The 115,000-nt window shown below is 52.4% G+C and overlaps 3 protein-coding genes across 4 annotated transcripts; 1 reads left to right on the top strand and 2 right to left on the bottom strand.

Annotated features, from left to right (window-relative positions):
• Window positions 1–3,022: 3,022 nt before the first annotated feature.
• LOC125957805 (protein big brother) lies at window positions 3,023–10,628 on the bottom strand. Its single transcript, XM_049690740.1, has 3 exons — window positions 9,877–10,628; window positions 8,811–9,041; window positions 3,023–6,522 (listed from the first exon to the last, which is right to left on the bottom strand). The coding sequence occupies exons 1-3, from the start codon at window positions 10,039–10,041 to the stop codon at window positions 6,226–6,228; spliced, it is 693 nt and encodes a 230-aa protein (XP_049546697.1). The 5' UTR covers window positions 10,042–10,628; the 3' UTR covers window positions 3,023–6,225.
• Window positions 10,629–48,082: 37,454 nt separating this feature from the next.
• On the bottom strand, window positions 48,083–55,550 carry LOC125957501 (katanin p80 WD40 repeat-containing subunit B1). The gene is made up of 6 exons (XM_049690249.1): window positions 55,383–55,550; window positions 54,667–54,794; window positions 54,232–54,568; window positions 52,269–54,006; window positions 52,108–52,182; window positions 48,083–49,459 (listed from the first exon to the last, which is right to left on the bottom strand). The coding sequence occupies exons 1-6, from the start codon at window positions 55,420–55,422 to the stop codon at window positions 49,222–49,224; spliced, it is 2,556 nt and encodes an 851-aa protein (XP_049546206.1). The 5' UTR covers window positions 55,423–55,550; the 3' UTR covers window positions 48,083–49,221.
• A 1,916-nt stretch (window positions 55,551–57,466) lies between these two features.
• LOC125957469 (telomerase-binding protein EST1A) lies at window positions 57,467–105,697 on the top strand. Of its 2 annotated transcripts, none has more exons than XM_049690205.1 (14): window positions 57,467–57,511; window positions 57,899–58,244; window positions 58,353–59,361; window positions 59,453–59,563; window positions 59,678–59,961; window positions 60,042–60,187; window positions 86,956–87,377; window positions 87,470–87,543; window positions 87,680–87,783; window positions 87,905–88,191; window positions 88,276–88,515; window positions 102,914–103,064; window positions 103,269–103,667; window positions 103,854–105,697. In XM_049690205.1, the coding sequence occupies exons 2-14, from the start codon at window positions 57,955–57,957 to the stop codon at window positions 104,000–104,002; spliced, it is 3,666 nt and encodes a 1,221-aa protein (XP_049546162.1). In that variant the 5' UTR covers window positions 57,467–57,511; window positions 57,899–57,954; the 3' UTR covers window positions 104,003–105,697. The 2 variants fall into 2 exon arrangements, with proteins under 2 accessions (XP_049546162.1, XP_049546152.1); XM_049690195.1 differs by having other exon boundaries at window positions 88,273–88,515.
• Window positions 105,698–115,000: the final 9,303 nt, after the last annotated feature.

Below are 115,000 nucleotides of genomic sequence, written 5' to 3'. Positions count from 1 at the left end.
ACAATTCATTCTTACGCGTTGTCTGACGGAAGTATGCCGAGGACGAGGAGGAGGAGGAGAAGCTTCCGGGTTGGTGCCGGTAGGTGCCCTATACCTGTTTGTCCATGGTGATCTTCATCCCCCTTCATCATCCCCCGGCTTCCCAAGGATAGCTGCAATTAATTGAAATTGAATTATGGCAACCTTCACTCCGCACTGGCCACTTGACCATTGGCATCCCTCTCTCTCTTCGCTCGCTTAGTGCGCATGATGGACAACACAACAGCGGGCCAAACACTGCCAAGACGTGCACCCCCTCCCCCCTCTCTCCACTCGGAGAAACCGGAGTAAAAAACGGAGAAGCGATAACGAAGGATAACGAACGGTAACGGAGAGGAGGTGTTGCGAATGCTTCCGGTTCTGGGTTTTTCTTTCTCTCCCCTTAGGGCTGTGGGGAGTATAGCGCCCCAGCGGTGGTCCCGGCCCGGAACACCCACACCCCTATATAGGGAAGGGAAGAGAGACGGATACGGGATCACGCGCGCGCGCGCGCGCGCACGTTCTCGCCCCAGCATCATACCCTCTCCTGCTCATCCTCGTCCTCCTCTTCCTCCTCCTCCTCGAGGGAGCTTTCTGCCGACGGTGGAGAAACCCTCATCCCCACTCCCTTCGTCAGCGGGGTTGGGTCCGGATGTGACCGTTTTGCTGCGCTGCGTGTCGAGCCGGTCGAGGGCTCTCAGACGCAGGATGTGTGAAGCCCGGGGGAGGGGAGGGGGAGGCGAGCTTGTTAAAGCCAAGCGTTTTGTTGTGCCCGTAATCGAATTTACGGCACGGCTGCCCTTTTCTAAAACCGTCTGCCAAACCGTGGGGGGTGGTGCGATCTGCTCTGCTTTCGAGAGAGAGAAAGAGAGAGAGAGAGAGAGAGAGAGAGAGAGAGAGAGAGAGAGAGCGAAGGAGAGGAAGGAAGACTTAGTCCCTTGTTTCCGTTTCGTGCAACCCCCCCCCAACTTTTCTAGTTCACCGATAGGGGATGGAGATAAGGGGGTTGCGTGTGCGTGTGCGTGTGTGTGTGTGCAAGGGTGCCAGGGTTGAGCAAATCTCTTGTAAGACATGGGCACAAAGTTTAGGCAGCCCCCTCTAATTTCCCCCACTTTTTTCCCGAGGGCCGTGGGGATGCGCGGGGGTGGTGGTGGTGTGGGGTGTGGATTGCTCCATTGCAAGTGACAAAGTGTTTTTCCTGTTTTCCCCCCGCTGGTTTCGCCGGATTAGCCCGCGTCGCGTTGCTGGAGCGGATTTTTCAGGCATTTCAACCCCCCACCCCCACTCCATCCCCTCGCCTTCCGGTTCCTACTCGCCCCCTTCCCCCAAAACAGGTTTTCCTCATCATTTCTCGCTTTGCTCGTTCGTTCATTCGTCTGACAGCCGCTATCCTTCGAGGGTTGGGAGTGGGGTGGGGGAGGGGGGGTGGAATAGTATATTTTTTTCGCTGCTGGCTGGCGCTTCTGCTTCCCTCCCCCCCCAATCCTCCATCGTTCGTGCGCTTTCTTCTGGCCGGGGTGTGTGTGAAGCGGAAGACATAACATTCAAGTCAAGACCTCGGACTGCCGCCGGAAAGGAGCGCCGGTGGTTTGTGTTGTTCGGGCGTCCGGGATCCGGGAAAAGCGTAGAATGGGGAACGGAGGGGAAGGGGGAGAGGGAGGGGGTGTGAAGAAACTGCTACTGCTGCAACGTATCTGATCTGGCTTCTGGCCCCAAGTCAAGCGCGCTTAAGGGTGTTCCGAAGTGCGCCACTAGAAAGAAAGAAAGCACGCCATATGCCAGGCGTATGAGTGTAGTGCATGTGTGTGTGTGCGGTATCGCTGCAGTGCCATCGCCCGATCGGTTGCGTTGCCTGATTTGCTGACGTCTGACCCCGAAGAGCATTCCGAAGAGAGGCCTTCTTCCTTCTTCTTCTTCGCCTTCACGCCTTCGCGCCCGTTCCCTTGTTTTCCGCGCTTTCTCGGAAAAGTCTCGACTCAAACGCTTCCACGAAACGGCGCCAACGCTTCTTAAGACATTTGCACGCGATTCTCGAAGACCCGAAGACAGTTTGGTGTCAGAGCCAGCCAGCCAGCCACCCAACCAACCCGGGACCCCGGGAGTGTAGCGCACAAACCTTCTTCTTTTTTTTGTTTTTGCTGTTTTCTTCCAATTTTCCGACGTTCCGTTCTTCACTTCCCCTCACCCGTGCCCCGTGTGTCATGTGTGTGTGTGTCTGGTTTTGGGGTTCCTGCTTCCTTGGTTCCGTGGCCGCGAAGTCACTCCAAAAGTTCGCGAGCGCGGCCAGGCTGGAGACGCGTCGAGTGTCGCGTCACTGACACGCGGACACGCTCCGGACCGGAAATGGCAAATACCGCTGGGAATACCTTTCAAAACCTGCACACACACACACCGGTGCACGCACACTTACACAACGGCAACAGCAATGCAATGCCGGCCAGTTGTTTGGCACATCTTTGGTACAGTGCTCCATCGGTGTCGTCGTCGCGCACACACACACACACCGCCGACGGCGTCGTCGTCCAATTTCGTACATTCCGGTGTGCCGCCACCAATCGAAAGCCTTTTATTTCGACACCGTTTGATCAACGACCCAAGGACGACGGATACACGTCATCATTACGTTAACGACGACGACGACGACGACGACGACGACGACGACGACGACAACGACAGAGCTGCCTGCGAGCTGCGAGCACCAAACGGGACACAAACGGTGTGCCACGGTGCCACGTGTCCCGTGTGCGTGCGTGTCTTCCGTCTGTCCGCCGCGGCATCATTACCTCTCGAGTTCGAGGCGAGAATTTCTTTCCTTGTTCTTCCTTCGTTCGTTGCTTCCATTTTCCATTTCCAACGTCGCGTCGCGTCGCGCGCGCAGATGACCGCGACCGCGATTGACGAAATGACGAGCTGAGATCATGTTCTGTAACGCAGTAGTAGTAGTAGTTGTTGCTATAGTGGTATATATATATATATGCACTTTTAATTGCAAGAGTTTTTTGTTTTGTTTTTGTATATATTTTCATTTGCAGGAGATATCTAACAAAAGGGGAGCCTCACGGTCCAACTATCTCGGTTTTCTCTGTTTTCTGTCATTCTCTCTCGCTCTCTCTCTCTCTTTTTCTCTTTTTTCCTGTTTTCTCTCCGTTTCGCTCACTTTTCTTCGCTTTACTTAATCCTTCTTCTACTTGTTCTTGGCCATTACACTGATTTCGGGGACACTCTTCCCAAGTTTTCGCAAATGTTTAGATGTTTACCCCGGCCATTGGCCGTTTTTCGCGTTTTGTATATCTGTATGTGTGTGTATTATCTTTTTTTTCTACATCTTTTTCTTGTTGTTTTCTGCACGTCTTAACTCTTTGTTTTTGGCTGCTATTCTTTTTGTTTTGTTTTTTTTTTTTTGTTGCTTTTCTCATTTTCCTGTCCTATCCCTATTGCCCTGTCTGTATGCGCGTTTATAACCCCTGCATCATACTATCTCTCTCTCTCTTTCTCTCTTTCTCTCTCCATATTTGTGTCGTTTTTATGTTATTTTTTCCGATTTTTCTTCCATTTTCTTTATCATTCACTTCGATTTCCCTTCATTCATCCCCTCGTAAACCCCCTTTTTTTTTCCTTCCGACGATTCCGAAATTCTAGCTCCCGGCCCTCGGGGGTTCGTCGGTTCGGTTTTACAATTACTATTCGGCCACTTAATATCGGGGGCGTCCCACTAATCGATTTATCTAGCTTTTCATTTTGGTCACACAAAATCAAACGATAAACACGACAAAGACCAGGACGCTGCGCCTGCTGTAGTGTACACACACACGTTGTGCGTTGTGCCAGGATGCCCGGGCATCCTGGTTGGCATGCTTTTCGAGGAGCTTCACACTCGACACTCTCCGTTTGTTTGTCAGTTTGTCAGGACGAACGCACCAAACCACACGCTATAAACGTAACGAAAGCGAAACTGGGAGGCGCAAAAAAACTGAGAGAGCAAAACCGAGCAGAAAACATGAGCAGCAGCAGCAGCAACAGCAAAAAAATGGACGTGGATTTTGCCGCCGGCTTGATCGCTACTTATCGGTTTTCGCCATTGCTAGTGGCACTACCTGGCGCACACCCTGGCGCCAGTGGTCAATACCTTTCGCTGTTGTGACGTTTTCTGGGTTTACTTCTTTGTTCCTGGAGCTACCTAGAGCGCGAGTGTTTGCACTGCTCTTACCTAACACGCACACACGTACACCTGTTAACAATCGAATCGGCAAGCTTTGAGCGATACACACGAGAGACTAACACGGGACGCACCCTAAGCCTGGCTGCAGTAAGGTGAATAAGGATTGTGTTGATAATAATAATAATAATGATAATAATAATATTAAAAAAATAATAATAATGTTAATAATAATAATAATAATAATAATAGTAATATTAATAAGGATCGTTAAAAATAAAATAATAATAATAAAAATAAGGTTACTAGGCTGTACGGGTCCTACACATAGTTAAACGAACGCATCACACACATACACACACACACACATTCACATACACACGAATCATTAAGCGCTAAAGCAGTGCCAAACAGCTCAAGATGGCGCCGAGCGACTAACAAAAGAATGAGCGTAGCCAGAATGGGAATCAGAAAATAGAATCGGTCGCCAAAAGTGGACGCACGTCGCCGTCGGCTTCTCGCAAATACACTCACACAACACACACACACACACACACACACACACACACACACACACACACAACACACGCAACACACATGTGAACAAGCACTCACTGTTTGGGGGGCTATGGCTGGCTTGGATTGTGTCAAGAACGAGAAAACGGGTAACAAATAGACAAAATTGAAGTGTTTTTGTTACTGTTGTTGTTGCTGCTGCTGCTCTGCTGATGTCACCAATCACTGATTAACACACTGATCGCGAGACGTACCAACCAGCGAAGTAAGTTGTCCTTTCTTTTTTCCTGGTGAAAACGACAAAAAAGGGTTGCCAGAGTGTTGCCTAGGTTGTTGTTGATGGTGGTGGTGGTGGTGATGGTGCTGTGGGCTGCTGGTTGGCTCCGTTCGTCCGTCCTGAGCGTGCCTGGTCTGGTGTTCTATATCTATACATTTGGCTCATCTCACCCATTCGTGCAACGCCTGGCCTACGACGACATCATCGGCCGCCATCTCTATCATATTGGCGAGCACTGTGTGTGAGTATATATATATATATGTGTGTGTGTGTGTGTGTGTGTGTGTGCGTGCGTAAGTAAGGAGGCTACCGTACACTACTGACTACTTCTCCTGTTCCAGCATCCCCTCTCTCTCTCTCCATCCTCCTACCTTTCAAACACTTCGCCATTTTGCCTTAATCATTAGTATGTACAGTATGCCGCTGTATGCCAGTAGAGGGTTGTGGGGAGGGTGTTAGGGAGGGAGAAAAGGGGGTAAAAGGAGGAGGAGGAGGAGGAGGAGGAGGCCGAATTGGTGTCGTTCCGTCGAACACCTGAACTCGGTTTTGGGCATTTCACAATTTTGTGCCCGTGCGCACATGTGCCAGCCCGCCTGTCAGCCTGTGTGCGTGTGTGTCGAGGGTTGAGGAGAGGGGTGAGGGGGAGGGACAGGATCTGATGTGTGTGTGTGTGTGTTTGGTACCATTTGTTCGATGGAGATGCGCGCTGGATTGCTGGGAGGATCCCTCCAAAGCGCCCCGAAGTGCGTGAGGAGTGTTGGACCCGACGGGGCCTGCCGCCGGACACACACACACACACACACGCACATACACACAGGCACATACACACACGCACACGGACACGATCGGTTCTCGGATTACGCGAGGAAGCGACAAGAGAAGGAGTTGGAGGCGGGTGAAGGGAGGGGGATCCAGGTCAGCAGGTGTGCGTGTGTGTGTGTGCGTGCGTTTGTGTGTGTGTGCCAATCCTCTCGCAGCAGCAGTAGTAGTAGCAGCAATAGGAACAGGACATGCTAGGGGAGGGGGACGGGGGAGAGGGGATGTTATCGCGATGCGCCCCGTAGTAAACCCACCTCCCGCACCTCCTCCTTCTCCTCCTCCTCCTCCTTCCTCGACAGGTTTGGCACAACTCTCACTTCCGCGCACTCCCTCTTCCTATCTCTCTTCCTATCTCTGTCCGTGTGGTGAGTATGTGTACGAGCTGGTGGAAGGGTTGGGGGTGGCGGCAACGGTAGCGGCAACGGGGTGGGATGGTGGCTTATCGCCGCCACATGCCGGACGCACCGGCGGTCACACCGACACCGATACCGGACCCGTTCCGGCGCATCTGCTCGAACTCGTCCTGCGTGGTGCGCTGGTACGTGCGCTGTTTGTCCTCGAAGTCGCGCAGCCGCTGGTTGTACCGTTCGAGCTGCTCGCGCAGGATCGCGTCCTCCTGGGCGGCCCGCTTCTCGTCCAGCTCCAGACACCCGATACCGTCCAGCCGCTCCATATCGAGCCAGCCCCGGAACCGCACGCACACGCCGTTCATGATGAAGTGCGATTTGATGTGAACCTACCAGGGAGAGAGAGAGAGAGAGAAAGAGGATACATCTATTAGGTCTCTGGTGGAATTCAACCGGAAAAATGGAAAAATGGCTAATAATCCGCACCCCCTCCCCCAGGATGATGACGTCTCATTTGTACCCTAAACTACTGTACACTACTGTGCCCTGTACTGTGCGTCACTTTTCGTTTCGTTCCGCTCCGGACCGGAATCTCCTGTAACCCCCGATCCCCTACGACATAATTTACGACGCTTGTTTAACACTCGTTAGACAAGCTAAAGCTGACAACGCCCAAGGACAACAACAACAACAAACTAAGTCGATACTATATGTGCGTGCCCTCGTGCGTGTGTGCGTGTGTGTATTCCCCCGAGAGATTTAGTGCGTCTCGGGTGGTCTCGTCTCTTCTTTCTCGTTCAACGATCGGTGACGATCGACGGATCGAACGACGACGACGACGGCGATCGACATCACGGACACGCGCCACAGAAGCAGCCGGAGCAGCAGCTGAGCCAAGCACGAGCCACCACGGCATGGATGGAGTAATTGGATACCATGCCCCGGCACTCTGTGTGTGTGTGTAGGCGCTTTGTCGTGATTCGTAGAGGCGACCTTCCTACTCGACACTCGAACTCGACAACAGCAAAACGAAACGAAGCGAGCCTCTCTCAAGTGGACTCGGCTCTCTCTCTCGCTGGGGTACTTACGACACGCGTACGACAAGCGCTTAACCAGCAAATAAAACATGGTCATTAACTATCAACACACACACACGAGGGCGCGCACACGCACGCACCCACTCAACCGGTTAAGCGCTGCGCAGCGCACCGGTTGAAAGGCGCTTGCTTGCTTCCTTTCTTCGACGGCCTACTACGGAAGCGACGACTGTAGCCCAATTATTGGTGTGTCTGCACAACACTTGGGCCGCCACTTGGACAGCTCACAGCACCGACGGAGCGGAGCGGACAGCAGACAACACACACGGACACGGACAACAGGACACGGAACAGGCCCTAGTGACACCCAGTATCCGGTCGCCTATAAGCCACTCTCCGGTGTGCGTTTGCTGCGCCGTCAGCTGCTAGTCGAGAGGCAGCGCAGAGTAGCTGCGCAAAACAGAGGACAGAAGGACAATGTGTGCGTGTGTGCGGGCGCGCGAGCCACGGCAAATTATTGCACAAAAGACAGCCGAAGGCCGGAGATCAAGAGCACAACAACAGCAGCAACAACAGCAACAACACCATAAACATGGACCTGACACCGCCGCAAACACGCAAATCCCGGGCGCGCTCCCGGGCGGAAAAGGGCCCAAATCGAACAGAACGGAGGGGAGGAAGGGGAGGGGGCAATTAACGTCGTACAGGTTTATTGAACACACACGCACACACACACACACACAGGTAGCAGCGGGTGGTAGGCGCGCAGACTGCAGTGACCCCGGAGGACCTGGTGGTTGGCCTCGGATCGGATCGGAACAGGACCATCTGCTGCAGACGACGTTGGACGTTGAAGACCTTCTCGTTGCTGCTGCTGCTGCTGTTGCTGCTTCGTCGCCGGAGGGGAATCGATTAGGCGAGGGAACGAGAACGAGGTGTGCCCCTACCGGGGGTGGCAGACACCTTGTAATGGGTACCTTCCTTCCTTGACCGCTCCACCTTCTCGATCCGCTGTCACGCCATAATGATAGACACAATCGTCGCCGTCGCCGCGCCCGTTGATCCCTTTTGAGGTTTTCGCACAACACTTGTTCTCTCCCCCGGTGGACCGGTGTGTCCACCCCCCCCGGGACACACATACACACACACACGGGTGCGCGCTTACGTGGTCACGGGTCCCGGGAACTTCCGCTTTCCGGCGCGACAAGCGACGGTGGCGACAATAACAACAGAGAAACAGCGTCGTTGGCCCCGTTTGCCGCCCGCTTGAGGCGTTAGACCGTGAAAATGCTACACATGATCGGTCGGAGGTGCTATTGCGGGGTGGCGCTGAGGGGGTGGAGTGCCAACAGACGGTTAACGGTGGTCAACCAACGGAGCGCAGCGCAGCGCGAAGCAACTGCTGCAGCACTCGGTAAACGTAAACCGCTTGACGGAGTTGACGTGACGTCACATCCGACGTTGTCCGTTCCGTGGGGAGGGGGTTGGGCGGATGTGCCCGCATCTGCGCAGGCCCACTAGCCCCAGCCAGCACCCGGTCTGTCTGTTGTGTTGTGTGTGTGACTGTTTTGCCTGGACAGTGCGGACTGGTGCGGACTACAAAATGGCTGGCCAGAGCTGGCTACCAGGTAGCTGCTTACCTTGCCGTGCTCCTTGTCGAAGTCACACTCCTTCTCCAGCCCGAGATGCGCCGGATGGTGATGGTGGTGATGGTGCGGGTGGTGGTAGAGGCCATGGTTCGGGTTGAACACGAGCTGCAGGTTGATGCCGGTGGCGGCGAACGACACTTCCGTGTGGCCCTCGCAGCAACCGGCTCGGAAGCGGCCCCGCCGCTCCTCGATCGGACGATCGCGGAACCCAGTGTATCGGACCTGGAGACAGAGAGAGAGAGAGAGAGAGAGAGAGAGAGAGAGAGTTAGTGAAGGTCCAGACATTTCGGTAATAGCGAGAATCGAGCATCGAAGCTGCGGAATCTTTCTTTACTGCTACAAGCTGCAGAGTTTCACAGAGAGACATCTGTATCTATAGATGGAAGCCCTCCCTGAGTGAGATAGAGAGAATGATGAAAACATATGCACACTCTGCTTATCACTCTTGTCCGTCTGCTCCAGTCCCAACAGCTTCCATCTTCCACACACACACACAAACACAGAGAGAGAGGCTATATGAACCAGGCGAGACTGTAGCTCACACGCACGCAGTTCCCCGGCGCTCCAGCGGATGTTGATAAGGGCCACAGCGTCGTCCGCGGCGTCGGCTGCTGTTTTTGTTTTTGTTTTTTTTTGTTTTTTGGGGCGGAGGCGGATGGCCATCTGCAAACAACGGCAACCGACGCCACCGGCACCGCTACCGGAATTCATGGCGTTTTCTTTTTGATGGCCGCCAGCGCCAGCGTCATCCATCATGCACCGCGACGGCCACGAATGCATTTTTACGATCGAGCGCCGCCGCCGGGGTCGACTTTATAGCGGCGCCAAACCCGGACGCGGCATCGGTGCCCTCCAGATTCCCGAATGCATCGCGCATTCCTGGTGGTTCTCCAAAAAAAAAATCATCAAACACGGAGCGCCAAACCCAAACAAACCGAATGTACCAACCATAAAAGTTACATTCTCTCCCACGCACACACACACACACACACACACGCAGGCGGAAAGAGACTGGATAGATGGATGATAAACAATGAACCGCCCGAACCGCGCTTACCTCGCTGTCGCGGCTCAGCTTCTTGAACAGGTCGTCGCTCTCGAACTTGGACTTTTGGTCCGGGACGACGCGCGGCATCTTGAAGATGAAGCGCGGCTTCGGCTGCTCGTACAGCCCGATCGTATCGAACGGGATCATGCCGAGGGCGGCCGGATCGTTCATCATGGCGGCCGGATCGGCGTCCGCCCCGTACGACAGTATCCTGGCGGCTGGTGTGGGAACGGGGGGGCCCAGCGGCGAAAACTACCTTCTCCTTCTTCTTCTTCTCCTTCCGCTCCGGTCTGCGGTCCGGTCTCCTTCTCCTTCTCCTTCTACTACTACTGCTCCTTTAGATCGCAAATGCACTAATCTCCAGCGTAGCGTCCAGAAGCCGCTGGTATTTCTTCTTCTTTTTTCTCTTTTTCTTTTGCTGCCCTTCTAGTGGCGGCTGTTGCCCCTTTGACTTTGGTTGTCACACGTCACGTCACGTCACTACTTCTTTGAGCACACACACACACACACACGCACGCACGTTCGCTGGCTTGCTGGCAAGTGTTTGATTGATGGCGGCTGCTGTTGGTGTTGTTGTTGTTTGCTGTTACTGGATACTGGTGGTGGCGATACTCTTCTTGGCTACTACTACCGGGCCCTGGCCACCAACTTTCTCACACATCACATGCACACACGCACACACACATACACTGGCGCGAATACACGAATAAAACGTCGTTCTAGTAAAACTCCGTTGTGCCCGCGTTGTGCGAGGAAGGCGACCTTTCGACGGCAAAGGCGGCGACGGCGGATTGGTTCTTGAATGTTGTTTCGACGGGAAAAACTCGACTCGAGACACTCGGGACCCTGCTGCTGCTGCGCGCGTGTGTATCGGTAACGCTGGCTGGCAGAAGACTGAACTGACTGCCTGCTTGCGGCTGAGCCTGAGCCACAGCCAGAGCCAGAGCAGCGGCTCATTCGCTGCGCTCCCTTTTCACGGGAAAAAGGGGAAGGGATGAACGGGAATGGCGAATGGTGAGCCAACCCCTCGTTTGCTGGACCGTGGGCCCCCTCTGTAGAGATGAGGCTGCTGCTGCTGCTGCATCCCTCTATTTTCCTTCTTCCTCCTCCGGACGAGAGAGCAGCAGAGGGGAGGGAAGTGAAGGGATGAAACGAGAGAGAGAGAGAGATGGTGGAGTGTGCGTGAGCGTGTGCGTGTGAGCGAGCCAGCTAGTGACGAGCGCGACGACTTTTGTTGTTGTCGTTGTGTTGTGTGAGGGCGTGGCTAAAGCGCATCCCTCTCTCGCTCGTACTGCTGCACCCTCTTCCCCTTGCGAAGGGGTTGCGGGCAACCAATCACTGACCGCCACCGCCGCCGTCGCTGCTGCTGCTGCTGCCGCTGCTGCCGATGATGATGATGATGATGACAGACGGCGGTGTGCTGCTGATGACGACACGGCTGGTTGGCAGCTCCACCTCTCTCTCTCTGTCTTTCTCTCTCTCTATCTATCTCTCTCTGTCTCTCACACACACACACATATGCGCAGCTAAAAGGACGAAAGGATGTCCTTGTGGAAGCTCTTTTTGCTGCTGCCAACAGCCGTGACAGGACATTCTGTCTCTCTCTCCCTCTCTTCTCTTGTCTCTATCGCCTCCAAAAGAGAGAGAGAGAGAGAGAGCGTGCGTTGGATGGGACGGAGTTTCAGGATGTGTGCGTGTTTCGGGATTCACGAGATGTGCTCTCCACAGAGTGAGCCGATTTGTGGGGGGTTGGTGGGGGATGAAGGGACGCTGTTGAATTTAACAGAATTCCATGGTAATGGAAGGGCAGAAAAAGGGGCCCGGGGGGGGGGGGGGTCCGGGGTGGCATTTTTGGTCTGTTTTTCGGCCGCCGAAAGCCGGCGTACCGCAATATGGGCTCCAAGGATGGGTTTGTTTTTGGTGTGGCGCAAGGGAGGAAGGGGTGGGGGTGGTTTCGGTTAGTGGTGGTTCCACACCCACATTCTGGCCACGGAAAGTAGCCATAGTCGGTGAGGTTTTACTCTTCTCCCCTGAACCACCACCACCACCACCGGCACCCTTCAACCGTCCACACCGCAACACAGCCACAGCCTTCTCCTTCGGGGCCGCTCCGTTCTCGTCTGTGACGCGCTCGCTCGCTCGCTGGCTGGCTACCTGCGGTCAGCAAACGGTGAACGCTGAAGGCAATGATGCTGATGATGATGATGATCATGACGACGACGACGAGTGGGTGGGTGGACGGGAGATGAACCTCCTTTTTTTTTGTTTTGTTTACTATTTTCGGATCAAAATCCCTCTATATAGACGCAAACTACTGCAGCAGCACAGAACACACACACGCAGCAGCAGCAGCAGCAGCAGCAGCAGATCATCCAACAGGAAGTGACCAAATGCACCCTTCATCCCCATCCGTCCTTTCCCTATTGGAGCTGCTGCTGCTGCTACTGCGACCACAACGCGCAGGAACTTCTTTGAGTTGCTGCTTCATCTGCTATCGCTGGGATCGGTAGAGAGAGAGAGAGAGCGAGAAAGAGAGAGAACAATCGCTATCGGTGCGGGGTTTGCACGGGTTTGGCTCATTGCGGTGCGGTGTTGTGCGAGGTTCCAGCGTCCAGCAGCAGCAGCAGCGAGAGAGCTCCAAGAGGTTCCGGACATCAGAACATCGAAACCGAGAAACCCTGGCGAAGGAGGAAGATGAGCAGAAGAAGACAAGGAAAGGGGGAGGGGGTGCGGGGTGGTGCCTTTAAAGCACCCCCTCAACCCGTGCCACTGCCACTGCAGTGAGGTTGTGTTCTTCGACTTCTTATTTATTCCTTTTTTCTCTCTCTTCTCTCTCTCTCTGTCTCAAGCAAGCAGGTTTGCAAGCATACCACCGGATGGAGGGACGAAGTTGGTGGTGGTGGTGGTGGTGGAGCGCGAAACCCGAAGCGCAACCCGATCGCAACCTCACTTCGTTTACATAATTATTGGCGCGCGCACACACGGTCACCCGCGCCCTCTGTGTGTGTGTGTGTGTGTGTGTGTGTATGTCATGCGCCTTTCCTCTCACCAGCCACCCCCCTCCCCCGCACCCCCACCCCTCGGAGTGAGAGCCAAACCCATGAATCAACCGACGAACCAACCACTTGTGTGCGGCCGATTGTGGTGATGGTGGGCTGTGGCTTCCTCCTACGAGGCGATACCACCCCCCCTCCCCATCCCTTGGTACCCCTTCGGCCATCCCTTGCCCCCCTTACTGGTCGATCTTTTCTCGAGACCCCCGGGGCCGAACACATAAGCACGCGGGGAGGTCGCCTGGACTGGAGTCGTCCTTCCAATCCAAACGCTTCCTGGGTGTGTGTGTGTGTGTGTGTGTGTGTGTGTGTCTAGCCGCAATGCGCAAGCCGCCGCCGTCGCCGCTAGGCAGAGCCGAGAGAAGCCGGGGTGGGGGGTGGGGGTGGAGCACAGCAGAAAATAGCGAAAGAGCGAACGAACGCATAGAGAGAGAGAGAAAGAGAAAGAGAGAGAGCGCCAGGGCTCGTCCTGAGTACACGCCTTGTGGTATCCCCATCATCGCGCCCGCACCACCCCCTTCCTAGAGTCCTACAGAGAGAGAAAGACAGAGAGAGAGGAGCAAACGAACGAGTGAAAGAGAGAGACTGAGAGAAAGAAAGAGAGAGCGAAAGTGAGAGAGGCTCATGGAGACTCTGCGCACTGAAGGTCCTTCTCGCCTGGCCAGCTCTCGAGTAGTTCCCAGGAGGATCCCGGCCAAAAACAACACAACACCCGGAATGTCAGGTCGAAGAAGGGCCCGGGCCAGCCAACCAGCCAGCCAGCCTTCATCGGCGAGAGAGAGAGAGAGAGAGAGAGAGAGTGAGAAGAAATGGAGCTGTTGGGCTCCATAACGGCGTTCGTGTAGGGGGGGGGGGGGGGGGAGGCGAGAGGGAGAACGAGCGCCGCGGTTGGCGGTGGGAACCTACCCACTCCCTTCCTCCTGCTCTCCGGTTTTTCCCGTGACAAAGGACATGGAGACGAGAAGACAACAGAGAGACAGAGAGAGACAGAGAGAGAGAGAGAGAGAGAGAGAGAGAGAGAGAGAGAGAGAGAGAGAGAGAGAGAGTGAGTGAGGGGTGAGGTTGGTGCAGTTGCTGCAGGCGGTGAGGTGGCAAAGGGTGGAATAAAAATCCACCACAAATCCGCACGCTTGTCACCGCGCGATGGCGGCCATTTTGCGTGTGCCATTTGTGGCGCACACACACACACACAGCACAGCACACACACAGCACACACTTTGCCTCTCTCTGGCCGTAAAATGTTGGTCTGTTGGTCCTTTATCCTCCTCCCCCTTCTCGATCCACCTCTCCTCGCTATTCCCCCTTTCCCCTTCACCCCTTCACCCCCTCACCCGAAAAACCGACTGCTCCACAAAGTGGTGAGCGGTGAGCCAGCGAACAGTGGTTTTATATGTGTGCGTGTGTGTGTGTGTGTGTGACCCCTACAATCGAGCGAGAGAGACACACACACACACATAAGATCGAGGGGTTTTGGAGCTCTGCAGGAGTCTGTATTGGGGCTCTGCAGGAGTGTATGATGTGTTTTGGCGTGACGACGACGACGACGACGCCGCCGCCGCCGTCGGATGCGCCAGTCGAGGTCCAACGAGGATCCGGAGAGGACCTCCTACCCGGAGGAGAGCGGGGGGATGGAGCTAGGGGATGAGGGGTTAAGAAGCTGCTGATGGAAGATGCTCTGGAGATTGGAGGATATTTGGTGGAAGGGCCAGAGCAGGGCGGACCGCAGACCCATAAGGGTTTTGTGGTGTGGGGGTGGGGGAGGGGGAGGGGGCGGCTGGCGTTCCCCTTTGGGAGCCCACAACCGCAATGGACCACATATGTGTGTTGGGTCTTTAGCCTCCCAGGAAAAGCCCTAGGTCATACACACACACACACGCACATCGGTTTCTGCTGCGGGGGTTGATGTTGTTGTTGTTGTTTTTTGAGGTTAGGTCCGGTTGTTGCCTCCGCACTCCGCACCTCGATCTCCTCGCGGCCTCGGCCTCTGTATCTCGCGGTGTCGGTGATTGCTTGCGGTTAGCTTTGGCGTTCAATCGTCCATCAGAATGGGCGGGAAGGTGGTGGTGGTGGTGGTGGTGGTGGTGACGGTGCCAGCGACCACAAATGCCAAAAGAAATGGCGGACAAATGTGACGCCGTCGCCGTCGCCAGCTCCCAGCAGCGAGTACCATTCAGCCGCGAGTTGCACTTTTATCGTTTGTCACATACGTGGTTGTGTGTGTGTGTGTGTGTGTGTTAAGGTACTATACTAGCGAAGGGGGTAGCTATATAGCTGGTCAGCGAAATGTCAGCAAATCTAATGCTATCTATAGTACACACACAAAAATGACGCAAGTAATACGCGATAATCAAAACAAACTCTCCACGATAGCATCTTTAGCACGACGGAAAAACAAATTCTTCCACTGGGCTGTCAGTTTTTGGTGACGCATCACGCGAATTTGGATAGCATTTCGTTTATTTTTATTTATTTTTTTCAAACAGGAGCAGCCACCAGAAACGCAACTTGCAATCGGAAAGAAACTTTGATTTCATCCTCATCGTCGGCCTCCTCAACGTTAGCAACTTTATTTCAATCTCGGTGTGTGTGTGTGTGTGTGTGTGTATTTTTATTTATTTAACAATTCTTAACGGAACGTTCGGCTCTGGGAAGTTAAAGTGTCACATCATCTCGGTATGTGTACTATATGTGCACCATACCGTCGTGTGTGTGTGTGTGCATGACCCCCTGCCAGCGACATTGTGACAACATTGGGTCGGTCGGTTAAAAGGGCGCTCCGGGGCGCTTCAACCAGCCAGCCAGCCAGCCCGGGGAGTAGCTGGAAGAGTAGCGGCGGCGGCAACGGAACAATCGGCAACAACAATGGCCGCCCGGTTACCACCGATTGCAGTTACGGGGTACGAGTAGCGCGACGCGGCGCGAGTTGAATCAACAGACGCAGCAGCAGCAGCAGCAGCAGGAAGGACGCAGTTCTCGGCCGTGTAAAACCCGTCGGATACCCCCTTCCTTTTGCTTCTTTTAGTCCCCGCTCTCCTCTCTCTCTCTCTTTATTTCACACACACACACACACTCGATTGCATAGCCGCTGGTTTTTTGGGAAATGTGTGTTCTTTACGAATTACGACGCGCAGGACGCGAGCGCGCGCGCGCTTCATGCTGCGTTCTAACAGTCAAACAAACAGCAGCAGCAGGAGTAGCGAAGAGTAGGAAGGGAGTGTGTGCTACCTCATTTCCGTTCCGGGCAGATTCGATTAGCGCGAACCCCGTTGTTGTTGCTAATGCTGCTAGCAACAATCGCATTGACGCGCGCGTCGTACATCATCTGACGTCACCGCCGTTGCGCGGTTTCTGGAGCCCTCTGGAGGCTGGTGGGTCTCGAGTCGAACCAGGAGATGACAATCATCCGACAGGACAGCAGCAAATAGACGCCAAGCGACGGCAAGAGAGGGCCGCGAAAAGGCGGTTGCTATGTACACTCTCCTATAGCGGACAACCCTCGAGCGCTATACATGTAGCTTGTGATGGGCTGTCATGGCGAGATGCTATGAGAGACGTTATGGCCCCGCCGCCGCCGGGAGCGCCGCCGGCTTTCGATAGGTCGTACCGGTCGGACACCCTCCGGTCTCTGATTACAAGAGGCTGCTGTTGCTGCTGTTGCTGCTGCCCCAGAAGTGACATCATCAGCAAGCGCAGCAGCAGCAGCAGCAGCACCTCAGAGGAATGACTTCCTCGGAGGGGTCCGTCCGGGGGTTTTGCGCCGCTACGAAATCGAACACCGGAGTGGCGTGGCTGCCACTGGCTGGCTGGCTCCTCTGAGCGGGAATGCAATCGGATCGGTGGCGGATCGGATTGGTTTTGTTTTGGAAATATTTGGATGAAATTGGAGCCGGTAATCACTGGCATCCCTGGCGGGCCGCTAGCTCTCTCTCTCTCTCTCTCTATGGAACCGGAATCTCTGGAATGCACTGGAATGCACGACGCGGCCGTTGGCATCGCACACCGGGAATGCTCCTCCACCCAAACCGCTCGGAACATGTTTTTTTTCGTGTTGTTATTTTGTTTATTTTGTTTTCCAATTTTGACTTGCTAGTAACTTTACGCTGATACTGTTTTTAACTCGACTAACTATTGAGAAGGTTAGTAAAATGTTGTACAATACTCTGTTAATGGGAAAATGCGTATTTTTTGGCAATACACAAATCTTCTTTTTAAAAGCATATAGAAAGGGTAAAAATTAACATTACTTTTCTTAAGGGGGAGCTTTGGTTATTTCGGGTTAAAACAAGGCTCATTTTTGACGATTTTTAGTGAAGAAACTATCCAACTTTATGTTTTCAAAATAATGTCATATCAAACTACAACTATTCAAGAATATTTGGTTCCATTTTGAGGAAGATTTGATCTAAACTGCGTCCATCGCATCAAATCTAGAAAGGCAAGTCTGCCAAAATGTACTTTTTGCGGTGCCCATCGTAGCCACGTGACGGGTCATCATAAATATACAAATCAATATTCTTTTGATAGATTATAAGTTTATCCAGGTAGCCCCGTCGAGTTTTTACAGAATTTTCCATTTTTCGATTTTTGGCAGATTTTTGAAGTTGAAAAAGTGAAGCATTTTTTCGATATTGCCTCAAACAATGAGCTTTACATAATTAAAAAAATTATATAAAAAAGTATCAACAATTTTTATAAAAACTCAACGGGGCTACCTGGCAAATAGTGTATAGATTTTATGTTCAAAATTTCAAATCGATCGGTCCAGTAGTTTTTATGCTACGATGGGCACCGACTTTGAAAACGTAGGTTTTGGGAAACGCTGTTCAAAATTGCGAGATGTATTGAGCCTTGTATGAAACTCTGTTTTTCAAAAATCAATATCTTTGCCAATTTGGCTTTGATTGATCCCAAAATTTTACACAGTACTCTTGAAAGGATAAGCACTCATAAAAAAATGTAAAAAGTAAATGCGAAGAAATAAAATAAAATACCAAAGCCCCCCCTTAAATGCCCGCCGCTGAATTTAGCTAGCAGCAGAAATATGGTTAGTATCAAAGAAAGGGCAAACTAGACCTCTTGGTTCCTCTTTGCCGATTTTATCGACGATTGTGATTTGAGGTTTTTTCTTTTAAAAAGGTTTTTGTTTCTGTTCAACACACTGTGTATTTTGTCAACTCCTTGGTCCATCTTGGATGAGTCAAATTGATTTGTTTTGTTATGCAGTACGTTCGTAAGTGTCAGATGGTAAGCAATAAGCTGCTAAGAAGTATTTAAATGTCAAAAGTATAAAGTTATGTTAGCTTTCAGTAGCATGCAGATTCGATAAGCAAAGAAAAGGTTGCGTAACTAGCCGGTGAATTTATTCGAGGTGGTAATTACAACTTCGTAATGATGTTAAATTGTTATAGAAAGTATTAGATCGCCTTGAATTGGTTTTTTCGATTTTTTTCTCTCTTTTTTAGAGATTAAATAGGCTTGGTTTTAAACCAAAAGTATTATTACATTAATCCAAATATTGGCCATCGCTGGCTGCTACATTTTTTCGGGCAATTTTCGAATTCCATGTGGAAAGTACTACTCATCTTTTAAAGCAATCCAGTCAACTATCCATGTTTCGATACTTGCATAAATGAGTGAGGGACTCTGTGCACCAAAAAAAAAAACAAGGCAACCAAACAAGCTGTATTCAGAAAGAACAATGTCTGGTGTATGTAACGGATGGGGTAACATTTCATGGCGGGTTTTGCAACATGAGGTATGCGTTTATCGTGTGTGAAAAATAAGTCTATCATGTCGGATATCCCACGCTGGCCGTTCTCTGACGAGCCAGAGCTCGCGTCAAATAGATCAATTACTGACGATAACGATTCTCCATCAATAATATATCCAGTTTCCAAGGGTTTTAGTGCACGACACTTTGAAAATCTTAGTTTTTTTTTTCATTTCTTTCGTTGGCCCAACGTTCTGAGTCTCTGTAACGTTAAAATCTCCGCTTCTAATCCGTTAGTTGAAGCCACATTCGCACTTTTTTTTTTTGTTGTGTTCATCAGATGTATAACATGATCATCATAATACCTAAACCAACAAACGAAAACGGTTAGCAGCCTGTTTCTTCAACTAAAAGAAGATGTTTAAACTTTCCCCTGTTAAATTGACTTTTTTGGCACTCAACTCGAGGCACATTTTTAACTCGATAAAAAATACATTTATATTAAGTAATAATATAATAATTATTACTAATATAATAATTTATATATTAAGAGCAGTCACTGAAAGGGGGACTGTGAAGCTGACCCAAAATGAGTGGCGCCAACTGTTAGCAGAATCGAAAGAACTAATTCAGCGACCTGCATACTAACTCTGGTGCATTGATTAGGAACGCGAGCGCACAGAAGTCGCAGTAAATCGAAAGAATCGAGCAGTATGAAAACTAAACAGTGCTGTTGTTTACATCATTGTTGAAACAGGCAAAATTTGGTTGCAAACACACTGTTTTATTTTTTTTTATGTTTTTTCTTGCCATCGGGCCCCGGGTATCGGTCGAGGCAGAAAGTTTGGCGCCAAACTGGCCAAAGACTGGCCCCAGGACTGGATGACTGACTGTCTGAAAGAAACTGTCTGGAGCAGATCAGTTACGCTGCACCAAAGCGCGGAAACGGCGTTCGGGGCGTTCTCCTCGAGATTGACGCTCGGGCGTCGCAGCGAAAAGGAGGAAAAGGGAGGCCCGCCCGCCCGATCGGGATGCGCACGTACTCCGGGCGGCGACGGCGGCGGCACTCAAATAACAGAAGAGAAATTCGAAACCCGATCCCGAAAAGAGCCATCAAGCCGGGAATGCGGATGCGGATCGAAGGAGCCAATCGTCATCGTCGGCTACTGGTTCATTGGTCCAGCGTCCCTGCGTCCTCTCGTGAGCGTCCGGACGGAGCCAAAGTAGCAACCTTAGGAAGGGCTTAGGGAGCGGGCCCGCAGCCCAGAGCTGGAGTGGTCTCCTTACAAATCCCGGGGCCCCGTGCAAATCGGCCGCATCATCGCTAAGGATGCAGAGCGAAACCCTGGATGTGTGTGTGTGTGTGTGTGTGTGTGTGTGGGAACGTGAAGCGCAGACAGCGGGCCGGCGGGCCATTCCCTTAATTTGCCCTCCCTCCCGGAAAGGTAAACAATGGGCGACAAGACATCGGAGTGGCCCCGGACCTGAGATGATGATGAGGATGAGGATGAGGATGATTAAGCTGATTAGCAGGCACTCCCTCTCCCGGGCCGGCCCGGGCCTGGCCTGGCCTGGCCTTCCTTGCGCGCGCTGGTGCCCATTTCCGCCGCCACTTATTCAGTTGCGTAAGTGTTCCGTGTAAATAGTTCATTAGCTCCTTTGGCCCTTCACCGCTTTGCGTTACCTGTCCTCCGAGGTCCGAGGTCCGAGGAGAGCGAGAGAGAGAGAGAGAGCATATGGCCGAGCCATTGTGTGTGTGTGTGTGTGTGTCAGGCTGGTGGGCAGGTTGTTAGACACGGTTGGGCCTTTCATTCATTCCTGATTCAGATTGCTCTGTGCTACGGGCCGGGATAATTGAGAGTGGATGCGATCACTGCGATGCGTGACAGCGCGTAACGAACTGGACAGCCAAAAACCCAGGGACCCAGGGACTCGGCTCGGAATTCAATTATCGGCAAACCCGGTTGACGGACGGAGTAGGGGGCGCCGGAACCGTCCGGAGATGGACGGATAGCGAGATCCGTCAACAATGGCCCCTTCGAGCGGCCTAAGCCTTAGTCTCGGTGCGAGAGTGACAAAAAGAGCGAGAAAGAGAGAGAGAGAAAGAGAGCGAGAGAGAGAGAGCGAGAGAGAGAGAGCTTATGAGAGCGTTCGGTTCCGACCCGATTCGGTAATCGAAGGTAATCGGATTGCATCGCGCATCGCTACTGGGCGAAGAAAGGGCCCCGAGACCCTTCCCGGACCCGGAGAAGGGTCTATCCAGACGAGACAAAAGCGGGGATGGTAAACCACTTCCACAAACATCATACACACGCACACACACGCACACACACACTCACGCGGGTGAGCTTGATCCCATAGTAGAGCACAAGTGGATCGACAAACAAGATTGAGACACATTTCGGGCCCACAACACAATGGACCACGTCCAAAGCTCGCGCTAAGCTCCTCCCGAGGTATCCCGAGGAATACCCGGGGGGCCCAGGGGAAGGGTGTAGTGAGTAGGTGGTGCGAAGATTGCGAAGACGAGGTCGTGGTCGTGGGACGCCCGAGATCCTCCGGGAAAGGCTCGCCTCGACTCGAAGTACTTTCTGCGAATGCAAAAGGATCCCGAAAGCTCGCAGTAGTATACGTAGAGTCTAAGGAGTCCGCCATCCGCCGATAGTCTGCCTCCCCTGATCTTGATCAGTTGACCTCCGGTAGAAGACGCAAGTCCGAAATGCATTGTTTGCTATTGGTAACGACCCCTCTTCAGCCTTCAGCCTTGCTGTCGAGAGGGGTTCTTCTCACTCGAGAGGCAGATTATTGTATTAGCGTATGTGTATTATCGTTTTGTTTACCGTCGTCGTCGTCGTCCTCGTCCTCGTCATCATCGTATGCGTATGTGTCGCCTCACTCATTGTAGTTGCCCCTCTGCCGTCGATCTGGGCGCCTTAACTCAATCCCGTTTTGTATAAACAACCAACAAAGAGCCTGAAGACCTGAAGATGTAATCACGATGGGTGTTTGCATGTTTGCCGGAAGCAGTAAGCCTGTCTATTGTTAGGTCCACCAACGTGTGTGTGTGTGTCAACCTTACACACGGGGACCAGGATTCATACCAGGGATATGTCCACCGCGTCCATTCATTTAGCGGAGTTCACTCGGAACGGTGCAAAAGATGTCTAACCCGGCGATAGGAGTCACCGAGCCCATTCTCAGTTCCGCTCATAACCAATAGGCACAGACAATGGGCGCAGGACACACCATACACACACACACACACACGCTGTGGAGGTGGTACCGGTCGAAGGTCCGGCTAACCGTACAAGCGTCCTTGAAATGTCTATGTCCGTCGAGTGCAAATTCTAATTTCTCCGCGCAGAACACAAGAAACCAACGACTGCTGCTGCTGCTGCTGCTGCTGCTGACTCCTTGTGTTATTGGGACGAGAACGCGGGATTCGCGCGTTCTCCACTCGACAAACCGGGGCTCCTGGACGGAGAATGGAGACTCTGGAAGCCCCATGCGCAGATCGGAACCAGCGAATCGTTACAGTCCTGACAGGCCTGACAGTGAAATTTGCCTGGTTTTCAAGACTGGAGTCCTGGATTTCTTGGAGGTTGGTTGCGACAACCTGACAAACGACGACGATGACGTCACTGGCGGAGGCGGCGGACGAGGCTTTTGGTGTCCCGAATTTGGAGCGAACATTGGGGTTGTGAGAAGCGGAAGAAGCGGAACGCAAAAACGGGCGCCAAACAATCGCGCGACAGTCACTCTGCTGTCAGCGACAAAACGGCACGTCCAACGGTTCCACATCCGCGGAAGGAGTGAGTCTTTCTTCGCTTGTAAGTGTGTGTGTGTGTGTGTGTCTTGCCGTGTCTTGCCCTTGTTCTTTACGATTCCGATCCGATGCCAAATTCCTGGAGTTTGAAAGGTCGGGCCCTCGGTGCCTCGATGTGTTTATTTATCTTCCCCCGACAATGGCGGCGCAATTGTTGTTGGGCCGGCTGTCGGGCTTGCTGGTTACCGGCACTAGCGACAACTACATAGTGACCGAGGGCGGGTGCAGCGTCGCTTTGGCACGGTTTCCGTTTCGTCGCTTTCGCCCGAATGTTGTTGTCACCTAAAATAAACCACCCCCGCCGGCGCGATTTTAAGGCTCGACACCAAAACCCGGAGCCCCTGAGGCCCTGAGGCTTACGGTGGGTTCCCCGTTGCGCCTTTCTGTCCATTGTCTTCATCTTTTTGATCAATTACTCGCCTGCTAACATGATCGGATTATTTGGTCGGCCGCAACAACAACAACAACAAAGGCGAGGTGGGCCGAAATTCTTCATTTTCACGCACGCACACACATACACAACATCACACAACCCGCAAGCCAGGAACGGGAGATAGTGTCCTCAGCTCTGTGTTTACTCTTTGCGCTTTGTGCGCCTTTTGCGCAACCAGGCTCTGGAGGGAGGATTCGCTTGTAATTGTAATTGTGTCAAAAAACCAACTGGTGGCCGGTGGCCTGGGCCGGTAATGGGTCGGCCAGGTCGGTAACCAGGTTTGTTTATGCCGCATCCCATTGTTCGGTCGATGTGTGTCTACCTGCGTTTGCGACCGACAACAATTAACCGATTTCGGGGAAGTTTGTTATTTTTCTGAACGCTTACGGGCATCGTACCACTGACCGATCTGATGCTGATCGACGACAGTGGACAGTTGTGACAGGAAGGAGCAAAAGGAAGGCGTCGTTTTCGTCGTGCAATTTGCAGCAAACGCCTTAGTCCCGGTGCGGCTACGGGAAATAAGAGCGATCGATCAAGAGAGGCCGCTGGACACCAACCTATTCTTGCCGATTGCCGTGGACCCCCTTGTCCCAAACTTTTATATATTGGCGGCCCTGTAAAGTGTACCGCAGCCCGAGGAAAATAGGTGTACAGATAGAGCTGTCATTTTTTCCATACAACATTAAACCAGGTGTATAGCCGTAAATCTGTCGTTTGCTTATGTAGATGGGCGTATCGAGCAATTTGAGCTTTCATCGACATGTCATACTGTTTTTTTGTAACGGTTCGACACCTGTTTACGTAAATCAGTGCGCACCGTAAGTGAATTCATACAAAAACATACATTTTTCCTTGCATATGGGTGTCTAGTTTTGGTGCTAGAAAAAGAACATATGCGGGAAGCTCTACTTTTTTGCTTTAATTTGCAGAAATCGGCTGCCAAATTCGATAAAAAGGTTTGTAGAGACTTATGGTGACAGTGTACTATCGGAAACTACTTGTAGAGATTATTTTCATCGATTCAAAAATGACCATTTTGACTTGAGTGACAAGAAAGAAGCGTGAAAATCGACTCAGAAAAGTTGAGGACCATCAATTGCGGGCGCTTTTGGATAAGGATGATGTCCAATTGCGAAAAAATACTTACCCAATAGTTATGCGCTACTGAACCAACTGTTTCCAATCGTTTGCGAGCCATGGAAATGGTTAAGAAATTGGAAAATGAATAAATTGGAACCCCTGAATTGAACACCAGGCAGATGGAACGACGTCAAAACACATACGAAATTCCTAGACCAAAAAAATTGCCATTCCTCCATCTTGTGGTGAGTGGCGATGAACAGTAGTGGATCAAGTTTGCGAATTCTTTTGGCATGGTACGGCACAAAGGGGAAATACTTTGAAGAAATAAGTTTGTTGGTTTTCTATTTTACAAAATGTGACATTTTTTTTCGACAAACAGCGGATTGAAGGTTATGCAGCTGGTATACTTAACCTGATAAAAGCTGCAATACTTTACCACTCCTTTCATCCCCGAAACATTACCACCACCACCTCCTCCATGCTCCCCCCACAGATAAGAGAAAATGGAAAGGACAGTCACGTAGGCCGCTGGCACGACAACAATCACATGATTACAGTACCTTCATCGGATTAATACGGAAAACACGTCCGCGGGCTCCATACCGGAGTCAAGCACGCTGGCCGATGACGCGCACACACACACACACACACACACACACACACACACACACACACACACACACACACACTCACCTGAACAGCAAATTGCCTGTTAGTGAATCGGGATAATCAGAGGAACCCAAAACGCAAGCAAACAAACAAACAAACAAACAAACAAACAGCAAACGGATCGGAACCGGAGCCGGAGCCCGGGATCGAGGGTGGCGCGCGAGATGGGTGGAAATGTAGAAGGCGACGCAAACACGGCCGGGCCCGGGACGGTGCCCGGGGACTATCGAAGACAAGGTCGGAAAAGGTAAGCGAGAAGACGACACACAATTTGACACGATCGAATGGAGGCGGCGGTGGCGGTGGCGGCGGTAGCGGAAAAGTGGGTTGCCTGATTCCTTGACGACTTTTCCCAAAAGCAAAACCCCCGCCCCGGGGGGTGCCGCCGCCGAGCGCGCACACTCACGCACAGCGCACAGAGCAACAACAGCGACAACAGCGACAACATGATCCCTTGTTGACAACGCTGCTGATGAAGCGATCAGTCGAGGGGAACGGTGATTCGGTGTCCGCTCTGCCTGCCTGGCTGCCCTTTTTTTTGCTGTTGCTGCTGTTGCTGCTGTTGTCATCGTCGTTCGGTGCGGGTTCCCGGGCGGTTCTCGATCCTTGATCCCTGGCTCGGTTCGGTTCGGCTCGGATCGCTGCGCTATCGCTGCCGAATCGCCGGTAGATTGTCACCGTAATCGGGTTACGTCTTCATTACCCCCGGAGCCCTCTACCTCGGAGCCCACGGAGCGCTATATTTTTTTTTGGCAATGGGATTGTGCGCAAGCAACGTAAAGAGCCGACGTGACAGAGAGAGAAGAAACGGAGGAAGCGAAACGAAGGAAGGAAGCAAAAAGGGACAGCGACAGTGTGAGTGTGCGATCACTCTCTAGTGTCAGGGTGACATTCGAGAGCCCTTGCTGCTGCTGCTGCTACTGTTTGCTGCACCACGGTGGAGAGCTTTTCAGCGAGAGATGCGAGCAAGGATAAAAAAGCGAAAGAAAATATGGCAGAAAGTGCGATAGGAGGATGAGAAGGAGGGCCGTGACGGAAACGGAGGATGTGTCGGGTATGTGCGAGCTTGAGAGTTGCGAATGATGACACACTGGTGCTGCTGCTGCGTCCTGTGGATCCGATCCGATCGACCGATCCGGTCTTCTCGCCGTTGACTTCTCCCCGGGGTGGATAGCCCTCCGGGATTCGAGCCGACCCGGGTACCAAACGCGGGCTGCCAAAAACGGATCAAATCAAACAAGCAGATTAGCGCAACTCGAAACGCAACACTAGACCAGGGCCAGAGAGCGAGAGCCAAAAAAAAAAAGGGAAGAGAACAACAACAACAACAACAACAACACAAAAACAAAAAAGGAAACAAAACGAAAAAAAAGCGGAAGAGCGCAAAGAGCAAAAAAGGGAAGAGAGAAAAAAAAACAGCTCAACGAGGACAATGAGGGTAAGATCCGGTAAGAGAGAGAGAGCGGATGAAACGATGGAATTGACGATGCAAGTCGATGGTACTTGATGATAACATTACGATTAGCCGCCTATTGACAGCAGCCGCCTATACACGCCGTATGTGCGCGAGTGTATGTGTGTGTGTGTGTGTATAAAGCTCTCTGTTCTGCTGCAGGCGCACCTGAAACCAGGTCTTTGTACTGCGCAACGCTACTTATCCACTTGATCTCGATCCTCTCATTACCGGGGAAGGGGGGGCCTCGGATCCTCTCATCGATCGTTCGATCGATACCGGTCCGGTTACGTCCCCGGTTACGCCCCCGGTTATCCTCTTCTTCCCGGTACCACGATGCAAAGATTTTCCGCTCCTTAATTAAGTATCGCGCCCGTACTGTTCCAGCCCCAGAGAGAGAGAGAGAGAGAGAGAGAGAGAGAGAGAGAGAGAGAGAGAGAGAGAGAGAGAGAGAGCGAGAGACAGCGCATCCGCGCAATTTGACGCAATCGAATCGCATTTTCGAATCGCAGCTTCCAGCTACTAAAGCTTGGAACAGTTAATATTTGGCCACCTTTGTTTAATCATTGCATCGCGCCTAGTGGTCACTTTGCTATTCCGTTGACAGCGTTTTAATCATTGTAGTCTGTTTATTTAATGGTAAATTTTTTGTCAATATTGATCAATGCCTTCAAAAGTTATCGCCGATGGAGCGCAAAGGGAGAAAAAAAAGTCTGGACACTATCTGTAAAAATTGGATTTGGCTGGAGAAAAAACCCTCGAAAGTCTTGCAATTATCAAATTCAACTCAAAATACCATATGTAAACTTTAGCAGGGGACTTTTACCTTGATCCTAGCAAAATAAAACAGCCGAAAAACAGTAACGAATGCCCGATTCTGCAAACAACGTTGAATGCAACACTCCTGGGATCTCTCAGCGTGATTCCACCAAGAAATACTCACGACAGTCGACATAAAAGTTCGGGAAATATTTTTAACCCTCGGTTGGGCACCCGGGTACCCGGGTATCCATTTCAAGTTTCAGCGAAAAAATGAATGACTTCCCGTAAATATTTTTTCACGAAACTCCGGATCCCCAAAGTACAACTCATTTCACGCCGAATTGGCATTGGAATTGTTTTGATAACTAATATTTAAAGGTAATTATGGGCCGATAAAAATAACATACGCCCAGTGGCACCCGGGTACCCGGGTACCCAGCGCGTTGCCTATGCATATGAGCTATGTTTATAAACACAAAACAATACTTTTGATCAACATTTATCAATATACTCGGGTCTATCAATTGTTAAATAAGTAAACTACAATATTTTAATGAAAATAAATTCAAATTTTAATTATAGTTGCGTTATAACACCAGCAATAGGAGAAAAATAAGTAACACATTATTCAGCCCTTTATGTGCAATTTCACCTATAAATTATTCTCTTACTGATTAAAAATGGTTTGTACAATGCTATTTTCATAACATATGAGTAAACCATTCGTTTATTTTGATTCAAAAGACTTAAGGTGGGGTTTCGGTTGACCCCGGAAACAAATATAGCAAGGGAAAGCTCTGATGGAAGTGGAAGCCACCGCGATAATTTTGATTCATATACCCTGTAGTTGATTCAGTATTTGTGAATTTCATTTTACCAAAAAATGCTCTATATTTCAACTTTTTTAAAAACTAATCTTACAACTTGCACATTCTTGCAATTTTCAATTAGATAACTAGGAATTTTTTCCCACTTGCGGATGAAGTAGTCGCCGTTCATAATACTTTTGCACACCTCACATGTTTTCTAAAAATTATATGAATGTGACAAAACAATTGACAACGCGGATAACGAAAAAAAGATTTTGTTGCTTATTGTTCCTTGCAAAGTTCAAATATTTGTGAAGTTCTGCGACAATAACAAGTAAACTAATGGCAAGTAGCTGATCGATTGTGGTGATTCTGTTTCTCCCGGGTAAGACATCAAATATTCTACGTTTCTGGCGTGAATGCTTGTCTATCAGCCAGAAAATGATTGCCCGGTGGTAATCTAATAAGTCACAGATTAAAAAATAATACATTTTGAAATACACGGAAACTTCTTTACCATACACTATTAGCTTTGCGCGAATGTATTGTGTAATCGTGAAGGTACCTTGACATGAATACCTGCTCGTAAATTTGTGAGGAATACCTTAACCTTGTTTTAAAAATTACTATTTCGCATTATGCATTCCTCTCTTACTAAAAATTATGTACCTTTCACATCTGCAATATCAATTCGTACAAATGGTATGGCATGACGAAAGTGTTTGCTATCGATATGCTATATCGGTCACCATGGTCAGCATCACTATTATCAATTGTGTGGATTGTGCAAGAGCCTTTTACGATGCAGAACAGTTTTATTCGAAGAAATAATTAATTTCATTGAAACAATTACAGAAAAATACCATCATTTTTAGATTTTAATGCTTGCTATGCGATGTATTCGGTAGAGAATGACCGTGTGAAGGGGTCCCAATGATATTGTGTGCTCTTGTGCACTATAAATTAGCTCTTGTGCACTATTTTTGCCATAAAACTGATGAAAACGGCGGAACAATCACTTAACTATGCAATGCACATGAGCTGGGTACCCGGGTACCCGGGTGCCCAACGAAGGGGTAAACGCCGGGTGCCCAACCGAGGGTTAAAAGAAATTTTAAGCTCATAAAAGCTAAAAAATAGCCAAAGAGAACCCTAGAGCCACAGCTTGATTGCTCAAATCCGTGCTAGGAATTCCATCGATTTCTCTTAGAAAATTATCAAAAAGAAACTTTAAAAGTATATCAGAAATGTATAAAAACCAACTGAAATGAAAGTAATTTGCCAAAAGAGGGCAAATGATGTGACCTACAGTACTGTGCAAACATTTTTGGGTGATGTCAAAGTAAAAGTTGAAAACGTCATATAAAAAACTAATAAATAATTTGCATCAATATTTCTTATCAAAGGCAATAAGAAAACCTACAAAATGACACCTTTATTTTCTTTATACGTCATTTTTTGGCAGAGATATGACCTATTTTGTGCGGCCAAGTATTAACTGTTCCAAGCTACTAATCCAGCAGAGCTTTCGCAGGAACGCACACACTCCAGGACCTCTCTGCACACTCTCCAGGTTCCTAACGATGCTCCGGTATCGTCCGTATTTTGGATTTGTTTTTGTTCGGTGGGAAAACGAGTTGAGTTATTCTGGCGAACGTCTCAAACGTCAGAAAGTGAGACCAGCGGCGGCCAACAGCCATTCCGTCTGTGCTGTGAAATTGTGGGTTGTCCTTCCGTCCTTCACGCCACGACACGCCAAGGCCATAAACTTGTCACCTTCACAACGGTTACGTCGCCCCCGGAACCCCGAACGAACCAATTAATCGCCTGGTAATTTCCGGCCGGGCTCTCCACCCCCATTCCGTGCGGAGACCGTACCGGAAATGACGGTAGTAGACGACGGGGTATAACGGACTGTGGCACGGATTGGCCAAAAATTGGGTTTTTGGCCAAGGGCTTCGGCAATTAATCGACAATCGGATGGCCGGCCGGCCGATCAGGCGAGGAAAGGGCGAGCCCTGATGGTGATGACAACGTCGTTGAGAGTCTTGTTGCGTTACCTCATACGCCGTGAAGGGGGAGAGAAAAGAAGAGAAGAGAAGAGAGAGAGAGAGAGAGAGAGAGAGAGAGAGAAAGGACGAGGAATGCCTATCTGCGTCTAGTGCCAAATGGTTGTAGCACTCGAACGCTTTCACTCCCTTAAACCAGCAGCGCGCTGGTCTCTTCCTCTCCTCGGGGAGGGGGCCCCCCTCCATTTCTACCATCCACAACCACTTCACACACACACATGCACACACGCAGTCAGGGCAGCAGCAATAATCAAAACGGCACAACACAAACGGCAACACAAAACGGGAGCGCCATAAATTATCGAACCTGTAAGCGGGAACCTCGCTCCTAGATAGAGTCATCACGTCGTGTCATTGTCATCCCCCTGACGTAGAGGAGGTTGCTCTGGTACGAGGATCTCTGTATCGGATCCCCATAGCCGAGCCGAGCGCGATTTTCATTCATTCATTCATCGCCATTCGGACGGAAGGTCCGGACCGGATTTATTATTGTACCGAGGGGGAAAAATCGATCGATCTCCCTCTGCTGTCCCAACGGCTGTCCGCCGTGTTGGCCCAACAACAGTGGTCACGGCGATCTCGGTCGGCGGCGGCCCAGCGGCGGCAGCAACAGAACAACAGAAGCAGCGGCAGCAAAACAAATCTTCCTTTGACACCTCGACCGACTTCGATCGAAATGCGTTGCCTTCGCACCTTCTCTTTCTCTCTCTCTCTTGCGCGCGCTATTCCGATCGAGAGCAGTCTTTGATCGTGTGTGTGTGTGTGTGTGTGTGTGTGTGTGTGTGTGCATACCTCGATCGATCATCCCGGAGGCTTCACAGAAAGAAACAGCCGAATCCGAAAAACCCCTCGGGGCGGCCCAAAATATGACAAACACATCATCAACACCAGCCGAGAGAGGCTACCACACGGCCAGCCAGCCAGCCAGTCAGCCATCGAGAACAATGGTACGTAGGTTCAGGAGGAGGAGGAGGAGAAGAAAGAGGAGGGCCAACTCCAACTCCAACCAACTCCCAACTGGTGCTGCAGCCTTGTTTCGGGTGTTTTATGTCATAAATCAACACAAGCGCGCCAACAACAACAACAACAACAGCAGCAATGTTCACGCACGCTGGACGCATGCACACAGGAATGTGTGTGTGTGTGTGTCTGTAGATTCGATCCCATTCCCGAGAGGTACGTCCAAGCGACTGCCATTAAACGCGCTGCCCATTTCTCGGCGCGCTCGTCCGCGTGGTCCATTTGTCACCTCCGGTCTCTCCTTTCCGTGTGTGTGTGTGTGTCTGTGTGTGTGTAATTGTTCATTTTCCGTGTGTGTGTTTTTTTTTTTTTTCTAGAGAAAGCTTTTGCAGAGCCCGGCATGACCGTTGTGATCCCGGTATGATCCCACCGGCAACAGCGCGCACCGGCAAGTTCCATCGCCCGGCGAGCGTGTAATGAGCTGTCAAAGCCGTCATGATGATGGGCAGATGGGGTGGGCAGGGTGCAGCGTGCGAATCTGGTGCTCGATTCGAGTTCGCAATTGACGGCATATGATGACGACGAAGACGACGAAGATGAAGATAGGGAGATGAAGGAGCGCTCAAGCTGTTGACGCGCTCCTGAGGACGCGGCGCATTAGTCAATCTTATCGAGACGCTCATATGTGTGCTCGCTTTTCATCCTTCCTCTATCCTCCTTCTTTTGCTCTCTTCCGCTCTCTTCCGCTCTCTTTCTCTCTCTTTTCTGTTTTGTCTAATGCGCAAAAGTCAATTATGCGAAATAGTTCGACAGAGCCCCCGGGGCCAGTGTTCCTCTTCTGCAGGCTTAAAGGCCGCTGTTGCTGCTGCTGCTGCTGCAAATTGGATCACTTTGGCGCAGGATAAAGTAGCAGCAGGCCCGTCAATGCGTTCCCTACAAGGGGTCGCACTGCATAGAGATGAGATTGTCAATCACTCCCTTCCCTCTCTTTCTCCTTCTCTCTCTCTTTCTTGCTGCAAAGGACCCTCCATTAGTGTGGACCGGGGATGGTTGATGGAGGTTCCGGCGATTCCTGTGGAACTGTCCGTGTCCTTCCGGGTCGAGAGGGCCTCTCGAGAGGGCCCAAAAGAGCATTCGCGGATGACGCTGGTGGTGGTGGTGGTGGTGGTAACGGAAAAGGAAGCAGCAGCAGCAGCAGCAGCAGCGAAGGCAAATCACATCCGGAACCGTATCCCGACGGAAGCGATCCCGACCGCCCGCTGGTGGGTCAGAAGTTATGCAATCTCGCACTTACAATCGGCGTGGACCGGCCGCCGCGTCCTGTCGTACTGTGGCCGCTGTCGGTGGTCTTGTGCACCGCCGCCACCCCCGGGGGAAAAGGTCCTCATCCCTCGTCGATGCGCGTGAAATGTTGGGTTGTGACCGTTAACGAGAGGCGCGCCCCTCACGTCGCCTTTCTGGTCTTTGCGCGCGTGTGTGGACCCAAGAGAAAGAGAGAGAGAAAGAAGAGAGAGAGAGACGAGGGCTTCAGGATCGTGGAGCACATCTGGTGCAGCATAGAACATGTTGCTGCCCTCCCAGAAATGCGGCAACCTGCTGCAATCCTCCCCCACCCCTCGGACTCGCATCCCCCCCTCTCTCTCTCTCTCGTACCTCCCTCCCTCCATGTACCACAGTAACCCCTTTCCGGCTGACTGGCTGGCCGGGTTCAGGTTAATTAGTTTATTTTCAATAACGACTCACTAAACTCAAATAAATTACCGCGCGACGCAACCACCGCGTCCGTTCAACCGTTCTCCCTTCCCCGGCTCCTTTTTCTTTTTTGGTGTTGTGTGCCGCCCGGCAGGCAGGCAGGCAGGCAGCGAGCAAGCGGAGCAGCAGAAGAGAACAAGGAACAGAAAATGAGGCAGACAGCAGGACAAAAGAAAAGTCGAAATACAATAAAGCGAAGCGGTTGAGTGAAGAAGAGCCAGAGAGAGAGAAGATAACGAAAGTGTAACACACACACTAGGGGGGGGGGGGGGGGGTAAGGCAAAAAAGCGCGCGCGCCTTCACCGCCACTCTAATAGCGTCCCAGTGAAACGTACACCAAGAATATGAACAAAAAAAACACACAAAACGAAAAAAGCGAAAAAAAATTCGAACCGAAAAAAAGAGAACCGGAGAAGAAATAAGCGGTACCAGCGGACTCATCATCATCATCATCAACATCATCATCAAGCATCGCCGATTGTCGTGCTCATCAAAGGAGGTCGAGGTCGAGGAAGTCGAAGGGAGGGGTGCTGTGCAGGAAGGGAGTGCGAATAAGGGGCAGCAGCGGCAGCAGCAGGAGGAGGAAAAAAAAGTGATGGAAAACAAAGCGAGGGGAAGGAAACGAGGCGAAAGGGACGTCAAATTGAGGAGAAGCGTGAAGGCGTGCAGCAGCAGCAGCAGCAGCAGCAGCAACAGCGTGTGCAGCATATGATTGCAAATGATGCATGTCCAATTGAGGAGAGCGAGGCGCGCAGGGCTTAACCCCGCCGCGGTGCTAAATTGGAAAACCGTCCGCACAAGACCGGCGACGGCGACGGCGACGGCGGGGAAAGGGACCGTGGACCGGAGCAGTCCATCAGGGCATGCAGATCACCAACAGCAGCAGCAACAGCACGATGAGTCCGAGATGAGGCACGTCCAAATTGAATTCTCCTGCCCCTGACCTGACTGTTGGCGAGGTTATTGGACAGCGACGAGGGTTTTGGACGAGGTTATCTCGGTGGAGGATATGAAATCGGACGACGGCGACGACGACTGCAGATCGTTTTGTTGACCCAAAGGCGTCGCCCCCTAAAAATTGCATCACACACACACACACACACACACACAGTAGACCTTCAAGTAGCACTCGAGAGACACGAGACACACCTGCGACACACTACTATCTTACCCCGTGTCCGTGTCCGTGTGTGTGTGTGTGTGTGTTCGAGAGGAATGCCGAAATTGAAAATATCTAATCCTCGGTGGTGGTGGTAGGGATTATTGGAGCAGCAGCAGGCGGCAGTGACGCGATAGGGAAATCACGGCACGACAGAGAGAGAGAGAGAGAGAGAGGTCGTGAGAAACGGCACTGCCGGTGCCTAGTGTAGGGCACTTCCTTCCCCCTCTCCCCTTTATCCTTTTCACCCTTGCCGATTAATTGGATTTCATGTCGAGAGAGAGAGAGAGAGACTTCGAGAGAGGGTGGATAAGAGGAGCTTAAGTTACACACACACACACGAGCGCGCGCGCTCCCGGACCGGAAGAGAATGGGAAAGTGACAGTAGGGGAAAGGGGGTGGTGGAAGGGTGGAAGGGGTGGGTGAGGGAAAACAGCGAAGATGCATTTATCGCGCTCACTACCAGCCCGATGACAGACATCTGACGGCGAATGGCCATTATGAGTGGCATGTTTTGCGTCAGCATCCTTGACACACACACACACACACACACACACACACGCGCACACACACACCACACCTAGCAACCGAAAGGATAGTCATGTTCACGGTTCTCCCCTTCACCTTCCGCGAGCACCTTCCGTGACATCCACTAGAATCTCCTCGTGAGAACGCGCGGCGCGACGCCCCCGTGTGTGTGTGGCTGTGTGTGTCAAACGTCTGTGTCAGTCCTGAGCGTTGGTCGTTGAGGAGGAGCAAGGGGTAGAGGGGCAGCAACAGGTTCCAGAACCACCGGAGCACCGAAGAACTGCACCTCAAATCCGTCGTTTAATGAGTTTTCAATAGTCAACGAGAGGGAGGGAGGGAGGGAGGCGGTTTGGGGAGTACTGCACAACGATGACAACACACTTTCTCTCTCGCTCTCGCTCGCTCTCTCTCTCTCTTTTTGGTCGCAGATAAGCCGCGCGGTCTACAGTGATCTATCATCCTCAGGCTCGCCGCTTGGTGTAGTGGTGGCTATTTGACATCAAGAGGCGTTGCCGCGGCACCACATACCACCACCACCATCTTCTCTCCTGCGTGCGAAGAATGCAGGCTGGTCGGTCGGTCTCGGTTTCGGTTTACGGCAAGCGAATTACCCGGGAGGCAATTTGCCGCTGCAGCAGTAGCAGCAGCAACAGCAGCAGCCTTTTTATGGCAGGAACGACTACCAGCGGATCCTCTCTCGGCACGATAACAACGATGGCGTACCGCAAAACTCGGAAAGAGCGAAACCTTCGAACAGGTTTGTTTGGTGTGTGTGTGTGTGTGTGTGTGTTAAAATGTGGGCAAAACGGACCGAACAGATCAATTGGGTAGCGGCCACCATCATAACCGGACTCCTAACCGAGCAGAGGCTCGCTGCTGTTGCTGCTGCTACAAACTACACCCTCTCCTTTTCCCTTCAATCCCTGAACTTCCAGAGCTATTAGGCTATAAACGGTTTTGGTTTTTTTGTTGTTATTGGTGTTGCTTTTTTTTCTTTTCTTTCCTATTTTCGTTGTCTGTTGTCTACTCCCCCGCCTTACTACTGGTAAACCAACAGTTTGCTCACGCAGCAGTTGATAGTAGCGGCTCTGCAAAGGGCTCTGTGCCAAGCAGAATAACTGCACACACACACGCACAGAGAGGCAGACAGGCAAATGAGCTAAAGGGCCTTTTTGGGCAGCCGATGTTTGCCGCTGGTTGTAAAAGTTTACCATCAACCTTTATAAAAAAAACAGACACACACACACACACACATGCACACAAGTACAGGACGGGTCGGCATCTTCATCGACGGGTTGTTGCCGGCCGACGACCGGCATTTGCGCTCCGTTTTGCGTGTTGTTGTTGGGGTCCGGGACGTTCTTGCAGGCTCAGCGGCAGATCTGCTGCTGCTGCTGCTGTTGCAGTTTTACGGCATTTTATGGACCCCAGAGGCAGTTCCCTGGCGTGGCCAGCCCGCTATTGATGTCCTGGTGTGTACGGGTGTGTGTATGTGGGTACTGATGAGCCACAACATACGGTGGCAGGCAGTAGCTACTCGATATATGATCCGGTATCTGCAACTCCACTTGCAGGCAGGCTCTCCCTTGCAAGTCCTGCCCTAGACCACCAGACCAGACCAGACCAGACCAGACGAGCAGCCTGACCAATGATCGAATCCGGTTCCAAAGCGGGGGGCATGGCGGTTTATGGCACCGTGCCGCACCCGTCCAGGGGTCCATGTCTAGGAATCCCGTCAGGAGGAGTCAGTCCGGGAGGCTTCGGTGTCCGGAACTTCGGGACGGGGTATGGACGAGCTATTTTGGGTGGTGTGGATGTATGGATTAGTGCAGCAGCAGTACCACCACCAACTGAGACTGCGAGGACTGACCACCGAGCGTTACGAATTCGGTGACGTGTGTGTGTGTCCAGGAACACGGGCACACATGGACGCGCGCGTCACCGCAGGCAGGAGCAGACCGGTGAGGCGGAACCAAGTGCCAGTTAGTGCTGCTCATTAAGCGTCGGTCGGTCACAGGCCGATCGAGTACCTCTCTCGTTCTCTCGCTCTCTCTCGTTCTCGGCAGGTCTCTCGTGAGGTCGAGCGGAACACACTAGCGCTCGTGCGCCCGCTCCCGGAACGCACCTATTCGTCGGATACTTCGTCGGGGTCGTCGATGTGGAGGTCGTTGAGGCGTGAAACAAGCAACATTCGGCAGGCAGGCAGGCTCGATACCTCGGGGGTCAATCAATCAATTCGGGGGGACCCCAAACCAATAGACGGTGACGGGTGGTGGCCAGAGCGGTGGTGGTTCCAACGGTTCTGCTGCTGCTGCTGCTACTACTACTAGTACTACTGCTGCTGCTGCTGCGTAGTTGCGATCACCTGACAGACTCGCGGAAGTCAGACATCAAACCCGGTCCCAGGTGGGTCCCCCTCCCCTCCTTGGCCTCCACCTCTTCACTCTTCCTTGTACCACCACCATAGGCAGACGCGTTTAGGGGCTTAAAAGGAGCGAATTGAGGTGCGAGAAGTGAGCGGAATCCAGGCATCCAAAGGAAGAACAAGGCAGAAAGAGAGAGAGGCGGTTTTTATTGACAGGCACAATTTAGACACAAAGTCCAGAATTGTAGGTATACCCCATGCTGTTACTATTTAACAACATTGCCTTGCCTTTCCAAACACACACACAACAACACAAGCAAGCGAATGCCGGCGTGCGTGGGCTTCTTTCCATTATCTTCACTATCTCTCACTGTCTCTCTCTCTCTCTGGGGCGGCAGGTACGTAGAGAGCGAGTGATGTCTCCCCCGACCAAGGCTGTTGCTGTGTTCGTTCGTTTCAAGCTCGCGCTCATCAGTTGTCACCGCCACCACCACCAGCACCAGCACCAGCACCGGGACCGTCATTCTCACATTCTACCCACTCACTCCTCACCTCTGAGGCTAATGTGTTTGGCAATCAAACTGCGGTCAAAATGGAACACCCACCGGCGGTGGTGGCGGCGGCACACCAGAGGCTGCTGCTGCTGCTGTTGCTGCTCCCTGTCACCAACCCCGCGCGCAATGTACCTGCGACGACTGCGCTACCTTCGCGCTACCTTTTTTGCAGTATACGCAGAAGAACGCCTCCTCCCGCCCCCGGTAAGAGGCCATCGCCCACATGCTAATACTGCATGCACACTTTTATTGATTTGCCATTGTTGTGTTTTGTCAGCAGCAGTAGCAGCAGCGACCTCAATACCACCTTTCGGCCACCTCTGGGGCGGGGGGTGCATTTTATGGTCCCGAGCCTGAGATTTGACGGTGTGTGTGTGTGTGTGTGACCTTGCGCCTTGAACACACGAAAACACCAGCAACAACAACACAATATTGTTGTCTCAGTTTGGGTTTTTGGTCAGCATCAGCCCCTCAGATCAAAGCGAAGGGGTAAACGTTCCCGAGCGCGGTACCGAGCGGGCTCTGGCCATTAATTGGCCCGAGCGGACCCGTTGTGTGTGTGTGCGAACAGAGCGTAAGTCAGTCAGTCCTGTGATCGATCGCCAATTCCGGCCGGCCGGCCGGCCGGCTGTCAAACCCGCCGGTCGCCGGATTGAGCCGGGGGAGGAAGAGGGTGAGAGGGGTGGGTCAGCAGCGTCCGATATCGTCTCGTCCTTTGATGTCGAGGATAAGCGGATTGACTTGCTGATGCTGGTGCTGGTGCTGGTGCTGGTTGCTTGGTGGTTAGGGGTGCTCGGTTCTCATCGGATCACCTCCTCTCGACTGCCAGTTAAATACGCCCAGGACACACACACACACATGTACACACAAAACGTGTGCCACATGCTAGAGAAGAGAAATCGTTTTAAAGATTAAAACCCCCAGCCCTGGGAGGAAGAAGAGAAGAAAAAGTAAATGGAGAAGAAAAAAAACAAACGTGTAAACAAACACAAACGTCACAGAACGTCACAGGGCAAGCGTGCTGATAACAAGCGCCACGGCAGGCGCGCAGTATAGTAGCTGTGGATAGAAGTAACGGGATTTACGTCCCGATATCTTCGTTCGAGTGAGAGCGAGCGAGAATTTGGTCGAGTGATCGATCACCACACCCGTTCTCATCGCGCACACTTATCGGGACACTCTGAGCAAAAAAAAAACCAAACAAAACAAAACAAAAACAAGCACGCTGATTAGGTAAGGCAAGCGGCCCGTTGCGTTGAAGGCGTGAAACCGTGAAGAGAACCGTATTCCGGGCTTCCGACCGATCCGTTGATCCAAGCGTCCCTTTTCTTCTCGTTGTTCTTCCTTTCAGAACATCGGCTCAGCACTGGCCCTGCGTGACACAACGGCCTGTACCGGAGGCTCTGTACCTCTGCTGCTGCTGCTGCTGCTGCTAATTAGGACATCAAATCACGACAAAACACACACACAAACACTAGCACACACCAGCACACACCAGTTACGCCTGTCAATGCCCGGAGAAGCCGTCAGTCAGGCTCGCAAATTAATTCAATCAAAACGCCGGCTTCGTTGAACCTTGTATCCGTGTGTGTGTGTGTTTGTGTGTGCGTTGCCCCTAGGGCCATGGCACCAGACGCACACCGGGGCCGAAAGTGTCGCAAATTGATTTCGCACACCGCGACCCCGCGGAATCCTGGGGGGCGGGGGCATTTCCCGGCGCCATTGCTGGCCATTGTAGCGGCAGCTGCTGCTGTTGCTGTTGCTGCTGCTGCCGCAGGAGTTCCCAAATAATTTACAGCTCTCCGAAGCGCTGCTGCTGCTGCTATCGACGCGGGGCATCAACTTTTTTAATCAACAAAATCAAATTTCTATAACAACACCGGCATCCCGTCGGCTGGCCAGGGGGCTTCCTGCTGCTGCTGCTCGTTGCGTCGCGTCAGCATGGTGGTGGTGGTGGTAGTGGTGGTGGCAGGGCACACCCTGCCGCGCCCATCGGGGCTCCTGTTGCGGGGCCGGGACCTGTAATTATCGCTTCCTTCGGTGGTGGTGTCCCCGGGTTGTTCCTTCAGGCCTTCCTGCAGCTCGATCGCAACGCCACACCTCCCCCCCCCAAACCCCCGCTTTCCCCGTAACGTCGTGCCCCCTCGCCTGTGCCAACGGACCATTGACGGGAGATAGACGGTCCGGAGGGTGACCCATGGGTGCTCGTGGCTTGGCCGGAATGGTCACCGGAGGCCAATTCAGGAGGCCTCGCACCCCGTCAGTGTGTGTGTGTGTGTGTGTAGCGGTCAACGCGTAACTAGCCCCGATCGATGGTCACCACATGGCCACTACATGGCCACTACATGGTCCCAGTCCACAGTTGAGGTGAGGTTAGGGAACCGTCAGGGGGGGACCACACCCGCCCGCCCGCCCGTCCAGCGAGGGGGGGCGGGAGGGTCTATTGGCCACAATCGACTCTCGGTCGGTCTCGGCAAATCGGATATTGCGGTTTCGGTTTTGAGGTTAGGGCGAGAGATTGCGGTACCTACGCGGTTGGGGAAAGCCGCGTTTTCTTTTTTTGTTGTTGTTGTTTTGTTTTCCGTGCTGCTGTTGTTGTTCACTTTGTGGCGCGACGCAGAGAGAGAGAGAGAGAGAGAGAGAGAGACGACGCCGACGACGACGACGGTGATGATGATGATCTGACCGCAGAATGGTGGTGGTGGTGGTGGTGATAAAAATAATCCCAAAACAAAAAGATTGCTTGCGACTACTCACGACTGCTCACGTGCGCTTGGACGAGCCACAAGGCCTGCGAATGGACAGCGAGGTGAGGTTAGGGAGAGGCGCACCATGACTGATCCTGCGCTGGAGGATGCTGGAACCGTGTGTGTGTGAGCGCGCGCGCGCGCCGTGGAGTGACCCAACCGCGTAAACGAGTTTTCCAACCACAAGACCTGATGATGATGATGATGAAGATGATGATAGAAGAAGAATCACCGGTGGTACCGGGCAATTGTATGGCTTCCACTTGTCCACTCTGGCCTTCTTCCCGTAAGCGAGAGTCTCAAGAGTCGCCAGAGTGCGTGTGTGTGTGCATGCGTCGCGCGCCAGCGTCCATAGGTCTCCTCTTACGCCTTACCTCAGTCCGGCAGACCGGTGGAAAAGAGAGAGAGAAAGAACTAAGCCGTAAAATGGATGCCAAATCATAACTCATCACCTGCCAAGCTCCTGCCTTAGAAGCTTCACCACGCGCAGACCACAGGGTCACGGAACGAATGCGTCGCGGACAATCGACAAGCCTTTATTGTCCAGAACCACCAGAGGAACCAAAAAACCGGGACCAGATCCACCAGATGGGTAACGGAGACACCAACACACCACACGGGGTCATCGTCAGGGTTAATGGTATCGCCCATTAATCTAATTTAGCTTCCCGCTCATCGGTTGTTGTTGTTGTTGCTGCTGCTCTGTTCAATCCCTCCAGTCAATTCACCAAGCTCCAGTTCAGGTCCATGTCTAGGACTTTCACAGGCCCTCAACACAGTGCTTCGTCCTTCGTGGTAGTAGTAGTAGTAGTAGCCTTTGCGCCTGCTCAAGATGCTTGAGCAGCTTGGAGAAAGGTGTGGAATGAATTGTTTCGGATCGATCCCGCGGTCCCGCGGATCCCGACAAGTTAACAAGTCCATCGCGCAGGACGATCGCAAGGACCCCCTCCTGGGAACCCCGGGGCCCAACATGTCAACAGAAGACAGAAGGAGGGAAAGCGCAAGAGAAAGAGAAAAGTAAAAACACCGCGTGTGTGTGTGTGATACAGAGCGGGCTTTCTTATTTATTACATCTCTGTCACCTAGCCGAACCGAGGATGAGAGTTGTGCCCCTGCCCCTGTGTGTGTGTGTGCGCAATCCAAAAGCCCAGTCCATCATTGCCAGCCCCTGATTTAAAACGGGGGCCAATAAAAGCGTGTCGTGCCGGTGTCGGTGTGTCGGTGGTGTGTGCGCGACTACGGCAGCGCTCACAGAAGGCCGAGAAGAGGGATAGATGGATGGATGGATGTGCCCCGGGTATACCTTTCTATAGCCCGTTCCATACGCGCCTTATAGGCCACGCTGTTTGTTTGTGTTGTGTCGTCACTCGAGAGTGCTGGCTCTCGATGGTCGCTCTCTCTCTCTTTCTCTCTCTCTCTCTCTCTCTCTCTCTCTCTCTCTTCCTCTCCTGCCCTCGCTGGGTGTCACCAGCCGTGTGATTTGTTTCATTCTTCGATTTGTTTTCGTCACTTTAACCGTGTTTAAGGGTGACGCTGTGTCCGTGCGAGTGTGTGTGTGTGTGTGTGTGTGCCCTCTAGGGGTGCTGCTCCCGTGTGGCGTGCGAATGTGCCTGAGGGGCGCGCGCGCGCGCGATTTGCCCAGCCTATAGGCCCGTGGCCGCGGTCCGCAAGCCCAACATTCCGTATTTCCTAAGGAAGAAGAACAAGAAGAAAATGAAGAAGGTCCCAGAGCACCCACCGGCGGACGGCGGGGGACCGCCGCTTGTTTTGATTGTTGCCCACGAACGCCTCGATCACCCGCTGCGCGCACCCGGGATTTCCACCCCGGGGTCCCCTGGTGTAGGGGTCTTTATGCCCTTTTTTTTCTTTTCTTTTTTTTCTTTGCGCCCTAGACCGAGAGCGGCAGTAGCAGCAGCAGCAGCAGCAGCAGCAGCAGCAGCAGCAGCAGGGGCAGTTGCCTTCGACTTTGCCTTCCCGCCATTCGATGGCCACCACGCGGAGACCGCACCCAACCCCACTCGAGCCGCCCTCGAGGCCTCGGCTCTTTGGGCTCTTTTGGGCTCTTCGGGGATCGAGAAGGTGGAACAACGGGGCAATGGAAACATCAACACAACACTCCAAATTCGGACGCAGCGGCAGGAGGAGGATTGGGATGACAAAAAAAAAAAAAAAGAAGGAGAAAAAAGGCAATACATTAATCCTGTTGACAGTATGCATTACATACCTATTGATGGGAGATTACGCAGTCGGCAGGCAGGCAGGCAGGACCAGGGTCAGGGGTAGGCATCGGCATCGGCGGAATGCATCGAGAGGATCCCGATCAAGGACCCATGATCTCACCCCGTGTGTGTGTGATGACCATAACGAATGGGTCCCTCTTGAAGTAGTGAAGAAAGAGCCAAAATAGAGCACAAGCACTTCAGTGGAGGATATGGAGGACGAAATGGACGAAGGAATCGGGATTCCCGGGGTCCGGTTCAGGGGCGCTAATCGGTGCGCAATTGACGCGGCGGCACTTCACTTCGGAGTGCGATCTCTACTATCTCGAATGAGGGTTTGAGTGAGTGCGGGACATTCGTCCAGTCGTCCGTGTTAGGCGGATCATCATTATTGGCGCCTTCTACAGTATCAGCGTTATCTTGTTATCGCGTATCTTGTTATTTACGAGACTCCGAGCACGAACAAGAAGCAGAGAACATGAAGAAGAAGAGAGAGAGAGAGAGAAGAAGTGTCCTGTAAATTGATTTTTCCGCGAAATTACCGCCAGTGGTGCGGCGATGCGATGCGCTCTGTGACGATGGCTCCTGATGGAACCGTCGTGGAATGCATGCGGAACGGATGGATACTGCTTGGATAATATGCGCTCATATTGGTCGACTAATAAAAGATTAATGCCAAAAAGTGCACGCTTCATGTGGCAGGCGTTTATTCACAAAATGTCAAACGACCGCCGGATCTGCAGCGTCTCGGATTACGGTCGCTACACTTACGAATGATAATGCCTAACAATGTTTACCAGCTCAAAGAAAACGATACGAAATCGTTTCTTTTTGTGGCTGAAATTGAGTTATATTTGTAGTTAAAATACAAAAAAACATCACACATAAGAATATACATTTAACCCTCGGTTGGGCACCCGGGTACCCGGGTATCCATTTCAAGTTTCAGCGAAAAAATGAATGACTTCCCGTAAATATTTTTTCACGAAACTCCGGATCCCCAAAGTACAACTCATTTCAAGCCGAATTGGCATTGGAATTGTTTTGATAACTAATATTTAAAGGTAATTATGGGCCGATAAAAATAACATACGCCCAGTGGCACCCGGGTACCCGGGTACCCGGGTACCCAGCGCGTTGCCTATGCATATGAGCTATGTTTATAAACACAAAACAATACTTTTGATCAACATTTATCAATATACTCGGGTCTATCAATTGTTAAATAAGTAAACTACAATATTTTAATGAAAATAAATTCAAATTTTTTATTATTGTTGCGTTATAACACCAGCAATAGGAGAAAAATAAGTAACACATTATGCAGCCCTTTATTTGCAATTTCACCTATAAATTATTTCTCATACTGAATGAAAATGGTTAGTACAATGCCATTTTCATAACATATGAGTAAACCATTCGTTTATTTTGATTCAAAAGGTGGGGTTTCGGTTGACCCCGGAAACAAATATAGCAAGGGAAAGCTCTGATGGAAGTGGAAGCATCCGCGATAATTTAGATTCATATACCCTGTAGTTGATTCAGTATTTGTGAATTTCATTTTACCAAAAAATGCTCTATATTTCACAACTAATTTTTAACAACTAATCTTACAACTTGCACATTCTTGCAATTTTCAATTAGATAACTAGGAAATTTTTCCCCCTTGCGGATGAAGTAGTCGCCGTTCATAATACTTTTGCACACCTCACATGTTGTTTTCTAAAAATTATATGAATGTGACAAAACAATTGACAACGCGGATAACGAAAAAAGATTTTGTTGCTTATTGTTCCTTGCTAAGTTCAAATATTTGTGAAGTTCTGCGACAATAACAAGTAAACTAATGGCAAGTAGCTGATCGATTGTGATGATTCTGTTTCTCCCGGGTAAGACATCAACTATTCTACTTCTCTGGCGTGAATGCTTGTCTATCAGCCAGAAAATGATTGCCCGGTGGTAATCTAATAAGTCACAGATTAAAAAATAATACATTTTGAAATACACGGAAACTTCTTTACCATACACTGTTAGCTTTGCGCGAATGTATTGTGTAATCGTGAAGGTACCTTGATATGAATAGCTGCTCGTAAATTTGTGAGGAATATCTAAAAAATGGCAGCTTATGTTTTAAAAAATTACTATTTCGCATTGTGCATTCCTCTCTTACCAAAAATTATGTACCTTCCACATCTGCAACATTAATTCGTACAAATGGTATGGTATGACGAAAGTGTTTGCTATGTCGGTCACCATGGACAGCATCACTAGTATCAATTGTGTGGGTTGTGCAAGAGCCTTTTACGATGCAAAACAGTTTTATTCGAAGAAATAATTAATTTCATTGAAACAATTACAGAAAAACACCATCATTTTTAGATTTTAATGCTTGCTATGCAATGTATTCGGTAGAGAATGACCGTGTGAAGGGGTCCCAATGATATTATGTTCCTTGTTTTTATTGTTTTTTAATGCATTTTGTTTTGATTTTGAAACAAAAACACTTGGTCAAGACCCTTAAATTAGTTCATGTGCACTATTTTTGCCATAAAACTGATGAAAACGGCGGAACAATCACTTAACTATGCAATGTACATGAGCTGGGTACCCGGGTACCCGGGTGCCCAACGAAGGGGGTCGCCGGGTGCCCAACCGAGGGTTAAACAGATCTTTTGACATCGTGGAAGGGTAAGGCGTTAAACGTTTGGCATTAATTTTTACTATTAGGCTAGAGTTTACGTTTCCGTCCACGGCCATGGCTACTAAATGTCTACCATTTCTACCGCTACGCCGCCTCGTTAATACGTTTATTTACCATCCGCGCACATCTTGACCTAAAAACATGTAGAAATAATGCCCCTTTTGGGTACTTTTGCGGTTCTGTTATTGTCCATAAAAACGATTTTGTAAATTCCTTTAGCCCTTTTTTTTAATAAGAAATCGAAATATACGAAAAAAAACAGTGATATCCGCGGAATCGGGAGCAATTCATAGCGTTTTGCTGGGTATACCACTGTAGTTTGCCTAATACTAGCTATCAGCACTAGCAATACCTAGTAAAAGGAGATAGCTTTATGTTCTCATCGGTTATTTATCATCATAGAGATTACCTTGGTTTGAAATAGAGAGTTTAAAGAAATTGAATATACACTCCTTTCCTCGGAGCAGTAGTAGTAGTAGTAGAAGTATTAGTAGTAGTAGTAGTAGTATTGGTGGTAACAACATTTGTGACATTTCCCCTTCTGGTTCGAGATCATCATATTCAGGCTATGATTAACAGTAAGTTTCTATTGAGTAACTTCTGTCATGTTCCTTTCGCAAAAAAAAAACTTTGATTTGTAGCACGTACAAAGCGGCCATCGGCCATCGCGCCAAACGCAACGCGCCGAATACTCCGGCGAGCATAAACAAAAATGTCCAATTACCAGAAACGGGGCTGGTAGAATGGTAGTACTTCGTTTCCAGTGTCTGCACAGAGACAACTGTGCAGTACACGCCAGGGCAAGGACTACTGTGACTCGTTTATCCCCCTAACTTCCCTTGCTCCATGCGTTGCTACCAACTCCTAGACAATCCATCCTGCGAACTCCCCACCACTAGCTCCTTCGCTTCGACGTCGACGGCTGGTCCTGCCTGCCTGCCTGGCTGCCACTTAATTAACATAAAGCCGCGACAAACCACGCCGCGCCCTTTTCGCTGCCGAGGGGCGGGGGGAGGGAGACGCTGAAACGGGCTCAAGTGAGGTTATGTCAAGAAAGTTCAGCGAGTGCCACGCCACGCCACGCCACCAAGCGCTTTAAATGTCAAGCGAGCGCCATTCCGGCCTGGCATTGTCACCTTTATAACGTCGCTTTATCACCCACTTTGCCGGCGGCGGCGCGGTGCTACTGCTGCTGCTGCTGCTGGTTCGGCAAACACTTCTCCTTAAGCGGCTCCTCCGCTCGCTTCTTCCTTGTTCTTCTCGGTCGCCTGTCCCATTCCCCTTCGTTTTGGGACGCTATTAGGATACTGTTGACGCCGTGCCATCAGCGCCAGAACGTGCCAGAACGGAAGACGTCCGCCTTCACAGTGTTGAAAGGAGGAAGGGGGAGGGGGAGGGGGAAGGGGAGGTGAGAGTTTGTGTTTCCATTCCTACAAGGGGCCCCGGGGTCAGGGTAGTTGAAAGGCTTAGCTGAGACGGCGTGGAGCATAAAGCGAAAGGGATAGGAAAAGGAGCAGGAACGGGAGGAGGAAGAGAAGAAAGAGCAGGAGGAGGAGAAGATACGGGACCCTCCGCGTGAACACAACACAAATGGAGCGCCGTCGGTAGCGCTGACACCCCCTCCCCCCACCCCCACTGCCTCCACCTTTCGAGCCGGAGCCACACGCAATTCGCTGCTCGCTCATCATGCGCCGAGGTATTCCGAAGCGTCACCGGCAACAATGTCGGAGGAGTCGCAGCGGTCACCACACGAGGCACGCACAGACGGCAGCAGCGCCCATAAATCGCACAAAAAACCATCGCGCCAATTTACAACCCTGTCCCCACACACACACGGACAGGGAGCAAGGGGGGGGGGGGGGTGTGGGGAAAGGGAAAAAGGAGGAAGTTAGGACCGGGTGGGACATCGCCGTCGGCATTCGGCGGTTTGCGGACATCAAAGCGAGAGAACCGGTTCTTTCGTCTTTCCGGCTTCCTGGACACTGGCCAGTGGGCCACGGCGGAGGACCTCCAGCCGGCCGGCGTAAGTCCGCGGATAAGCGGATTAAATGTGCCCCACCCGTGTCTTCGGGCGGCACCCTGCGCTTCCGCTACGCCGCTGTGGCGGCTGTTGTTGTTGTTTAACGACCTTTTAACGAATTTATTTGACGGGCTGGCGGCAGGGCATTAAACGTTCCACGTTCCCGTACCCGTGGGTGGGAATCGCTCACCGTCGCATCCTATTTGTTTCTCTTTCTTCCTTCTCTTGCGGGCGCTGGGTACTTCTTGTTGTTGTTGTTGTTGTTGGAGTTCGAATCCAAATCCCGGACGTAAACGCCATTCTCTTCCATTAGAAACGGCGGAAGAACGGGAATGCACGCGGTTAAAAAACAACAAATAAGCAACGGTGAAGCGTCGGTGAAGCCTGTGATAGTCTAGAGCAAAGTGAGAAGATCCGAAACGCGTTTAACCGTGTGTGTGTGTGTGTGTATGTATTTACAATGTTGGACAAAATGAAACAACACAACAAGAAAGAAAGAAAAAAAAAAGCAAATTCCCATAAAGTTCTGGGTTGAGTTGAGTCTGTAGAAATGTGTTGCCAAGCCGTGCCTTACCTGCCACCGAGCTGCTGCGGTGAAGAACAGCATCATGATGCTGATGATGATCGTATAATACACTGCGTATGCGAGCATCGCAACAATCTCGGCCACCATTCATTGTAGACATATCTGCCACTCTCTTTCTTTCTCTCTCTCTCTCTCACTCTCTCTCTCTCTCTCTCTCTCTCTCTCTCTCTCTCTCTCACACACACACACACACACACACACACACAACACTGTTGTTGCGTTCGGCTCGGCAACATGGACAATGTTTGGGTAATTAATTCGTTATGATTGCACAACTGCTTATGTGAACTAGCTCGCGCAGCAGCCGGTAGTACCCCCGAGGCATCAACAACAGCAACAACAAAAAAAAAACACCACGAACGAGCCAGAAGTCCAGGAAGTGGTTAGCTCTGTCTGTCGGCTGTAATCCGGCTTTCCGCTTCCGATTTGCTCTCATTGATCCGAACCACCACCACCACCATCCAGCAGTGCTCTCCAGCATTCGGTTGGATCCTCGATGTCTAGCGTAAGCGGATTGCATCGAATTAACTTCTTTGACTGAAGCGGCGGGCCGCAGCCGTGGCGCAGCTCCTAGAGCGCCAGCACTGTTCGCCCTGGGCTTGCGGCGGCACAAGGTTCGGCTCATCGAAAGCTTGCCTCGAGCGTTAACGCGGCTGAACATCAATCAGCACACACACACATACACATGGCTAGTGCGCAGTGTTGGGAACCTTCGCCAGACCTCGCCGAATAAATTGTTGAACGTTCCGTTGCATCGGGTTACGTGTTCTTACGCACTTCGCGCTGAAATGGCAAATATAAATTTGAGTTGTACAAACAAATTAATCAAAACCAAGCCATTTGTACTGGCATACACTGGGTGCTCAGCGTTGGGCTCCCGGGGAGGACGACGGAACGACCAAATAAGCGCGGCTTAGAAGAAGAGTGCAGGCAGATGACACGAACTGCTAGGTGGTGCGCGGTTGAAGGTTTTTAATAAATAGTTACGTTTATTGTTACGGGTTCCTGTGTGTGTATGTGTCTGTGTGTTTTTTTCTTTACGCCTAGCCTATACCTGGCGCACGATTGACTGACGGCACGCTACGCTAAGGGAAGCGGCGGGCAAGGGAGGAATTTGTTAGCTGAGTTAAGGCGAAGTAATGATCACGACGAGGAACGCAAACGCTACGAGCCCCCCCGCCCATTTCGGGGCCCCCTTCAACCTCCTTTCCGATTGTCGTCTTGTCGGCCCTGCTGTTGGTGCTAATGCTGGTGCTACCATAGCACCAGTTAGACATAATGTAGTGTGAGGCAGGGAGGGTGGTGTGCGTGCGAGTTTTTTTATGTGCTTAAATCTAGGATTTTTTGGTTAGTGGTGATCACTGTATCACTTGCTCGTTAGTAGCCTCTCACTACGTTATTGCTATCTAACTCTCACTAGCTCCCTCACTTCTACTCAACTATTAATGCACTTGTGATGGGTCCTTCGATTAAAATCACCTACGCGACGCTCTCTCGCAGCCCGGCGAGAGTCGGGGCGGCGACCGCACCGCCTTCCCGCTTATCGCATCGCTCTCTTAGTCTATTAGTATGCGGATCACTTGATTTTGTTTTTTCTCTACTTTCGATACACCGTTTGCTTATCCTTACAGCTAGGCGCTGGTGAAGGCTGGCCGACTGCGATAACTAGCGCCGCCTACAATATCAGTCTTATTTAATATGTATGTCGCACGTAATGGTTTAAAAAAAATATTACAAATATTAAAAAAAGTACAAAAACATTCAAAATTACAAACATTACAAGTAATTAAAAAAAAACATCCATGAAAAACACACAAAAAACATCGGCGACCCTCCCCCAAATTCAGTTGAGAGCAGCTAGGGAGCCGTCGCAACCGTCGTGCATCGCCAACCTCAGATGTCCGTGATCATGGTTTGCAGCTGTTGGAAGATGGAAACGCCGACACAGTTCTCCGGCAGGCTGCGGATCTGGAGTAGCCATCTCTTGCACTCCAGGCACTTCTTCTGGCGCTCCTCGCGGCTCACGTCGACGCCGATCGTGCAGGCGCCAAGCGGGTCTGTATTTTCGCGAATCACCGGAAGGAAGCTACCCAGCATATCGCGCAGCGTATCGCACGCCCTGGTGCAGTGGCTGGAGTGGATGAAACAAAAGCAGACAGGAAACAGGAGAAGCTGAATCAGTGAGTTGGCCATCGTCATTTTCTTCTGATAATATGTGATGTAAATCCTTTGCTTTACCTCCACCTCATGTTCTATAGAACGAGACTACATGCTATCGCTCGTCAAATCACATCGCGCACGCAGAGTATTCCGTGACTGACTTGGGTTGGGTTGGGTTGGCTGGGCTGGTTTGGCCACAGAACCGGAATCCACCATTTGCAGGGGGAAACAGTGGGAAAAGAACAGCAAGAAGAGGAAACGAACAAGGACGTACACATACATACACACACACACACACACACACACACATATGGCGGAAGAGGGAGGGAAAGAATTAATATCCTCCATCATGGATTGCCGCGTGGCGTGGCCATCGGGATTTGCTTGTTCAAAGGAAGAGGGGAGGGGAGGAGGGGATGATTGCATGAAATCCTACTACTAGTGTGCAGCTACAGCAGTAGCAGCAGCGTTAGGAAAATGAAAAACGGAAGAAGGAAGAAAGGCAAAAAAAAAAGCGGAAACAACAACCATCCAGGACACTTCAAACCATGACCGAAGAGACAAGGGGCTGCGCGCAAAGCGGTAATAGATACTTTTACATAATCTTCCAATCAAAGTTTCCAATCGCGCTGGCAGCCGGCAGCATCAAGCCGGTCAAAGAAAGGACGATTTAATACGATGCATAGCAAGGGTGCCCCCGGGAGAGCATGATTCTTTCATCTCTGCCTCATCCGTTGGTTCGCACGTTCGCTAGTGTAACACACGCGCGCGCACGCGAGTGTGTGTGTGTGTGTGTGTGCAGGCTTGTGTGTAACACACGGTTCCGTCAACAAATCAGACTTCGTCCTTGCGAGCCTGGCCTGTGCCCGGTAGCGTGCAGCTTATGTACAGCGACGGCGGCACATACCCGCACCGTATGGTAGTACATGCGGCGCCGCCGCCGCCGCCGCCGCCGCTGCTGCTCGTGGTGCTTGCAACTGGCTCTATTTATTGGACCGTGCCGTACCAAAAAAGCGGTATGTGCGGCCACCATTTCGCGATGGCCAGTAGCACCCCGTCATCCCCCTCCTATCCAGGCCATCCGACGGGGTGCGTTTTGCTGGCAGTGGACGGTCCACCGAACTGCAGTCCTCCTGGATAATACACAACCATCGGTACCCCGGTGGCTATCGAATCGCTACTTTTTATGCCTCGTAAATCCACTGCGTTCTACTGCACAAACACACACAGAAACACACACACACACACACGCGTTTGTGCTAGCGAGTGTTGCTGACTGGCTGGCTGGTTGGAAGCCTAGGGAATGAATGGAGAAAATGTCATTATTTGCTCCGGTGACTGCAACGGGTAGAGGGAAAATTCGTCCTCGGGGACGGGCTCATCCCCTGATAAACAGGGCGGGCGAGAGGAGTGTCCGTAGCCCCATACGACCACAGATCGAAAGGCACGCACAGGCAGACAGGCGGGAAGGCAGGCCGCAGCTGTAGGCAAATTCAGAACAACCCAATTTAGCTCGTTAGGCCGAGCCGAGTTCCACTGTCCATTGATCAGTCTACCTGCTTAATTTTTGCTGTTGCCGCTCAATTTGTGGAGAGCGGGGAGGGGCTCTAGTTGCACAAAACAAGGGAAAAAGTACTTAGACAGCACCATTTCATCATCGTGGCTTTCTGTGAGTAGCACACTTCGTGGCATCCACATTTATTCCGTGACCGAGGAAACACGCAACCCACGGCCAGCGTGCAGACCTATTCAGCAGGATGATGTTGCCGGATTTGCCACCGTTTGCACACTGCATCCTTTTGACATCGCGCCAAAGATCGGGCGCCCCTCCCCCAGGGCGGGTTTGCATGAGCAGCCATCGGTATACACCGGTTCATACCGGCTCCCTAGGGTGCACTACGGGAAGGAGTGACTTCGTGGTACGCGCTGCACGAATAGGAATCCGCCGCAGCCGCCGGGGAGGAAGACGAACAGCCGACCCTTTTCCTTTGTCGTTAAAAAAAACACACAGTTGAGCAAGGGTGAGAGGGGAAGGGGAGAAGAGAGTGTGAGAGAGAGAGAAAGAGAGAAGAAAAAGGATAGGGGGGTTTTTGGATGTCGGATAAGAATTCTGCTCAAATTTAATATTTATGTCCGCAAACTATCATAATGGAAGACAACAGTTTCGTGGTCCATTTTCGGGTAAGCTGACGAATTAACCAGAGGAGAATAGTAGTTCAAACGGAATACTACACTCTTCCCTAGCTTGAACTGTTTTGTGAGGGATTTGACGGATAAACCAATCGCGGCAACATCAGGACAGCAATGTAGAACCATTGCACATGATCCGAGCCACAGTCCACTTGGTCGGTCGACAGTTCCGCGCGGTGTGCTTGCACTGGAGAGTGCACGTTACGTAACGCATCGTTCAACGACTAGCGAAGACACGATCCATCATTGCGTTACACATCGCTTTCGAAACCGTTACCGAGAGCGAGGACACACAAAACCATCTTATTCACCACTTTAAGGTGTAATACAAGCTATACAGAGCCGTTCATAATGAAGAGACATTCGTTTGTACACATGCATCAGAATGTAATTTCCTACAGTGCGTTAAAAAGTGAATGTGGTACTTACAATTTCACTTCACTCTGCAACATACTATACAGTTTGGGCAGCAGCAACACACACATATCTAGTGTCCATTGTGAACTAGATGGGCAAAGAAAAATGGGAAAACGAGTTAGTCTGCGCGTTCAGTGGTGTACCGCCGGGTTCTCGATTGTGCTGACACTTACGTTTTCTCCAGCATTGCACCGAGTAAGTCGACTAGTAATTGATGATCGCTCATCTGTACCGCCACCTTCAGCGCACCGATTATGTTGCCCTCTGAAGTATAGCGGCGGATCGCCAGCAGCAATGCGTTCCGGTTTTGGAGCGTCTGCATCATAACATGGTGATGCTGGCTTAGCATTTGTAACTCCAGCTCCTCCGTTGCTGACATACTGCCATTGCTGATGCCAATACCGTCGCCGAACCCGTTGCCATTCTCGTGCAGTCGATGGCTCTGGCTCAGGCCACGAAGAAGCTGGCCATCACCGTTCGTCGGGATGCTGCTCGAATGCATTACGGCGCTTGGTTGGCGTGGCCCACTGTGGAAACTGTTGCTGCTGCTGCTATTGGTGACGGTGCTACGTCCATGGCCATGCCGTATATCGAGCGACGTTTTCGAACGCACCACCGGTTTCGTTACGATCTCTACCTTGATGTTGCCGTTGTGCGACGGTGCCCCACCGTTCGAGCGCTGATGCCTGTCGATGCCATATTGTCTGCCGTTACTAACCTGGGCGCTGTCGCTGCGGTGCATCTTGCTACCACCGTGCTGCAATTGTGGATGATGATTGCTCCGGATCGGGGAGCTGCCGCGACTGATGGGTTTTCGGAACGTCACCGGCTCTTCACCGGACCCAAGCTTATTCAACTCGAACGTGCTCTTTGAGTTACGATGCATCAGGTTACTGGTCGAGCGGCTGCTCATTGCTAGTCGGCGTTGCTCGGCCACGGAACTGCGGGCACCGTTGGATGAGGTTGCCGAGGTCGAGGCTGTTACGTTCTGTCGGCCACGACTGCTAGTGGTTGCCCGGTTCGTTCCGGTACTGACATTTCCTGAACTGGTAGCGCTTGCTGCGCCTGACTGCATGTTACCACCGCTACCAGCCACCTTTGGTGCATAATACGGTGTTTGTGCACTGTGCGATGGTCGGCGCATTGCCGGCCGCTCCCGATGGGTTCCGCTCGTAGCAACCGTCCACGCGTTCATATCTTCCTCGTCTATCATTTCGATGCTCAGATTGGGTGACATTCCACCGCCACCACCAGCAACGTTCGAGCCGCTACACTCGTCGTAGTCGGCCAAGCTGGCGGAGACCGCTGTACCACCACCAGCCCCTAATCCAGGCGTAGTACCCAATCGGTCGACTCCGATCGAAAGCCGTTGCTTGCCGCTGCCCCGACTAAAGCTTTTGCGCGACGTTTGATTAATAGCGAATGCTGCGTCAACGTTTGGTTTCGCCCAGAAGGCCCGTAGTCCAGATAAAGGGACCACATAGACCGCGACTTCGCCACCTTCGTACGTGCTGTAGATAAGCTCCTGGCCCGCGATGTGCATATCGCCCAGCTGCCAGAGCGCTGCCGAACTGCCTACATTCAGCGCGATCTGATCGAACTCCTGATCCGGTTCCCACCCGATGACATTAATACCAGCGGCAGTCCCGACGAACAGACACTTGCCGCTCTCATCGAACGTGACGCATCGTACCGGTTGCCCATTGCTGGCCGCTGTCGCTGGTGGCGGTCGCGTCGTCCGCGTCAGCAGCTTGGACTGCTCCAGATCGTACAGATCAACCGTACCGTCCTGGCGGCCTGCCGCCATTAGCAGGTCCGACGGGTGGTATTGGACGTAGGTGGCGGGTGTTTTACGCTCTGTAAACTCAGTACACAGTTTATTCGTCCGAATGTCCCAGATCATGACACTGCCTGTAATTTTGTAGGCGGGGAAGGGACAAATGACCATTAGTATATCATTCCGTGCCCGGAAAAACAATCACCCGTATGACAAAAGGCCCTGAAAGTGGGCTGTTAATAACAGGCCGCCACACGAAAGGGACCTATTACTGGCCGGTTTGCGGCCCTGTTACACATTAACAGGCCACTTTCTGGTCCTTTTGTCATACCGGAAGCTTGTGCACGCTCGCATATTACCTTCGTCGCCGGCCGATGCGATCCACAGACCGTCGGGCGAGATCTTGACCGAGTTGACGTATGACATGTGGCCACGGTACCGCGTAACGCACGATTTCTCCCGGATATCCCACAACCGAATCGAGGTGTCGTTGCTGCCGGACACGACGAAATTGTCGTCCATCGGGTTAACGTCGAGTGTCCGGACGCTCTTCATGTGTCCGTAAAGCGAAGTCGATGCGCTGTTAGCGTTCAAATTCCACAATTTGATAATGCCTGTATCGTCCGCAGAGTAGACAAAGTCGTCCGAGTAGGCAAACTTGACGTACTCGATGGACGAGTTGTGTCCGGCTAGCGTCTGCAGCAGCGAACAGGAGAGGGTGGGTGGATGGTAGAACGAACGTGAGTGACAGACGCGGCACAAGAAATACGACCGACACGGGCCAGTAGGCTTACCATGGAGCATTCCTGGCTGCTGAATGCCCAAAGCTTAACGTGAAAATCATGACCGCCCGTAACCAGAACTCGTCCCGTTTCGCCTAGGTTCAGACATGTTACATTACGACTGTGTGCTTGAATATGATCTGTAGGAAGACAAAAGAGCAGAGCGATCAGAATCATGATTAGGTTTCATGTTGACGATAGTCCAGATTTGGCTCTCCACCAGCTCAAGCATTAAGGCTCAGTAGCTAGAATCATGACAGATCGTCGAAGCTCAACACGGCGAGGGCGGGCGCGTGCCGGTGGCAAGAAGAGGAGGAAGAAAGGGACAGTTAGAAGGTGCGCAAGCAGCATGGTGGCAATTTTCACCATTGCAATTAGGAGGAATTGACCAAACCACAGTTTGCAGCGAGCTGGTACACCCGGCATGCGATCATTTTCTACTGGCCAATGGCTTCACCCACAAGGTCGATGACATTGCAAGGCTGCGACGATACCATTCCGGACAATGTTCGACCAGCTGCGGTGCTGTCGTCGCCGTTGTAGGTCGCGCAAGCCGAGGCCTTTTCGCACGGTAGAAAGGAAGAAAGAGGAAGCGGAGGCAGGAGACGGTGGGTAGGGCGATGGGTGGGTGGCGAGGAAGGCCGCCGTTGATCGAATGGAGTAGGGGTAGCCTGATTTGTCACCGTGCACATTCGCACGGACAATCCGGAACAAAACACACAACTTACAGATGTTTGACGGGAGCCTCCGTGGGGTGACCGACGCCATAATCTTAGGGGCACTTCTCTGTGACCACACAAAACGAAACACCAACAAAAGCAATTTGCGACACCTTCTCTTAAACTAACGATGGTTGATAACAAGTCTTGTGCTTGATTGCGATAAGTGAGGGCTTGGCCACAGACCTTGCGACAGTTAGCGAGACAGCGAACGCGACAGCTCACTTGACAGTGCAGTAGACAGCAGTTGTTGCGCTCATTGTGGCTGTGCATGTGGACGAACCCTCCAGCTGTTATACCGTTAGGCTTTAAGCGCTCCACACACCGGTTGCGGGACGGAACGTTGCGTGCGTTGCGGCTCGTGTCTATAGAGTCTACACTACCACACTCAAGCAATATTCAAATATTTGGTAAAAGACTAGCCGTGGCCACACGGGGCGAAAACTCTAGCGCAAACGAAAAAATTAATGCCAAAACATTTACGCTTGCCGTTTACATGCTGTCAAACGATTATAGGTCCGTGGAGCGTAAAACCTAGAGTAAAAGCTGTTTGCAAACGGAAGGGCTCGCAATATGTTCTATTTGTGGTTTACATTGATAGATAGTGATCATTGCTAGTGTGTTCAATCCTTTTCTTCCACAAAACGATTTTAATTTCCTCAACCCGGCCACGTAAACATATCGAAGCGTAAACGATTTGGCATTAATTTGTAAATTTGCGCGCAAATTTTCGCTCCGTGTGGCCACGGCTAGTCTTTGGTAAAAGACTGGTTTGGTAAAAGACTGAAATAGGCCCCCCCACTCACGGTGAGTTACTGAGTGACCGAAAAAATCGTTAAATACCACTTTTTAGATAAGCAAACCTTCATAAAAATGTGCGGAAACGTAAATAAATGTATTAGGGGAGGGGGAGGGGTGGAAAAGTTACATTTTACCATTAAAACAACGATTGTTTCGGTCACTCAGTAACTCACCGTGAGTGGGGGGGCCTATTTCAGTCTTCTACCCAGTCTTTTACCCATTTGGGTAAAAGACTGAAGGTAAAAGACTGAAACAGGCCCCCCCACTCACGGTGACCGAAAAATGCGTTAATTACCACTTTTTAGATAAACAAACCTTCATAAAAATATGTGAAAACGAAAATAAATGTATTAGGGAAGGGGGTAGGGGTGGCAAAGTTACATTTTCCGGTAAAAGACTGAAATAGGCCCCCCCACTCACGGTGAGTTACTGAGTAACCGAAAAAATCTTTAATTACCACTTTTTAGATAAACAAACCTTCATAAAAATATGCAGAAACGTAAATAAATGTATAAGGGGAGGGGTGAGGGGTGGAAAAGTTACATTTTATCAGTAAAACAACGATTTTTCGGTCACTCGGTAACTCACCGTGAGTGGGGGGGGGCCTATTTCAGTCTTTTACCCATTTTCCCAGTAAATCAACGATTTTTTCGGTCACTCAGTAACTCACCGTGAGTGAGGGGGCCTATTTCAGTCTTTTACCAAACAAATTTCAGTCTTTTTTAAGCCACTCTATTTAAGGCACCTTGGTTTACAGCCGCTGTCTTAGTTGTCAACGTCTGTACTTGACGTCTGAATTTGCTAACAGAAAAGCGACCGGAAAAGTTCTCACGTCTGTTTTCGTAAGTATTGCAAGCATTTCCCTCAGAAACCATTTCCCACCCCACCCATTCTAAAACGGGCCTCACTAAGGTCATCGTACGGTCAGTAATTTGTAGAATATGGAATATTGATAGAATTGAGAGATCTCTCGCGACTTGCGCACCCGTGTAGAGACTCGGTAAGACACCCTGTTGCATACATTTGGCAGGCGGGGCCTCAGGCTAAAAAAATATTTTTGTTCATTTTCAAGTTCATTTGTTTACGTTTCCGAAAAAAGCGGAAAAGCGAAAAAATCGTCGAAGAGAGCGTTCCCGAAGTAAACATAAAAGGGGTCATTAACTGTCAAATTCTGAAGTTTTTTTTCTCAAATCCGATCGGGGTTTTGTTCTACAAGAAGCCACCTCTCTATTTAAGACACCTTGGTTTACACCCGCTGTCTTATCTGTCAACGTCTGTATTTGACGTCTGGATTTGCTAACAGAAAAGCGACCGGAAGAATTCTCGCGCCTGTTTTCGTAAGTATTGCAAATATTTCCCTCAGAAACCATTTCCCTCGGCAACTATTCTAAAACTGGCCTCACTAAGGTTAGCGTACGGTCAGTAATTTGTAGAATATAACAAATAACAGACTGTAGGGAAGGCGGATTTGCTAGGGCGCCGCACAGCAGACGCGACTTGAAGCGCGCCAAAATTTAATGGCCGCCTAGCCTAGATTGGAGAAATTTGCACGGACTACTCGATTTGAGGAAAATAAAAATCGGTGCAAACCAAAACTAAAAGTATAGTCACCGTCGCTCCCGACTGGCCCTACGCGATGGTCAAATTAAATGGCAAATCATACGGATGTTCCGGAATTTTCGTGTTTGCCGTACTCATTCCGTTTTTTACCGTCTCTTCCGCAGATCCGCAGGTATACGATTTTGTCTAGGACACGAGGAACAAAAGAAGAAGAATCGAAATGAGTAGCGAAGAGGACGGGGCGCGTGGGAGTCGAGCTGTGATCACGCAGCTCAACGAAGAGGACGTTACAGAGAGCATCGTATCATTAGCTAGTCAGCTAGACCCAATAGAAGAAATGATGCTAAAGTGTGCACCGTTCATCGATGAATCAGATGCAACAACGATGTTAAACGCACTTTACAACATCCAAGAACAGCTCAAAGCGGTTGATCAATTGCGCGCAAACACTTCGGGCCAGCCTCCTGCTGAAACGTTGCGGCCCGCTGATGCTGCGGAATCTATCGGAAGGTAAAGTTTTTGGATGGGAATGCACATTAGTTCGTAGAACTGTTTGCTTTCAAATACGATTGAGCAGTTGCTATATTACATTGGCTACATCGAATGCATTCATTTCAGGAGCATGTCTGCACAACCGGCACCACAAGAGGTGGCAAACGCTTCCGCCGACATTCAAGAACCGGGCACATCAAGATCAAACATTCCCACCTCGGCGGAGCCAAATTCGAATCGCCCAAGCGGCGGCGGCAACACAAGCGCTCCCGTAGAAAAGGAAATGTTTGTTCGCCAACGGGATGGTACGTATTGCCGTATAACAGTACCTGCGCAAAATCAACCGCAGCATCCCAATGCAAACGCTCCAGCAAATACACTAGTCGGCGGAAGAGAACGAAAGTTCAATGCACCCAAGCCGTCGACCAGTCAGAATCCGGTGCAACTGCGACGTACTGCTGTATGGGTTGCTGAACGCGAATTGCATGCCAGCATGCCGAGTTTAACGCGAGAAGAGTTGCCTGCTAAATTACTGGAGCTGAGCAAGCAGCTGTGCGACATGCAGCTTGGCAGCGACCCGTGGGAGCGTTGGCCGGTCATGCAGAAATTGCGATATGAGTTTTTCACGGTGCTGCAGGATAGTATGGCTCGCAAAATGAACTTTGTTCAGGAATCCAACATAGAAAACACCTTTTGGCGCGACCATTGCCACACGATTGTGGGTCGTATTCGCAACCAACTGAAAACGGCAAGGAACACCAAAGAGGAAACCCGACTGCTCAATTTCCTTTGCGTGTTCATCGAAGAGAGCCGTGATTGGTTTTTAAGATTGTTGAAGGAGCTGCAGATAAAATACTCCTTCCTTATACTCAACTTCATTGGCAAAAATGCCGCCTCTAACACCAGCGGACTGAAGTACGGTTTGGCGCTGGTGTCGGCACAAAAGCTGTGCCTCTTCATAGGAGATCTCGGCCGCTATCAGCTGGAGCTGAAAGACGCGAGTCCAGCTGGATGCAAGATCAAAATGGTAGGCGGAGAATACGGCTATTGTAAGCGTTGGTACGAAATGGCCCGAGATATCATACCAAAGAACGCTCGGCCGTACAATCAACTGGCGCTGTTGGCCATTCGCGACGTAAGTGACGATCGTTTTTTTGTGTTACAATGCCTTTCGGTTACGATGCCTCGGTCAAATTATGTTTTGCTCATTCTCCACTTCGATTTAGCGCAAGTTTTTTGAAGCCGTCTACCTGTACAGCCGGTGCCTGATGGCCTCCAATCCGTACCAGAGTGCTTGGGAAGGTCTGCTAGACCTCTTTGACACCGCCCGAAAGAAGGTAAGCATCCGAGCAGATAAAATTTAGCCGTAGCTGTAATGTCGCTTGAGACTACTGCGCGTTCGTTTGAGCCATTTATTGAACGAGATGTGCTGCATTATCAATTCGTTCCAGTTCGAGACTACTCGTGCCGAGGATGAAGCGGCACTTAAGAAGTTGTTGCAGGAAAGCGAAGCCAATGATCAACCGAAATTCGATTGGACGGTATGCCGGGAGGTATGGATTCATCCGGCGGATCAAACGCGTATGCAACGCCAGTTACCGGCGGCTCCACAGCCGGCCCCTAACCGATCGGAGATGGCGGATGTCCTTTTGGCGTCGCTGCCCACATCAAAGCTTGAGCAGCAGTTCTACTATTCCTTCGTGCACATGGTGGGCATGATTGCCACCAAAACGGGGTAAGCGATTCACCACTGTACTTTCTTTCTTTCTCTTTCTCTCTCTTCATCAATCATTAATCGCTAATCTCTTCGTCCAGGATGGAGGTGTTCAGCCAATGTGCCGAACAGGTGCTTCGCGAGTTCCGGTTGCTGCTCACGACCATGTTTAAGTCAGAAACGCGACTTCTGGAGTTGAGCGCGCTGCTGATGTTTGCAATGGAGAAGGCGAAACACTTGACTCAAGGTAGGTGTTACCTTTTTGCCATTATAACACGTGTTTTTGATAATGTTGATGGAGGTTCCTGTTGTTTTGAGTGCAGTTTCAAGTAAATCATGCACTTCCGCACTAGCAACGCGACGCTAGCGCAACAAGGGCTAACAGTAAAGGGCCTCTATTTGCCGCCATTGGCGTGCCTCTGTATATACCTCTCGGTCTGCTCATTATCTAGTGGAAGTGCATGGAATTCGGCGACCTTTCCTGGCCTGCCCCATTTTCAATACCAAGGCGCGCGAGCGCGCTGAGAGGTCTCACCTGCTGTGGGCTTTCATTTCGTTGCGTCGGATGCGACATCTGAGTGGCGTGTTTCTGACCGACCGGTCGCACCGGCAAACGAATTGGCAAACGCGGAGGAGCAGGTGGGGAGGTTAGCTGTTCTGGAGGCCGGCCAAGCTCAATGACTGAACAATGATGCACTGCGCGTTGATTGGGGGCATTGATTGATTAGGTCTGTCGCCATCCGGCCAGCCCGCTCAGCCAGCCTACCGCGCGCCGCGGCGTGCAACCTGCAACCTCATCATGACGGCTGCAACCCCTCGTTTCCATTCACTTTCGCGCTTTCTTTCGCTCTTTCTCTGTTCTGTCTACTCAACTCTTAGTTTGTATCTGCGGTGCTGACTGACGGCTGACTACCGGTTTCGAGACATTGTATTATGAGTGATCTAGCATAGGCACAGGGCGAGGGTATGGAGCGTGAATGAAATGAACGAATCATGGGCGCGTGCTCCCCGGGGTGGTCGCGTGCCAGCGGTTTTGGCTTTCTCCTTTTCCGATTCCTTCCTAATAGGTGGATTGGTGGATAACAGCCAAAGGAGAACTCTCGATGATGATATTAGAACCCGCCCCCCCCCCCCCCACCCCCCCAGCACCCGTGTGCGTGCGTACGTGCGTGGAGCGTGGAGGAGTATTTTTAAATCAACTCCTTTTCCCCAGTCCTAACACTCCCTTCTAGTATAATGGTTATGTTTTGATTGCTTTTCAGCATTAGCCTCTCGTGAGCCAGATCGAAACCCTGGCTCTCCCCCCTCCCCCCCGCATTTCACTTGTGCGTTCCCTCCTCTCAACGACGAGTAGCAGCCCCCCTCCCCCCTCCCCCCACCAGCGGTAGGGGAATAGAGAAAATGGTGTTCGCTAAGGCATCGCTCTCAATAGCATCGCGCCGCGCAAGAACGGGATTTGTTGTAGCCGCGTATGGTTCTTCCGCGTCACGCGTCGTCGTCTCTTGTTTTGTGAAATAATCAACCGCAGCCACTGTAGTAGTAGCCCTGGCCCACTGATGGCTGGGCGATGCGGTGGGACCCAATCAAGCGCGCGCCGGCGGAGGGCTTTCGCGGTGAAACGCGGCGGCCATATGTGTAAGCGTTAGCGTTTGCCGTACGCTGGGGTTTTCCCCATCTCCCGCTCCCATCCGATTGCATCCGGCGCGGTACGAGGAGAGGTTCGTCATCCGTGACACCAATTACGTCGATCGATCGCAGCGATCCAATGCCATGGGAAGGTGAAGCTCTCCTGCGTAGCCGGCCCGGTACCTTTGCCTTTGCCTGCTGGTAGAATGACCTTCCGCATGCCCGAGAGCTCACCAATGTCACGGTGAATCTGTCCGTGTATGTGTATGTGCGTGCTCTGTGGTTTGATCGGTCGGTCGCTGACGTTATCCTTCCGGGTTCTATTCGCTCAGTTTGTTGATGCGTTGTACTGCTCGACGATTGTGTTTCGCATCGGGGGTCGCACCGGAAGCAGGCAACTAATAACGTCTTACACACACACACACACACTCACACACACACACACACACACACACACACACACACACACACACACACACACACACACACACACACACACACACACACACACACACACACACACACACACACACACACACACACACACACACACACACACACACACACACACACACACACACACACACACACATACACACACACACACACACACACACACACACACACACACACACACACACACACACACACAAACACACTGGCTCATTGATTTTGCATACATTCCAGTGAATGGTGACCTGGAATGGAGGGAGGGAGCGGTTTAAGGTGTTGGAATGTGTACCATGGCGCAGTTTTCGGCCACAACATTGTCAGCCGCAGGGGGAACGCGGATCTTCGCGGTTCCGTGGAACAGACATCGAGACACACACACGCACTGGGTTCTTTCGCGTGGCGTTCGCTTGTTGTTGTTTGTAATTGTTGCCTGCTTCCGGTCGGGGTCCGGTCATGGGAATATGAATTCCATCTCCGTCCACTGGGCACGTTGGTGGGATGGGTGGGGGGGGGGGGGGGGTTAGTCAATCGAGGATCTGGAATAGCAGGGCGATCAGAGGCGGCAGCAGCAGCACAGAAGAAGGGTACAGCATGAGGCTGGCCGAGGTGTGGAGGAGGCCGAAAATTAAAACAAACCATTTCCCTCTGTCTCTCTCTCGCTCTTTCTGTCTCCTCCCCCCTCCCTCCACTCCCATAACAATCGACGAAGATGTCCGCATCGCTAATGAGGTTGGCGTTGTTGTGGACTCTGGCGGCGATCGCGTATCGAATCTAACCACGTTGGTGTGTTGGCGAGGTAGGAAGGGGGAGAGCGTGTGTTGGAAGGGGATGGGGGTGCTGTGCACGCGTGGAGATGCGGAGAGGGTGCTTGTTTAATTCCCGAGCTGGTCCGGCCACCAATTAAGTCACACCTCCTCCTCCTCCTTCTTCTCCTTTCCTCTCCTCGGCTTCTAGTGTTGCGGTGGCTGCAAAGTGGCAGTAGAGGACCTTGTGAAGGATCATCCCTCCGACCCTCTCCCCCCTCTCACCCTCTCTCACACTCCCGTGCCATCACGCCCTCGTCGCCTCTATTCAAATAAGAAAAGGCAGAATAATAACAACAACACCAGCAGCAACAAAGCACTTTCGGTGAAGCATCCTTCAAACAACACCCCCCTACCCTCCCCCCCCCCCCCTCCCTCTCACCCCTTGCTGCTACCGGCGACATATGCTGGTGAGATCGATCCGGATCATCAGGCCAATTGCCAACAATCCGTTGAGCAATCGTGATGACGCTGCCGCTACGCTATTGGGACATAAGACACACACACACACACACACACACACAGATAGACACGACCACGTCGAGGAACTGGGTAACCATTTTTCGTCGTCGTCGTCGTCGTCGTAGCCCAATTCTCCCAAAGGTTGTAGAATGCGTTGTTGTGACGTACCACAACAACAAAACAAAACCCATCTGAAGAACTTAAGAATTGAACCCTTAAGTAGCTGTACTTCGGGCTTACCTTGGACGTGGAATCCTGCTCTCCCTATCTCTCTCTCTCTCTCTCTCTCTCTCCCTCTCTCTTTCTTTCTCTTTTTTTCTCTCTATCTTTCTCTTGCAATTGTCTTTCAACGATCAGCTTCATTGATGCGTCGCCTATCTGCAGATGAAAATCATATCTCATGCGCAAGGTTTTCCCGGGGGCATGTGGTGTCGGAATTTGAATTCAAGGTGACATCGCAGGAGGAGGGCTTCAGAAATTTCCCTGTTGAGCTGTTGGGGAGGGATGTTAAACCGCGCGTCTTGGCACAATACTATATCTGAACAAGAGGAAGGAGAATCGTGCGTTAATGGCGTCCGCGATCGCGTCGTCGTCGACATGTCGGCCCGTCCATCGTTCAAATCGGCGGTCGGCTTGGGAATTCCGGAGCGCTTCCGGATGATGGCGGGGCTCTGGTTTATGCATTGTTCCGTCCGCCGTTCCGTCCGTCGCTTTCGAGACGAACGCGCATCAAACGCAAGCACTGTCCCAGGTCCCGAGTCCAGAGAAAAGCGGCGTGAAGGGGGTAGCTAGTCAGCCCCAGCCATGACTGGGCAATGGCGACGAGGAACCGAAATGTGCGTTGTGCGTGAAACTGTAACGGGAAATCACCACCAGCACCGTTCCATGGCCGGTTCTACCTTTCTCTCTCTCTCGGTCTCTTCTTTTCTGTTTTTCTTTCTTTCTTTCTCTGACATCTCTCGTGTGTCGTTGATGGCGGGAATATGATAATACAACTTCCCAGAACTAATCGCTGCCGGTTGATCTTCTGCATTCACTCGTCTGGCGCGCGGAAACGAAATCAGTCGCAGTTTATAGCTGTGTGTGTGTGCGCCAAGTTGTTGACGACAAAGCAAACGGGGCGGGCGCGCGCGCGCGCACACGCTTGGAGTCAGTCCAGCGTCCTCCAGCGTGTGACGTGTGCTGCGCCCCACGGTATCTACGTGAGGTATCTCACCCCACTCCACGCCACTCCACCAACCCTCTCTCTCTTTTCGTTCTGACACCACACCCGGGAGGGTTACTGCCCGGTCCCTTCGTCCTTCCGTACGCTGGCCGGCCGCCTGGCCCCGGGTTCTCGAAGGCTTTGCGCGCGCGCGCCCCCTCCACGTGTGTGTGTGTGTGTGCGCCGAGTGCCGGTTGTGTGTGGCGTGCAAATTTACGGCCCAATTAGGCGCTGCGTGAATCACTGCGCTGCGTGGCCCCTAGTAGGGGGATAGGGGGATGGGGGGATGGGGGAGGGGGGGCAATGGCCCGCGAACATCTCCGGGGCATACCAGCGACCGCACAGTGCGGGAAGGGCTTTATATTGCGTGCGCACACACACACACACAGACACACACACAATATTATATCAGCGCCTTGGAGTTGCGCCTGCCAAATTCCACGAAACAACATCATCCAGAGAGTGTGTGTGTGTGTAAGAGAGAGAGAGATGAGGGGAGGGGGTTGCACTAAGGACTATGGTGCTACAAATTTACGACGTGTAGCTCTGCACTTATTTCGCAAGGGCTAAACCCGACTCCCCCCCTTCACCCCGTCCTCCCTCCCTCCGCTTTTGAGTTCTTGCATTCCCGCTCTCTCTCCCTGTCTCTCTGCTGCTGCTGCTGCTGCTGTTGGGGATGGAGGTCTTCGAACTTGGTTGCTTCCCTGTTGAAGGAGGAAACCCCAAGACAAACATCGTCTCTGGTGTGGTGGTGGTGGTTGGGCTGCCGGAGAAGAAGATGCTCCCCTCGCCACCAAAGATCCATGCGATACGACGTGCAGATGCACGTACGATGATAATTATGATGACGAGAAAGAGAGAGAGAGAGAGAGAGAGAGAGAGAGAGAGAGAGAGAGAGAGAGAGAGAGAGAGAGAGAGATACACACACACACATACGCACTCGCACACGCATCTACGACTACAAAATCTGCAACGGTCCCCGGGCACTGAACAAGATGTGACCCCCTGGGAGGAAAAGGGGGAGGGAACGGTCGCGGATGCATTTCGTAATGCTAGAATACCCCCCCCCCCCCCTCTCAAACCCCGGGAGGAAGAAAGGAAGGTGGTGCGCAGGTCAGTTGCGCAGTGATTATGCTTAGGAATGGTGGTGCGACTCATCAGCGGCACCACCACTTTTACTACTTTGCGAAAATGGTTCCGAAGTCGCTGAAAGAGCAAGAAAGAGAGAGAGAGAGAGAGAGAGAGAGAGAGAGAGAGAGAGAGAGAGAGAGAGAGAGAGAGAAATGAAGGATAATGGTGAACGGTGGTTTTTTTTCGTGGAATTGATTTCGTTTTTTCTTTGGCGAAAGAGAATTTAAATAATCCCGAAAGCGATGCGTAAGTCCCACCAAAAAACCATCCCTTCGAAGGGGATGGGCGGGGGGGGGGGGGGTGGGGGGGGGGCATTCCAAGATGCCAGCAGAAGCAGGATTGTGGCAGAGCAGGAGCAGAGGGCTAGCTGCAACGAGATCGTTAATCGAAAACCCGCGATTAATCAACGCCTCGGACACAACACAGCAACACATTTGCGTAGTGACTCATCCCCCATCAAGGGGGGGGGGGGTGGGGGGGGGGGGGAAAGAGGTATAACCAACCAGGATACACCGTCTCCGTGTGCTGCTGATGCTGCAGCTGATGTGGCCGATTGTTGGAATTTCCGGCTCGTGAATCAATGCCAATGGCTTTTGTGTTTTTTATTTTATTCTCTCTCTCTCTCTCGGTCTCGGTCTCTCTCTCTCTCTCTCTCTCTCTCTTTCTTTTTTATCCGCTCTTCTACGCATCCCTTGCATCCTTCAGTGGCACTCGCAAAAATACATTTTTGGCATCGGATGCATCATCCGGGAAAAAGGGACACGGGGGAGAGGGAGGTGCTGCCATGTCGATGACGAGCCAGGGTGCCTGGTGTGTGTGTATGCACAAAATGCAGTGTCAGCATTCGGGGGGGGGTTGGTGTGCAAAGAGAGGAAGGAGTGATTAATGAAGAAATGTAATGCTTATTATACGTTGGTGGAAGAAGAGGTGGTGGGTTATGTGAGGGGGTGGGGTGGAAATGGACAGTGGCAACGGTAGGATCAATTCTGGAGGCAAACAACGGTGTTGTGGTGATGGCGGGGTGAGGGAATTATTCACCAAACGACTCACAAAATGGGATGCAACGAAAATGCGCGCCGCGCTACGTTCGTCGCTTGACGGTGGTGTTCTGTTGATGTCTTTTCGCCGGCGCGCGTTTGTTGGGGCCGTCCGTGTTGGGTCAGTAATCGCATCGGTGTCGTCGTCGTCGTCATCATCATGCGATGCGATCATCAATCGCGCACGCGATCACGCTAAAGATGATCGCGAGTTTACGCGATGCGATGCTGCAGATAGCGAGAGCGATACGGATCGCTGCATTGACTAATCCAGGGGAAGAGAGAGAGGGAAAGAGAAAGAGACAGAGACAGAGACAGAAGAGAAGGGGTCAACGAACAACCGACCGACAGACTCCCTGGCAGATTGTAGCGTACGAAAGATAAGGGTGCGCCTTCTTGGTGGTGGTTGTTGGTCGCAGGACCACCACCACCACCACCACCACCATCACCGCCTGAGGGTAATCTCAAGAATCAGCCCCGCCGATCTCGAATCGGCGATCGATCGATCGATCGCGTGCCGGGGATAAAGCCCCGGGAAACGAATCGATAATATGGTCCTAGGGCCAGCAACTCCATCATCCCTCTCGTACCCCGGGGGGGTTGAGGGTGGGGCCGTGCCGTGCCGGCCGGAATGCAAGGATGCGCGGCGCGTGATCATCGTTGGCAGCAAGCAGCTTGATGACGTGTTATGGGTTCCACGGGTGCCGCCAGTACGAGGGGGGAGATTAAGCTTCCCGGGGAGGGGGTTGTTGTTGTTACCCCTATCAGAGCGCGCGCGGATCGTTCGCAATTCGGCTGTTTAATGCGCGATTGAGCAGGGCACCATCATCAATCTTCGCCAGCCAGTCCGCGTTTCTCCTCTTCCCCCAACCAACCAACCAACCACCCCCCTTAACGCTTCTCACCAAAAGGGGGACACCCTTAATGGGAGATGGCGCCCTTGCAGCGAGGGGTGGGGGGTAGTGGTGCATGTGGAGAGAGAGAGAGAGAATGAGAAAAGAATCCTTCTCTACTATTGCCCGCCATCTCTCTTTTCATCCCCCGTGAAATCCATTGCCACTGATCCCCTCTTGTATCATCCCCCTTGTGGAAACGGGCTCGGCACGCTGTGCTTCCGTTCTCACCGCCTCGCGTCTACCAGCCCTCCCTCCCTCCCTGCCTCTCTCTTTCTCTCTCTCTCGCTAGATCTGAGGCTGTCTGAGGTCCTTGCCGTGGTCGCTGGGCGCGCGGCTGGACCTCCTGGCCCCAGTCACACCCAGTCGAACCGGTTTTCTCCCCTCCCCGGGGTAAGGGAGGGTGAGGGGGAGGATGAACCCGCCCTTGGGTCGTCTTCGCTGGCGCGCAGTCTCGCGCATCGGTTCAGCGCCTCTTTCCGGTCCTGTTCCTCTCCCTTAGGAGAGTCCGGGCCGGGCCGGGCCGTGCAAATGCGATCCGGTCTCGGTTGGTTTTGCGGGTTGGTTCCTCCAGGTTCCGCAGCTGCCAGCCAGCCAGCCAGCCAGCCAGGTTACAGCACAGGAGTACTCCGCTACTTAGGAGCAGCAGCAGCAGCAGCACCAGAAGTGCATTACTTGCCTTCGATGTGGAAAGGAGTGTGGGGGAGGAGGGCAGAGAAGAAGGTGTACAGGAGGAGCATTGGGGAGAGGAAAGGGATTAGAGATGTGGTGTGAGTGGTGGTGGTGGTGGTGGTGGTGGTGGTGGTGGTGGTGGTGATGCTGGGAACGAGAGACTTATTACGCTTAAGTCACGTCTCACCGGCGATTACACCATCCGGCGCGGTGTAGCCCACACACACACACGCACACACACACACACTCAGCCTGCCGTCGCGCAGGTGCTGCACTGGAATGCTGCGATGAATGCAGCAAAGAGGGAATGAGGATGAGTACTTCTTCTTCTTCTTCTTCTGCCTTTCCGTCTTTCGAGCACCTCCTTGAGCATCGTTGCAGCAGCAGACGAGAGAGAGAGAGAGAGAGAGAGATCATCGGGGAAAGGAGGATGATCGCATTCGCAAACCAACATACACACACACACACACACACGCGCAGACCGCAGCAGCATTACTTCCCCCTCCTCATCTCATTCTCCTTCTTCCCTCATCGCCTCATCCTCGGAGATCGTGTTTTGCGTCAACTTTGTCCTTGAACTTCCGACTATTGACCGCGGTCAGTGTACGATGTTGCCGCTGCTGTTGCTGCTGCTGCTGCTGCTGGTCCGCCACCGACCCGGTTTGCCATTCCGGATTGCAGCATCACCTCCTCCAGGTGGTCTCACTGTGTGTGTGTGTATGTGTGTGTGCTCTCGTTCCTGTGTGTGTGCAGTTGGCAGGTTCAGTGTCGCCGACGGTCTCTCCTCGCGGGATTATTGGTACTTTGGTTGGCCGTCTTCGAGTCGTCTGTGTGTTTTATTGGGTGAGGGGTGGTGGTGGTGGTGGTGGTGGGAAATGAGACAGAGAGAGGGATGTTGTTTGAACCTGCATGCATGCGGCCATTCCATTACACAATCTCCAGGATAGGATACTTTGTTGCCGGCGAGCTGCTGGCGCTCGTTCCCCCCCCCATTTTGGATTTAGGATGTTGGTATTTTCAAGTTTTGGTTTGTTTTTGTTGTTTTAGGGGAGAAGGATGAGAGGGGGTTGGTTGCCTGTTGCTGTTGCAATCTTTCGCTCGTCGTTCTGTGCGCTGCAGCCGAAAGAACACAGAAAAAGCAAGGGAAAGAGAGAAAGAGAGAGAGAGAGGGAGAGAGTGACCGAGGAGGGGTTAGGGAGGGAGCTTGGTGGTGGTGGTGAAGGGGATGAAGAATGAAAAGAAAGGGCTGGTGACTGGGATATTAACTAACTTACTAATAACTACTACGCCGACTACGGACGGGCGGGGCTATGGTGGTGGAGAGGCATCCCAACTGGTCTTGGGGGCGAAGGCAACGCAGGGGATGGGGGCGTTCCGTTCTCTGATATAAGGGTTGTTGCGGCGACGATCCTCCTCCTCCTCCCTTTCTTCCATTCTTCTCCACCTCTCGCGGGGAGGATCCTCTTCGCCAAACAGGTTTTTGTGCAACGCCGCCGTTTGCCAGAGGCGCAGCATAAATGAGACACCCAGAGGCCCCAGATGATGAGAGTGAGGGGCGGCGGGGGGATGAGGAGTGGCAAGCAGAAAATAAATAAATCGCCAGCAGTATGTCATCAATTTCTGCGCTCTCTACGCAGCGTGTCGAGCGTGTCGCGCGCGCGCGTGTGTGTGCGTGTGTGCGTGTGGGGTGGTTCTAAATTTAGAGCAAAATATGACCGGGGCTGGCCCCGCGTGTGCTGTAATACGCAACAACGCACCACGAGAACGCGGAGGAGAAGAGAAAAGGAAGATGGTGGAAGAGGGAGGGTTGGGGCTCGTTTGTTGATACCTGATCCTGTGCCGGAGCTGGAAAAACAAGAACCAAGGGGTGGTTGGGGGATGGGGAGCCGACGATACCCATTTAGCACCGTTATCCTCCCGGTCACCGTCGTCGTCGTCGTCGTCGTCGCACTAACCACCTTGCGACTCGCAACTCCGCAACTTGTGGCCTCCTGTTCCCTCTGTGGGGCGTGTACCGGGGGAGGGGGATGCTGAGGCTCCCTGTCCCCTTTTGGAGGGGGGGACCGAAGAGACAGCAACGCAACGCAACGCAACGCAACGGAAAATAAAAATAAATCCTGGTCCTGGACCTCCGTTGTTGGGTTGGGGTGGTGAGGGAGAAAGGAGGGCGAAGTAGTAACGAGGGTGACTGGCGGTGGGGGAGGAGTGAGGTGAGATGCAGCGACTGTGTGTATATTTAGAAAACGTTTGCGCGCGGGTCTTTCTTTTGGTCCTTTGCTATTTGCATCGCTCGCAATGCAAGAGGCTTGTGGCGCAGGAAGGGAGGGTGTAGAGGGAAGGGGGTGGTATGGCCAATATTGATTTAACCGCTATTGGCTAGTGGTGGTGGGTATGGGTTCTCGGCGGACGAAGCACGCAAGTATGTTTACCTACCCTACTCCCCCCACCCCGACCCCACCCCCTCTTCCTCCTCCCCTCTTGCGATCGACGAGATTCTTGCGTTTTTTTTGCGGGTGTTTGGGTCGCATGCCGCATGCCATGCGTAATGTTTTCCACCCCCCCCCCCCCCCGGGAAAGGGTGAAGGGGGGAAAGGAGGTTTGCAAAATCAAGGAGGGACGAGGAAAGGGTGGGTGCGATATTCTCATCTTCTTGTTGCAGCAGCAGCACCAGCCATCGGCCACCGGCCACCGGCTCTCCGCTCCGCTTTCTTTGTTGTTTGTGCACCCTCCTCTCCCTTTTGAGAATCCCTTTCTCGCGGAGAAGGAAGTGGAGGAGGAGGAAGAGAAGCGAGAGGTTTGAGGAAAGGAACGTTTTCTTTGTTCTCTACCGAGAGTGGCTGTATCTTGTGCTGCTGCCCATCTTGGAGTGTGTCGCCATCGTCGTTGTCCTCACTGGCAATTGCAGATGGAGGGAAGCAGCTACCATTCCCCCTCCCCCTCCCTCCCCACCGTAAACGACGAACGCGCGCGCGCGCGCATCTGTCGCTATCGTTTACCCGATAGCCGATCCTGATCGGCCAAGGGTTGCGCAATAAAAGACCAACGGGGTCCGAGGGGGGGGGGGGGGTAGAAGACACCCTTCTCCCTCGATCCACCCACCCCCTCCGTCCGTCCGTGATGATGGAATCTGCGGTGCACGCCGAGAGGCGCCACACCTGATCTCTCCGCTACGTACGAACGGGGGATGATGGAATGGGTAGGAAGGGGGGGGGGGGGGGGAGTGGTTGACAGGGGTTGTGAAAAATGCAAAAAAGCGAGAATCGGGTTAAATATAGGCTCTCCCATAGGCGGAGGAAGATGGGGAGGGGGAGGCCATCCCCCCTTTAATCGATCCCTTGTCGTGGCGCGGGGGGCATGGGGGTAGCGCTGCACGGGAATGCACACGGGGTGCTGCAGCAGTCGGTCATTGATACGACGGGGGGAATGCTAAATGAGCGAGTCACGCATCTCGTCGTCGTCGTCGGCGTCGCGCACCGTTGGAATGCCCCCTACCGGCGGCGGGGACCGGCCTCCCCTTTGGAACACCCTCCCACCCCTCTCTCTCCTCCCTTGCCCGCTCTCCCATAGGTATGAGTGTGTCCTGCCAACCGAGAGGCAAACTGTGTTTATGAGAAATGCCAGCAGCAAGGGGGAAGGGGGGGGGGAGGAGGAGGAAGGGAATGCTGACCACCCCGTGGAAAATGGTTCTTGTGCGCAGTAGCTTTAAGTGAAGGAGGGAGAGGGGGAAGGAGGGAAGGTTGGAAGTGTTAGCCAGGAATTAGCCCGCACTCTCGCTGTGACGGAGCGGTTGGGGGGGGGGGGGGGAGGAGGAGGTCTAGTAAGAGATCCATTCCGGGGAGCCCCTTCCCTCCCTATGGAGGGGGGAGGGGTGGCTTCCCAGGTCCCAGTGCGCGGGGACGATAATTTGCTGAAGAATGTTTTCCTACCCCTCGGCCCCTCCCCCATCACCGGGGGGTGGAGGATGCATTGGCATCCCCATTTTAGCTCATCGTGGTGTTCGCGATGAGTCCCAGCAGCGCCGGTGGCGGCGGCCATCTCTAGATGTATATTTACCTGTTGCCGGTGCGTCCAGCACCAATCTGCACACGTACATATGCACACACACACACATACACACATACTTATGTGCGTACGTATAGCTGATGTGTGTGTGTGCTGAGCGCTTGCAGCAGCAGCATGTATGAAGGCGGTCAACGGGGCAATTGTGTTGCGAAATTATGCGCAACATAAGCGGCGAGCGGAGATGCAACGGGCTGCTGATAAAGGGGGAGGGGGGGGGGGGGTTGGAGAGGTGTATGTGGGATCAGTTAGTGCTGGCTGGTGTAGGGCTCAGTCGACCAGCAAAAACCACCGTTTGCCGTCGTCGGTTATTTGGTGGTGAGAGGGTGGTGGTGGTGGTGGTGGTTTCCCACCTGGCTAGAGATAACGGACGCGCGCGCGCGTCCACCAGGACGGTATCCTGCTCGGCCTCACACACACACAACAATGATGGTGTAAGAATTTGCAAATTTCGGAAAACAATAAACGAGCAGAAGAGGTATAGAGGGTGGGGGAGGGGGTTGGGGTCGGGGTGGGAAGGGTTCCATTGACTTGTAGACAGAGATCCCGGTGCTAAACACGGTGCCTGAGAAGCGACTCCGCAGCAGCAGCAGCAGCAACAACAACAACAGCTGCTGTTGTCTCGAGTTGACGACTACTATAGACTCGAGCTTCCTCGAGGAGTGCTGCTCTAGCGTTGCGCAGTTGTCAAAGTCTAGCTGTCAAAGTACCACAAGATGGCCAAAGAACGGTGTCATAATACGAAATTTTTTATTTCGGGAACGGCATCTACCAATATGCTTGAATTTGAATAGTTTGATTTCCTTCTACGAATCTCTTCGACTTGGTAGTTGGCGCGGTTAGAGAGCACACACACAGACACATCAGACACACACAGACGCGCGCACGCACACACTTTTTGTTGCTACTTTGCGGACAGTTGCATTCGTGTATTCGGTGTGGCCAGTGTGCGGCTGACAATGACAATGACAGTTAGCGGACGCGGCGTCGTCGTCGTCACATGACAGTTTTATCGTTAGCGCAAAATGTCTTTGTCGTGTACTCGTGCTGACTGACAGCCTTAAGAAGAACCCTGCTGCAGCCCCCGGAGCCTTCGTGGCCTTGTACTTGAGACCTCTTTTTCTCCGTCTCTTCCTCTTTTCCTCTTTCTCTCTCTCTCTCTCTCTTTCTCTCTCTTACTCTTTCTCTCTCTATCTCGCTACTGTCTGATGGTATTTAATTTCGCGAAACAAGAGCGAGGTAAGACGGTGGTGGCTCTATGGCGGCGATGACAACTACCCTAACCTCACTTTGGCCTCGTACCTAACCTTACATATTGTCTTTTGTCGCGAGGCATCGTCATTACGTTTCGGGTGAAGACGTCCACGGCGCAACAGGCCGCCAGAGGCCCGGCACCATAAGTGTTCCAAAAATAATTCCACTAGAACAACAAAAACAACAACAGCAGCAGCAACAGCAGCAACAAGATCAATAACAAACAAACTCGAAAAGAATGTCAAGCAGCAGCAGCAGCAGCATTTCGGAGTCGCTAACCGCGCGAACCTCCTGAGTGTGGCTGTCGTCCTCCTTCTCCTCCTTCTCCTTCTCCCCCTCCTACTACCCTTGTTCCTCCACCATATAATCGCAACGAACGAAAAGCCGGTGGCCGGTGGTGGTGGTGATGGTGATGGTGGAATCCTTTCTCACATTATTCGGTGGGACGATATGTGCATACATTAACATACATATTATTCAAATCGTGCAAGGCAAAGGCACTCCAGTTTTCCTCTGCCCCTGTCCTGCCCTGCCAGCTGAGGAGCAAGCAACGGGGGGGTCGTTGACGCCGGACAGCAGGCTCGTCTTTCGTCTTTTCCTTCCCTTTTTTGCGATACGCTCTTCCCTCTCCCTCTCTTTGTATCTCTCTCTCTCGCTTCTGTGTGTCGCTGCTACTAAAGTCAATCAACAACAGCAGCAACAGCAACAGGATGCTCTGTGTGGGGATTTTTGCTGTGGAATGTTTCGCTTTTTCGTTTGTCGCAAGTAGAGCAGGATGTTTGCCTTGTCGGTGCTTTCGTTGTTGCGCGTTGCGTGCACACACACACACACCTTTCCTCCCCGCTTCTTCCCCAGGTGGTTGCTGCTGTTAGTGGTGTTCGCTCCAATTTATGTTCTTTTCTTTTCGTCAACTCCCGTGTCGCGTCTTCCCTGCGCGCGCGCGCGCCCGCTACGGAATGCGAAATGAGCTTTTCGGACACTGCCAGTGTGTGTGTGCGTGTGACGCTCTGTCTCTGGCTGACCTAATAAACTCTTCCTCGCGGGGGTGGCAGTGGAGGGGGAGGGGGGAGCTGAACTGTATGAAGGCTTCTCCGGGCGAGCCAGCTGGCTGGCTGGTAGGTAGGCAGCCCATGTGACCATATCCGCCCTCATTTCAGTTGCAGTAAGCGCTCATCCCCCATCCCCATCCCCTTCGCCACGGACCGACGACTCTTTGTGTGTGTGTGTGCGTGGTTTTCGTTGCCCGCTGCTCGCTCCTGCCACACGCTGTTGCTAACTGACCATCGCGGGGATCATCTGTGCTCAAAGGATGCAAGCGACTGATCGGGTAGAAGAAGCAGAAGAAGAGAAGGAGAGAGGGTGCAGATCGATCCGATTAATGCCAACCGGTGATCGCGATCGCGGTTTTTCCCGAGATTGAAATCATTCAATCCGTCATTTCTCCGTGTCAGCTCTCGAGAGAGGGGGTGATACCTGAGAGAAAGGGAGGGTTTGTGGGGGAAGGGGGTGTGGTAGAAGGGGATGGAAAGATTCTAATTTGCAACCGGGTATCCATCAATCGTGCTACTCATAACTAAACTACTGCAGTCCATTCAGCGGCGTCTGAAGCTATACGAAGAGGTTATAACCGATTGACGTGATGATGATGACCTCGCGGTCGAGACGGTCGAGGACAGGCTGCTGGTCCCTTGTCCCCTCTAGTAGTCCTCTAGTAGAGCTGGTGTGGCAGACGCGCAGCAATCTGCAGCAATTAACGACACTAAATCCGTCCGGTCGTGTTCGGTCGTGCATCCATCAGGCAGGTGGTGGTGGTGAAGGTCAGAGCCTTCGCTGCTGCTGCTGCTGCTACTGCTACTACCTCGTGGTACATCTCGCCGCATTGCCTTTTTGCCTTATTTACATGCGTGTGAGCGCGCGCGACATGTGGATCGTCTTTTTTTTAATTTTTTTTCCTGTTTAATGTGCTCCTCCTCCGCTGCTCTCTACATTGCATTGCACAATGCAATGCAATGCGCGGGTGTGCGGGAGTGACCCCGCGGGCTCATCTGTTTTTCTTTTCTTATTCACTTGCTACACATTTCGAGACCCCAGGTCCCGGAGATTGGAGTAGTGAGCAACAGCAGGAATACCACGTCAACTGATCGCCGGTGAAAATTATTTAAAAAAAGAAAAAATCACGCACACACATACACAGGCGATAAGCACCCCCTCCCCCCTCCCTCGGCCTCGTGCAGATCGTGATCGTTGTCCTTTGCTGTCTGGTGGCTGGGGGAAGGGCGTCAAATCATCACTCATTTGCTGACAGAACATGTGCTTTCGAGCCACCACCACCACCACCACCACCGTCATATTCATCTCTCTCTTCAACCCCTAGTTGGTGGAGGGGTTGGGGTGCACATTTTACTATCAATCCATCAGACCTTCCGGCCAGCTCGCTAAAGGGAGGGGGGCTGTGAAGCTTGAACGACCAACACCTTGGCCTCGCCTTCCTCTTCCCCTTTCCCCACCCCCTCCGTGCCTCAGAAAAAGAAGAAGAATAAAATGTTGTAAAACGCGAAGCAACGGCACGGCAGCAGAAGCAGAAAAAGAAAAAAAGAAAAATAATTAAATGCTCATTACACGACAATTTTGCCGCATAAAAGGCCGCGCACAGCGAGCCTCCCCTTCTCCCTCTTCTCATTCCTTCCTCTTCCTCCTTCTTCTTCTTCTTCTTCACCTTTTCCCTTCCTACTGTACTGCTTCTTCCTCTCACTCACCACTCGCTTAATTGTTGCTGCCAAAGCACACCGGAGCACAGAGCAAGTGCATACCATGCCAGCTAGCCAGCAGCAGCCAGCAACCAGCAGCAGCAGCAGCTATTGCTGCTTATGTTGATGGCGATGTGTGTGTCCGTGTGTGTGCGTTGTGCGCATTGCGATCGGGAAATAAGGTAGTGAGCAGCCTTCTCGGTGCCAAGAAGGAGGAGGAGGCGGTGGTGGTGATCATGTGGCGGTGGCGGCGCCACACATTGTGTCAGCGATCGCGCGTCATGCCCCCGCGGCGCAGGCGGTGGCGCCGCCGCCACGATGGGCTTATGCAACATGGAACTCGGCAGGATTCACTCGCTCGCCCCGTTCCCCTTTCTTTAACGTCCCTTTTTTGGATGAACTACCATACCTCCCCCTCCCCCTGCCCCTCCTCTTGCTCGTCGTCGTCTTCGTCGTCTTCGTGGTTAACGGGATCGCTGATCGGAGCACAGCGCGCACATTCCGCAGCGTTGCTTGATGAGCTCTGCAGCGTTGAGTTGTGGTGGTACGTGCTTTCCATGTGTGCGCTCATGTGTGTGTGTGCGCTCAAGGGCTCGGTCAATCGGTCAAAGCGCTGCGTAGCCCCCCTACCCTGTGTGTGTGTTCCGCTTGACAACTCCCGCAGTGGTTGTTGCAGCAATTGCAGCTTCAGCAGCAGCTCCTTCGTGACGACGCTCCTTGACGCGCGACGCGCGACTGTTGTTGATCCGCGGGAGGGCCCGGTGTGGCCAATGTGGGTCTCGCGCGTGAAATATATGCCGATACGCCGGCCCGCGGTCACTCGGTCATCGCCGCTCACTTCTTCCAATTCCGATCGCGCCCTCGACACACCGCATTGCCGATGTCGCTGTAAACGTCGGGATGGAAAGGGCCCAAGGGAGGGGGGGGGGGGGTCGCGTCGCGTCCATTAATTCGCGGCTGCTTTCTCCGCTCGCTCGCTCGCTCGTCAGCAGCAGCAGCAGCAGCAACTAGCATAACAAGCATTCAGACGAGGCATAAAGAAGAGTTGCTGCCTTCTTGCACTCTTTCTCTCTTTTTTTCTCTCTCTCTCTCTCTCTCTCTCTCTCTCTCTCTCTCTCTATCTCACACGCATGCTGCTGGCTGCTGATTTTTAACTTGAACTTGGCCGTCGACGGTCCGTGGTATGCGACCTTTCAACTGGACCACCATCGAGGACGCGGTGAGCGGCCAGCAACCGATGGCACGATGATGATGATAATGATGATGATGACGATGGTGATGATGATGCTGAGGCTGGATGGATCGCAGTGATGTTTCGAAAATTCGGTTTAAATTCACACACACACACACACACACACACACACACACACAGACGCACGCATTAGGATGACAAAGGGGATGAAAGAGCAAGAAAAAGGGGGGAAGCTCATTCTGAATTTCTTTTCGTCTCGTCTCTCTCTCTCTCTCTCTTTCTCTTTCTCATCGTTTGGCAATGGCAGTGAAGTGAGTGCAGTTGTGTGCACTTGTGTGCAACTTCTCTCCATCACCCTCTTCCATCACCACCCCCGCCTCATCCCCATCCCCAAACTCGAGGGGGAAGCGGAACGGATGACCACCGGGGTTGTTGTTGTGGCTGTTGGCTGAGATTTGCATTGCGCCTTTCACCTGACCCGTTCCACGTTCGTCTTTTTCGCTTCCTCCCCTCCCCTCCACTCCACCACCACCCCAAAAACACCCCTGCCCGTCCGTTGACGTCGACGCCGATCGATCCGTGCCATCGCGCCGCATCATTACCGCCGGCAATTATGCTCGCGCCGGTCGCCGTTTTATCCCGCCACCCCCCTCCCTCCCTCCCTCCTCCACCTGCATGTTCACGCGAAATTAACCCAAATTGGGGGTGGTATACGCGGTGTCGTCGTCGTCATCGTCATCAACATCTGCGCACTTGGGGCACATCTTGGTGGGTGGGCCCAGGGATTTGGCCTCAAAATTTTCGAAAGGGGAAGAGGATGTAAGGGATAAAGGGGATGGAGGGAGGTGTGGGGTGGGGTGGATGAAAGCTCCCATTTCGCACGATTAATTGCGATTTATGTCCAGCGGGGATGCGGAACGTCCGTAGCGATGACCGATGGCGGCATCTCTGCTAGATCTGGTCTAGGGGTAGAGGGGGGGGGGGAGGGGGTTGGTTCTAGCTTTTCCACCCCCCGGGCCTTCCACTCAGGCCTCTCTCACCCCCCGTATGTCATAAAAAGAGGCCAGAAATTGGTCGAATTCCCTCTTCTCGACCTCCCCCAGCTCTAGTAATCCCCGATTGCCGATCGTATGGGGGCTTCGAACCCTCATCCCCCCCCCCCCTCCCCCTACCCTTTTTCTTCTCTCTCTCCTCCCCTTGTACTGCCGATGATGTATGACAACGGGGCGCTCATCTCGGTGTTATATAGGTTTTGGACCATAGACCACCGCGGACCCTGCCCTGCCGCCTCCCCTTGCCCTTTGCGGGGGCTCGAAGGCCGCCGGAGCGCTGCTGCTCATCAGCATAACTTTTCGGGGGTATGATAACCCCCGAATCCTCCCCCCCGGGGGTGGTGGGGGGTGACCATTTCCCTTGGATATTTTATTTATTTTTATTGCGATGTTTTATGCTCTGGGTGGCCTATTTGATGATCAATCTCTCGCTCTCTCTCTCTCTCATCTTCTCCCGGGGGCTGGTGTCGCTGCTAATGCGAGAAGAAAAAGAAAGATAGATGGACAGGGGGCGGCAGACCGCGGGAAGGAGGGGCCGGTGATTTATTGGAGTTTTGGACTCTGGCGCACTCCCCGGGGCATTGTCCCGTTGATCGCGCGGGCGTTCGATCGATCAGATCGGATCGGGATCGGGATCGCGCGATCTCAACTTCGACCGGATTGTGATCCGTTGACCATCCAGGCGGTGGCTGGACTTTATGGCACTCTTCGTCGTCCGTCGTCGTTGGAGACAACACAACATTCCCGGTGTGCTGTGGTCCTGTCCTATCCACCTGGTGCGCTCGTCTCCTGAGCAGGTGTGTTAGAATGTGGGTCACGCCCACACACACGCACATATGAGCCTTGGAAAAGGTTTGTAAATCTTTTCTTTTGGGTTTTTTTTGGTTCCTTTCCTTTGGATCGAGCACCGTGTGTGTGTGTGTGTGTGTGTGTGCTCCACATAGCAGGCAGAGGATGGAGGGAGGAGCAGGTGAAGAGCCAATAAATAATGTGGCCCAACATCAACATCGGTTACACACACACACACACACACACACACACACACACACACACACACACACACACACACACACACACACACACACACACACACACACACACACACACACACACACACACACACACACACTCCCGTTTCCCTCTTAGCATTGTGTGGGGGCGCGAGCAGAGGGGTCCCACTGCTGCGCCTGCATGTGTGTGTGTGTTTTGATCGTTTTATGACCATTTTGACAGCTCGTTGAACATTTTACAATACAAAACACACACACATACACACACACAGACAACGGGGGCGCGGGCGCAAGCTTTGAAGTGTGCTATGATTGATGGTGATTGGAGAGTGGTGCGGGGAGGGTGCGGGTGGGGGTGGGTGGTTAATAGGAAGAAGGACTACTTCCCGCAGCATCATCATCATCATCATCATCATCACAGCCTCGGTGACAAACACGCCACGGAACACGCGAACGGCTCATCTGCACTCTCTCTCTCTCTCTCACTCTCCTCTCCTTCTCTGATCGTTTCGTTGGGTTGCGGCCCTAGGCCTAGAAGAAGCAGGTCAAGCAGCATAAAAATGGCGGTGTTTGTTGTGGCCGCGAGAGAGCAGATGATTTACGATGTCGTTTGCGATTCGACCGCTGTCTGCGCTGACCGGGATTTATTTGACAGCGAGAGAAAGAGAGAGAGAGAGAGAGAGAGAGCTCTCTTCTTGTCTTGTCTTCCTTCTCCTCCTTCCGTCGGTCTGCGTCTGCCGGTGCCATACCGTGTGTGGCGGTCGCGGTGTATTTGTTCTTCCTTCGCATCCTGTTTTTTTTTTGGTATTATCTCTCTTAATTACATATGCAAACGTTTTGTGAAGATGAAGGAGAGTGGAAGGAGGGCAGGGAGGAGGGGTTGATAAGCTTACTCTCGATGTTGTGTGAAATGGTGTGGTGTGGTGGTCAGCATATACACACACATATATATATATAAATATATGTTTTGTCATTGGTCACAGCGGGGGAGGGACACCAATCCATAATTGGGTCAGTTTTGCGAGCCCTCCTCCTCTTCCTCCTCCTCTTCCTACCGCCCTTCCCTTTTGCATACCTATTTCGGAGCCATCTTTGATTGACCCATTTCACGTGCGGGGTGCGCACCACCACCATCCCCCTTTATGCGCCCTCGCAGACACACACACACACACACACACACACACACACACACACACACACACGAGAATGCTCTTCTCCTGCTCTGTCTCTACCCCTTCCTCCCATTCCATCTCTTACTGACTAAGTGCAGTGAACACAATATTGCACACACCTTCGCCAAGTCAATATAGGAGAAGGAGGAAGAGGAGGAGGAGAAGGAGAAGGAGAAGAAGGTTCGCAGTGTAAATAGCAGCAGCTGCAGCAGCATCTAGCAATCAACAACCTGTCATCAGTGCTTAGAAGATGATGGTGCGAGAGAGAGAGAGAGAGAGCAAGGGGAGGGGAGGGGGAGGGGGTTAGTAAGGTGCTTTATCACCCACACTCTACTCCCAGCCAGCCAGCCAGCACTTAATATGACCTAAATGCATGCGGCACCGAAGCTCTGCCGCCGCTACCACCATCAGTGAGTGACCACAGGAGCAGGTTCGTCGCTTGTGCGATTCATGTCTTTCGTGTGTCCTCCCTCCGCCCAGCTGATGCTCTGTAAGGGAATTTGTTTAGTTAGTTTGCCCAAAATGCGCACCGCAAAGGAGCAAAATGAGAAGAAAACGGAAATCGATCTCGCTCTCTCCTCTCCTTTCTTCCCTTTCTTTTCCACCCCCTTCGCGGTGACGTGGGGGAAGGGGGTTAATCATTATGATTATCGTCATTCAGCCGCGGTCGGTCGGTTGGTCGGTCGCTGTCCTCAATCGCTCCTCGATCCTGCGCGCGCGATCCTTTAATCGCTCCGCTACTACTCTCTTCGTCCGAACATCCCGGGGATGATGGCCAAGGGGGGATGGTAAGGGTGTGTAATAGGCAAAAACAAGCCATCAGCGATCGGACGAAGACGGCGACGACGACGACGACAAACCGCAAGTCGTCTAGTCCAGTGGTCGGGGCCCGGAGATGGGATCGATCATCACCTCCCCATGTAAGGGAGAGAGCAAGGGTGGTGGTGGGGTTGGTAGCAATAATAACAATCGTGATAATGGCAATACCTCGCACCAATCATGATGCTGATGATGGGACCGAGCGACCGACCTACCTTAACTTCCAATCTTCTTCATCCCTCCCATCCCTTCCCCCAGCTTCAATTCTACTACCCCCTCCCCATCCCTTCCCCGTTCTGAGTGTTCTGCTGAGTGTGTGTGTGTGTGTGTGCATGTGTGTTAGCTGCACTGCAGCGGCCACGACGGGTGCACCCGCGCCTGCTCCTGCCGACTGGCGACTGGTGGCGCCAACGGTCCATTCCACCCCTCTCCTCCTTCCCCTTCCACGGACAGGGACTGACGACGACGATGACGACGATTGCAGCAGCAGCCACTTTGCGCGATAATTAGCTGAGCAAATGAGGGAGATCGTGCCAAACCGGAATGTGCGTGTGTGTGTGTGTGTGTTTTTATGTGTCCCAGGTGGTGAAGAGGGGGCACATCCCTGGACACAGCTTCAGGAGGAGGAGGAGAAGGATCGAAAGCAGCAGCAGCAGAACAGGTGCACATTGTGATGGTTGTTTTGGGGCCAGGGGAAGGAGGTGAGGATTGTGTTACTCAACCCTACTACCCCAGCCCCCCCACCCCATCGCTAATTTTCGACTTCTAGTGACTGAGAACGGATTTTAGCTAACGGAGAAAGAATACTAAACATACATACACACACACTTGGGCGACAAAATACTTCTATCCCGGCACATACGGACTCGCACACACACACACACGCGCACACACAGTGATCGCCGTTTGGGTTCTTGGTTGGCGCCTACTCCTGGTGCTACGGGATGAAGGAAAGCATAAAACAAAGCAGAAATCAACATAATAGCAAAGCATAAGCACACATCGCGTACCACCAGCAGCAGCAGCAACTTCAGAAAGAGAGCGAGAGAGAGAGAGAAAAAAAAAGAGAAAGAGAGAAAGAAAGAAAGATCACGAAGGAAAGAAAGAGAAAAAGAAAGAGAGGGAGGGGGGAAATAGTGAAGAGAGGATCAGCAATGGCTGGTATGTACTCGGATGGCAAACTGGTGCTGATCACACACACGCACACACAAACGCACACACACACGCGCGCGCTCTCTCGCGAGTGAGTGAAGTGACCGTAGAAGCGGTGTGGAAAGGCGGGTGGAGGGAAGGCCGTACGGCCCGGCCCGGCCGTTCGTTGACCTTCCGCATGCGCTCTTCTCCGGTGCCCAATGCCCAAGCCCCCCCCCCCTCGATGGGGCGATGACGACGACGGCGATGCGAAGGTGCTGCTGCTGCTGCTGACGACGACGACGACGACGCCAGGGGCCCCGCTGGCCACTGGCCCCGAGAACGTCGGTCGGTCGGTCGTGGTGTGGCCGAGAGAAGAGAGGAGAGAATTTGAGATTTTCCTCTTCCTCTCGTCGTTTACCTCCCTCTCGCTTCGATATATGAAGGGTTACGGCCGCCGCCGTCGTCGTCGTCATCATGTCGTTGGCGCTTTTTCCATTTTTCTTTCCCTCATCCTGCGTTGTCGTCGTCGCAGGAGGCGAAGCCCAAGCACCAGCAACCAACACCGACACGGCAGCAACAGCAACAGCAGCAGATTCGCCTGCTCGCCGTCGTCGTCATTTCATCACTCGTTGCCATTTACCCTGCGACCAATACTGATGATGGAAGGGAGGAAGGGAGGAAGGGAAGAGAGGGAGCAAATACACCGGCCACGACCGGCCAGCGCGCGCACCGGATGTGATTGTGTGCTGCTGCGGCGGGATGATCTCGCGTAGCATCATCGTCCTCGACGTCGTCGTCGTCGTCGTCAACAAGAAAGGGGGGGGAGCGGGATGATAACGAGAATAAACACAGCCCTCCCCCCCCATCCCCCCCAAACCATTCCCGTTCTATTCCCGTTTGCCCAGATTTGCCTTTAATCCGGTTCGGGATCATCATCATCACCCCATCGTCGTCGTCGTCGTCGTTCGATACCGTTCTCTGGTGGAGCAAAGCGATAAACCCCCCTCACCCTCTTCCCTCATCACTCCGTGGGCAGAGCGTCCGTCTCAATGGAGACAGGAAATGGTTTCGCCTTTCGCGACGCGCGCGGGGCAGCCACCCCCCTCCTCCCTCGAATCCGAGTCGCTAACTCTCGCGTTCTAATTGCTGCCATTTCCGGTTTTCTGGCGACCTTCTCTGATGATGATGATGATGATGATGATGATGGTTCTCGGTGGTTTCTCGATGGCGATGATCCGATGATCCTTTGTCTTCGCGAGGTGTGCGCCCCATGGGGTCGTCGTCCTAAAGCGATAAAGCCCCATCCCTACCTAGGACTGTTCGTTATTGGGGTAGGGGTAGGGGGAGGGGGGAGGGGAAGTGCTGCTGGTGATCGGTTTCGGTTGTTGCCCCAAAAATCATGCGATCAATGAACTCCTCGTCGTCGTCGAAATATGGGATTAAGGGTGGTGGTGGTATCGGGAATGGGAAATCAAACCTTTGCTATTGAATGCGCGAAGGGGGCAGGGGGGGGGGGGTGGTAGTGGAAGATAAAAATGAGAAAACAAAGGGCACACACGGACACACAAAAGTAACCCTTGACCACACATGTGAGCGATCGATGTGACGCTTCTTCGATCTACCGGCGCACAGATCAGATCGGTTGTTGGGGGAGGGGAGGAGGTGAGGAACAGAGGGAAAAAGGGGTAGAGGGCAGAGTTGGCCCGTGTGCCACACGTCATTGTGCGCCACCACTTCCGTTCTTCTGCATCATCCCCCATCAAGGGCGGCAACTCGGGGGTGGAAGAAGTGATCCAGAGAAAGAGAGAGAGAATGAGACAGAGAGAGAATGAGTGAGGGAGGCCAAGAGGAAGAGGTTAATCAAGAACCGAGCGTCACCAGCAGCACACCAGGAAATGATAGAGAAGAGACTAGATTGGACTATATTTGGCGCTCGAACATCTCGGAGTGGTAATGTACGGCGAGGGAGAGGGGTGGTGCGCGCGCGCGCGCGCGGAGGTGCTAGGTCCAAGACAATCGATAATGTTAGTTAGCGGTGGTGAAAGCGGGGGTTGAGGGGGCCAGGAGAGACTCCCTGGAGACGTCGTCATCAATTTATTGCCTGTTTTTTTTTGTAACCTGTAACCCCCCCTCTCGCCGTTTGGTTCTTTTGCTTTTGTTTCGGTTTTGTTGCTCCCCCCAAATGCAAGGGATGCTGTGGACACCCGAGGGGGTGGGGGGTGGACCACGAGTCCGGCCTCGCAGGCGGGGCGGAGATTCAATTTTTTCCATCGATTCCAACCCGCGATAAACGAGAAACAGAAACGCGCCACCGGACGCGAACGCGGTTAGGCTCGCGGTGTGCAAGGGATGATCTCTTGCTCCCTTACTCATCGGATCCCCCCCGTCCCCCGTATATAAAAAGCCCTCCCGTGAGCCCGTGATTGCTGGAGGCGCTCAATCAAGTGCATGCCGATCAATCGCGCCCCTGTTAGGCAAACATTCCCTTCAAGCAATCACCCCCCACCCCCCTCCCCCAACCCCTTTCCATGACAAAAAAACAACAAACCCCGTCTGATGGTTTGATAAGAGGAGCGGCTTTTAGACCACCGCATCTCTTGGTGAGGAGGGGAGGAGGGGAGGAAGGGAGGCATTGTGTGCAGTTCCGCTGCCGGTGGCGACGTTCTGCCGCTGGGTGTGGTCGTCGCTTCGCGATGGTTTGGCTGAGATTGATGGGTATGCACCACCGACGGGCAACACACACACACACACACACACACACACACCACACCCATCCCCTATTCCCTCCGTTGATGGAAGCTGATAAGAGGGAGCGCCAAATGCAATCGGCAATCATTTTCGGGCATCGTCTTGAGGTCGTCGAGTTCGCCGCCGCCGCCAGCAATCGCGCGGCTGTGATCGCTGCTGGCAAGGCGAGGCGTGGCGTGGCGTGTTCCCCGCTGCACACCGTGGAGGCGTCCACCCTCTTCTTCACTTTCGCTTCTTCCTCGGGGCCAAGGATCGCTCGGTGGTTTCTCCTCCGTTGACGGCCATCTTCACCACACTCCAGATCGCACGCATACCATTTACACACACACACAGCAGTTATCGGCGCGTGAAGGCAGCGCGACACCGGCAGTCGCCTCCCAAGCCACTTGTTTTCGCTGAAGCGCGAACCCCACCCCGCCCTCCTTCCCTTGAACACATATTCCCGAATTAAGCAAATTGACAACATACGCGCACACACACACATCTGCACGCCTAGCGCGCTCGCGCACACACAGAACAGCGCAAAGCGCAGTTGGGAAAAGTGAAGGAAATTCATTCCGCGAATCCGAGCGCCGCCAAATTTCCTGCTCACCAGACCAGAACACAGCGACCACCGAGCGTGGTACAAGCGGGGGGAGGGGGGGGGGGGGGCAACACGATGGCTGCGACGACTGTGACGCGATCCACAGTCACCAGCCTCGAATTTGGCGGCCCTTCTCTCTCTCGGGCGAACCATCATCGTGCTAATTTTCCCCCGTTTTTCTTCGTTCTGAATTTATGTCAGGGAAAGGGAGGAAGGGTGAGGGGAAGGTAGGATAGGATGGCGTACGGGTGGTGGTGGTGGTGGTGATGCCATCTCTTGTGTGTAGAGTTGTGTCGCAGAGAGAGAGAGAGAGAGCACAACTAGGGATTGAATGGATGGCCGAAAACGCTCGCCTACCCTCTACCCCACCCCCACCCTCACCATCATCAACCTCATCCTTCCTCTCTCGGTGTGCGAAAAGCGAAAAGCTTCCGAAAGAGCCTGTCCTGTGATCGATGCTGTGATGCTGCTGCCTCGGTGCTCCTTGAGTCACGTACACGATCACGATCGTCGCTTGCTGACTGGCGCAGGGAGGGGCGCGACGTCCGCATCCGTTTTGGACCATTGCACATTGGGATTTGATGCTGTGCCGGTGCTGGCTGGCTGGCTGGCTGGCGCACCATCCGCGGGTGGTCCGCGGAACACTCCGCCTCCGATTTTACTCTCGATGCTCGATTGCGCTTTTCGTCGGAAATGAGGTTTTTTGGTTGGGGGTCTGTGTCTGTTGTCTGCCGCCTGTACTCTGCACTCCCTGGCATGGTAGGAGGGCTGCTGCTGCTGAGGGTGGTTTCAGGGAACCCCGTTCCCCGATTCACCACCCTGTTCGCTAATAGACTCTCCGAGTATAATGGCACACACTATAACTGCTTCATCCTTTTGTTCCTGTTCTGTTAAACATTCTATTTCATCAATCTCTCACTTAATCTTTTCTCTCTCTCTCACTCTCTCCTCTATCTCTCTGTAGACGACGGTGCTGCTGGCGGAGGGAAACGATTGACGAGCCTGTCGGAGCTGCAGCTGCGAGCCATTTCGGTGATGCAACCCTTCCTCGGGTTGATAATCGAGCGGATCCTTCAGGTTGCTACCCTGGGGGTAACCGATTGGTGGATGGCAAAGGGCTCGCTGCAGCAGCAGGAGCAGGTGCAGGAGGAGTCATCCTCATCATACTCCCTAGCACCGACATCAGACGCACAAGCAGCAGCACCCAGGGTGCAGAAGCGACTGTCGAAAAAGCGACGGGATGCAATGAAAGCAGCGCGTGAGCAGAGGGCATCGGGGAAGGGACCGCTGGTGGTGAAACCGCTGGTGGTGGGTGGTAAAGTGTCGGAGGACGCGACCGGCGCCGAACCGATTTGTGACGTACCAACCCTGCTGGCGGCGGTTAAGGTAAGGCGTAGCACAAACCATCGAGAATAGTAGTCACCACCTCCGTAGCAGTCTTCATTATCCGCTCCTGGTTTTACTTCTCCTTCTTCCAGATCTGGTGCGACTGGTTGTCCTGCAACGAAGAGGCGTGGAACACTGCGGAGCACGGCGACAAGTACAAATTGTGGTAAAGTTTTAGGACGATTTAGGGGTTCGATTTAGCAATTTTCATCTATCTGTTTCTTTCTCTCTCTCTCTCTCTCTCTCTCTCTCTCTCTCTCTCTCTCTCTCTCTCTATTTCTTTCTCTTCGTTCTCATCACAGGAATTGGTGCGAATACGAGCCGTGGCCATTGCTGGCGGCCCTGTTGAACCAGTTGTCCAAAATCAAAACCAACTGGTTGGGTGTATCATTGAAGAAGAAGGAAGGCAAGTAGTTGGTCGGCCGTGATCCCACGAACCCACACAAACGCACACACACACACACACGCTAACCAAGTATCTGACTCTGACTGATTGAATACCCCTGCCTTTCGCTTCTCTGTTGCAGATTACATCCTAGGCCGTTTGCCAGAGGACATCTTTATGGCCGGATTTTTGCCACTAGCGGAGTCAGTCGTCACACCCATCTACCTCCCGGTTACGGTCGAGATGGACATGGATCCGAAAACGGGCCGCGCGGTGCACGCGCTGCGCGTCTATCAGGTCTTGCAGTTTGGCCATTGGCTGTGCGGACAGAAGTCGTCCGTACTGGGGCTGCAATCGTCAGGAACACCGGACACGCACTTTGTGTACGTCACTCAGCAACCGTCAAGCAGCGGTGGCGGCGACGCACCGGTAAGACGAAGGCAAAACGGGGATTTGCTTGCACACGCGCTCGTTTTGATGGTTGATCTCTCTCCCTGTCTTCCATATTAGCAGCACGGTTCCGGTGGTACCGATGCAGCCGCAGCATCGGATCAGCAACCGAGCATCGACGACGGTGAGGAGAATTTGCGCCTCATCGCCCGCGTGCCAGAGGAGCGTCATCGGCTGCCGACAGTCGAGGAGGAGAACCAACCCCCGGACGCTGATTCTAGCGAGACAAGCCAGCTAGCCCACCGTATGCAGGAGCTCAAGCGCCAAAAGGCCATCCAGGAGAGATACGACCGGCGACGACAGGTAAGCAGGTTTTTATTTTCTTCTTGCAATGATCGCAGGGCGGGGATGCGGCGGGCTCCATGATGGGGATCATGTCGGTCGGTCGATCCCGATTATTATGATGTTGCGTCTCGATTAATTAGTGAGGCATCTCTGCCAGGCGTCCAGCCAGCAGTGCCAGCCCCACTACTCGTTAGGTTTAGGGTTTAGACGTTTGTTAGCTGCGAAGCCTCCGCTCACAAATCATGCGATTGTCTGATGGTTAGCATGGTGTGGCTCGTGCGGCAGGCCAGGCCGCGCCGCGCCGCGCCGCGTCGCGCCGCGTTTGCTGAATATGGTGCGACCGATAATGCGCAGCAACCTCTCTATCCCTCCCCCCGGTCCCTAGCTCAGCTCGTCGGTACGCTTAATTAGCGAAATTCTTTCATCGCATTGATGCGAAGATACGAAGCGGGGAGCCACTATCCTTGTCCGCCTCTATCGTTTCCCCTTGTCCTTTTCTCCCATCCCAGAAGATGCTGGAAGGTGGAATTACAAATCTTTGCTTGATACCGCACCGCGAAAGAAGAACTCTTCTTTTGATCGAGAGGACTCCTCTACCGCATTATCGTGATTCTGCCTCTCTTTTCTTTCGCTCTATCCCTTTATTTCTCTCTCTCTCTCCCTCTCTGCCTATCTCTTTTGCTTATCGGACAATGAAGCCGGGCGCGCAACAGACATCCCGAGCGCTTATGAATATTAATCATAATTTGAGCAGCGTGCGGTGTCTGTACGGTTCAGTGAAGATGATGCTGCTGCTGCTGGCGAAGGCAATGGCGACAATGGGGCATGAGGAGGAAGGAGGGCGAAACACGATGAGAGCAGTCCCTGTCGGTTCTCCCAGCTCGCTGCTTAGATTGGTGGTCGATGGCTTATTATTAGTGTTGCTAATATGAGTTATTTCATCCCCCCCCTCTCCCCCTTTCTTTTTTGATCTCTTCCTGCGTCCTGCGAAAGGGGTTGGGGTGGGGTTCGTGTCTTTATTTTGTTCAGAATTTGGCGGGAATTGGCTGGCGGCAGTTGCTTCATGGAGCAGTTGCCACCTCAGCACTGCCCAGGGTTCGCGCCCGCCCGCCCGATTTTGACATAGATTCATCAAATTGTGCGCGCGATACTTCCGGTACCGAAGAGAGGTGCCCGGTGTCAGATGAGTTTAGTTGATCTCGATCGATCCTGTCCGCGACCATGCTGTCCTGGCCTCGAATCGAAACGCCAAAAAGGGTACGCCGCGGTACTGTTGTCATTGGAATTGTGCCAACGCCTGTTGGGTTCGTATGTTTTTTGGGAAGGGGCGGGGGGGGGGGGTGGTATCCGTTTGTTAATGGGTCCATGTTAATCGACCCAAACTTGATCAGCAATGGGGAGGATGGGGCAGTGGACCGTGGACCGTGTCGAATGAAATATGAGTCTCCCGTCCATTCGTCCCGTTCGGTTGCTGTGTGGTGGATGCGTTGCCCGCTGAGATCCGCTGCAGATGTAAATAATTAGTTGTTTTCGTTTCGTCCGCTGGCCGTGTTTTGGTTTGTTGTTGTGTGTGTGTGTGTGTTTTTTTTATTGTTTTAGGCAGATGTGAGCAAGAAGACCGAGCGAGAACGAGCAGAATGAGCTGGTGGGAACATGGAGCGAAACAGAATGGAAATGAAACAAGGACACATGGATACGATAGAGAAACAAGCAGCACGAGCGCGTACGCTCGCGGGGCTCGCACGCCGTCCAGCATCAATGACACACGACGGTCGCGCATCATTAGCACGACCGATGTTAGGAGGAGGGAGGAAAGGGGGGTGTTCTTCCGCCCACCCTAATCAACCACCTAATCTTCACATTGACCCGCGAATTGAACGGCTCTCCTCCGCCGGAGCAACGTCTCCGCGTTTTTTTTTCTTTTTCGGTCATGACCGTTGTCGTTGTCGCCGCCGTAGTTGTCGTGCGTTGTTTTTGTGTTCTGTGCTGCACGTTTGTTAATTTCGCCAATTTGCACACCGTGAAATCGGTCGATTAGAGTGAATGCCGATGACCGCAGTGGATGAGATCGGCGCAAGCGAGCCGCTGCTGCTGCGTCGTCACACAAGCTGACCGGTTGCGGCCACCACCACCACCACCACCACCAAGCTGCCCTTTACCACACAGGATGACGAATCGTTAACTAGCGGGTTCATGTTGCATCTTCCCGCGTGCGTCTGTGTGTATGCATGTATGTATGTGTGCGTGCATACATGCGCGCGCGCGTGACGATATGTAGCTCTGATTCCGGGAAACAAGCAACTGGCCGTAGCAATGCGCGCAAATGGAGCAAATGCGCTTGCGGTGAGGCGAAGAAGAGCGCGTTCCGGATCGCCCTTTTTGGGGTATTTTCCTTCGTTCCCCTTCTTTCTCTCTCTCTCTTTCTTTCCCTCTTTCCCTTCCCCTCTGTTTCTCACTCTGTCTCTATCTCTTCCTCTCACTTCTCTTTCCGGAGAGTCCCCTTTTTTGGGGCCGAGGATCCCGTGGCTGCTGGGGTCTCTGAGGTGGAAAACGAGGTCGAAAAATGGGCCTCCTCCCCTCCCCTCTTCTGACGACCTTTTTTTTTTCGTTCGACTCTTCCGTTTCTCGGTGAGCATACTGTAATGGCTGGACAGCAACAGCGCAGTGGTGGTACTGGTTGCGAATTCCCGCTACCAATCGCCTGCCGCCGACCACGGCGGTCGTCAGTCCTCCTTTCCGCGACCATTAACATCCATTGCGAAATTCTGGCTTCGCTGGGCCTTCGCGCCATCGTTATACCACCACATCACATCGTCTCGCACGCACCACTCAGGTGGCTTCTGGGACGGACGCATGGATGTGGAACATCAGACTCGACTCGAACTCCGGGGACTTGGGACTGAAATCTGGGTTCGGCGCTTAGCAACACACACACACACACATGCGCGCACAATCTCAAACATTTGCGGTTGCAATTGAAATCAATTTCGGGAAGCGTTTCTCTGTGTGGCATTGTGTGTATGTGTGACAGAGAATGTGTATGTTAGAGAGGTGTGGCATGAGGTGCTGGCGGAGTGAACGCAAAGGGGAGGATAGAAGGATGTGGGAAAATTGGAAAATTCGATAGAACAACGAAAGACAGAAACCAAACAAATCAACTAACCGCCGCCGGTGGTAGTGGTATGCAAGTCACCGCGAGACCCTTACCTAAAAGAGCACTCGCGAAAGAGAGAAAGAGGGAGAGAAAGAGGGAGAGCCAGTGATGCTGATGCGTCGGGAGTTCGCTGTTATGTGAAGGTAGCTCAAATCATTAAATCACATCATAAAAAAGCTCCCAGAACCCAGCTGAGAGAATGGTACTGAAGAATCTTAACCCCCCCATCGTCTCTCCTTCCTCTACCTGTCACTCAAGGGGGGGGTGGGCAGGAGCAGGGGTAGGGGGTGGATAGTTTTCGCGCATGGCTTTGACCTTTTCCCGTTTTGTGCACGGCGGAACAAAGCGTGTGCAATCACACACACACACGGGGTTGGAGGGAGGTTGGCGAGCACATCAGCAGGATAAGATGCCAGGTAACGGCAGGGGCGGGGGTATGGGTGACGGAGGAGGACGATGTGAGTTCGCGGTCCGGTGCGCGACTTTCTCGCCGATCAAGCGACCGACCGACCGCCGCGTAGAACACCGGCGAGGTTGTTGTGTGCCGCCCGCTGGTTCGCTGTACCCCTCCTCGTCTCCTCGTCTCCTTCCAAGACACGCCGTTCCGTTCCTGGCTGGCTGGCTGGCTGGCTGGCTGGCTGGCTGCTACTTTTTAGTATTTATGGCAGCACTTGTTACACATTAAATGAATTGAAAATGATGTTAATCGGTTTGGTGAGATGGCACGTTGTGTGCGTGGAGTCTATTTGTGTGTATGTGTGTGTATGTGTGTGTGTTAGGGAGGGAGAGAGAGAGCGGGCGAAAGGAAAACTTTGGGTTAAACAAAACAATGGAGGAGAGAATAGAGAAAACGCACAGTGAACAGTGCGCGGGAATGAAGGAACGCCGCGAGAACGGCTTAAGCCCCCCCCCCCCGCCAACCCGCTCCTGTGTTATCCACTCGCGTGTGTGTGTGTGTGTGTGTACCGCTATACCGGGCAGCAAAGACGCTCGCCGAACGAAGCTGAAGAATGGATAAACCCAGTGGTGAGTGAGGTGAGGGGAGGGGGGAAAGCATTTGAGACAGAGAGAGAAAGAGAGAGAGAGAGAGAGAGCAAGCGAGAGCGTGAGAGGAGGCCCGAGGGGCCGACGACAAAACCTTAAAGCCGCGCCTCTCGCTCCCCGATAATCCCGTTAGAAGAAATCGCACGTCGCCGTCGTCGTCGTCGTCGTCGTCGACGTGGTCGTGTTGTCTTGACCGCACAATATCTTGTCTTGATCATCTTACTCTTCTGGTCATCGCCTTGTGCGCGATCATCTTCTTTGCTTCGCTGTTGTTCGTGCGTTTTCGTTCGGGGTCTTGGGGCGGCTTTGTTTTTCTCTTTTACTTTCCGCCTGGATTTGCTATTTTCCCTTCTCGCCTTTTGTGTGTGTGTGTGTGTGTGTGGGTCTGAATGTGTGACCCTTCCTACCCAGCTACCTTGGCCATCATTTTTCTACCTTTTCTTCACAGTTTATCTATTCCTCCTTTCTCTCTCTCTCTTTCTCTCTCTCTCTATCTGCGCTTTCGCTTCGCTTGCCACCACTTGTTGCTGTCGTCCACTTTTTGGCACACAGCTTCTTACTTAGTTTAGCGCTTATTATGCTGGTTGTGAGAAGTGCGTTCCACGAAATAAAACGAAAAATTATGCGGAAAGCGCTACTCTTCCGCCACGCGATTTTCTCAGAAATTTTCCATTTTTCCTCTCCATTTCTTTAGAGAGAGAGAGAGAGAGAGAGAGAGAGAAAGAGAGAGAGAGAGGAAAAAACGCAAACCAAACAAAAAGAATGCATAAATGTACTTAATGTGTTGGTGTGTGTATGTATGTCCGCACGCTATGGATCTCTCGGTGTTGGACTGTTGTCCTCTCAACCCCTTGGGTTCAGGGGTATACTGACATTGAGGGGCGGTGGAATGGACCAAGATTCTGGCTATATCCACAGATTCAGCTTTTGCATCAGAGTCATGTCCGCGCATCGCACTCTGCGCCACACGGGGAACCATTTTCGCCACCACCGTCATCGCGCCGCCACCATCGCCGGTGTTTGTTTGTCTGTTTGTTTATTGCAAAGCTCTAAAATCTGTTTACCACATACACTCACACACACACACGCCTGGCACCTGGCAATGTGCCCCGGGTGTCTTCTGCTCTTCTGCAACTGCGACCGATGCACGCTATGTGCCGATGCCGCATCGTGACAAACACTACACCCCTTGCTGCACCTCCTCTCCCCTAAGGCAGCAAGCATCCCTGCAGCACCGAAAATGTGCCAAAGATCCAAAGGAGATGCGAGATGAAGCTCGTGGTCCTCAAGGTCACTTCTCGCACGGCTATGGGGCACTGTCAAGCACCATTTAGTGCCAAAAGAGTGCTTGCGTTGTGTCCACTCAACCCCCCCCCACAACCCACTCACCCCCCACCTCCTCCTCTGGGATGTTGAAGGGGGTGGCGCGACGAAACGCGAAACGCAAGTAATTTAGAGCCAAAAATAGAGTATGCCAACAAGCAAATACGCCCTCGAGCGAGAGAAAGAGTGTATGTGTGCGTGTGTGTGTGTGTGTGCAGCAAAAGCCGGACCTGTGACGGTTGAAGACGACGACACTGGCGGCGGGGGTCCCCAGGATCCATCGCGCGATGTTTACGCGGTGCAAATATGATCCCCGAGCCGCCGGGTGGTCTCGGGGTGGGGGGTATCGAGGGGGGGGGAGTGCGTCCTGGGGGTGTAAATGTCGCGCAGCAAAGCGCGTCGTCGTGATGGACGCGGAAGCGGCGGTGCGATGCGATGCTGATGAAGGCATGACAGATGATGGCTATCAGTGAGTCAGAGCGAGGGGGGGGGGGGGAGAGAAAGAGAGGTAGGATGAGGCGGGATGATCGAGCGCGGGGGGACAACATCGCGCATCGTGCTGTACCAACGGGCGGGCGGGCGGATCGCTTTAGAGCAATCTTGTTCAAATCGTTCGCGGTTATTAATGATCATCACCTTCTCAAAAAACGAGGAAACCAGGGTGGTGGTGGTGGTGGTCGGAGCGAGGATAAAAGGGTGAGGAGAGTGGTCGGAGTGTTATCGGTAGATGTACCGTTGCTCTGTTCCTGCATTAGTGCCCCTTTTTTCTGGTTTCATCCCCCTCCCCCCCCCCTCCCTGAAAGGGACACCCCCTCAGATGCACCTCCTCCCCTCTCTCTCTCTCACTCTCCTCCTCCTCCTCCTCCCACATCATTCTCGGGGTCGGCCGCCATTCTGATCCACGAAGGATCCGGCCACCGGGAATCATGCGCTCCCCCCCTTCTTCATATTAGCATAAGAATGGCATTCCACTTCCAGCAACCACACGCAGCAGCCCTCCCTACCTCCTCCACTCCGTTTCCTAATCAGCCAACCCTCATCCATCCCTCAAATCAATCCCCTCCCTCATCCGCCGGCAAACGGCCAGATAACGGCAGAAAGCGGATGAAAACGGTGTAGTAGTGTGCGGGTGTAAGGGAGGAGGAGGAGGAGGAAGAGGAGAACGGATCTGTTCCTTGGCGTGTTCTGCTCGCATCTCTCGAGTGCGCCAACACTCAGCGCTGTGTTCTGACTGCACACACACACACACACAAACACACACGCACCCTTTGTCCGGCGAAAGAAACGGTTGTTCGCCCTCTGCGCTTTATGCAAATATGATGGTGGTGGCCAGTAGTCTAGTCGCACGACAGATAGCGCGGACAACAACGCCACCACCATCATCATCATCATCATCAGAGAGAATGCTCCGCATTTATTGCTATACACACCACCAACCACACCCCTAGAGAGGGGCAGGCAGGCTATGTAGAGCATTGCTACAGACTTAAACCGTTTAATACGAGAAGAAAAGGCTTTGTCGTAGCAGTAAACCCCCTCCCCTTCAAAGGGTGGCTTTCGGCACCCAAATGACACCCGCTTCCGTGGTCCTTGGTGGGGTGGAGGGGGTAGGGGGCTTGAGCCGAGCAGCACAGGAGCGCCTCATTGATGATCATCGGAATCGGACACACCTCATTATTGAAATCGCCTACCGCGTGGTGGTGGCGGCGGCGGTCCTAGGGCAACCAACAACACACACCACACACCACATCAGCGCGCATACCGTTAGGCTCCTGGGGATGTATAAAGCAATAAAATGAAAATGAGCTATCAGCTCCCTCGTTTAGTGAAGAGCGCAGCGCAGCGGAGGGCAGGAAGAAGGAGACCGGAATACTGCTGCTGAACTCGAATTTATGGCACACCAAACCACCACCGCCGCTTGGCGGTGGTGTGGTGGCGGCCATCGTGTTTGCTAATTTGAAACTTTTATACTTTCATCACGAAAAGGAGAAGGCGCGCGCGCGCGCACCCATCATGATCATCATCCGTTGTGATCCTCTTCATCAGCAGCGGCGGCGGCGACGGCGACGGAGCCAGCCAGGCTCTCGATGCTCATCGAACCGGTAGCGGCTTAGGGAGACGATCAGCAGCCAAGCAGCAGCTGCCTGGCCAGCGCCGCCGCCGCCGCCGCCGCGATTGGTTTGTTGGTTGTTGGTCCGTTAATCAAATGATTTTATGTGGCCGCGAGGATTTCGCCATCACCTCTTTTGACGACTTCTTCTTCTTCAATGTTTTAGCAATCGATGATCGCTTCACACGGACAGACGCGTATTTGATGGCACACGCAATCGTGACGCACTTTAGGTGACGCTTTAAAATGGCAGCTTTTGCTTGCGAGAACCCCCAATGGGAGCCCCGGCATCGGTATGTCAATCGGTTTCTCACGACAAACGCCGAGCATTTGAAAATCTGCTGCTGCTGAAGAGGCGGAGGCGATTTGTGGGGTGTTAGGAGCCGAGTGATTTGCCGCCACCTGCCCTCCTGATGACGGTTGGCGTTGTTTTTGGCGTATTTGACCGGAACGGCGATCGCGCGGTATGGCGGCGTGGGTCCACCAACCGCCGGCGTTCATGTAATCGCGAAGGTCATGTGCCTCGATTCGATTCGAGAAGGCGCCCTATTCTGCTGGTAGCGTAACGGAATGTGATGCGCGCGATTCAAGCGCTGGGCCAAACCAAGCGTCGCTGCTCATTAGCAGACACATACACACACCCATACACTCCGAGGTATGCGCACCAATTTGTGATCCTACCCGGGGGGAGGGTTGCATTTTTGAGGGAGCAAAGAGTGACAAACAGCAGCCCCATGTGGGTATTGAAGTACCAAGCAGAGCGCAGCTTTGAGCTGAAGACGCTTTATGGATGCGAGAGCCTCTCTGAATGCTCGCAGGAGCGATTCGTAGTAGAAGTAGTAGTTCTAACCAACAGCAACAAGCCTGTTCAGAGAGATTACGCTTGGGAAATGGGTAGTTAGAGTAGCAGCTTCAGCCCTCCGAGTGTTGCGGATCACACACTACATCCAGCTGGTATCGGTGCTCAACGGTTAGGATTGTAGTAGGGTGGGGGCCATTACCTCCATTATCATGTTTTAATACTGGGACGCATTGTTGGCTAATGGTGTTGTTATCTCATGATGATTTGTTTCTTTCTCATTCGCTCTTGCTCTGGTCGTAATTCAGGATTAGACTCGCAATTCCTTCAAGCTGTGAATGATCCCAGCTCTATCAAAGAAACGGAGCAACTATCAGCTTCCTCTCCGCTCCCCTTATTACTAAACAATAACTGCCTAATACCTTACCTTAATACCTTAAAATACCTTAGTACAGCTTCAACAGCAAAACAGGCGAATGAAATTGATCGAAATATCATCCACGGTACATCATCAGCGCACACGACGGCGCCACGCAACGAGGAGATGGATGGAGATGGTTTTCCTACACCCTACCCCCTCCCTCTACCCCGCGGTCCCACAGGAGGACTGTGTGGTCGTCGTTCTCCAAACTCCTAAAGTCCCAAAAACATTCCAAGAAAGTGCAAAGCACTTCTGTGCGCACTCGGTTGACTCGCGCTCGCTCGCTGGTGTCATTGTCCATCCCGAAATCCCCCTCGATCACCCCTCGCCGAAAATTCCTCCTCTTCCTCTTATCTGCGGGGGGATTTTATCGCTGGAAACAAAATAAATTTAAAAAAAAAGACATAAGCCGGGGGGCCAGAGAACCAGAGTGCGAAAAGGGAATTATGCGACCGTCGAACCTTCCCGCCTCCCCTCCACTGTTCCTTCTCTTCCTCCCCCCGGGGGGTCATGCTCGATGAAACGCGCGCTCGCGCGCTGTGGACCCCTTCTGCTACTTCTCCGTCGTTTCTCCGTCGCAGCAAGCAGCAATTAACGCCCCAAGGGGTCGCGAGCGCGCACCATTTTCGTGGTCCAAAAGGTGAAGGAACCCACCAAGTGTGTTGTGCGTGTGCCAACTCCACTCCCCTCCCCGCCCTCTCTCCATCGTGTTTCCTTCCAAGAACCACAAGATCGTATTCTGTTAGTTCTAAAATCGTCGGTGGACACTAGTGTAGTGGACCTGCGATCGAGAGAGAGAGAAAGAGCGAGAAAGGAAAAGAGAGAGAGAGAGAGAGGGAAAGAGAGGCCCTCTACATCACCGTGCACCAAGAACCAGCATTATTAAGAGATCAAACTTAATGTCCTGAGAAGGAGAGTAACCTCTCGGGACTGCTGTTGCTGTTGTATGACCTGCAGGACACTACAAATTAAGGCGATCTGATGGTGATGGTTCCGTGTAGTGTAGAAGAGAGCAGTGCATGTGCGATCCTCCTTCTCCTCTTCCTCCTCCTCCTCCTCTACGCTGCATCGAGGCCGATCTCCCGCGAAGGCCCACAGGCGTTTGCATATCATTTTGCTTTGCGTTTGCTCTGTTACAGAAGTGTGCGAGGCGAGGAATGGGTAGGTAGTATTGCATTGATAATGAGAGGGTTTCTCGGGCGGTTGCACCGGTATTCGTGCCAGGATGCGCAGGTCCGGGCCGTGAGCTGTGGGCTGTGAGAGCAAGGCTCTGCCTCACAAGACCGTAATTTATGGAGTGAAAGAGAGACCAATACAGGAGCAAGAGGGAGGGAGCGTGACTGATAGAGAAGATGCTGTTGTTGTTCCGCTGCTGCTGCTGCTGCTGTCGCCGCCGCCAACGGAAGGTGTTGTTGCAGGTTGTTGATCTCACCCTCTGCGTCGCTGATACGTGAGGATACCACGGATGCAAACTTTTAACGTGCCGTCACCTGTGCTTGTGAGCCATGTGCAAGTGTGTGTGTGTGTGTGTGTGTGTGTTGCCACAACACATTTGAAGGGGGTTACTCGTCGCATTTATCGCATACTGTTGCTGCTGCTCCACTCCCGAGGTTCCACCTATAGGCATAGACAGAAATATTGGAGAGTGCACACACACACACATACACACACAAGCGCGCACGATCCTAGTGCAACACTCTGTTACGAACACGGAAGCCGCTGCCGCCGTCCTCGGGCCATCGAGGACCCTTCGGTCAAGTGAGGGCACACTGTTACACCCACCTTCTTCACGCGCACATATGTGTGTTTGTGTGTGTGTGTTTGTGTCTGTATGTGCTTATTGTGTGCCGAGTAAGGTAGTGGCGGAGGAGTAAACAACACCCACTAACGCGCGCTTTTCGAGTGCTAGAGTTCCCGTTTGCTCCCATTTTCGCTTCCGCCTCGCTGCCACTCCCCTTCGCCTTTTCCTCGGTTTTCCCTTCCTTATAATCAATCATTTAGAATCCATTGCGCTGCCAGGCAGGCGCGTTTTGATGAATTTATTAATTGAATCAAACCGATTAAACGGTGCGCATGCTTCCGTTTATTGTTCCTGTGCTTCTTTTCCTCGTTTTCGTATGCGTGCGTGTGTTAGTGTGTATTTTTCGAGCGAAATCGAGATGTTGAAGCGAGCTTAGCTCTTTGCCTGTTTGGTAAGGCTCATTTGGCTGCACACATACACCCGCCCACCCACACACCACCGCCCTTCATCAATCCGACCGGAGAGCCGGAAGTGGCGTGCTAAAAATGTGAGGGAGCGATCGGCGCGCGTACTTTTAGCACTCTCGCAATCCCCCTTCCTCCACCGGTGGTTCTCGCACCGGTGCGCGAAATCTGCGCACCCTCCACTCCCAAGGTTTGCGCAATGGGATCCGGACCGGGACCTTCGGGACTACCGGACACAACAGCAGCAGCTCGATCAGACTTTTGGGTCTTTAGCGCGAAATTTAGCGCATTCCACGGCGGGGTTTTGCTACTGTTGTTGCTGGCTTTACGGGAAAGGGAAGGGGAAGGAGTGGTGGGTTTGGGTGTCGGGGTGTGAGATGAAGTTGGAATTAAAAGGTCCAAATACACAGCATGCAGCAGCAGCAGCAGTAGTTGTTATTCTTCTTCTCCGTCTATACTCCGTTCGGACAGGAACCTGGACTCCTCGGGCGTGATAGAGGCGTAGCAGCAGAGGTTTGAGGGGGGAATGTGTGGAAGAAGGAGTGAGGATCTTCCCCGAGCGTTTGCAATGTGGTAGGTCGCGCCACTACACTTAGCCGCCTTCGATAATCTCTCCCGGCTTATGTTTGTCTTAGCATAAGCGGAGCGGAAGAGCTGAAGAAGGGAAGAAGGTGGTGCAGGGGAAAGGGGAGCAGGAGGGGGGGGGAACTGCATGGTGCATCGTTCGCTGCGTCGTACTTTGTTGCATTGTTGGACCACTGGACACAACCACTCGACGGGCGTATGTGGCGTGTTGGTCTCTGCCCTCTGCCTGTCTGCCTCCTGCCTCTGGCTCTTGAACCTGTTGTCCGTACGCTCCCTGTGTGTGTGTTTGTTTGTGTGTGTATGCCTGAGCAAAAAGGCGCTCGCTTTTTGTGTTTGTCTGCCTTTAGAAGTGGAATCGAGTTCTCATTGAAGCAGTTGCAGTGTTCTGGAGTTCCAAGACCAGGAGGTTGTAGAAGCTGGAGAGAGAGAGAGAGAGAGAGAGAGAGAGAGAGAGAGAGAGAGAGAGAGAGAAATCCTTGCGGGAGGTGGTATTGCGATGGCAACTGGCGACTTGTTGCTGCAACAGTAAAAGCGTTACGATTTGATTTCTGCAAACCATTTCAAAGCACAAGATCCGAGATTCTCTATCTCTCTCTTTCTCTGTCTCTTTCTATTCTTCCCTCTCTCCTTCTCCCTCCCGAGTTCTTATGCGCTTCATAATGCTGAGCCACGGAGGTGTTGCTTCACCGGAATCAATGCGTAGACGTTCATAAACCAACACAAATTGATCACCCCCTCATCTTCTCTCTCTCTCTCTCTCTCTCTCCACAACAAGTGTGCGATTCTCAATGAGCCGCAAAGTTCTCCTCTTTTTTCCCAAGCGGAACTAATTCTTCTAATATCGCTAGAAGAACAAATAGAATGCCAACACACACACACACACGCACACAGACATATACACAGCTACAGCTGATGTTTGCACACCACCGTGGCGCGCTGCGGTCGCCCGCGACTACACTTAAAATGGTTTCAAGTTGGAATTGGATGCCGCCTGCGTGCGTCCCGTTTTAACTGGACCTAAGGCCCAGCGGACAAAGACTCGAGGCGCTCGACTCTCTCACGCACTCACGCACGCACGCACGCGCACGTTAATGGACATACAGAATATGTGCACGCACGCACCTGTCAAATGACGTACACCACCACCCCTCCTCTGTCCAACCCCTTCGGTACGCTTCGGGCTGCTAATCGATCGCTGGCCATCGCTCGCTCGCTCGCTGTCGCTGGTTGTTGACAGCGCATCTCTCCTCTGGGTCTGGGAATGCACCCGGTGGCAAGCGCACCTGCACCCGGGGGGAGATGATCCATCCCCGGCGGAAGCGGGGTGTAACATGTTCGCGCTACGCCGAGGGAATTCGGAATCACGCCTCCACCTCTTCTGCTCGCTGGACTGCTTTCTGGACTGCTTTCTGGTGTGCGTTCTAGGCGCCGTGTGGCTGGCGGCCGCCCCAGGTTGAGTGGATTCGCCGTGTGCCAGTTCCCGCGCGAGAAGCGAACGCGAAAGTGACACACGTACGCCGTGTTATTGTGTGTGTGTGCGTGCGTGCCGATTGAGAGGCGAGGAATTTGATGGACAATCTCGAAAATAGCATCGCGGATGGCGCTGCGTGGCCAATCAAGATCGCTCCGTGTGTCTGGCGTCCCACCGTGTGTGTGTGTGCTCACGTTTAGTGAGGTATCCCTCTGGTGGATGTACGTTTGCATCCATTTTTGCACAAACGCATAAAGTGTGATCCTGAATATGGTTGAATTATTTTAGAGTCTTAGAAGAAGCAGTTTTCGGTGGCGCTGAGAGATCCTCGCGACAAGTTTTTTTTTTCCTCTCCAGAAGCATCGCTCCCACACCACCACCACTTGGGTGGGACGCCTGGTTCATGGCCCTCCACCCCCAGCTCCTGAAAGCCGACCGCGGCTGGCGCCAGCTCGCCCATTATCACACACAACCCGCTGTCGCCACCGAGCAACAGCGTCGGAATATCATGCTTCCCCCTTCTCCTCCGCTGGAGAAGAGGACGGTGGAAAAGAGATTGGAGGAAAAGTACAAGAAAGATAGAGCGAAAAAGAGAGGTAGAAAGAGTAGAAACGGAAGGGGGGAGGCCAGAAGAAGTGTGAAGCAATTTGCTCACGACTGTGAACCGTGCGGTGTAAGGAAGATGTACTTGTGGGGAGAGAAGAACACTAGCAACGCGCAGCACGTTGTTTCGGTATGCAACTCAGGCGAAAGCCAACGCTACTGGTGCTGTTGCTGCTGCTGCTGCTGGGCGAGGCAGCTAGCTAGTAGCGGGACCAGCATGCGCGAAATGCCCAATTTGCAATGCGCGAAACATAAAAACAACGGTTATGTTTTGGCGGAGAGAAGGGGAGGAACGGAAAAGGTTCGGAATGCTAACACACACACACACACACACCACTGGCCACGGCACGCTGATCAATCTGCTCCAGTTTGGTTCTCCTCGATAGCCTTTCTCTGCTGCTACCGTTTCTTCTTCATCATCATCATCATCTTCTTCTTCTTCTTCGGCATCAATGCTAGGGCAGGGGGTCGTTAAGGGAAGGGATGGGAAGAGAATAATAGCAGCAGCAGCATCATCACCATCATCATCATCATTATCGTGGTCATCATGGTCATGATCAAGGCTACTTGCGGGCAGGGGAGCTCATACGTGGACACCCATTGGGGCCTGGGCTGTACATAAACCACAAACACACTAACCGTTGCCACACAACACACCCTTATCTGATCTACTTATTCCTTTTTCTTCCTTTTTTGCTTAGCAACTGCTGCAACCGGGCGCGATCAAGCCGCTGGTAGAGGTGCGCCCGAAATTCTTGGTGCCCGATACGAACTGTTTCGTCGATGACCTGCGCTGCATCAAAGCCATCGCTAAAGCGACCAATTTCTTCACGCTGATGGTGCCGATAGTTGGTAAGCACACTTGGACACATCAGCACACGGGCAGAAGGGGGGCAGATGGGCAGAGAAGGGCAAGGGCAAGGGCAAGGGCAAGTCACTAACCCCTCAGCGCCTCGGTATTCGTTCTGCCAACACTGCCTCGTATTTTTTTTCTTCTTAATCTTTCCTCATCTCTCGTTTCATCTCGCGCACGCTAACCATCACCATCATATACAGTTTTGAGCGAGCTGCGAGGTTTGAGTATGGGCGCGAAGAATCGTCGGAAGAAGCTGCCGGCCGTGCACATGGCAGCCAGCGCTGCCCGTCCCGCGCTCGGCCAGCCACAGACCACCACCGCCAATCAACGGCTCACCACCAATGTGAAGTCGCTGCACCACTCGTACACGGTCACGCAGAACGCAGCGAACGCGCTCGAGTACCTGAAGGAGATGGCCGGTACCATCCTGTTCGTCACGACCAAGGGCTCCGTCCTGCGCAAGACCATCTTCACGACCGAGGAGGAGGAGCACGAGGATGGGCAGCGTACAAACGACGACCGTATCCTCGAGACTTCGCTCAATCTGGTGGGTGCGGGCCCGTCGTCGGCGCTACCGGGATCGTCCAGCCAGCAAGCAGGTACGGTAGTGCGCCACTCGCAGTACACAACTACTACCACTTTCCTTCGCCTTCACTCACTCTTTTACTCTCTTGCTCTTTCTTACTTTCTCTATTTCATTATCTTCTCCCTCGACGGACACACACACACACACACATACATACACACACAAACACACACACGTATACACGCTTACCCCATATCAGCTGGCAAGCCGCGGAAGATTGTGCGTGAAGTCGTCCTGCTGACGAAGGATCGCAACCTGCGCGTCAAGGCGCTCTCGCACGATGTGCCAGTGCGCGATATGCACGGCTTCGCTCAGTGGGCCGGCCTGCAGTTGTCTGACAACGAGTAGAGCCCCACCCTCTATAAGCGCAGGAGTCGTCTAGCCTCTCAGCCGCGTATGTCGAATGAATTGAAGCGGTTGTTGTCGGAGGGGCTTCTCGACAATAATCCGACCGAAGATAGGAACCGGTGTACCCGTCGTCGGTACGCACGGGATTTGTTAGGGGGAGGGTCGGCCCCCACCTTTAGTTTAGAGGTTAAGTCTGAATTCAATCGAATTGAATTGTCGCCAATGATAGCGTACGTGAAGAGTACGCGATGAATTTAGTGGCTGTGTTAGAAGTGTTATTAGCGACTGGCGACAAGACGAAGAACTATGCTGTGATCCTGGTGTCCACTGTAGGAGCAAGGACATTAGTTAGTGCTGCTTTGAGCGGATAGATAGGATTTCTTTTCTCGTTTCTTATTTCTTGCTCTATTTCCATCCGTGCCTTCTCGATACCGGCGCTCGCGAGCTCGAAAGCATAGCAATTTAAGGTTTTACGTTTTGACAAACCCCGAGAGAGGGAACGGCCCACCGCTAGGATGCTAGAGAAACGAGCGAAGGAACGAGCAATGCGTTGACATACCAGATCATCAGCCATCATATCGCTCCGTGCTTTTGTGCGGTCCATATTTTTTCATTCTATTCGTCTAATTTCCACGAGACCAGCACGGACAGCACTCGGTGCTGTTTTGAGCGGATCGTTAGGACTTTTTTTTCCATTACCTTATTACTTTCATTATTCAATCGGTGCCTTCTCGATTCCGGCGCTCGCGTGCTCGAAAGCATAGCAATGTAAGGTTTTACGTTTTGACAAACCCCGAGAGAGGGAACGGCCCACCGCTAGGATGCTAGAGAAACGAGCGAAGGAACGAGCAATGCGTTGACATACCAGATCATTAACAATCATATCGCTCCGTGCGTTTGTGCGGCGCATATTTTTTCATTCTATTCGTCTAATTTCCACGAGACCAGCACGGACAGCACTCGGTGCTGTTTTGAGCGGATCGTTAGGACTTTTTTTTCCATTACCTTATTACTTTCATTATTCAATCGGTGCCTTCTCGATTCCGGCGCTCGTGAGCTCGAAAGCATAGCAATGTAAGGTTTTACGTTTTGACAAACCCCGAGAGAGGGAACGGCCCACCGCTAGGATGCTAGAGAAACGAGCGAAGGAACGAGCAATGCGTTGATAGACCAGACCATCAGCCATCATATCGCTTCGTGCGTTTGAGCGGCCCAGATTTCATTTCAATTCCATTTATTCAATTAATTTCCACGAGAGCACGGACAGCACTCGCTGCTGTTTTGAGCGGATCGTTAGGACTTCTTTCATTACCTTATTACTATTTTCATTATTCAATCGGTGCCTTCTCGATTCCCCCGCTCGCGAACTCGAACGCATAGCAATGTAATGTTTTACGTTTTGACAAACCCCCGGAAGAGGGAAACGCCCACCGCTAGGATGCTAGAGAATACAAGCGAGGGAACGAGCACACCGGACCACTAGCTATCATATCGCCCCGTTCGTGGGGACCATCTTTTTTCATTCTATTCAGCTAATTTCTTGCTGTAACCTTTTTTCTCTCATTGTTGAACTCCGTTTGAAATTAAAAGACACGGCACCGTACCAGGTGTCAGTAACTCACTGTCTTCTCATAGATCCGGTCATTTTCGTTTTTTGGTTCTTATTCGCGTTGTCGCCTGGTGATGCGCATTTCATCTAGGACCCGCAGTTGGTTTTGTGTTTCGGCAAAAACGCAGTCACCAGGCACGGGGTTGTGAGCGCACGACACCAGCAGCCAGCCGCATCATCATCATCATCAGCAGCAGCAGCAGCAGCAGCAGCATCATCACTGTTGTCGGCGACACCGGTGATCATCGTTTGCGACAAACGAGGAAGTTATTAGCGAAGATGATTTGGGCAATCCGAAATGTTTTTTTTTTGTTGTTGCTGCTCATTCCTGCCTCAACGGGTAAGGGGTATTCTGTGGTAATTGACCATTCCACACGCGGTTTATTGCGGCTTCGGAGGGGCACACACTGGGTTGGCGTGCGTCGCGAGCTCTTCTGGTGTGGTTGGTTGGTGGCTGCGGCTTCTGTGGCTGTGTGGTTGTTGATCTGCTGCGTTGCGCCATTAAAACAAAACAAACTCAAGTTCAAGGTGGTAGTGCGAGAGCGTGATAGAGAGATAGAGAGAGAGAGAGGGCGACGAAACAACAACCTCTTTAAAATTGGGCAGGTAGCGTACCGGCAGCCTTACCATCTAGAGCGCGCGAGACAGAGAGATAGAGAGACAGAGAGAGCGAGAGATTCGATGCGATTTCGTGGAATACGGAATGCGTTGCTGCGGACCGCGACCGCAAGCGGATGTGTGGCGTACCCGGGGCCACATCACGCGGGTGCAAACAAGAACCGCCAGAACAACACCCGACTCACTCCCCCCCCCCCCCTCCTCCGCTCTACTCACTCAGATGAAATTGCACTTTTGCGGGTTTTGCATGCAGCGGAGAAGACCACCGCAGCTGTTGCGTGATGATGGTGGTGGTGGTGGGCCCACCAGCCAGCTACAAGCGTCCTCGACCTCCAGCGGCTCGAACCCCGAAGTCTGGCCTCATCCTTGTCGGTGGGCCCGGGTTGCGTGCCGGTGCGGCGGGCATGGTGGTGGAATGGAGGGCGGTTTACCCATAAAATCACCCTTCACCGCCCATAATCATTTCTCATAATCCCTCCCTCCCCCTCCCTTCCGCTCCTGCCATGCCATGCCACTATGGCGCCTGCTTTTTTGCCTGCCATAACGCCATAACGCGCCTCGGATACATAGGATCATCTTAGCGGCACACACACACACACACACACACACACACAGGAGGGATCCCAGCCACACAAGCCACAACCAGGGCGCTTGTAGCGTGTGCCTTTGCCTTTGCCGGAACATCGCAATCGAAGCGACGCGACCTCATCTTCTGCCATGGATGCCATCTTCCCCCGCATCCATCCCCTCCACCACCACCATCCGGAGTGACCAAATGATACCAAAAATTTATGTACGTGTGTGTGTGTGTGTGTGTGTGTGTGTCAGTGGTGGCGATGATGGCACAGCACAGCGATTGGATTGCTGGCGCGATCGGGCGTCTCGCGACTTCGCTCTTGTAACGCGCGATTTTGGTGTTCGGTAAGACAGATAGTCGATGGTGCGGAAAGGCTACCTACACACACACACACACACGGAGCAGCAGCCAGCAACAACGCAAGAATATATTCTTGCGCCGTACGCTGTTCCATCGCGGAGAACGCGCGTTGCCCGCCTGATTGACAAAGCAGCAGCAGCAGCAGCAGAAGGTTGTACAGCGCGACTCCCTTCTACCCCCCGTTTACCGTATGCCCCTTTTCTCCCTGTTCTTCTGCTCTGCGCATCATCCGGTTGAGTTGGCAATTTTATGGTAAACGCGTAGAAACATCCGAAGAATCAATTACCTTCCTCCCTTCTGACACATTAAATTAACGTTTCTGCGTCGTCGTCGTCATCATCATCATCATCATCACCATCATCGTCGTCGTCGTCGTTGGCGTCGTTGTTACTGGCAGCAGGGCACAGCTCGCGCACCTCCTTCCCCCCCCCCCCCCCCCTTCCTGTTCTGCCACACGGGAGATTTGTGCGCGACGGGAGACGCGAACCTCGTCACACACAGCGAGAGGAGACTTGGACTTACCACCATCACCACCACCACCACCGCCTGGGCACCGGATCGGCGGTAATTTAATAGAATTCATCTACAATCCGTTCCATTCGGTTTGCTGCTGTTGCTGCTGCTGGTCCAGCGGCCATCATCATCATCCGGCCATCCATAGCCATCCAGCGAGAAAAGAAAATCGCAAATCGACGCACTACCCTCTCTCGAGGCTCTTGGAAGGGTCGGATCATACCACCGATGCCCACGGGAGGGAGGTTGGTTTTGATGTCCTGCTTCAAGATGCCTAGCATTCCTAGCTGTTTTCCTCTGCGACACACACACACACACACGCGGGCGCGCGTGCGCGCACCTCCATACACGCACGTACGGCGTATTAGCACGCCGAGCTGGCAGGTTGGAACGATAATCGGTCTCGATCTCCGCTCCGAATGCCCTGCCCCTCCCTCTCCTTCTTCTTTAACTATCATCTTAGGGAAGATGAAGAGAGGATGGTGGTGGTGGTGGTAGGTTCGATCGCTCATCGCTCATCGATCGGTAGTGACAGCACCTAGTCTGGCCTTGGCTTTAGATGGATGCTGCTGCTGCTGCTGCTGCTGCTGCTGCTGCTGCTGCTGCTGCTCGTTGGAGCGTTAAAGTGAGGTTATGTGTTGTATTCCTCTCAATGAGTAGCAGCAGACGAGAAAATCCATTCCGGCAGCACATATCCGCTGAGTGCATTTCATGTGAGCGCCACACTGCATCCAACCACCCCCCCCTGGAAGGCCCTTCTTATATGCTCCATCCCCTAGCCGCCTAGCCTTGTGACGTCACACCGCGTGTCACAGCACGAACGTCGTCGTGGAAATTGGCAAGTTGTCGTCGTCGTCGTCTTGGATATCGCCGTGTGGTGCGTGCTGTGGCTCCTGGGGATGCTGTGTGTGTGTGTGTGTGTGTGTGTGTGTGTGTGTGTGTGTGTGAGAGAGAGAAATATCGGCAGAGGCCAAACAGTGCCCAGAAACAAGAAGAAAAATACAACAAACGTAGCACAAAGGTGGTGGCTCTCGCGGATTATCGCGCGCGCTAGAAGGGATACACGCCCCGGGGGAGAGGGAGGGGTCCGGATGAGGATCATGCCCCCATGGACCGGATGATCATCATGATGATGCTGATGATGCTGTTGTCGGAGCTCCCCAAGAGCAACAGCAGGGCAGAGAAGGATGACGACCTTCCAAGGCCGCGTATTACATAAAACGCGTTGGTTTCCCTCTCCCATTCCCCTTCTGTCCCTCCTCCTTCTTCTCTCTATCTCTCTTTTTGTCTTTCTTTCTCAAACGGCCACACACACACACGCGCGCACACACACTTGAGCGGCCGTGTGGTCTTGTTGCGCCTTCTCCTGTCACCTGCCACATTCCTCCAGCGTACCAGCGTTCTCTCCTCTCCTCTCTGGTCCTCCTCTGTGCACCTCCACCCTCCACTGCTCCACCATCCCCATCCCCCGGCACATGACTCGCATGGGGGGAGGGTGCGTTATGTTCGACGTTATGGTCATCCAGGATCCCTGGTAGGCCCGTCCGAGGGTGCCTTCGATGTAAGAGAAGTGTAGATGGAAAGGGGGGTGGGAGGGGGTGGGGGAGGAAATTTATCACGTGAGTTCCGCGGCCGAACTGCGCGCATTCCTAGCGGCGGCAACAGCACCCAGGAGCATATCACCAAGAACCTCACCCCTACCCCTACCCCCACACTCACACCCCCCCTGGCAAAGCGTTTTGACCGGAGAAGGGGTGCAGCAGCAGCATAAAATCCTCTGGCTGGCTGGCAGGCTCACGAGAGGCGCATAAATTGTGTGTTTTGCTCGTTGCGGCTCCAGGTTCTCCTCCCTTCCTTCCACTCCTTCTCTGCTGGGGCTGATGCTGCTGCGGTGTACGTTTCGCGTACCACCCTTACCCCACGCGCCCGCCTGGTTTATCTTCTCCCTATCCGCCCCCCCCCCCCTCTCCCCCGCTGTCGGATGGTGGATGGCCATTGCTTGTCGACCATTTTCAATTATCATTTCGCCTCCGAGATGCTGCTGCTGCTGATGCTGCAACGCTGTACCTTTGATTCGCATGTTTATGAGATTGCTGCTTGTGGTTCTTGGCAGAGAGGGGAGGGGGATGGGGGTGGGGGTTAATGATGCTGGTCCTTTCTTTTGGTATCATCGCGCATCACCATCGCGGCCAAAAGAAGAGCACTACACATCACAGAGAGAGAGAGAGAGCGATTTACGTGAGCGCGTGGGCTTGTGTGTATGTGTGTGTGTGTGTGTGTGTGTGTGAGAACATTAGTCCCTTCCTGCTGATGGTGCGGTGATGATGATGATGATGATGACGATGACGGTTGACCTTCACCGCGGAGGACACCACGAACGCCGCGAACGCCGCGAACTAATCAAGGTTGAGGTCGCACCGGGCCCCCCGCGCCCCGGGGCCCTGCCAACAGCGCCAACCACAACACCCCAGACCTGTCACCCTTCCTGCCTGCCTGCCTGCCTGCCGCCATTACGCCACCTCGTGGAAGGGGTTTAAGCTCCAAAAGCGAGCGCGATCGCGATCTTGCGACACACACACACACACCGGGCTCTGAACCTGCGGCAGGTGGTGCTGGCATTGTGCCAGGTAGTTCAGAGGAAAGGGGGAGGGGGAGCGGGGGAAGGGGGGTATTCCTGTTTCGATTTTTGGGATGTATCCGAGATTGTGCCCCCTTCCTCCTCCCCCCCGCCCTGTGCTTCCTCCTTCCCCTTTCGCTTGCTTCGTTCTCTTGCTGCTTCTGCTGCTGCTTCTGCTGCTCTGCTTCCTCTCCCTGCTTCTTCGTCTTCTTCTTCTGCACCATCGTCTTCATTCACCCCCTTTCCCCCTCCCCCCTTTGGTCTTCACCACAAGCAGAACGCGCGCGCGCGCTCGGCAAGTTAATTGCCTGCCATCGCCCGACCATTGTGTGTGTGTGTGTGTGTGTGTGTGTGTGACAGTACAGAATCGGAAAGGCCGCCGGCAAGGTCGGGTCGACGATCGATCGGTATGCGAGCTGGCTGGCTGGCTGGCACCAACAACCAGCCCGCCAACCAGCAGGCCACTGACACCGACGCCAGCTCTCGCTAGCAAAAGCACGCGATTTTTGGCACCAGCCACCCTTGTACCAAGCCCCTCCCCCACCCCTCTTCCTCCCCTTGTTCCGTTTCCCGCTGTTTTGTGCGCGCTGATCGATTCGATTGATCGATCGTGGCGTGTTTGCTGATTGTTGTTGGTTGTTGTTGTTGGTTGCTCGATAATTCGTTCGATGACATTTCGTGCTGTTGTGCCTGTGTGTACGCGCGCGCGTGTGTGTCTGTGTGCATGACAAACAAACCTCTCTTCAGCGTGTGTCGATCAATGCTGGGGATTCCATTCTTTCGAAGGGGGGCGAACGGTCACGCCAGGATACAAATACACACACACACACACATGCAGTGACAGGTCAGGAGGTTTGCGGGGTCAGGACACCTTCTCTCCGTGAGATCCTTCCAGCTTCTCACAGGATGGATCACTTGCACCGCCGGGGGGATCGCTGTTCTGCTTTCCTTCCCCAAAACAAAACACACACACACACACACACACGCGAGCGTACACATGCTCTTCAACAGTGCCACAAAAAAGGGCAAAATAAAAAGCTTGACTTGGAACACACAGGACCGGAGCGGTGGAAGGGGCAGGAAGAGGGGGATGGGGTGGAGGGGGAGGGGGTAGGTAAAGCCACTCAACACCGGGAGCAGCACCGGTAGCCCAGCAGCCATCTGTGTGGTCGCGCGGCGCGGAGAGAGAGAGAGAGAGAGAGAGAGAGAGAGAGCAGAAAGAAGAGGAGCAAAAAAATAAAAAATAAAAAACAAAAAAAAACAAAGCAACATCCCCGAGCGTCGTTGGTGGTGCAATTCACCGGCAGATACAGCGACGGCGAATATAGCTGTAGCTGGTCTGGTACACTGTGGGGTACCCACACCACACCACAAATCAAAATTGTCGTAACCCGCTCCCCCCCCCCCCCCCCCGGCCCCCTTCGTAACTCCTTCCTCGCCAGTGGGCTCCAATGGGTTCGCGGCTCGCGCTCGTTAACTCGTGGAAGCGAAGATGCTACCGGGCGAGCGTGCTTGCGCGCGTGTGTGTGTGTGTGTGTGCGAGGAATGGGAGGATTTGCTGATGGGTGGCTGGCTGGTGGCAGAGCAAAAAAATTGAAAATTAAATTAAAGAGACGCGCGAAGAGCGAGCGAGGGAAGCATTGGGCGCTGTACGGCCTTGAGCGTAGCGCGCGATTCGGTTCCAGAGCCTCCAGGGAGGGGTGGGGCGGGTGCTACCCCCACCACCCCCCGGGAAAGGAATGCTCTTCGGGACGCGAGTAGCAGTAGCAGCACAGCCAGTAGTTTGGGGAGGATCGAGTAATGAGGATCGCGATCGCCTCTGGACTGGACTGGACTGGAGCAACTGACTCATAGCCGCCGCTTGCCCACCCTCCCTTCCTCCGGATTCACCTGTTTTTTTCGTACCCGTCACAAGGGGTAAGAAACCCAGAGCGGGGAGGATGGTGGTCCGAATTTGTTGTGTTTTTTTTGTCGTTGCTTTGTTTGCTGCTTGCGGCTCCAATGATGAAGGCGCTGACTCAGTGGTTGTGTGTGTGTTTTTTGTGCAAGAGGAAGATGACCGGGGGATCCTGGACAAGAGAGAGACAGAGAGACAGAGAGAGAAAGATCTGGAAGGCCTTCTGTTCTCTGTGTCTCTGTCGGAATGTCGGATCCTTGAGTCATTTTCGTGATCTCAAGATATTGTATCATTCGATCGATCGATTCATGAACGGATGAACGGTTGTGTCTGGTTTTCCTCTATCTACTCCTTTCTATTGCTGCTGCTGCTACTACTGCTGCTGTGGCTGGCTGGACCCATCACCAAGGTCTGCTGGAATGCCGCACGCGAGAAAAAAAACCCCGGGATAGATTTGTCACCTGCCACAAATGGCACAAAGCGAGAGAAGGAGAGAGCGAGAGAGATGGCGCGGGAAGCTGGAGAGGGGGATGATGATCCTAACGAGCATGAATATTTCAAAATGCAGAGACGCACACACACGCACGCATGCAGCAATATGCCAATTTGCGTCACATGATGCGCGGCCTGCCACAGCCGGTCAGCCAGCTAGCCAGCCAGTGACAGTGACGTGTGGTGGGCGTGTAAAGCTGGGGGATAAAGAACGGGGTAACGAGTGAGCGAGCGCGGGTGGATTTCTGGGATGGGAAATACCCGAGCTCCCGAGCACGGACATGTTTGCGTTCGAACAACGCAACGCGACTACCACCATCATCATCATCATCACCAGCCAGCCAGCCAGCCAGCCAGAGCGGGCGGTTTGGGGTCATCATGATTCAGGACTAAAACCAACCCCCTCCCCCCCTGCCATCCCTTTCACACACACACACACACTCTCTGTCTCGCGATTCTCGCGGTGCTTTCGAATTGATTTTCGTCCTTTTTAGGGTTTTGAACGCGATGGTGGTGGTATAGTGGTCTTCATCGACACACACGCGTCCGGTTATGTCAAGTGAGGGGTTAAGCGAGAGGTTACCAGACCAGTCCAAAAGGGAGGAAAGAAACAAAACCGATTCGATGTTATTTTTCGATCTTTTTGCATCTTAAGCAACGAACAATTATTGTTTGGATAATAATGTTGTTATTTAATTATCTATGTTTTTATTTATATCGTCTATCTTAACACAACAGGTCTTAACACGACCTCCCCCCGGTGGGTGTATACATACATTTACAACATCCATTTAACGCCACTGCTAACATTGCAGCTTTGATTGCTGTCTATCTTGTCATGTCAAACATGTTCAAGTACAAACACACATTGCGTTCACAGGAGCGTATCTGGTACAGTTTGTCCTGTTACGCGGCTACATACAGTACAGTAGCCTCTGTGCCTCTTGTCAAGCGGGTACAGTACACGGAATATGACAACGAACAAGCAACTCTACGTCTCCATTGATCAATTTAAACACGCCTGTGCCTGTGCGCAAGTGGCTGCTGAAGGTGGTCGCAGCAGCAGCCATCTGCTTATGCGGCCGGAAGGTAAGACCGCTGCGTTCTAGCAGCGTCCCTAGAACCTTTATCACAGAGAGAGGCTCGTTATGGCACTATTGCCGATCATGTATTGATAATGCACAGGGGATTTCACACGATAAGAGCTGTTGGTTGTACACTTGTTTATGTATCGAGTTGCGTTTGGGCCCTGATTTGGGCAGCTACAGATGATGCGAATATCCATTTGCGATAATCAGCACCGAACAGCAATGTTCGAGCGCCAATCGGCCAGGATGATTAAACGTGTTGACATGCTACAGGGTTACTGATATGAAGTGTTACCTTTTCAATAGACCATAACTTTTTTGTGTGTTATCATTTTTTAGTGATGTCAACGACAAAATTGTTTGGGGATAATCAAAATTTCAGAAGCCGTTCACTTTATCCTGATGTGGCCACCTTTGCCTTAACTATAGCCTTCTAAAAGTCCAAACACGAGTTGCATGCTGCACGAATGTGATCTTGCGATATTTTTGGTTCACCTCCAAAGCGTTTTGCAATGCTACCAGTATTATTGTAACAATTTATGGTGTGATAAACCAATATTTTATTCACTTTAAGGTGATTGAGCACACGAACAGTAGCTGGTTATGATTTGCCAGACATATATAACGCAATCACACTATGACTTTTAAATTTCATGACGGTAAAAAAATATCAGTAAAACTGAGACTAAAACGTTATTAGTGGCTTGTAAACAATATAGTGAACTTTCAATAGAACAATTTTGGCGTTGAAGCTATGAGCGGCTCAAAAGATACAAGCAGTGTAAAGTTGGTAACACTTCATATCAGTAACCCTGTATAATCAGTATTGTCAGTAACAGTGGACAGTAACTTTGAACAAGATTCATAATTGATTCGATGTCCACTGTCTGGTTTCTGGATTTCATGTGCATTAGGTTGGTTTTTTTGTGTGTGCAATGTACATTTACAATCTGTTAATTTATACCTTAAACTTATAAGTACTGGGAATTTAGTTTGATCCACTGCTTCCGACGACACAAGCCGTAGCAGCAGTAGTAGTAGAAGAAGTAGTGCGTGCAATGCAATAGAAGTAGGCATATTATTCATGTTTGGGGATGCTGTAAAATCTGACCAATAATTGGACGATTTAGACAAAAGAGACCTCCCTGTACGGGGAGTGCGAAAAACACTTGTGCGATCGGCGATGAGTCATGCTGCAAAAATGATGATGATGATGCTGCTGCAACT

Source organism: Anopheles darlingi, chromosome X, assembly GCF_943734745.1.
Source record: "Anopheles darlingi chromosome X, idAnoDarlMG_H_01, whole genome shotgun sequence".
Lineage (NCBI taxonomy): Eukaryota > Metazoa > Arthropoda > Insecta > Diptera > Culicidae > Anopheles > Anopheles darlingi.
Note: the sequence above shows the minus strand (reverse complement) of the source record. Positions and strands in the feature narration are given on the sequence as shown.

Bases quoted from the DNA above. Each gene is read 5' to 3' on its own strand.
- LOC125957501 (XM_049690249.1), bottom strand. From the start codon at position 55,422: ATGGCGTCGGTCACCCCACGGAGGCTCCCGTCAAACATCT. The intron at 54,007-54,231 runs GTAATATGCGAG...ACAAAATTACAG, and splicing joins CGCATCGGCCGGCGACGAAG to GCAGTGTCATGATCTGGGAC. The intron at 49,460-52,107 runs GTAAGTACCACA...CATCCACTCCAG, and splicing joins TTGCAGAGTGAAGTGAAATT to CCACTGCACCAGGGCGTGCG.
- LOC125957805 (XM_049690740.1), bottom strand. From the start codon at position 10,041: ATGATGAACGATCCGGCCGCCCTCGGCATGATCCCGTTCGATACGATC. The intron at 9,042-9,876 runs GTAAGCGCGGTT...CTCTGTCTCCAG, and splicing joins AGCTGAGCCGCGACAGCGAG to GTCCGATACACTGGGTTCCG. The intron at 6,523-8,810 runs GTAAGCAGCTAC...TCTCCCTGGTAG, and splicing joins TCGACAAGGAGCACGGCAAG to GTTCACATCAAATCGCACTT.
- LOC125957469 (XM_049690195.1), top strand. From the start codon at position 57,955: ATGAGTAGCGAAGAGGACGGGGCGCGTGGGAGTCGAGCTGTGATCACG. The intron at 59,362-59,452 runs GTAAGTGACGAT...ACTTCGATTTAG, and splicing joins CGCTGTTGGCCATTCGCGAC to CGCAAGTTTTTTGAAGCCGT. The intron at 88,192-88,272 runs GTAAGACGAAGG...CTTCCATATTAG, and splicing joins GCGGTGGCGGCGACGCACCG to CAGCACGGTTCCGGTGGTAC.